Source organism: Convolutriloba macropyga, chromosome 3 (genome assembly GCF_964194025.1).
Source record: "Convolutriloba macropyga chromosome 3, txConMacr16.3, whole genome shotgun sequence".
Lineage (NCBI taxonomy): Eukaryota > Metazoa > Xenacoelomorpha > Acoela > Convolutidae > Convolutriloba > Convolutriloba macropyga.
The window spans coordinates 20,657,018-20,801,196 of record NC_134470.1 but is presented as its reverse complement, the minus strand read 5'-3'; the positions used below and the strand labels follow the sequence as shown (position 1 = coordinate 20,801,196).

The 144,179-nt window shown below is 36.7% G+C and overlaps 5 protein-coding genes and 2 long non-coding RNA genes across 10 annotated transcripts in view; 5 read left to right on the top strand and 2 right to left on the bottom strand.

Annotated features, from left to right (window-relative positions):
* The first annotated feature begins 44,535 nt into the window (after positions 1 to 44,535).
* Positions 44,536 to 46,823, top strand: LOC142336565 (uncharacterized). Its single transcript, XM_075385474.1, has 2 exons — positions 44,536 to 46,033; positions 46,402 to 46,823. Exons 1-2 carry the CDS (start codon positions 44,536 to 44,538, stop codon positions 46,821 to 46,823), a joined length of 1,920 nt encoding a protein of 639 aa, XP_075241589.1.
* An 11,948-nt stretch (positions 46,824 to 58,771) lies between these two features.
* Positions 58,772 to 60,459, top strand: LOC142336049 (putative methionine--tRNA ligase, mitochondrial). Its single transcript, XM_075384541.1, has one exon. It carries the CDS (start codon positions 58,798 to 58,800, stop codon positions 60,451 to 60,453), a length of 1,656 nt encoding a protein of 551 aa, XP_075240656.1. The 5' UTR covers positions 58,772 to 58,797; the 3' UTR covers positions 60,454 to 60,459.
* A 104-nt stretch (positions 60,460 to 60,563) lies between these two features.
* LOC142336050 (folliculin-like) lies at positions 60,564 to 64,031 on the top strand. The gene is made up of 3 exons (XM_075384542.1): positions 60,564 to 61,101; positions 61,314 to 61,682; positions 63,049 to 64,031. Exons 1-3 carry the CDS (start codon positions 60,775 to 60,777, stop codon positions 63,877 to 63,879), a joined length of 1,527 nt encoding a protein of 508 aa, XP_075240657.1. The 5' UTR covers positions 60,564 to 60,774; the 3' UTR covers positions 63,880 to 64,031.
* A 5,003-nt stretch (positions 64,032 to 69,034) lies between these two features.
* LOC142336045 (uncharacterized) lies at positions 69,035 to 113,763 on the top strand. Of its 3 annotated transcripts, none has more exons than XM_075384539.1 (8): positions 69,035 to 71,037; positions 76,970 to 77,099; positions 78,804 to 78,848; positions 79,304 to 79,441; positions 96,117 to 96,180; positions 99,455 to 99,523; positions 109,017 to 109,195; positions 112,132 to 112,984. In XM_075384539.1, exons 1-8 carry the CDS (start codon positions 69,074 to 69,076, stop codon positions 112,510 to 112,512), a joined length of 2,970 nt encoding a protein of 989 aa, XP_075240654.1. In that variant the 5' UTR covers positions 69,035 to 69,073; the 3' UTR covers positions 112,513 to 112,984. The 3 variants fall into 3 exon arrangements, with proteins under 3 accessions (XP_075240654.1, XP_075240655.1, XP_075240653.1); XM_075384540.1 differs by lacking the exon at positions 112,132 to 112,984 and adding an exon at positions 109,543 to 110,683; XM_075384538.1 differs by lacking the exon at positions 112,132 to 112,984 and adding an exon at positions 113,202 to 113,763 and having other exon boundaries at positions 69,036 to 71,037.
* Positions 77,158 to 78,103, top strand: LOC142336048 (uncharacterized). Its single transcript, XR_012758884.1, has 2 exons — positions 77,158 to 77,586; positions 77,788 to 78,103. It is a non-coding gene; the product is annotated as an uncharacterized LOC142336048 (long non-coding RNA).
* LOC142336046 (uncharacterized) lies at positions 89,840 to 93,449 on the bottom strand. The gene is made up of 2 exons (XR_012758883.1): positions 92,343 to 93,449; positions 89,840 to 90,332 (listed from the first exon to the last, which is right to left on the bottom strand). It is a non-coding gene; the product is annotated as an uncharacterized LOC142336046 (long non-coding RNA).
* A 3,293-nt stretch (positions 113,764 to 117,056) lies between the features above and the next one.
* The window catches only part of LOC142336936 (uncharacterized), a 41,047-nt gene continuing 13,924 nt past the window's right edge, over positions 117,057 to 144,179 (bottom strand). The window contains exons 3-5 of one of the 2 annotated variants that reach the window (XM_075385926.1): positions 140,576 to 140,721; positions 124,943 to 125,080; positions 117,057 to 117,510 (exon numbers count right to left, since the gene is read on the bottom strand). In XM_075385926.1, coding sequence (XP_075242041.1) covers positions 117,326 to 117,510; positions 124,943 to 125,080; positions 140,576 to 140,721 — 469 coding nt within the window. In that variant the 3' untranslated portion in view covers positions 117,057 to 117,325. The remainder of the gene's footprint in view (positions 117,511 to 124,942; positions 125,081 to 140,575; positions 140,722 to 144,179) is intronic. The other variant, XM_075385925.1, reaches the window with a different exon arrangement.

Here is a 144,179-nt window from a genome sequence, read left to right as displayed (position 1 = left end):
GTTTAAAGATAGTATTTTGAGTGCGAAATCTGACAACGTGTTAAGTTCTTCTGTCTCAGACCACTTAGAACGATAATTCCTTCTGCTTTAGAACCTATTTGGACTTTCCCACTCCTACTTAGGCGCTCAATTGATTTGAGTAAGTCCTTCACTATATTGAAAAACACTTTTTGTTAAACTGTTTAAAGATAGTATTTTGAGTGCGAAATCTGACAACGTGTTAAGTTCTTCTATCTCAGACCACTTAGAACGATAATTCCTTCTGCTTTAGAACCTATTTAGACTTTCCCACTCCTACTTAGGCGCTCAATTGATTTGAGTAAGTCCTTCACTATATTGAAAAACACTTTTTGTTAAACTGTTTAAAGATAGTATTTTGAGTGCGAAATGTGACAACGTGTTAAATATGTTCTTTGTAGACCACCTAGATTGAAGATTAGCTCTGTACAACGCAGAAAAAACCCACTCAGTGGGTGCACAAGGGAATCAAATAATTGCTTTGCCTCACTACAGGAGGCTGAAGAGCACTCGGTGAGTGCTGACACACACGACCTAAATAATTGCCGGGCTTGGTCACAGGCGGTCTTGAGCAAAGAAAAAAACAGAGACACGCCTTGCTCAAGCCGTCACTGTGTTGCCCAAGAAAGAGCACTGCTCCGCAGCACTGCTACAAAAAACAAGGCACTCGGTGAGTGCTCACAGGACTCAAACAATTGCAGCGCTTCCTCACAGGAGGCTCAGAGCAAGCTCAAAAAAAAAGCTCAGGCCATCACTGTGAGCGCTGAAAAGCAAAGAGAGCACAACGTGCAAACTCACCGTTTGAGGGCTGTAGATAACTGTCGTTGCAGCAAAAAGACAAACAAATGCTCTGAAAAAGAGAGCATTTAGTCTAACATGAAAAGAAACAAACACAGAGAAACACAGAAACACACCGAAACGCAACGAAAGACGCCCGCAAAACTCGCCCGCGCCGCACGTACGTCCCCATCATGAGGAGCACCAAAGCCCAGAGGTGGGGGGAGCCGACTAACCGGCGTCTCAACGGGACAGGGGGGGGAGGTGCACCCCATGGGGCGAAACGCCCTCACCTTAGAATAATAGTATATATAAGTAATAAGGGGAGAGAAGATCAACCCCTCAACCAATATGGCTGAAAATTGGAGGAGAGTTTCTGCACAATACATGGGGACTACAGTGCTCATACTGGCACCCCAAAACAAGAGTTTTCCTACTTTCACAAGGAAATTACAAGATTTTGGGCATATATTCACGGGGGTTGGGGGGGTCACTTGTAGAGTGAAAATTGACCCCCTAGATCTCGGAAAACCCTATACAACATATATATGGGGAGATTCCCCATTACAAATGGAGTTCAACGAGACTATTCCTGCAGTCAAAGTCATTAATTTCATCATTTCACATGTAGAAACGCGAAACGTACCAGTCACTAAAAGGTCAAAATGACCGTATGTGTCGAGGCCAATTTCTCAAAAACGGCTGAAAGAAACAAAACGCCATTTACAGGGATTCAAGTATTGCTCAAGCTGAGTTCAAATCAAAATACAGATCAAAAATCGGTTCACTCTATGAGGAGATATTCCAAGATCAAGATACCGTACCAAATGACCAAAATGACCCATTTCGGGTCCTGTTTCTGTACTATAACCACATTATAACCACTATAACCACTCATTATAACCAGTGCTCATAACCACACAAGCCACACATAGTGAGTGTGTCAAGGTGACCGACGACATGACCAGAGACGAATAAATATAGTTAATTAATGTCGTATTCATGGTAGGTTTCTCTCCTCGGGAGGTCAAACTGGGGTCAAGTTCCCCGGCCAATTTCTCTAAAACGGCTGTACAAAAAAAACGCCCTTAGTACAGTTTGAAGCACTGCTTGAGATACGCATCATATCAAAAAATGAGCCCAATCGGTGCATTATTCAAGGAGTTATAGCAAAAATAAGGTACCATACCAAACTACCTTAGAGGAGAGATACACCACCTCCAGAGCTAAAATTGAACACCTAAACCACAGAAAATGATATATAAAGTATATATATTCGGAATCTACGTTAGATGGGCTATTCAAAACACCAATTTTCTAAAACACAGTTCAAGCTTCAAGGTGTCAAAACGGTGTCACCCGCTGGTGTCAACCTCTTCTGGGGCTAAACCGAGGGCAAGTTTACTGGCCAATTTCTCTAAAACGGCTGAACAAAAAAAACGCCCTTAGTACAGTTTGTAGCACTGCTTGAGATACGCATCATATTAAAAAATGAACCCAATCGGTGCATTCTTCGAGGAGTTATAGCAATTATAAGGTACCGTACCAAATGACCAAGAAGCGAGGTGACCTGACTGCAGAGCTAAAATTGACTGTCTCAATTCCGTAAAATGCTATAGAAAATATATATGGGGATACTCCCCACTAACTGAGGATTCTAAAAAACTAACATTTGTTGGGTAAATCGGCTGCTTTGTTGTACCGAAATTTGGGTCACCCAGAATAGCCCGAAAATTCGGACTATTTCAAATTTGAACATTAATAACTTTTTGATTAGGCCGATTTGGGAAACCAACCAAACACTGCAAGCAAGAGGGGTTCAGTGCCAACAAAATGCGACTACCCCCGTTTAATTTGGTCCAGTACTTTAGCAGTTATTAACAAAATACTGTTCTGTACCCCAATTTTTGGGCTAAAATCGAAGCCCAAGATTTCCGGAACCGACGTAAAACAACGTGAAACAGCGTTCCCAGCGTATTTGTGTGTGTAATTCTGGTCCACTTCGAAGTTCTAGGTCACGGCAAACCTTCATGGTGAGGTGGGAAAAAATTTCCCACCTCAACATGAAGGTTATAATGTTTTGTGTGTTTTGACATAAAACAACATCCACAGAAACTTGATGAAATCGTGAAAAAAGAAAAATTGTTGAATTAACCCCATTGTTTGATACAATTAGCTTCAACAACCTAAATAGTGACTAGAAAACACAAAACGCACGCCCAAAAACTTGTTCAATTGCAAAAAACACCACTTCACTCATTCATTTGGTCAAATGACCTATTTTGACTACCAAAATTCACTTTTTGCTAAAATACACCATCATAACCTGTCGAAAAAGCTTAAATATGTGTATAGTGACACTCTTCATTAACTGAGCAATCTAAAACACTATAATACTTAACCTTGAAACAAAAAATTTCAACTTTATTTCACCGCCCACTAGCCGAAAATGGCCGAAAATCGAGGTTCGGCGCTTACAGAGCAAAAATTGACCCACTCAACTCCATAAAATCATACAAAAAATACATATGGGGATAAGCCCCAGTATCAGAGTAATCCAACGAATTCATATATGTAGGGATACTATGGTATTTTGGGGTATCCATTACTGGGGAACTCCAATATCACCTAAAATGTTGACCTTTTTCAAATTTACCAATCGATAATTTTTTTACCGAGCCGAATTAGGGTAATACAATTATAAGAAAAACCCGACGGTTACAAAATGAACACAATGAGCTTATGTTTGTAGAGTTCTGCTAAGCAATTGCCCACTTATCAACAAAACAACTAATTGTACCTCTATCAATCTGAATCTGAAAGTCTTTGAAAAAGTGGAAGCTACATGAGGACCATATGTCGTTACCGCTTCTATATTAGTGTAATCCATTTTTCTAGAGGTCTACCTTTTGCAGGAATACTAGTTTTTGATGTAATTTTTAAGGAAGAGAGATTGGGTTCAAGTTGATCCACTTTAAAACCAATGCGTTTCCTGTTGTCATCATTTGAATAAATTAAACCGTTTCTTTAATTCGGTCTCTTTAAACCGTTTTGCTGAAACTTCAGTATTGATATTCACTTCAGAAACTTCGAAATGATTTGAATTACTTGTCTGATCAAGAAGCATCAGCAGAGCTGAAGAATGGGAAACCTTTAATTTAAAATTAACCGTAACTTTGCGAACCTCAATAAACGACAGGAAAAAGTTCCACAAAAGTTTGTTTTGTCCCCTATAATTTGTAGAGGGCCTTGATTCGGAATATCGTTTCTAAAATGAACAAATTAACTTCTTTTCGACTGACAGGGTTTTGAAGCAGTGCTTATGTAGGAAAATGTAATTAGCTCGAATTAAAAAAAAATTCAATCTGATTCTGAAAGACTTTAAAGAAATGGAAGCTAAATGAGGACCATATGTCGTTACCGTTTCTATATTTGTGTATACTGGTTCTACAGAAAACTATTTTATGCAGGAATAATAATTTTTGATTTAATAAATAAGGAAGAGAGATTGGACTCAAATTGATCCACTTTAAATCCACTGCGTTTCCTGTTGTTATGATTTAAAAAAATTAAAGTTTCGTTAATCCGTTTGTTAGAAACTTCAGTAATGATATTCACTTCACAAACCCCAAATAGTTCCAAAATTACTTGTTTAATCTAAAAACATCGTTACCATTACGGCTGAAGAGTGGAAGACCTTTAATTTAAACTTAAACGTAACTTTGCGAAACTCAATAAAAGACAGGAAAAATTTCCACAAATGTTTGTTTTGTCCCCTATAATTTGTAGAGGGCCCTGATTCGGAATATTGTACCTAAAATAAACCAAACACTGCAAGCAAGAGGGGTTCAGTGCCAATAAAATGCGACTACCCCCGTTTAATTTGGTCCAGTACTTTAGCAGTTATTAACAAAATACTGTTCTGTACCCCAATTTTTGGGCTAAAATCGAAGCCCAAGATTTCCGGAACCGACGTAAAACAACGTGAAACAGCGTTCCCAGCGTATTTGTGTGTGTAATTCTGGTCCACTTCGAAGTTCTAGGTCACGGCAAACCTTCATGGTGAGGTGGGAAAAAATTTCCCACCTCAACATGAAGGTTATGATGTTTTGTGTGTTTTGACATAAAACAACATCCACAGAAATTTGATGAAATCGTGAAAAAAGAAAAATTGTTGAATTAACCCCATTGTTTGATACAATTAGCTTCAACAACCTAAATAGTGACTAGAAAACACAAAACGCACGCCCAAAAACTTGTTCAATTGCAAAAAACACCACTTCACTCATTCATTTGGTCAAATGACCTATTTTGACTACCAAAATTCACTTTTTGCTAAAATACACCATCATAACCTGTCGAAAAAGCTTAAATATGTGTATAGTGACACTCTTCATTAACTGAGCAATCTAAAACACTATAATACTTAACCTTGAAACATAAAATTTCAACTTTATTTCACCGCCCACTAGCCGAAAATGGCCGAAAATCGAGGTTCGGCGCTTACAGAGCAAAAATTGACCCACTCAACTCCATAAAATCATACAAAAAATACATATGGGGATAAGCCCCAGTATCAGAGTAATCCAACGAATTCATATATGTAGGGATACTATGGTATTTTGGGGTATCCATTACTGGGGAACTCCAATATCACCTAAAATGTTGACCTTTTTCAAATTTACCAATCGATAATTTTTTTACCGAGCCGAATTAGGGTAATACAATTATAAGAAAAACCCGACGGTTACAAAATGAACACAATGAGCTTATGTTTGTAGAGTTCTGCTAAGCAATTGCCCACTTATCAACAAAACAACTAATTGTACCTCTATCAATCTGAATCTGAAAGTCTTTGAAAAAGTGGAAGCTACATGAGGACCATATGTCGTTACCGCTTCTATATTAGTGTAATCCATTTTTCTAGAGGTCTACCTTTTGCAGGAATACTAGTTTTTGATGTAATTTTTAAGGAAGAGAGATTGGGTTCAAGTTGATCCACTTTAAAACCAATGCGTTTCCTGTTGTCATCATTTGAATAAATTAAACCGTTTCTTTAATTCGGTCTCTTTAAACCGTTTTGCAGAAACTTCAGTATTGATATTCACTTCAGAAACTTCGAAATGATTTGAATTACTTGTCTGATCAAGAAGCATCAGCAGAGCTGAAGAGTGGGAAACCTTTAATTTAAAATTAACCGTAACTTTGCGAACCTCAATAAACGACAGGAAAAAGTTCCACAAAAGTTTGTTTTGTCCCCTATAATTTGTAGAGGGCCTTGATTCGGAATATCGTTTCTAAAATGAACAAATTAACTTCTTTTCGACTGACAGGGTTTTGAAGCAGTGCTTATGTAGGAAAATGTAATTAGCTCGAATTAAAAAAAATTCAATCTGATTCTGAAAGACTTTAAAGAAATGGAAGCTAAATGAGGACCATATGTCGTTACCGTTTCTATATTTGTGTATACTGGTTCTACAGAAAACTATTTTATGCAGGAATAATAATTTTTGATTTAATAAATAAGGAAGAGAGATTGGACTCAAATTGATCCACTTTAAATCCACTGCGTTTCCTGTTGTTATGATTTAAAAAAAATTAAAGTTTCGTTAATCCGTTTGTTAGAAACTTCAGTAATGATATTCACTTCACAAACCCCAAATAGTTCCAAAATTACTTGTTTAATCTAAAAACATCGTTACCATTACGGCTGAAGAGTGGAAGACCTTTAATTTAAACTTAAACGTAACTTTGCGAAACTCAATAAAAGACAGGAAAAATTTCCACAAATGTTTGTTTTGTCCCCTATAATTTGTAGAGGGCCCTGATTCGGAATATTGTACCTAAAATAAACAAATAAACTTCAATTCGACTGACGGGGTTTTGAAGCAGTGCTTATGTAAGAAAATGTAATTAGTTCGAGTTAAAAAAAAATTCAACCTGATTCTGAAAGACTTTAAAGAAAATGAAGCTAAATGAGGATCATTTGTCATTACCGTTTCTATATTAGCGTAATCCACTTTTCTAATGATCTAATTTATGCAAGAAGACTAGTTTTTGATTTAATATATAAGGAAGAGATATTGGGTTCAAGTTGATCCACTTTAAAACCACTGCGTTTCCTGTTGTGACAATTCAAAGAAGTTAAAGTTTTTTTAGCCCGTTTTTCTGAAACTTCAGTATTGATTTTCTTTTCAGGAACCCCAAAGGTTCCCAAGTTACTGGTTCAATCTAGAAACATCAGTAGGGCTGAAGAGTGGAAAACTTTTAAATTAAATTTAACCGTAACTTTGCGAAACTAAATAAACAGCAGGAAATACTTCTATAAATGTTTGTTTTGTCCCCAATAATTTGTAGAGAGCCCTGTTTCGGAAACATGTACCTAAAATAAACTAATAAACTTTAGTTCGACTGGCAGGGTTTTGAAGCAGTGCTTATGTAGGAAAATGGAATTAGTTCGAACTAAAAGGAATATCAATCTGATTCTGAAAGACTTTAAAGAAATGGAAGCTAATGAGGACCATATGTCGTTACCGCTTCTGTATTTGTGAAAATCAATTTTCCAGAGGTCTATTTTTGCAGGAATACTAGTTTTTGATGTAATATTTAAGAAAGAGAGATTGGATTCAAGTTGATCCACTTTAAAACCACTGCGTTTCCTGTTGTGACAATTCAAAGAAGTTAAAGTTTTTTTAACCCGTTTTTCTGAAACTTCAGTATTGATTTTCTTTTCAGGAACCCCAAAAGGTTCCCAAGTTACTGGTTCAATCTAGAAACATTAGTAGGGCTGAAGAGTGGAAAACTTTTAAATTAAATTTAACCGTAACTTTGCGAAACTAAATAAACAGCAGGAAATACTTCTATAAATGTTTGTTTTGTCCCCAATAATTTGTAGAGAGCCCTGTTTCGGAAACATGTACCTAAAAAAAACTAATAAACTTTAGTTCGACTGGCAGGGTTTTGAAGCAGTGCTTATGTAGGAAAATGGAATTAGTTCGAACTAAAAGGAATATCAATCTGATTCTGAAAGACTTTAAAGAAATGGAAGCTAATGAGGACCATATGTCGTTACCGCTTCTGTATTTGTGAAAACCAATTTTCCAGAGGTCTATTTTTGCAGGAATACTAGTTTTCACTGCTCAATGTAAAATTTTTCAGATAACCACGCCTGAACTTGTTCAGGTGAAAATTTACCTGAAATTGGTTCAAGTAAATTTACCTGAACTTTTTTTACATACTTTGTGTACATACTTTCCCTGTTTCTGGAATTTCAATGTTTCCGCTCGTTTGGTCATGTCAAATTCCGCTCATTTCCTGCATTTTTTATTCCGATCAAATTCCTCTCATTTCTTGCATTTTTTTTCCGCTCAAATTCCGCTCATTCCTTGCATTTTTTTTCCGCTCAAATTCCGCTCATTCCTTGCATTTTTTGTTCCGCTCAAATTCCGCTCATTTCTTGCATTTTTTTTATCGATTCCGCTCATTCCGGTCAAATTCCGCTCATTCCGGTCATCTCTTGCATTTTTTTGAGCGGAATTTGAGCGGACTCCTCGACTTGGGCAGGCCAAGATTTCAAGATAATGCACAATTTTTTTTGTTCGTTGCACACTACTTTGTTTAGTGTCCCAATATAAGTGAGTCTACAATCATAAAACTGTCAAATTCCTCCTTTCTGCTCAATAACTTTAGCTTCCAGAGAGTTTTCAGCCAATGAAATAGTAATCTTCATCTAATAAATCCAACTTTTTATGCCTAATGCTCAAAGCTGCCAGGCATTTTCAAGTACAGAGAAGGAGAATTGCCAATTGTTGTGAAAATTGCACAAATATACTCTATTTAGAGAGATACTAGTTTTCTTTCAACATTTTTTTAATTGTTGTTTCCCAATTGATGTTTTGGACTCTACATACATTTTTTTTCTAATTTGTAAATACTACTGTTCGAAAAGCCCAAAAACTCAAACTTTTGCATGACCAGAGTCCTCCTTCATACAAATTAAGAAATCTTACTTGCAAGCTTTGTTCTGGTTATAACTGAAAGGCTTCTGTGATTCTGGTGCAAAACGTATTCAACGGATCTTCTTTATCCCTTCGCTATGAGTCCATCAATAATCTGCGTCTATCAGGGCCAACATGATGGATGTTGCTAGCATTCACTTGAATACGCTAGCTAACTCAAGATATATAGTGGCGATCGATCTCTGGCTTCGTCTTTGACGAAAACATCTTAGAAACTGTCGTGGTCTCGAGCAGGATCAACAAAATTTTCTTTATATTAATAATTGAATTCAAAATGGCCTCAAAGTAGAAATATTCACAGACATTTATAGTCGCTATCAGTATGAAAAAATACAGAACCTCTAGATATAGATAAACCGATCTTAGTTGATTTACACCTTAAGTATGAACAAGTTTTTCCCATTGCCGTTTATGGCAAGTATTAGTGCAGTTTTTTTCACTTAACACATTGTTCTTCTAACCTGAGAAAATGTCATTCGTATATACCGGGAGGATCATTAAGTTGGTTTATTGTCATCACTGATGTTGGGAAGGTCGAAAAAATAGCTCAAATTTATGGTTTACATACATCGATAAACTTTTGGCATAAACAAATTTGAAGCAATGAATCGGTTCAATTTAGTAGCCATTAAAAAAATTTACTTCACTAACATCAGATAAGAAAGTTTTTTTATAGTGCAGTTATAGCTTAACCTCAAAGCTTGGATCTTCGCGATATATCTCATCCTCCCTCCTTTTTCAAGCAAAAAGGGATAGCTTTTCAACATCTTTTTGGTTGTTTTTTTTTCTGCTTGAAGTTCTGGTGGCCTCAGAAAGTTGTTCTCTTTCAGTTTCTGGGTTTTTTATTGGATTTAGGTGATGCCACGTCTATATCGTCCCTAATGTTCACAGAATGTGAATCATTAGGTTGCTGATCAGTAGTTTCATTCTTGATGTCATCAGGTTCCAGTCGTGCAATTTTGTTGTCACTAACAAGCACTGCCTTCTTTGAATTCTCCGGCTGGATGAATGAAATCTTCATTCCCTTACGTATAATGAAGCTGGAACATTTGGTGATGTGCTCGGTGGTTTGAAGAGGACTGGTTCACATAGATAAAAGTCAGTGACTGCTGGGAGTCTCATTCCTCGTCCTAGCACTATTTCCGGAGGAATTCTGCCCCAGGACGTGGAAGTAGTGCGGTGTGTCATCAGAACCCGCTCTAGGAAAGCGCCAATTGACATATTCAGGTTTGGACTCCAGGCTTGAGCAGTCCGTTTCAATGTTTGTACCGCTCGCTCGGTAAGTCCATTTGCTATTGGACGGTAGATGGGTGAATCCAGCTTTTTAATCCCCAGTGATTCACACCTTTGTATTAGGTCACCACTTACAAACTCGGGAACAGTACCTGATAATACCGTTTTTGGTGTCCCAAATCTTGCAAAGATTTGACTCAAGTACACCTTCACTGTTTGTGGGGTTCTATTTCCCGCAGGAAAACTTCTATCCAACCTGATGCCGTGTCTACTAATACTGAGATATCACTTTGGTCCCTAACGTACCCCCGGTTCATATGGTGTTTATCCCAAACTTCTGCTTCAGGCCAAGTAGATTTTGTTTTGCCCCTGCTAGGCCTGTTTTTTGGCATTCCATCTTATATTTACTAACATATATGAGAACATCTTCACTGATGCAGTGCCACCATGCTATCATTCGGGCTGCCTTTTTAGTTGTATCTTTGCATGGGTGTCTCTCATGAGCTTTGGCCATCACAACACGACTTAGTCTTGGGTGTACTGAAAGGCACAACTCTTCGAAAGATGATTCCGTTGTGAATAGTTAAGGCGTCTTTCTGTTGTTCAAAGCCTCTTTCTACTTCTGAGCACTGTTTCCAGTTTCCAATTTTTTTTTAAGACAATTGGGAAGATTCGATTTGATTCCAGTTCATTTCTGATGTCTAACTGGGTCGCCAGGAACGACTGAATAAAATAGATATTGTCGAGATCAAAGCAGAACCGGTCATTGTTGTTGCGGCTGTTCAAGAATCTCAGCGGAACCGATATATCACAGCTTGATTCTCGAGTTTTACGCCAACCTGGTTTTTCAAAAGGTTCAATTGACTAACAATCGCGCTGGAGTAAATAGTCGCTCGGACGTATTAAAGGACTGTAACTTTAATTTGGTTTTTTGAAGTTAAGAAAATCCTTAGTGATAGTCTATTTTCAATCTTGTGCTGAAGTTTGTTAGGCTTCAATCAGTGTTAGAGATGTTGCTAATTTCTCGTCAAGTAAGCTCAAGTAACTTAAAGACCGCAAGATCTTAAGATCTAGCAAACAAGTCTAAAGTTGTTAAAGAATCAAATTTTAGTCAAAATGAGAGCCAGCTGCTCTTTATAACAGTTTCTAATGGTTCTAAATACAATTCGGTTTCACTAATCAAACAATTTGGTTAAAGTAAATAAGCAAATAATTGTCATTTATAACATCATTACTACTTGTTTCTGATTGGTTAATCGAGAAAATGGTTTAGGTTAATGTTTACATAGTAAATGTCAAATTACTGCAATTTTACTTTTATTGACATAATAACGGAAGGTTAGCACGCGGCTCTAAAAACCTCGAATATACTGTAGTTGACCTTTAATGGTCACATAAAATATCAAAAAATAAACAACTTAAGATATTTAACAACAAATGACAAATTTTCCAAAAACGCCAATTTCGCACCATATATGTGCTAATAGCCACATTTGTGGGTCTGATGCAATAACGTTCGTTGGGTTTATGAGTAAATTAGAAGTAACCCTAACAGTGTGCCATAACTTCTGATTGCTCAGGTTTTCCCTTCCAAAAATGGGAGGTCGATGTACAAAATTTCGGTCCCAACTTTTAAAAATTTTCAGTTTTGACCATTTTTAAGTTTTGACAATTTCTAAGTTTTTTCAGTTTCAAAGGTTATATCTTGCTGTCTGATGGCTTTTGTAGCTGATTTGAAGTGACGCCAACATCGCCGGCCCTGCTTTTGATCTCTGAAACACCATCGTAGAATACTGGCGCCAACTTCACGACTGGCCCGCTTAGCTCTCCATGTGCCATTTAGACTCTCGCTGATCTCAAAACACCGTCGTTTCCAGTGAAGATCTCTATGATTCGTCCCAGTTTGTATTCACAGCGTTTAACAAAATCATCTACTAACCACACTAACTCTCCTTCTTTCAGGTTTCGCACATGTTCTTTTGACCACTTCGATCTTTGGTTCCATTGTGGAAGGTATTCACGAGTCCATCTTTTCCATATCATGTCCCATATGCTTCAGCCGTTTTGAATGATTTTCTCAGGTAATTGTATGGCGCTCACTGGATGGCATGAATGGTGCACTCGCGTTCTCTTGATCTAGCAAGAAATTATTAGATGTGGTTGCTGTCAAATCTTCAGGGTCGTCACTTACTGCTGTCAGAGGTCTTGCGTTGAGTGTTCGCTCTAAAAAGCACATTGAGCTGCTGAGTACCTCGTCGGTGACGCTTTCGTTGTCCAAGATTTGAATCATGACATTCTTGCAACTTTGAACTAGTCTTTCCCAGATTTCACTACAGTGAGGAGCTTCGGGAGGATTGAATTTCCAAACAATCTTTTTCTGTGCTAAGTCACTTTCTATCTTAGCGTTATCCCACTCGTTCATGAATGCTTTCAGCTTGTTGGCTGCTCCAACGAAGTTCGTTCCGTTGTCACTGATGATGGTTCTTGGGTAGCCACATCTTGCAATGAATCTTGTCACAGCAGCTGGACATGACTCGGGGAAGATCCGCCATCGGAGGATGAATCGGTTTGACATTTCTGTGTCTGCATTTGATACATCTCGACTTGATTTTCCTTAATGCATTTCTTATTCAAATGATCCAGTACTCTTGTTGAAGCATTCTTCTCACATATTCTGTGCCCATATGCAGGTTGTCACTATGTGCTCTCTACAACAGAAGTTGTACGACTGGATGTTTTGCGGCTAAAAATATTGTTTGTTTTGCATTGTAATCAAGGTTTGAATGCTTCAGTCGGCCCTTCACTCTAATTATTCCATCTTCCTCTATGAAGGGTGACAATTTGGCAATGTTCAATGTTTTGGAGATTTCTTTACTCTTTGCTATCGACATTGAAACATTCAGGAAGCTTTCGGTTTGAACAAATGGAAATAGTATTTGCTCTGCTTGATGGATTTCGTGTGCTTTGCGGGGTTCTTTCTGCTTCGCCTTGAACCTCATGCAGTAGGCAATAAAGTTTCTAACTCTGTTGAAGGTACTGTATCGCCTCCAGTCAAATAGTTGGTCCAGATCAGTTTCTGTGACTGCATTACTAGTAACTTGCTCAGCTTCAGCTTCGTTCACTTGGCACCACGGTTTTCGCCACTTTTCTTCATCTGACTGGAGCCATGCCTACCCGTTTAACCACCCGAATTCCTTGACGACTTCGATGGACATCCCTCTTGTGCCAATATCTGCTGGGTTTTCGACGCCTTTTACATCTCTCCATTGATCCTTGGAAGAGTTTTCCAGTATTTCTGCTGCCCTGTTGGCAAGAAACACTTGTTTTTTTGTGAGCTGACTGTAACCACTGTAAGACTGTTTTTCAATTGGTCCAATGATAAATTTTGTCAATTCTGACATCATGTTCCCTCAAAATCTGCCTCCTGAGACGAACTCCGTAGACTGCGGCTTGCAGTTCTAACTTCGGAATCTTCGTGTGTCTGGTAGGTGACACACGGCATTTTCGCATCACATAGGTGAATTTTAACGTTGCCAAGTCTTGCAGATATGCCACGATGCAGATTGCTTCTTCTGACGCGTCTGTAAAAATGTGGAGTCTCAAGTTTGAAAATGCGTTTTCGAAACAAAGTCGATTTATTCGTCCCATGCTTATCCCATTGCTCCCGAAATGCTTTTGAGTAGAAACCGCATTCATATGGTGAAGGGTAAACATATCCGAAGTGGGTCGAACACTGCTGAGACAGAGAATAGGACAATTCTCTGAGTTATTTTTGCTGAAACTTCTTGCTCAGTTCCAGGACAGACTATGAGGCTATCTGTGTCTACATTCAAGCTCAGTCCAGGTTTTGAGGATGATTGTGGCTCGGCCTCGAATGTTTTCACAACTTTCGTTGATCTGTCTGCCTCTGGGATTTGTCACTCGTTATCCATTTTGTCAAATTGAATCAACCTTTGCTGAGGATCTCTCTGATTTTCTGGTAGATTTCAATCGGTTCCTGGGGTATTTGGACTGACTTGAAGAACTAGTTCATCTAAAAGTTTCGCTGGACAGCTTTAACCAGGTTTTCCTCATCTTTCGCATTATTTTTCGCCACTTGATGCAAAGCGTAATTTGCACAAGTCGGCGCGCTCTTCGCTGCAAAAACGCGTCGTGTTTACTCGTAGACTTCTCTCCTCTGCTCTGGATCTTCTCGCCAGAGAAATCGTAAGCATCGGTTGTCATCGCTTGGGACAGCAACTTGAAGAAACATTGCTTCTATGTCGGCTGAAAGTGCTATTTGATGTTCTCGGAAGCAAAAAATTATTCCGATCAGACTCTCCAGATAGAAATTTTTTGTTGAGGGCTACACCTTGGTACTTTGCTGCTGCGTTGCACACTCTTCTAACTTTCTCGGGTTTCTGAGGGTTGATGACAGGATGATGTGGCAAGTACCACTGAAGCTTGTCTCTGGTTTCGTTCAGTTCAACTTGTTGGACTTTGCAGACAAAACCAGCTTTGACATCAGTGTCATTGAATTCTTGATAACGCTTTCGCAATATATCAACGTTCTGTAGGCGTCGTTTTAGGGACTTGAGTTGCCCCATAGCAGAGTAGAAGTTGTTGGGTAACTTCACTTCCTCTTCTCGCCATAGAAGTCCAACTTCCTATCTTTCACTTGTGAATCGAATTATTTGCTGCAACGTTTTGATCGCTCGTTGCTCCTCTTTTGAATGTCCGGTGACATCAGAGTGTGAGGCATAGGACCTAATATCCCACCACTTACTCAACTGATTTGCTAGTTTATCATCTGCAATTAATGTTGCTGTTGTGGCAAGAGTTGCTGCCTGTTTCGCTGGTAGTGGACCACTTAAGGCCCAGCCAGTCTTTGATTTCGCTGCCCATGGTGCAGCTTTGTCTGTTGGCTTCTTGAATTCTAATGCGTGATGGATGTCGTAGCAGTCTTGTCCCAGAACTGCTTGAACTTCGTTTAGGTTTTAGCTCTGATTTGGCAAGTTCTTCAGATGTGGGTAGCGATCTTTCAACCCGTGCAGGTTTACAATCTGGTCACCCAACTTCAGTTTCTCGTGAATATATAATTGCACTGTTGTCAATGGTCGAAACTTTTCGCGCGCTGAAACCGCTATCGGCACTTTTTCCGTCTTGACATCTTGTGATCCTTGGTTTCCTGCTACTTACAAAGACTCTTTTCGGGTTTGCAGCTGCGGTGTAGATACAATTGACTTGTCCACGAATGAGGTTGAGGATCCCGTATCACACATTGCCAGCACTCTCAGGCTGTGGTTTCCATTCACCAGTTTTACACGCACTACAGGGAGTCCTCCTTGTGTGATCCTTGTTGCTACTGCTTTCGTAGCATCTGAGACACTTGTTGTAGCCTCCTTCTTTGAGAAGTCACTGTACAAAAATTTGTTATGTCGTCGTTCTCAATTGGGCACGCTGCAAATTTTGCTTTTGCAATCCTTAGTTCTCAGGCAATTGAAACACAGTCTGAACTTCAGTCTGATGTTCTCGTCGTTCATTCAACTTCATTGATTTGAATTTCTCGCAACTCCAGATTGCGTGCTGTCCATCTTTGAACGGACATTCTGAATTCGTTGGTTTGGGAGAATCATCCGCATTGGATGCAAAAGTACTTGTTTTCGGTTTCTACCGCTTTTAAAACTTAGGGTTTGTTTGGGCTAACAAGTCTTCATGTATGAAAGCAGTTGAATATAACCAGTCTTTGAAAAGAATCAAGTTTGCTGCTAGTAGTCGATGATCTTGTAGATGTCGTAGCCACTACTCTTTAAAATGAGGGGAAGGTTTTCTGGTCGCTGTAACTAGAACTCCCTCCGACTCCAGATCATGCTGAAATCCGAGTCGAATCAAAACATTAACAGTGTTTGTGACTACGTTTGAAAGTCCAACGATGTTACTGGTATCATCGTGTCTAACTGGAGGATGTGTGTATATCTTCCTGAGTTGAGATTTAACAATGAATCTCGGTCTGCCAAACTTTTTGCAGAGAATGTCCCAGGCTTGATAGTATGCCTGTGAGCTGAAATTGCCGAAATTCCAATCCAGAAATTGCAGCTTTCGCCTAACCAGTGCGGCTAATCGTCAGATACTGCATCTTCTCAATATCGCTCAGCCGCTTTTGATTCACAATGACAGCGAAAAGTTCTGCTCATTCGGGCCACTCCAAGAGGTCCCCTGAAAATTCCGTTAGCTTGAGTTTTGGTAATCCTCTTGGGTCACCACTCGGTTGGTGAATTATTTGTGAGGTAGCTTGGCTCACTGTTGTTTGATTTTGGCTTTCCACCAGTCTGTTGCGAGAGCTGTGCTTGGGACTCTGGCTTCTCTGCCTGTTGTGGAACGCTGACGGTCCTTTTTGCTGGAACGCCGTCTTGGGCAAAAACTTCTCTGGTTCTGTTACCCTAATTGATTTAGGGATTTCTGGTTTCGTGAAAATACTCGCATCTTGCAGTTGCGCTGAGAAAAGTCCTGCACCCGGTTGGTACAACGGTGTAGTTTTCGGGTAGGCGCTGAAACGTTTGTCACCTCTGTCCTGCGTGCAGTTTTTAGGAGAGTTGATAACAACATTGGGAGATAGTGGTTGACTAGGGCCAGAATGTTGGGCCACTGAATTTGCCCAGCCTGCAGTTCTTTCTAGATTGCGTTTTGATCCAACACTTTCTAAGTCGTCTACCTGTGACCCAGATGCTCCTGAACTTCTTTTTGTCAGTTCAATTTCCATGCGCCTTTGTTCTTTGTCGGCGTCACCTTTCTTTCTTTCGTTTTCGAGCTCTCGTTCATGTTGTCGCAAACGTAGCTGGTCTTCTTGTTGTTGTAACGTTAGACGTAATTCACGCTCTTGTTGTTCTTTTCGTTGACGTAGTTCCAATTCCTCACGCTCCTGCTCTAATTCCAACTGCCGCTCTCGCAGTCGTTGCTCTGTTGTTTTCTTAGCTCTTAGGTTTTCGAGCTCCATTTCGTCAATCTGTCGTCTTCTCGATGATCGCGAGTTGGCAATACTGGGTTGTTTCTGCTTCCTTGTGTAGCAAAATGCCTTGAAGCGACCTCGACGTGCTCTTCATCTTCATCGTTCTCTACTGCTCCATTTCCTGTATTGATTATGGTCTCGTTTGAGTCTTTATCACCAGCCGATGTGGATGACTCTAGCGATGTTTGGTTAGTAGCATCCTTGATCTGCCCGTAGTAATTGATCAGGTCTCGATAGTGACACCTGATATTGCTGAAATCCACAAGCTCTCTAGAGCGATATGCTTGCTTTATCGTTTACATCAATTCTGCGTAGATTTCATCTAATTTTTCGACTAACTGTTCCACCTGATTACACAGTGTCTGTTTTTCGGAGTCGCTTAAGTTTTCAGTTTTAAACTTCTCTTCTAAACTTGATAGTTCACTCTCAATTGATTGAGCAGCTTTGACTGTTTTGTATGCGCGAAATGTGTCTTCAAAATAACCGTTGAATACTGTGCAAAACTCTACAATGTCAGAGAAATGGTAAAAAAAATACGCTTGGTGTCATTGCCGAAAGCTTCTAAATACTTTGGTTTTAATAGTAATTTTTGCTGCTTTCTGTTAGCTTCTAACTTGTCGTACTTCTCGAGGAAGACTCGATATGCACTTTAGGCAGTCATTGTTTTGTTTTGCGTCAAGTAGCCTTCTTGCTCGGTGAGGCGTCTGGAGAACAATTTGAGGTCATCTTCCTCCTTCTCTAATGTCTTTAGTTGACCACTCGTCTTACAATCAACTTTTTAGTGTCTACTGGGAATTTTGCTGGCCATCGTAGAGATTTCGTTCTGGTCCAACAAAGTGAATCGAAGATTCGTTGCTGATTGTGTTGTTTTTGATGTCCAGGTCCGCGGACCAAATAATGCGGCTGCTCAAGAATCTCAGCGGAATCGATATATCACAGCCTGGTTCTCCAGTTTTACGCCGGCCTGGTTCTTCACAGGCTTTCATTGACTAACAATCTTGCAGAATTAATTAGTCGCTCGGACGTATTAAAAAACTGTAACATTAATTTGGTTGATTAAAGTTAAAAAAATATTTAGTGATAGTCTATTTTCAATCTTGTGCTGAAGTTTTTAAGGCCTCAACCAGTGATGTTGCTAACTTCTCGTCAAGTAAGCTCAACTGACTTAAAACTCGCAAGATCTGAAGATCTAGCAAAACTAGCTAATGGTTCAAATGCAATTCGGCTTCACTAGTCAAACATTTCGGTTCAAGTAAATAGGCAAATATTTATCATTCATAACATCCTTACTGCTTGTTTCTGATTGATTAATCGAGAAAATGATTTAGGTTATTGTTTACATAGTAAATGTCAAATTACTGCAGTATTACTTTTGTTGACATAATCACGGCTGATTATTACGTGGCTCTAAATGCCTCGAATATACGGTATTTGACATTTAATGATCACCTAAAAATAACAAAATAGACAATTTAAAAAATTTAACAATAATTGACAAAATATTGAAAAGTGCCAATTTTGTACCATATAAGTGCTTATAGCCACACTTGTGGGTCTGACACAATAACGTTCATTGGGTCCATGAGTAGCTTAGAGGTAACCCTAACTATGTGCCATAATCTCGAGTTGCTCAGATTTTCCCTTCCAAAAATCGGGGGGATGTACAAAATTTCGGTCCCAACTTGTAAAAATTTTCAGTTTTGACCATTTTTCAGTTTTGACGAACTCTAAATTTTTCAGTTTCAAAGGTTATTTCTTGCTGTCTGATAGCTTGTGTAGCTGCTTTGAAGTGGCGCCAACTATTTTCGTCGTCGTCATCAAAATGTATTCTGCTCAAAGCACCAGTGTGGGAGATCTGCTCTCCGGGTGTATATTTCAATTCGAAGTCGAATCCCATCGGCGCTATAGCCCATCTCTTGATTCCTAATGATGCTGTTTTTATAATTTCCTTGTCTGATGCAAAGAGATTATTGCGAGTTTTTAGTCAGTTTGAAGAGTTAACCTCCTCCCGAGCCGGATTTGTTTCAATCTTGTGGACACAAAGACGATTGCAAGTGCCTCGCGCTCAATAATGGATAAATTTTATTCGGCTTGTGACAGTTTTCTTGAAAAACAGATCACGGAATAACCTTCCTGTGAGAGAGTTCCGCCTATTGCGTTCTCTGAGGCGTCTGTTGTCACGAATGCCTCTTTCATCAAGCTGTAATGTTGAACAAGTGGGTTAGCACAAAAATCATTTTTTTATGTTTTCGAAAGCGTTCTGTTCTTCTTTTTTCCATCTAAAGTTGTCATTTCAAATTGCATTTGAAGGTAACATTTTTATAGCAAAGTCTGGTATCATTCGTCGACAAAAATTCGTTAGGCCGAAAGAGACTCTAATTGTTTCATATTTGATGGTGATTTTCCCAACAAGTTTAGGATTGGGTTCTACTCCTTCCTTTGAATTCGGGTAACCCAAAACAACTAACACATGAAACTGATTATAAGCTAGGTGTCTTTTCATTGATGATGAAAATTCTCCCACGTCGTCGAGTTTTGACCGCAAGCATTCGTTTCTCTTATTGCTCATTTGTTGTTCCATAAACCAGTAGTTCATCTTGAAAAAAGATCAAACCCTTGATTCATTTCATAGTTGACTCGATGCAATTCTGGAAGGTTGATGAAGAATTCTTCAAACCTTTGAGGAAGCTTGCTCATCTTGAACAGTCTTTGCGATATATTAATTGTACATATTTTTTGCATCCTCGTCTAATTCGATTTGATAATATACATCTGATAAGTTAATTTTGCCAAAGTGAGAGGCCCCATGGAGATTACGAAAACTGGTCTCCATTTCTTGGATTGGATATTCCTCGTCCATAAATTTGCGTTTATGTGAACTGGTCCACGCATAATCATAGAACTTCAATTTTTTTCCGCTGCCAAACCACTGGGGATTTGTGACCCCATTTGGTGGCACTGGTTCTAAGATGCCCTGAATCAACATCGTGTCAGGTTTTTCATTGACCCTGTCTTGTTGAGGTAGAGATATCTTTCTAGCAGCTTTGCAGACCCTCGGTTGTGATCCCGGTATGAGTTTCACATGGACTTTTTATCCTTTGAACGCATGTTGTTTTTCATCACACCTTGTGTTGATGCCTTCTTGGTGTAAAATGTCTCTTCCAAGTAGTCCAAAATATATGCCGGATTGTACAACTTCAGGTTGTTGTTGCATATACTTACCTCCATTCCATTCAACATCACATGTTGGTGATCCCAGAGGCGTCATTTGATTACCTTCATAGGCCTCAAGAAGTCTCATTTCCCCATTTAGCTGAGGTTTACTAAGCTCGGTCCAGATGAATGATGATATCGCAGTACTGTCGGCACCAGTATCAATTTGCATTTGTAATTTTTGGTCTTTTATTGTACACGATTGAGCATTGTGCATATCCAAGTTTGTCGGTCAGTCAGTGGTCTGGATACCATTGTCGTGGTCTCGAGCACTTGCAACAATTTTTTATTTAATAATTGAATTAAAAAGGGCCTAAAAGTACAGAACTTCACAGCTTTCTATAGTCGCTATCAGTGTAAAAATTTAAAAAACTGTCTAGACATTGATAAACTGATTTTGGTTAACTTATACCTTAAGTATGTACAAATTTTACTGCTTGCCGTATATGGCAAATAATAGTGCAGTTCTTTTGTGGTTCACACATTATTCTCCTGTTCTGAGAACGTGTAATTTGTATCCAAAAGTGGGATCATCGGGTTAGTTTATGGGAATCACTGATGATGGGAAGGTTGAATTGATTGCTCAAATTTATGATTTAGGTACACTAATAAACTTGTGGTATGAACAAAACTGAAGCAACGATTCGGTTAAATTTAGTAGCCATTAAACAAAATTGCTTCACCAACATCAGTTAAGAAAATTTGTGATCAAAGTTTAAGCTTAAACTCTAAGCTTTGTTTTTTGCAATATATAACAGACTAAGATAAACACATTTGTAGGCTTTGTTTTGGTTATAACTGAATGTTTTTTGTTTTTCTGGTGCAAAACGTATTCAAGGGATCTTTTCTATCCCTTCGCCGAGATTCCATCATTAATTTGCGTCTACCAAGGCAAATATGATGGTTCTTGCTAAAAATCAGTTGAAAGCTCTAGCTCACTCAGAATTTATAGTGGCTATCGATCCCTTGCTTCCTGTTTGTGCAAAACATCCCAGAAAGCTCAGAAAAGATCCAAAAACCAGCTGGATCATTGTTCGAGGATAATCATAAAAAGATGGACTGACAATATACAATTCCTACCACTATTCGCATGCAATCAAGAAAAACGACGTACTTAAAACTTTACAAGTTTACGTATTTTAGGTATTTTGAAAGTTTTTTTAACAACGATAGAGTTGACGCAAACAAGGTATGGTAACAGAAGCAATATCGAAATTCCAAAACTAAGGTTTGAATCAATTCGATTCACCTTTTTTTGTTGAGCCGCAATGAAAACAAGGAGGCTCGATAACATGCGTTTGCACATGAATTCAGATCCGAGCGTATTTACATTTTTGTCTTAATTGTCGACCAAATGAAGAGATAACCAAACAGAGATGTTTGAGTTTAAAAAAATCGTTTGAAACCCAAACTACTATTTAAATTACATAATGCCATACCTCATTACAGCACTCACAAGATCTGCAGATAAAAAGACTACGATAAAAGAACAAACAAAATTAGCAAAACTAAAAAAAATTAACGGCAAAAACTCAATATCTAAATGTAAAAGCACCTAATAAACAATGTCAAACTGCAATCAGATAAAACCTTAACTGCACAAGTTTTCTCTTGCCTTAAGTATACTGCCGATGAGAATTTTGTTTAATAAGACTAGGCAACAAGTAACAAGAAAACATAGTGAGGCAAAATCAAAAATCTATCAACATTTTTTAAACCGAATATTTTCAAACGTCTTAAATATCATTAGTTTTAATAAAAATAATTCTCAATAAATTTACCATAAGATTATTATGAAATTGGTAGGACCTGTCTTTGGTCAAGCTAAGCCATAGAAACGTACTAAGGATACAGTGAACTTATTTAAAAGTTCAGTATATTTTTTTGATCAATTAGTATAGATAACAATTGAAATAAAAAAAATAATTAGATAACAACTAATGCTTCTAATGGCCTCAATGATTTGTGTTTTCAAAGATTGTTTGTGTTTTCTTGAGTTTCGTAATTTGCGCAAAATCACAAACAATCTGCAGAAACACAAATCAATGAGGCCATTAAAACCATTAGCTATTATCTAAATATTGTTCTTTTTATTTCAATTGTTATCTATACCAATTGAGCAACCTTATACTGAACAAAAAATTAAACTCAAATAGGCCTCACTTGAAAATAATTTCCCTCTGTTGTTACGCGAACGTGGTAAAGGAAGAGAAATAAACACAAACATTGACCATTCACAAAACAATTGTGAAAATGCATATTTTCCGAGAAACAAAACATCAGTTGCGACATAATATCAATAGAAAATTTACTTTTTGTGTTACAAGGAGTTAGATGTGACCTCTCAATGATGGGAAATAGTTGAAAGTTGACGAAAAGAACAACAAAAACAATACAAAAAACAATACAAATAACAAAAACGAAAGAAAAATTGAAACGAATAATATACCAATCTTTAATACTGTTCGGTATGAAAAAACTGCAAAAGGTAATGTCACTCATTCAACACTCAATTATACGCTTATGAGACCTCTCAACACTTTACGACTACATAAACAATAAAAGAGCAGCAAAAACAGCAAATTTAAAAAAAAGTGAGACAAAAGTGTCGAAGGCAATAAAAAAATGAACTTTTCCGTACCAAAAAATTCTACTTTCAGTTGTGTTTTAAACAACAATAGGATTCCTCTATCGTTAAATCTAAAACTTCAAAAAAACAACAATTATGAACAAAAGTTCTAAAACCTCGAAATCTTTGAGAAAACCCGTAGTATCAAGGACATCAAAACTCAATAGCTTTCAAACCAAGTCAATAAGTACGCTACCTTATGCCTCAATGAGAAGAGAATACTGTTGGTCGTTAACCAGTCAGCAATCAGACATCAGAATTAAACTAATGGCTATGAAAACAATAACAAACACAGACAAAAACAAAAAACTCATTAAAAAACTGCGAAGAAATTGTTGAAGCCAATTAATCCAAAAAACTTTCTGTTTTAATTTTATCCATGATTCTTTTAACCTCTTCTCTGAGCCAATAAAAGTAAATGGAAACTCATCGCAATGAAGTCATAAAGCCAATAATAGAAGGAAAAACAACTAGCAAGGTTAATTTTAGTTGCCATACACAATAATGGGGTCCAGTTTTTACTAAAATTGACTTAGAGGTCGCAAAAATAAGTTAGAGATTGGCTAACGTTCAAAAAAATATTCGAAAAATTATTTTTGTCATGTCTTAACAACCACTAGCTGTCCATTCAAAGCACTAGATAGGTTCAGTTAAGGCTCATTAGGAAAGCTATTGCACTTTTAGTCAACGCTTCTATGGCATGGGACTTCAAAAACTCAGTAAAATCTCAAAAAATTCAAAATTTCACCAAAAATTTTGAACACTCAGCGTCGAAGCCAAAAAAAAAATGAGCGATTCCTTGAAAATTTTTTTCTATTCAGTTGGCATCATTGAATCTAAACGAGGTTTGTCATTAACGGAATCTCGATATGATAGGTGACTATTCACTTAGAGACTTAAATAACAAAAAAAGATCTTTTCCGTTTGTGCCCCCCAGCTTAGTGGGCGCATATTATTTGCACCCCCAGACGCACGCACCATCTTTTTACATGATGATTGACTGTAGAGTAATGTGTAACGGGGGGATCACTGGTAGGCACAAACTGAAAAGATCCCAAACAAAATATAACATATTTTCTAAAAAAACAGCTCTCGAATAGAATATGAATTTTTTGGATAGTAATTTTCCCTGTGAGACCAGAACTAGTCTTTTTAATCGCATTTCGTCTATTTCGATTACCAAGTTGATATATTTTGTTGGGTGAAAGTCAATTAGAATTAATTTTTTATATCAAAAATGTTAAATTGAACAAAAATTACGCTAAAAGTGAACAAAGTGAACCAAATATCCCGTGTTCACATGAACTTCAAACCTCGATAAATCATCGAAAAAAACGATATTGAAAAAAAGGTTTTTTTTGGAATTCTACGTTTGACGAGCGTTTTAATAATACCACTCACATTTCTCTACGATGAATATATCGGTCGGCCAAAATTGTCTGAACAAAAAAACCATTTGATGATATAATTCCTCCGCCCACAAGTGGGGTTGGAACAATGAATTATATATCAACCAGCAAATACAACAGATCTGACTCCCGCATGTGGATATTATTTGCAGATGTAGAAAACATATTCTCTCACTGAAAATCTTAAGCAGTCATAATATCATAAGGTGGAACCCCTGGCTTCCGTCTCAGAAGCTACCACTACTAGTACTCATAACTTCTTGTTGGGAGCATTAGGATGTTGAGACAAAATTTTTATTCATTATGTGTTCACAATGAGGAAACGGTTGTCAGCTCTACGTTCATAATTTTTTAACCTATATTCTATTGTAATTAAATTTTATTGAGTAACTTTTCATTCAATTAGTGATGAAACTTGAGCCATTTTATTGAACTTTATTCTGGTTTCCTTTCAAGACTTTAAGACTATTCGCAATGAACAAACTGCAACAAAAAAGTCTTTTATTCAATACCGAATTAGAAGTTTATGAGACCTCTCAGCACTTTACGACTACAAACAGAATAAAAAACAGTAAACACCACGAATTCTAGAAAAAAATGAGACAAAATTGACGAAGGCAATAAAAACTGCATCTTTCCAAACAAACAATTCTATTTTAAATTATTATTTTTTTAGCTAATATAGAATTCCTCTTTCTTTAACTATAAGACTTCAAAAAATCATCAAAAATGAACAAATGTTTTAAAACCACGGAATCTTTGCGGAAACCCGTAGTATCAACAACATCAAAAATCAATAGCTTTCAACGGAAGTCATTTAGTACGCTACGTTATGCTCGATGGGAAGAGAATGCTGCTGGTCGTTAACCAGTCAGCAATCAGACATCAGAAATTGTAGAAAGCATTTAATCCAAAAATTTTTCTCTGAAAGTTTAATCCAAGATTTTTCTGACTTCTTCCTTGAGCCAATGGGAACTATCAATATTAGAATAATTTGATAAGATTCCGAAAGGAAACAAAATTACGAAAAAAATATTCAAAAACTAAAATCATGAAGGGAAATTCATCGCAGTGAAGTCATAGAGCCAATAATAGAAGATAAAACAAATAACCAGATTAATATTGGTTGCAGTACGAATACTGGGGAGCTGCCTTTACTGGGGCTGACTTAGAGGTCGCAAAAGTTTTAGATCGGCTATCGTTCAAAAAAAATTTCGAAAAATTGTTTTTAATGTCTTAACAACCATTAGCTATCCATTCAAAGCACTAGATAGGTTCACTTCATGCTCCCCAGGAAGACCTTTGCACTTTTTGTCAACGACATCAAAATTCAATATTTTTCAACGGAATTCATTTAATACGCTACTTTCTGCATCGCCGGGAAGCAAATGTTGTTCATCGTTAACCAGTCGGCAATCAAACAACAGAATAAATCTTATGACTACGAAAACAATAACAAATACAGACAAAAACCAAAAACTCATTAAAAAATTGCGAGAAGAAAGATTTGCAGCCATTCAATCGAAAAATTTCTCTCTAAAAAACTTATCCTTGATTCTTATAATGTCTTCTCTGGGCCAATGGGAACTATCAATATTGAGACAATCCGATAAGACTCCGAAAGGAAAGAAAATTACGAAAAAAATTTATCCAAAAAATAAAAAAAATATAGCGAAACTCATCGCAGTGAAGTCATAAAGCCAATAATAGAAGATAAAACAACTAGCCAGATTAATTTTGGTTGCGGTACGAATACTGGTTTCGGTACTGGTCCTGTCAATACTGAGACTGACTTGGAGGTCGCAAAAATAGGTTTCAGATCGGCTAACGTTCAAAAAAATTTCAAAACTTATTTTTTAATGTCGTAACAACCATTAGCTGTCCATTCAAAGCTCCAGATAGGTTCACTTCATGGTCATCAGGAAGCTATTGCAATTTTTGGTCACGTTTCTATGGCATAGGACTTCAAAAATTCAGTAATATCTCAAAAAAGATCAAAATTTCATCAAACATATCGAACCCTTAGTGTCGAAGCCGGAAAAAAGAGCGATTCCTTGAAATCTGAAGTCGGGATTTTCTGTTCATTGGGCATCATTGAATTTAATGTAGTTTTGTCGTTAACGGAACCTCGATATAAAGGTGGCTATTCTCTTGGAGACTTAAAAAACAAAAAAAGGATCTTTTCCGTTTGTGCCCCCAATAATAGTGGGCGCCTATTATTTGCACCCCCCCCCCGACGCACGTGCAATACTTTTACTTGCTGATTGACTGTGTAGTGCTCTGTAACTGGGGGCTAATAACGTCCTGGGGCCACAAACGGAAAAGATCCCAAACAAAATTTAAAAAGCTTTCTAAAAAAGCAGCTCTCAAAGGGAATATGAGTTTTTCTGAAAATAAATTTCCCTGTGAGACCCGAACTAGTCTTTTCAACTGCCCTTAGTCTATTAGGATCAAGAAATTGATGCATTTTGAAGCGTGAAAGTTAATTTTGAGTTAATTTTTTTTGGTAAGAATGTTGAATCGAACAAAGATTACACTAAAGTGAACAAAAGTTTACCAAATATCCCGTGTACACATGAAATTTCGATCCTCGATAAATCCTTGAAAAAAAACGATGTTGAAAAAAAAATGTTTTTTTTTGGAATTCTACGTTTGTCGAGCCTTTTAATAATACCACTCACATTTCTCTACGATGAATATATCGGTCGGCCAAAATTGTCTGAACAAAAAAACCATTTGATGATATAATTCCTCCGCCCACAAGTGGGGTTGGAACAATGAATTATATATCAACCAGCAAATACAACAGATCTGACTCCCGCATGTGGATATTATTTGCAGATGTAGAAAACATATTCTCTCACTGAAAATCTTAAGCAGTCATAATATCATAGGGCGGAACCACTGGGATCAGTCTCTGAAGCTACTACTACTAGTAATCTTGAGTTCTTGTTGGGAGCATTAAGATGTTGTGATAAAATTTTTATCAAATGTGTGTTCACACAGAGCAAATGGTTATCAGCTTTAGGTTTATAATTTTTTACCTATATTCCATTGTACTTTCGTTTTCTCGAATAACTTTCTATCCAATTAGTGAAACTTAAGCCATTTAATTGAATTTTGTTCTTGTTTCATTTCAAGACTTTAGGACTATTCGTTAAGAACTAACTGCAAAAGTGATTTCATTCATTCAATTCTCAATTAGCAGCTTATGAGACCTCTCAGCACTTTACTACATAAATAAAAAAAACACCAAAAACAGCGAATTCTAAAAAAAAAATGAGACAAAACTGTCGAAGGAATCACAAAAATTAATTTTTTCGTGCAAACAGTTCTATTTTCAATTAATTTTGAAACCAATATAGCATTCCTCTTTCTTGAACTATCACACTTCAAAATATCAACAAAAGTGAACAAATGTTTTGAAACCACGAAATCTTTGAGAAAATCCGTTGTATCAACGACATCAAAATTCAATATTTTTCAACGGAATTCATTTAATACGCTACTTTTTGCATCGCCGGGAAGCAAATGTTGTTCATCGTTAACCAGTCGGCAATCAAACAACAGAATAAATCTTATGACTACGAAAACAATAACAAATACAGACAAAAACCAAAAACTCATTAAAAAATTGCGAGAAGAAAGATTTGCAGCCATTCAATCGAAAAATTTCTCTCTAAAAAACTTATCCTTGATTCTTATAATGTCTTCTCTGGGCCAATGGGAACTATCAATATTGAGACAATCCGATAAGACTCCGAAAGGAAAGAAAATTACGAAAAAAATTTATCCAAAAAATAAAAAAAATATAGCGAAACTCATCGCAGTGAAGTCATAAAGCCAATAATAGAAGATAAAACAACTAGCCAGATTAATTTTGGTTGCGGTACGAATACTGGTTTCGGTACTGGTCCTGTCAATACTGAGACTGACTTGGAGGTCGCAAAAATAGGTTTCAGATCGGCTAACGTTCAAAAAAATTTCAAAACTTATTTTTTAATGTCGTAACAACCATTAGCTGTCCATTCAAAGCTCCAGATAGGTTCACTTCATGGTCATCAGGAAGCTATTGCAATTTTTGGTCACGTTTCTATGGCATAGGATTTCAAAAGATCAGTAAAATCTCAAAAAAAAGAAAATTTCATCAAAATTTCAAACCATAAGTGTTGAAGCCAAAAAAATGAGCGATTTCTTGAAATCTGGAGTCGGGATTTTCTGTTAATTGGGCATCATTGAATTTAAATGAGGTTTATCATTAACGGAAGCAAGCTCGATATGAAAGGTGACTGTTCTCTTGGAGACTTAAAGAACAAAAAAGGATATTTTCCGTTTGTGCCCCCAATGATAGTGGGCGCTTATTTTTTGCACCCCCAGACGTACGTGCAATCCTTTTACTTGATAATTGACTTTTTAGTGCCCCGTAACTAGGGGCTAATAACGTACTGGGGGAACAAAACTGCAAAAGGTCGCAAACAAAATTTAAAAAACTTTCTAAAAAATTAGCTCTCAAAGAGAATATGAATTTTTCTGAATGTAAATTTCCCTTTGAGGCCAGAACTAGTCTTTTAAATTGCCTTTAGTCTATTAGGACCACTAAATAGATGCATTTTTAAGCGTGAACTTTATTTTTAAATAAAATTTTTATGGTAAAAATGTTAATTCGAACAAAATTACGCTAAATAGAACAAAAGTGAACCAAATATCCCGTGTTCACATAAAACTTCAAAACTCGATAAATCCTTTAAAAAAATCTTTTTAATTTCGAATTCTACGCTGGGCGAGCTGTTTAGTGATACCGCTCACATTTCTCTACAATGAATATATCGATCAGCCAAAATTGTCTGAACAAAAAAACCCATTTGAGTACATAGTTCCTCCCTCAATAAAATGGGTCGGAACAATAAGTTAAGAGAATTGTAGACTTTAATTATTGCCTATTTTGCAGCAAATGATTTTCTGTCTTCTAAGACGGAATAGATTGCTGAAAGCGCTAGGTTGTTGGTAGTCCGAGTAGCTCCTATGGAAAAACTTCAACGAGGCTCCTGAGAAATGTTTTTGAAGGCAGATTTTCAGTGTGTGAGCTGCAATTTTTTGCCCTCCACTTCTGCAGTCCCGCTTGACTCTTGTTAGCTTTCATCTATTGTCGTACAAATTGCTCCTGATCTGTCATTAGTGAGTAATTTGTACAACAATAGTCGTAATGTAATGTTTGTTGGCTTTTTATACCTTCAGGTATGTCAATTTGTGCTATTCTCGTTATTCAAACCCGGATTTAACCCGAAGTAAAATTCGGTACTGAATCAGAAAATTCTCATTTTGATTTTTCCTATATCAAAAATTCTGAGCAGGGCATTTTATAGCCTCAGAATTTTCACTTTCAGAAGCTATTTCTGATTTTTTGTTCTCAGACTGAAAAATAGACTGGGTTTGGTCTGCACAAAATGAAAATTTGATGATTCTAGCCTATTTTTGTTCAGCCTATTTTTTTTCGTTCAGCCTATTTTTTGTATAAAAAAAACGTTGTCTGAACTGAAAAAAAAGTTAATTTAATAGAGCGCTTTAGCTGAAAAGTTCAATCAAATTTGCAATATTTGATGAAGAAAGTCAACAAAAAATTTGAGTTGTTGCCTGTTTTAGAGCTGCAAACTGAACCCGAAACGTGCATTACCCGGGTCGAGGTGTCACCGCTAAAAATCGCTAAAAGTTGTAAGATTTGCGGTGAATTTGAGTAAAAGTGTAAGATTTGCGTTCAATGCGATGAATGCGGTGAAAAAAAACTTTTAAGCGGTGAAAAATTTTTTTTCAGCGCTTAAGCGGTGAAAGAAAATTTTTCACCGCTACAAGCAGGATGAGGTGAAAAAAAATTTTTCACCGCTACCACCAGAATGCGGTAAAAAAAATTTTTCAACGCTACCAGCAGAATGCGGTGAAAAAAATTTTTCACCGCTAAAATCGCAAATCTTACAAAAATTTACCGCGCTAATTTCAACGCTTATCTTATATTCACAGGAAAAATCATTGACGGAAGTGTAGATGGCGCAGTGGATTACGAAGTTGGTCACACGCATGAGGTAGAGGTTCGAACCCTTGTACGGCAGTTTCTTTTTTGTAAGAATTCCGGTGAATGCGGTGAAAAAAAATTTTTCACCGCAAAATTCAACGCTATTCTTACAAAAATTCACCGCTTTCAGCGCATTCAACGCTAAAAGATGCGGGCACTTTGCGGTGAAAAAAATTTTTTTTCACCGCTATTCACCGCTAATCTTACATTATTTTTTGTGAAAACCTCGACCCGGGTATGGTTCCTGACTCATTCTCCAACTTGCTCATTTTCCAACTCATCTTCCCATTCATGTTCCAACTCATCTTTGATCTACACATCCGAATACCTGGAGCTCTGCTGGTCACACAGCTGTGAACAATGGTTTGTGTTCATTCCCGGAGTTTTGAAGCGTCTGTGGCACCTTGTACCTGCTCAACATCCACCAGATGCGTCTGCAATTTCAAGTGTCACAAATTTTAACGAATTGTTCAAAATGTATCCAAATTTGCATCAGATACATCTGGAATAAATCAAACCAGCCAAGAAAGGTACTCAAGAGGGAAACCAGGAAAAAACATCACTGCTTTAATGATATAAAAACAAATTTAACAAAAGCTACTAATTGAGAAAAAGTGCTGTACACTGTTTACACAGATCTCACACAGAACCGACTTAGAACTCATAGAACAAATGAGCATGGAGGAAGAGAGTTGGCTTTGCAATCACCAACTTAGCAAAATTTCGTCAAATACGGCAGAACGTGAAGGAACACAAACGGTTGTTCACAACTCGGGTATAGAGTTGGGGTGCTCATGGAGGTGGTGGTGTAGAAGTGGGGGCTTGGGTGAGGAGGGGGAGGGGGGCTAGGGCGAGGAGTGCGGGTTTAGGGTGGGGGCGTTAGGGTGGAGGGGGGTAGGGTTGGGGCGTTCCTTCAAAAACAGCCGAAACTAGTCGATTTCACAGGACCAATAAGTGGAGTGCGGCAGAAAAGATCCTTGTTTATTCTCATGTGTAATCCAAAACACACAATCGAGGTAGATTATTTAAAGTGGAACATAAGTTTTGATTACTTCAGGAGAAATAAGTATCCGCAGGCTATCAATAGCAATATTAACTTCTTTTGAGAATTGCCCCCAATTATTACGAAGCAATCAGAATGTTGTATCCCAGAGCTTGGTCTCATAGCATATCAGTATTGAAATATTGTATTCTAATTGTATATTGTCGGCCCAGTAAAACAAAGACAAGCAAAATTTCATTACAATCTGAAGAACTAAAAAAATTTTTCTGCATTTGACAATTTGACAGTTTCCTAGCACTACGCGTGCATTTTCTGGTTTTGTGATTTTCCACTTTTTTAAATGATAAAACGGTTTTTTCAATAATTTAAGATTCAGCGTCAGGTTCGGTATTTTCATCGTCATGCTCAAAAAACTTCAAAATTTTTAATTTTTTACAAAAATTTTCTATGAACATGATGGAATCAAAACCAAGGACGTAAAGTCTTATTTCAGAAAAAAAGTTTATTTGCGAATAGGCTGCAGATAAAATAGTAGCAACATACTCCTAGGGTACACTGATACAGTAAGGGACGATATACAATTGGAATATAATTTTGAATAAAATTTCAGTACTGATATGCTATGAGACTAAGGTCCGAGAACACATTCTACGTGTGATCATAAGCTTAAGGAGGGTTACGTTAAATGTGTTTAATGTTGAAGTTTTTAAAACAACAACTTAAAAATTTGAAAAGTGATTTCCTTTAAATGTATAAAAATTCCCCGCAAGCAATTCATTTTTAGGCACATTTTTCCATTAACTAAAAACCAATCAATCATTTCAAGATATTCCTTAATACAAGTGCATTTCTATTATTGTAGGAGTACTCTGCTATCGTATCGAGCTGGAGCGTATAATAATTATTTTGCTCAATGGATGTCAGATGTCGTTAATGATTATTGCTAAGCATACATAATTGTCAAATTTTTGTCCCAATTCATATCTTGTTCAAGGAAAAGTCAACCAGTCTTTTGTGCGGGAAAACTTTGGACGTTGTTTGATATTGTTATTAATAAACTGAACATGAAAAAGCAAACTGATATGACTATATGCATTGTCCTCTGAGTTTTCAGCCTAACCTGTGCTGAGTTCGGTAGTTGAAGATCTTTCCAGTTCAGCTCCAAATAGGTCAATTTTTTCTCTGCTTTAAGTTAGTCAAACATGTTCTACTTCCGGTCTTTTCAATGTTGACCGTTTATTCGTTGAAATGAACTACGTTGATTAATTTTTCTTTTATGTGCAAAATACATTAGGCGTGCCTTTGTTAGAACACAACAGGATATGAAACAAATCAAAGGCAGAGATTGAAAACAGGCCCAATGTTTCAAACTCAGGCTTTCTCCACATTTGTTTTTAGCATGCAATAAACTGAAGAAAAGAAGCTCCAAACCTAAACCCATTAGAAAAGTCTTCGATTCTAAAGCAGTCTATTTCGTACGTTTTAAAAACCTTTTATCGTTTCCAATTTGATTTTGCTTCTTCTTAATTAAATGTTCGTGAACGGAGTTTGAAACAAATATTTTAAACGTGTTGCAAGTCTTCCTATTTTACGCTTCACCTGTATTGATCTCCTAGCTAGAACGTTTTTTTTTTGCTCATTTGAGTGATTTAAAGTTATTTTCTGACTTCAAGATGGAATAAATCGCTGAAAGTGTCAGACTGTTAATTTTTTTAGTATCTTTCTGAGACCGTTATTAAGCTCTTCGTGTACGGTTCAGCGAAACTTCTGAGAGACGTCTGAGAAGCCAAAAAATCAGGGGTTGAGGTCCAATTCCTTGCCTTCCACCTCTACCATCTTCACCGCCTCAAGCTAGATTTTGTCTGCTTCAGCTTGTTAGTATTAAAGCCGACTCCTCATCTATCGTTAGAGAGGAATTTGTACGACGTAGTTGGTAGGTAATAATTGTTTGCTTCATACGCGGTTATTTTAATTTTGTCTCGGAGTCTATTGATAGTGTGTGTCTGTTGCGGCTGCTCAAGAATCTCAGGTGAACCTAATCTTCGCGGCCTGGTTCTCGAGTTTTACGCTGGACTGGTTCTTCACTCGGTTCGATTTGACTAACAATCTCGTGGAAACTCTTGGTCGCTTGATTGTATTAAAGGACTGTAACTTTAATTTGTGATTGAAGTTAAGAAAATCCTTAGTGATAGTCTATGTTCAATCTCGTGCTGAAGTTTGTAAGGTTTCAGCCAGTAGCTAGTATTGTTGCTAACTTCTCGTTAAGTAAGCTCAATTAACTTAAAACTCGCAAGATCTTAAGATCTAGCAAAACTTAGCAAAAAAGACTAAAGTTGTTAAAGAATCAATTTTAGTCAATCTGAGAGCCAACTGCTCTGTATAACAGTTTCTATTTGTTCTAAATGCAATTCGGTTTTACTAATCAAACAATTGGGTTAAGGTAAATAATCAAATATTTATCATTTATAACATCATTGCTCCTTGTTTCTGATTGGTTAATCCAGAAAATGATTTAGGTAATTGTTTACATAGTAAATGTCAAATTACAGCAATATTTACTTTTGTTGACATAAGCACGGATGGCTATTACGTGGCTCTAAAGGCCTCGAATGTACGGTATTTGACCTTTAATGATCACTCAAATTATTATAAAATAAATAACTTAAGAAATTTAACAATGAATAACAAAATATTGAAAAATGCAAATTTTGCACCATTTAAGTGCTAATAGCGACACTTGTGGGTCTGATGCAATAACGTTTGTTGGGTCCATGAGTAGCTTAGAGGTAAACCTAACCGTCTGCCGTAACTTCGGCAAGCTCAGGTTTTGTCTTCCAAAAACCTGGGGGTGTAGAGATTTTCGGTCCCAATTTGTAAAAATTTTCAGTTTTGATCATTTTTGAGTTTTGACAAATTTCAAGTTTTTTCAGTTTCAAAAGTTCTTTCTTGCTATCTGATGGCTTTTGTAGCTGATTTAAAGTGGTGCCAACATCGCGGGCCCTGTTTTCGATCTCGGAAACACCATCGTAGAATACTGGCGCTAACTTCACGACTGGCCGGTTTTGCTCTCCATGTGCCATTTTGACACGCTGATCTCAGAACTCCGTCGTTGCCAGGGAAGATCTCAATGATTCATCCCAGTTTATACTCGCAGCGTTTCAAAGAGTCATCTAATATCCACACTAACTCGCCTTCTTTCAGGTTCCTCACAGATTCCGTTCTTTTGATCACTTCGATCTCTGGTTCCATTGTGGAGGATATTCGCGAGTCCATATTTTCCAGATCATATGGGCATATGCTTGAGCCGTTTTGAAAGATTTTCTCAGGTCATTGTAGCAATCACTGGACGGCATGCATGGTGCACTCTTGTTCTCTCGTCCAAGCAAGAAAGGATTAGGTGTGAGTGCTGTCAAATTTTCAGGATCGTCACTTACTGCTGTCAGAGGTCTTGCGTTGAGTGTCTGCTCTACAAGACACCTTGTGGCGCTGAGCACCTCGTCGTGAGGCTTCTGTTGTCCAAGATTGCAATCATAACATTCTTGCAACTTTGAACCAGTCTTTCCCAGATTCCACCAAAGTGAGGAGCTCCGGGAGGATTGAATTTCCAAACAATCTTTTTCTGTGCTAAGTCACTCTCAATAATAGTTTTGTCTCACTCGTCCATGAATGCTTTCAATTCCTTGGCTGCTCCAACGAAGTTTGTTCCGTTGTCAATGATGATGGTTTTTGGGTAGCCACTTCTTGCAATCAATCTTGTAACAGCAGCTAGACATGACTCGGTGTCCAATGACTGTGTGACTTTGATGTGTATTGCTCTCGTTGTCGGGCAAGTGAAGAGGCAGCACCATTTATCTCCTCATGGTACGTCGTAGAAACTTGACTTAGAAGGGTCCGAAGTAGTTGACTCCGGTATGAGTGAATGGGGACACCGCCATCGGTGGGTGAATTGGGTTGGCGTTCCTGTGTCTGCATTTGATACATCTTGACTTGTTTTTTTTGTATTGCATTTTTTACTCCAATGATCCAGTACTTTTGTTGGAGCATGTTTCTCACGTATTCTGTGCCTTCGTGTAGGTTGTCACGATGTAATCTCTCCAACAGAAGTTGTACTACTGGATGCTTTGCTGTCAACAGTATTGGGTATTTGGCATTGTAAGCGAGGTTTGAATGCTTCAGTCGGCCTTTCACCCTAATTGTTCCATCTTCCTCTATGAAGGGTGACAATTTGGCGGCGTTCAATGTATTCGAGATTTCTTTGCTGTTAGTTATTGACTTTGAAACATTCGGGAAGCTTTCGGTTTGAACAAATCGAAACAATATTTGTTCTGCTTGATGGATCTCTTCTGCTTTGAGGGGCCCCTTCTCCTTCGTCTTGAACTTCATGCAATAGGCAATGAAGTTTCTGATTTCATTGAAGCTGCTGTAGCGGTTCCAGTCAAATGTCTGCTTGACTTGTGTTTCTTTTGCCACAATACTGATAGCCTGCTCAGCTTCAACTTCGTTCTCTTGTGCACCACGGCATTGGCCAATCATCTTCATCTTTTTGTAGCCAAGCCGGCCCGTTTAACCATACAGACGCTCGGAGTCCTTCCAATGGACATTCCTCGGCAGGGTTTTCCCTCGGCAGGAAAACCCTATGTCGGCAGGGTTTTCGACACCTTTGACGTGTCTCCATTGACCCATCGATGAGTTTTCCAGTATTTCCACTGCTCTGTTTGCAACGAACACTTGTTGTTTCTTGTACGCTGCCTGTAACCACTGCAGGACCATTGATGAATTGGTCCAATGAAAGATTTTGTCATTTTTGACATCATGTTCGTTTATAATCTGCTTTCTGAGACGAACTCCGTAAACTGCGGCTTGGAGATCTAACTTCGGTATTGTCATGTGTCTGATGGGTGCCACACGACATTTGCCTATTATATATGTCAGTTCTAGCGTTGCTTCATCTTGCAGAAATGCCACAATGCAAATTGCTTCCTCTGATGCATCGGTAAAGATGTGAAGTCTCAGGTTTGTGCATCCGTTTTCAAAATAAAGTCGGTTTATTGACATCGTTCTTACTTCTCTCAACTCAGAGCACCAATCACTGATAAGTTTTGAGTGTTCTGCTGACAACTCTTTGTCCCAGGCTTGTCCCATTGCTGCCCAAATGCTTTTGAGTAGAAATTGCATTCTTATGGTGAAGGGTGAACATATTCAAAGCAGGTCGAACACTGCTGAGACAAACGATAGGACAATTCTGAGTTATTTTTGCTGGAACTTCTTGCTCAGTTCCACGACAGACAATGTGACTATCTGTGTTCACGTTCCACTTTAGTCCAAGTACTGAGGATGATTGAGGTTCAGTTTCCAAAAGTTTTCACCACTTTCGTTGACCTGTCTGTCTCTGGGTTCTGTGACTTGACTTCTTCGTCACTTGTTATCCGTTTCGTCAATTTGAATCCATCTTTGCTAGGTATGTCTCTGACTTTTGCGGTAGATTTCAATCGCTTCTTAAGGTGTTCTGACTGACTTAGGGAAGTCGTCCATGTAGAAATTTCGCTGAACCGTTTTGACGAGACTTTCGTCGTTGACTGCGTTATCTTTCGCCACTTGGTGCAAAGCGTAATTTGCACAAGTCGGCGAGCTTTTGGCCCCAAAAACGTGCCGTATGTACTCGTATACTTCCATCCTCTGCTCTGGATCTTCTCGCCAGAGAAATCGTAGGCATCGGCAATCGTCGCTTGGGACAGCAATTTGTAGAAACATCGCTCCTATGCCGGCTGATAGAGCTATTTAGTGTTCTCGAAAGCGAAAAATTATTCCCACCAGACTCCGTAGCAGTTCTGGTCCAGATAAAAGTTTGTCGTTTAGGGCTACGCCTTGATACTTTGCTGCTGCGTTGCATACTCTTCTGACTTTTCCAGGTTTATGCGGGTTAATGACAGGATGATGTGGCAAATACCATTGTAGCCTGTTTCGGGTTTCATTGAGTTCTGTTTGGTCAACTTTCCGAACGTATCCAGCGTTGACATCCGTGTCAATGGTTTCCTGATAGCGCTTTCGTAGCGTCTCGTCTTCTGTAGGCGTCGTTCTAGGGACTTGAGCTGCCGCACTGCAGAGTAGAAGTTGTTCGGCAACTTCACTTCGTCTTCTCGCCACAGAAGACCTACTTCATATCTTTCACCGTTGAATCGCGTTGTTTGCTCCAACGTCTTGATTGCTCGTTGATCGTCTTTTGAATGACCTTTGACATCGCACTTTGAGGCGTAGGATTCGATATCCCACCACTTACTCAACTGGTTTGCTAGTTTATCATCTGCAATTGATGTTGCTGTCGTTGCAAGAGTTGCTGCTTGCTTCTCTTGAAGGGGACCACTTAAGGCCCAGCTAATCCTTGATTTCACTGCCCATGGTGCAATTTTGTCTTCTGACTTCTTGAACTCAAAAGGGTGATGAATCTCTTAACAATCTTGTCCAAGAATCACTTGGACCTCGTTTAGATTGTAGTTCTGATTTGACAAGTTCCTCAAATGTGGGTAGCAGTCTTTCAATTCTTGCAGCTCCACAATTTGGTCACCCAATTTCAGTTTTTCGTGTACGTAGAATTGCACTGTTGTCAATGGTCGAGACTTCTCATGGGCTGAAACAATTATCGGCACTATTTAGGTCTTTACATCCTGTGATCCATGGATCCTTGCTACTGATAGAGATGCTTTTCGGCCTTGAAGTTGGAGTTTTGACACCACTGATTTGTCCACAAATGAGATTGAGCATCTCGAATCTTACATTGCTAGCACATTTAGGCTTAAGTCTCTGTTAGTCAGTTTGACTCTCACCACTGGGAGTCCTCCTTGTTTCCAGTGTTCTCCAAGTGTTCACCACATTTGTAACCACACTTGCAAATTTGACGATGCTTGCAGAATCGTCGTGCCGCACTGGAGGATGAGTGTGTATTTTCTTGAATTTGGCATTTACAATTCATCTGATTTGCCGTACTTCTCGCAGAGTATGTCCCAAGCATTATAGTATGATTGTGAGCTGAATCCCATTCCCGATATTGCTGCATTTGCTTGACCCTTGAGGCTGGTCTTCAGTTATTGCATCTTTTCAGTATCGCTGATTGGCTTCTGATGAACAACCACATCAAAAAGACCTGACCACTCTGGCCACTCTAGAGGATCTCCTGAAAACTCAGTTAGTTTTAGCTTGGCCAAGCCACTGGAACCTCCGCTCGGTACCGGTTGGTATATAACTTGGGGAGTAGTTTGGTTCACTGTGCTCGCGTTCTTACCTCTCGGTGGATCTGATCTGTTTTGGTTGTTGTTAATGGGACTCTGACTCCTGAATCTTTTTTGGGATGCTGACGTTCCTTGCTGCTGAAACGTTGTCTTCGTCAACTGGGTTTGCGGGTCGGTTACTCTGATTGATTTACGGATTTGTGGTTTCTTGAGAATGCTTGGCTCAGTCAATGGCGCTGAGAAAAGTCCTGCACCCGGTTGAAATAGTGGGGTTGTTTTCGGATAGGTGCTGAAACGCTTGTCGCCTATGTCTTGTGTGCCATTCTTGGGAGGGTCGACAACACAGTCTGGAGATAGTGGTCGGCTAGGTCCAGAGTGCTCGGCCACTGTTTTCAGCCAACTTGGCGTTATTCTTGTCTTGTTCTTGATTTAACACTTTCTGTGTCGTCTACCACTGATCCAGATGCTCTTGAGCTTCCTTTGGTTAGCTCGATCTGGAGATGTTGTTGCTGCTCCTCTGCTTCTGCTTTCTTTCGTTCGTTGTCGAGCTCTCGCTCTCGCTGTCGAAGACGCAATTCCAGCTCTTGCTGTCGCAATCGTAGTTCTTGCTCTTGTAGCTTCATGGCATCTCGTTCATTTTCGGTTTGAATTTCCTGATCTCTCAGCTGTTGCTCTGCTTCTTGCTTAGCTATCAGGTTTTCAATTTCTATTCGATCGACTTCACGTTGTCTCGACGAGCGCGACTGAAATTCTTTCCACTCCTGTTGATAGCAGATCTCTGAGAAGAAATCTCAAAAACTTCTCCCCTAGTTGATGCGTCTGTATCGTTGACAACTACCGTCTGGTTTGCATTATTTTTGCTACTTGTTGATGCTCTAGGGACGTTTGGTTTCCACAATCCTTGTTGTGCCCGTACTGCCTGATCAATGTAAGATAGTTACTTCTACCATTACTGAAATTCGCAAACCCTTGGGGACAAGCTTCTGTCTTCATTATTCGAAGAGATTCTGCGCAAATTTCATCTAGCTTTTCTAATAACCGTTCCGCCTGATTACACAGTATCTGTTTTTTGGAGTCGCTTAAAATTACTGCTTTCAATTTCTTTTCGAGTTTTAAGGATTCGTTCTCGATTGGAACAGAATCTTCCAATAATTTGTACCCTCGCAATGTATGTTTCCGGTAGTCGACGACTACTGCGCGACAATCTTCAATGTCTCGGATATCTGGTACTTTGTCAACTACCCATCGCAAAACTTTACTCTTTTCTTCTAACATAAGCTTGGTGTCATTGTTTAAGTTTTCAAAATACTTTGGTTTTAATAGTAACATCTGCTAATGTCGGTTGTCTTCCAAGTTGTCTTACGTCTCGAAGAAACATCGATAAGCACCTTCGGCCGTCATTGTTTCGTTTTATGTCAGGCAGCTTTCTAGCTCGTTGAAGTGTCTGGAGAAGGACTTGAGTAGGTCAGCTTGCTCTTTCTCTAACGTCATGAGTTGACCACTTGCCTTCCAATCAGTTGTCTTCCAGTGTCTGTTGGGACTTTTACTGGCCATCGTTGTTGGTTGTGTTTTGGTCCACCAGGTCGAATCGAAGATTCGTTGCTGTTCGTGTCACTGCTGTTGTTGTTGTCCGGGTCGGCGGACCAAATGTTGCGGCTGCACAAGAATCTCAGCGGAACCTATTTTTGTGGGCCTGCTTCTCGAGTTTTTACACCGGCCTGGTTCTTCACTCAGTTCAATTTGACTAACAATCTCGTGGAAACTATCAGTCGCTTGGTTGTATTAAAGGACTTTAACTTTAATTTGTGATTGAAGTTAAGAAAATCCTTAGTGAAAGTCTATGTTCAACCTCTTGCCGAAGTTGTAAGGTTTCAGCCAGTAGCTAGTATTGTTGCTAACTTCTCGTTAAGTAAGCTCAATTAACTTAAAACTCGCAAGATCTTAAGATCTAGCAAAGCTTAGCAAAAAAGACTAAAGTTGTTAAAGAATCAATTTTAGTCAATCTGAGAGCCAACTGCTCTGTATAGCAGTTTCTAATTGTTCTAAATACAATTCGGTTTTTCTAATCAAGCAATTGGGTTAAGGTAAATAATCAAATATTTATCATTTATAACATCATTGCTCCTTGTTTCTGATTGGTTAATCAAGGAAATGATTTAGGTAATTGTTTACATAGTAAATGTCAAATTACAGCAATATTTACTTTTGTTGACAGAGGCACGGATGGTTATTACGTGGCTCTAAATGTCTCGAATGTACGGTATTTGACCTTTAATGATCATCTAAATAATTATAAAATAAACAACTTAAGAAATTTAACATAAAATAACAAAATATCGAAAAATGCCAATTTTGCACCATTTAAGTGCTAATAGCCACGCTTGCTTGTCTGATGCAATAACGTTTGTTGGGTCCATGAGTAGCTTAGATGTAACCCTAACCGTCTGCCGTAACCTCGGGTTGCTCATTTTTTGCCTTCCAATAATCGGGGGGTGTGTACAGATTTTCGTTCCCAACCTGTAAAAATTTTCCCAACTTGATACCAAATTTCAAATTTTTTCAGTTTCAATAGTTATTTCTTGCTTTCTGATGGTTTTTGTAGGTGATTTGAAGTGGCGCCAACAGTGTCTATTCTACCACAACCTCATAATAAGAAAAAAAACATTTTCTGTGTGCAAGTGCAAAATGTTTTTGGTGTGCCTATGTCTGTGATGTTGGCCACTGCAATAACGGGAAAAAAATTGAACACAAACACAAGGGATTAAGCTAAAGCCATATATACTACTAGTAATCAATTTTCGCCAAAAGAAATTGAAAATCGCTGGTGATTTCCCTGGTAGTTAAATTTTTATATTCATTGCAGTGATTAATACTTGTGATCGTCTTTTTTCTCCTCTAAAAAATTGTTCGTTTTAGAAGCCACTCATTGTTTCCGATTTAATTTTGCTTCTTCTTAATTGTTCGTGAACTGAGCTTGCAAAAATTACTTTTGACGTGCTGCATGTCTTATTATTTTGCGCTTGACCTGTTTTGACTTTTTATCTAGAACGTTCTTTTACTCATTTGAGCAATTTAAAGGTGTTTTCTGTCCTCAAAACTGATATAAATAGCTAAAAACTTTAGGATGTAAATTTTTTTAGAAACTCTTTCTGGCCGTTAATAATTTCTTTGTGTACAGTTCAGCAAAGCTCCTGAGAGAAGTTTGAAAAGGCAGAAAAATTGACTTGAGGTGCAATTTTTTAACTTCCACCTCTACCATCTTCACTGCCTCAAGCTGAATTTTGTCTGCTTCAACTTTTTAGAATTAGAGCCGACTCCTCCCCTGTCGTTAGAGAGCAATTTGTACGTACGACGTAGTTGGTAGGTAATATTTGTTTGCTTTATACAGGTTTATTACAATTTTATCTTGGAGTCTATTGATATTGTGTGTCATTTTTATCACAACTTCATGATAAGTAAAAAGAAAACTTTTTTCAGGGTGCAAGGGCAAAAGGTTTTGGTGTGCCTAAATCTGTGATTTTTGCCACTGCAATAACGGGGAAAAATTGAACTTGAACTCAGTGTGATTCTTGAGCCGAGGAATTAGGCTAAAGTTATATCTATCACTAGTAATAATTTTTTGTCAAAACAAATTGTAAGTCGCAGGTAATTTCTTTGGTAGTTATGGTGTTATAATTATTGCAGTGAATGATACTAGCATTCCTCTTCTATCTCCTGTAAAAACGAAATTTTCTTTACATTCTATAAAAATAAGAACCGTATTACATAAAAATAGTATTAAATATTAAATAGTTTCAGTTTAAATATGATATACGGGGCAGCCGTGGTGGCCCCCTGACTTTGCTGATGATCATATTTGGAGCAAGTTCACTGCATCAACTTATTGTAGCGACACCAAAAGACACCCGAAAGAAGCTCAGACGTTGGGTATTCACGAAGCCTGGCCTGAGTCTCAATATCAGAGCAAACAATCAGAAGAAAGTTGTTCAAAATATCTGGCAATTAAACGTTTTTCATAAAAAACCGTATTAAATATTAAATAGTTTCAGTTTAAATATGATATACGGGGCAGCCGTGGTGGCCCCCTGACTTTGCTGATGATCATATTTGGAGCAAGTTCACTGCATCAACTTATTGTAGCGACACCAAAAGACACCCGAAAGAAGCTCAGACGTTGGGTATTCACGAAGCCTGGCCTGAGTCTCAATATCAGAGCAAACAATCAGAAGAATGTTGTTCAAAATATCTGGCAATTAAACGTTTTTCGAAAAGAAAAAGCTGTTATTTGGCACGATACGATCAACAACTCAATATCCCCGCATTCCAGCAACAACTATCACCCCTCACCACTGCTGAGCTCATTGCCGATCTCAAGATACTTAAGCCCCACATTGCCGCAATATTATATGTCCAACGCGAAGGAGTCCCGAACATAAAGGAGGAACTTTGCAAAACAGGAATCCTTATTATCGACATCATCAAACACCTGCTACCGAAGCGGCAGGCTAAGAACCCCATCTTGACTCGGCAGTACCGACAACTGCACATTGGCCGTTTCTTGGAACAGAGACTCTCTGGAAAAGTCTTAGCCCATCTTCGACAACTCCAGGATCTTCGTCCCCGCCGAAACAGGAGGAGGAACAACCTGTCACTGAGACGACGGATTACAAGACAGAGACAACAATCGCCCGAAAACAGTGGACTCACAATCACTATTCTAAACCCCTGAAAAGTTTTAGCTGCTTACTCTTAGTCTTTCACGTGACCGTCTCTTAAGTGAGTTCGTGTTACCGAAAGGCTTTTTCTTTTAAGCAGTTTTCTTTTCTTTTCTTTTCTATTCTGTCCTGCATCTGTTCTCTGAAAATTAAACTTTTCATGTGACCATCTCTTAAGTGAGTTTGAGTTGTCAGAAAAGCTATATTTTTCAGAGTTAAGTTTTCAGTTTCACGTGACCGCCTCTTAAGTGAGTGTGTGTTACCGACACTGCCTATTAAGTTATTCATCAACAATCCGTTAAGACAAATCAAAATCTTTTGCATTTGCTAGCCAAAATGTCCTCAAGAGTTATCACGTGCCAATCTTGCAATCACAAGATTGCAAAGAAGGAAGCAAAATTCTCATGTGCCTACTGCAGCAAAGCAATGCACATGACACCCGACTGCACAGGCTTCGAACAGTCCAGTATTGAAGTCCTTGTCAAGTTAGAAGCAAATCTGCTTCACATCTGTAACGAATGCAGTGAAAATAAGACACATAAGTCCATTTTAAAACCTGCTGAACAGTCGAAATTGGAAGACGATCTAACAGACCTCCGAGAACAAATGAAAAAGTTCCAGCAAATCATTGAAAACTCAAATGCAATGATCGAAAATGTAAAGAAAGACTTGACCGAATTAAAGTCAACTGCTCCCAAGAGTTATGCACAAGCTGTTGGAAAACTGCCCGGTAGCACAATTCGCGACGTGTCAAATGCAAACAACATTCCTGGTCTGGGAATTCGAATAAGAGGTATACCTGAGAGTAGAACCAAAACACCAGACGAGCGTATGCATTCCGACATCGAATCGGTTGAGCAAATCCTAGACTTCTTGAAAATCAAAGACAAACGCATGAGCAAAATTCATCGTCTCGGTAAATTTGACCCTGACAAAAAAGGGGCACGCACTATACTTGTTTGCATGGAAAACATCATAAGTAAAGACCTGATTCTGAAATCAGCTCACCTGCTAAAGGCCTACGAACAACCAATCTTCATAAGTCCTGAGCTGTCTGCAACGGACGCGAAAAAAGAAAATGAATGTCTGCGCATTCGCCGTGATCTCATTGACAATCATAATTACAATAGCAGGCAAGTTCGTATTAGAAATCTCAAGGTGGAGCATAAAGTTGGAGACAACTGGGTTGTCTTTGAAAACGCACAAAAAGAGAATACTGGTATCAACTGGTGACTATACACACTCGAAATGCTTTCGTTCAATGTAAGGAGTCTGATGAAATTTGAGCGTCGCCTGAAGTTCTCAGACTGCTTGTCAACGCGAAGCTATGACATTTTATGCCTCACTGAAACATGGCTGACTCCTGATGTTCAAAACTATTCGCTCTTCCTACCTGCATACACGATCTACCGAAATGACAGAATACCATGCGAACACGAAACGAAACACGGTGGCGTACTTATAGCAATCAGATCGACTATTATGCACGAACAAATTTTGATTGACCTACATCTTGAGGATTTTGTGGTGATTAGTGTACAAACAAGACCACAGCCGACTCTCATATGCTGTTTGTACAGCCCCCCATCAGACAGCGACTACACCTGGTCGCCGCAACAGTTAGAAATTCTGCTCTCCAAAATATCAAATCATGCTAAAAGAATAGGCTACCAAGGCGTGTTCATTTGTGGAGACATCAACTTCTCCAAAACAGACTGGAACAACATGAGCTCCAATTCCGAGTGTGAAAACGCTGTTCTGGATGCTCTTTCGGAATACAATTTCCTGAACTACTCAAATCTTCAGTTAGACGTCATTCTGGCCAACAACCCTGACCAGATTGTCAAAACTGATCTTGACACCGATCTTTACAACTGTTACGCACTAAACGGCAAGCCATGTGCTGATCATCTACCGGTCAGTGTTACAGTAAACGCATTCCATAGCGAACTATACATTCCTCATCAAGTCAAATATGCCTTTAAGAAAGCGGATTGGGACGAATTGAATAAGGCTATAGTAGACAGTCCTTTCAACCCTTACTGTTTCAGTAATCTCGATTTCCTTGTCCAAAAATGGTACGAATGGATCTTCAGCCTCATCGATCATTTCATTCCGAAATTTACAAGACACAGATCATCGCTTCCACCTTGGGTATCCAGCCGTACCTCACACCTGATGAAGAAGTTAGCTACAAAAAAGAAGCAATGGGTCTCTCCGGTCTTGTCAAAACTCCTGAAGTTGAAGAAAATGGAGCGTCAAATAAAAGAAGCCACAAATGAAGATTTGAAAACGTTTGAAACCGAAATCTTTCAAAGTCGACAGTTCAGCAACATCCAGAAGTACCTACGTTGTGTTCGCAAGTCACCAAACGTTCCTCCTGTCGTCACTCTGTCCACTCAAAAAGCCGAAACTGACCAAGAAAAGGCCAAATTATTCAATCAGTTTTTCCAAAGTGTTTTCAACGAGAAGCAACATCACTGCATAACTTTTGAGAACAGAGGCCTCAATAGTCTCCTTTTCTCCGAAACCGAAATCCAGCACATATTGGAACACTTAACTCTGAACAAGTCTACGGGACCTGACAACATCGGAAACATTGTTTTGAAAAAGTGCGCCTTCTCACTCAGCAAGTCACTCCTCCTCCTATTCCAAACAATCTCGAATAAAGGAATCTTCCCCAGATACTGGAAAATCAGTCAAGTTACGCCAGTGTTCAAAGGGGGAAACAAATCAGACACTACTTGTTATCGACCGATTAGTTTACTCTGCTGTGTGTCAAAAGTCCTTGAGCGTCTCATCTTCAACACACTATACAAGTTTTGCCAACACCGCCTACACGAAAACCAATATGGATTCCGGAAAAATAGGTCAGCAGTGGTACAATTGTTGGTCTACCTTGATTCAATTTACCAAAAGTACGATGACCCCACAGTAGACAACCTGACAATTCTGTATCTCGACTTTGCTAAGGCCTTCGATAAAGTACCGCATGACTTGCTTATACTGAAACTCCAGTCCTTTGACATTGGCGGAAGTTGTTGCAACTCATAAGCTCCTACTTGAGCGACAGGGAGCAATATGTTAAAATAAATGCGGAAACATCCACTCCAGTAAGTGTCAGCAGTGGAGTTCCACAAGGCTCCATTCTCGGACCACTGCTCTTTCTGCTGTTCATAAATGATCTACCAGCTTCAGTGTCAAATTGTGAAAGTTTTGGATATGCTGATGATTTCAAGATAATTGCACTGACTCAGAGCCAACTCACGATTGGTGCAATGACTATACAGAATTGGTGCTCCGAAAACAAAATGCAACTGAACACCTCTAAATGCAAGCTCCTCAACATAAAAGGCACTTTGACAGCAGCAATAGACAACCTTGAAATTGAACCGACGAATCTTCAGCGCAACCTAGGACTATGGATCACCTCAAATCTCACGTGGAACGATAACTACCACGAGAACGAAGAAGGGATTAAGTGCACTGTTCCAACTGAAACGAAACCTGTCTACAAACAGCACGCAAAACAGTAAGCTAAATTCTTACGTTGGTTACGTTGTGCCAGTCCTGACCTACTGCTCTCAAGCATGGCAGCCGAACAAGTCTAATCTTGCGAAGTTTGAAAGGGTGCAGGAAATTGCTACCAAGTGGATACTGAATGCAAGTTTTGAATACAAGGATCGACTTCTACAGCTAAAGCTGCTGCCTCTCAGCTTATATGTCGAAATGCACAATCTCCTGCTTCTGATATCATTGGATAGAAACGAATACGACGTTGTTGTTGATCTACCTAGAGTCGCCGAAGATAAAACTCGACAGCATACAAGAGGAGAACTGACGATCGGAACGAATCGACTCTACAAAACCGATGAAAACTTCTTCCATCGTACAAAATTATTATACAATATTATTATCAGAGTGTACACCAGCTACGGAAAAGATCTCAATAAAGACACCATCTCCAAAATCTACTGGGACTACTTTCTGAGAAAATATGACAAGAGGGACAAATGCACTTGGCGAATTGTTTGCAAATGTGACCACTGCAATAACTGGAAAAAACTAGACTAAACTAAAACTACCTTTGGACTGAACTCATGTGGGTCTAACAAACCCTTGGATTTATTTATGTTTAAATCCTAAAGCCTTTACTACTACTACTACTAAATGTCGTCAGTTACAAATTAGAAAACAATTGCTTTCAGAATACCCCATGCAATGCCCACAAGTTTTCAATTTCGAGGGTTTGTCTGAAAAGAAACTTGCTCAGTGGTTAATTAGGCTCACAAGAAGCGCCTTAGTGATTAAATGCTCTCCCTCGAAAAGATGTACAACCTTGGCCTGGCCTAATTCCTATTTCGCGATGAAATTGCTCTGAGATTTGAATGGGAGCCAACGAAAGTTTCCTCAAACTGTGCACGTGGAGAGGCCTTCAGAGTCGGCCATAATTTACACTGCCCAAATAGATATATTCAATACAGACACAACAACATTGAAGATTGCCGGGCCCTTCTGACAGATTAGGTATGGGATGATGTAGAGGTTGAGCCATGCCTTTAGACTCTTCAAAGAATTCTTCGCAAATCAAAACAGAAAAACTGAAGACGATGAAATGCTATACATCAGAGCAAACGATGTATGTTGAAACGAATTCTCAAAGTCTCTTTTCATTGGATATCTAACACACATGCCGAAAGCATTTCCGAAAACATTTCCAAATCAATCGAAGAAGCCAACAAACATCACAAGAACTTAAAGAAAAAAATATGAACAGCGAATCAGAGAAGTTGAGAAGGCCAGCTTTCTTCAATTTTTTCTGCATTGGAGGATCAAGCCCTTCTGTTTGCAAAATTATGAAAAGAATAACAGAGAAGATGAGCGAGTAAAGGAAGAATCATTCGCTGATATCATAACAAATATAAGAAACAAATAGATTTCGCTCAATGGTGAATCTCAATCATTTGCATCCGTGGTTCTTGCACAAACAGGCAATGCGCAACCGTCGACGGATCGCGTGTTTTGAGTTCTAGGATGAAATCTCCCAGGTAGATTATATGTTTGAATATTAACATTTGGCGTTTAACATTTTAACGTTTGTCGCGTCATCAAACCCAGGCGTTAGACCAATTGGCATTGGAGAAGTCTTACGTTGATTTATTGGGAATTGTATCATAAGCGCATTGCAAATGACTAGCAATTTCTTGGAGGCAATTAACAGGTCTGCCAGGGTCAGAAGTGTTGAATTGGTTATGCAATAGATGCAATGAGGTCTATTTATGATGCTCAGAAAGATGAAGCACTACTCCTACCAGACGCCAAAAATAAATTAATTCAATTGCCACAATCGACGGGTATAAAATGAGAATTTAATTATTATCTGCCTTGCTTGAGGCTGAATTGCTCAAAAGTTATACAAAACCGCAACCGACCTGTTTGTAGCCGATGCTTGCTTGCAGTACCAATAGGGCACCACCAAGAGAGATCCTATTGCCATGGAAATGAAAAGTTTAGCCATATACCGATCAATTCAACTCATGTGCAAATATAGTACGCTGACGACGGAAACGAGGTGTGAAGCTTAGAGAAAATTTATCAAATCACTGCAAGCGTTTTCGCGTCCTAACAATCAATAATCCCCTTATATTAGTGGTCAGATAACCTAAACCCCTATTGATGGTAAATATGGCATAATGGGTGGGCATAGTAAATGCCGCAAAATAACTAATTGTTGAGGAGCACGCAAACTCCAGAATTCGTAAGTTTTTCAGCTAAACTGGGAATCAATTTTTAGTAAGATGCCGTATTCTGGGATTAGTCTTTGGCAAAAAAGATTGGCGTGAAACCTCCCTAGCAACTACATCGCAACAAGTTTTCAATCGTCTGACTTGGAAGAATGGAAGAAACATGTCGGCAGAACGCCTCAGCATGATTCAAGACAGGTGTTTTGGAAAAACTGGCTCTTCCTGCTCGAACAACTCTTAGTGCTCAGATAGGTTACTTGGACGCAATAAAACTTATTCAAAATTCTTCTCGCAATCATCTTCATCTGGCGACTGGCCCTCACCGCCGCACACCAGTTGTGTTCCTTGCCAAATCGCCAATATGGACTCCCCAATAGGTAGCGAACGGAATACGACACTGACTACGCTGCGTCACTCCCTGCAGTCGAGCCGCTTGGAAATGAAGATCTCGCAATATTAACTTCAAGCGGGATAGGATTATGCAATACGAACGCAAAGCTCAACTTAGGAGGATGCAAATTCGCATAAGAATTGTTTTCCACGCAATACCTGAGGACAAATACTTTGTTATCGCCCTGGCATTTGGCAAATAGCCCCGAAGATGCTCACTGCCTTGGCACTGAAGCGGTACGGTTTTACGTTGACAAAAATTGGATTTCTGTGACGATTTGTGCATTCGGTAAAATGTTCAGAAGCGAAATTTACGCCTATATGTTATACCGACATGCTGCACAATGAAATTAAAGCCACGTTCCGAAAAACAATGCATTAAGTTTTAACTGACGTCGATATTTAACTGTCACGTCAGGTGCTAGAGAGCGAGAGCTTTTAAAAAGATCTACCAGCACTTATAACAATGCTGGATTTGACATTAAAGCCAACAGCTTGTGTTGGTCATAAGTGAGCAGAACTTTCTTAGGCGTGAGGATTTTTATTCCATTGACAGAGTGATGACAAAAACATTAAAAAAAGTAAATTGTTGTGAAATTAACATCAAAAACATTAACTACTTTTGGATATTAAAAAAAACTAGCTTTGTTCCTCTCTGTTTTTCATGCATTGGGAGACGTAGGAACCTCTGCAACACTTACTACAGAGCAACTAACAACACAAATCTCAGAGAAAAGACGACACATAGAGTGACGCGATAACTTACTTTCGCTCAAAAATCGGTTTTGCACTCAAACGCAGCGCGATTATCTGTCTCTGAGGCTGCCGTGGTACTAAATGTACAATCGAGGTCGATGATAGATAAAATGTTGTTATAATACTTAAAGCTACAGACATAAGTAGTATTGTAATATCCCGCCCTCTTGGCGGTTATTACAGATTCAAGCATAGTGCTTTATTTTTAACTACAATGCTGCAAATTCACGCTGCTCTGATGTTTCACATTGGGTGTTCACAGTGCCGTCTTCTGGGTTGATCATACGGCCTTTTCTCATTTTTATTAACGAAAAAAAAAGGAAGAAGAGAAAAGAGAAATATAAAGAAAAGAAAAGTTTGTCATCCGACCCGCTATAATTCGGAAGTTTTGCGCAAGCGTTTTTCATGAGTTCGTGCCCTCAAAATTGGATAAAAATTAACACTGGGGATATTTAGGTTTCGAATGATTCTGTTTTGGCTCCCAATAATCTCAGCGGCACCAAAAATATTGCAGGCTGCTTCTGGAGCATTACGCCGGCCTGGTTCTTCATTAAATCGTCTGACTTATAATCTCGAAGACACAATTAGACGCTCGTTATAAAGTACTGTAATTTTACTTTTGATTGAAGTTAAGAATGTCTTTAGTGATAAGATATTTTCAATTTTGTGCTAAAAATTGGATGGCTTCAACCAATAGCTCGTATTGTTGCTAAGTTCTTGTCCGAAAAACTCAGCTAACATAGAACTCGGAAGGTCTTAATATCTGGCAAAACTTAGCATACAAGACTCAAATTGATGAAGAATCAAACTACACTCTGTTCTGCGAGCCAACTGCTCTTGGTAACAGTTTCTAATGGCTCTAAATTTGATTCAAATTTAATATCCAATTAAATGCGTAGAGTATATAGAAACGTAAATATGATCTGTAACATAATCATACCTCGTTCCTGATTGGTTAACCAAATGAAACGATTAAAGTCAATATCGACAGAGCACAAAAAAATTTTATTGAGAAAAACACGAATGGTTTTTACGTAGCAATAGTTGCCTTGAGTTTGATTTAAAAAATTCGTTTAGTAAAAAAAAGATAAATTGCACAAAAAAGAGCACCTGCATTTTTGATACCTGATACCAGTCATGAAATATCTAACAGATTTCGGGCATTTTTTCTAGAAACTAACAGTCGCAAAAATTCAAACACGCAAGATGCTAGAGAAGCATTAGAGTCAATCTCTCTTGAGGATAGCAATCAGATAGTAACTGTTGACGTTAAGAAGTTGTCCATTAACGTGCCGGTTGGAGAGGCTGTTAGATTTACTCTAAGAGAACTCTACTCAAGCAACCTAGCTCCACAGATCCCACGGTCCGCAATAAAAGATGTTTTTTAATTCTAGCGGTGACAAATTGTCGCTTTAACTGTAACGGGATCTTGTATGTACAACCAGATGGTCTGGCTATGGGTGCATCACTGGCTGTTTACTTGTGGTTGGAATCGTTTGAGGTATCACTGCAAAAACCAGAGCACATTGAAAATAAATCGAAATCTCATGTAAACGGGAATCGTAAAGACTGCAACCGGAGAATGATTCTCGGAGGTAAAAGATTACAATGTGAGCCATGCAAAAAAAAGGTTTCATGCAAGTGCCAAGAAATAACAAATGAGGATTGTGCCTACATGCCGGATGTAGTCCGGATTGGTACGTATTGCAGCAATCAACAGAAAGCGAGTCGGGCTGAAAAAAATGCTCAAAGGTATGTGAATGACAGACTGGATCCCAAAAGCAATATTTTTTCTACAATACAGAGGCAACCTCACACAAAACCTTTCAACCAAATTGAAAAAACTAAGAGACTTGTAATTGGCATTCATAGCGCAAAAATTAAGATCACGCGTCCTCACGCAAAAATCGTTTTTCGATATTAAACCTGAAATCCCACGTGTTTTATGAGACAAAAAGTAATGGATGCGAACTCATCTATGTTGGGCAGACAACCGGCATGATACCACTGGGATGTGAAAACATCGAAGAATTCACAGGTGATCAAAATCTTGTTGAATGTGGCGGCTCCAGGATTGATATTGAATGGAATATTCTGGATGCCTGTTGCTCAATAGAGAAACTTTTCACTATCGAATCTATATACAACAGCAAGTTGAAGCCGGAATTGTTTTGTTGCTCAGATGAATCACCACCGATTGCAAGCTTTTATTCAAAATCTGAAACACAAATACACAAACAAACACGCACACACACACATACATATATATTTATATATATATATATATATAAAAGTATGTAATTATATATATATATATATATATATATATATATATATATATATATACTTTATATATATATATATATATATATATATATATATATAAGTATATATATATATATATGTATATATATATTTATATATATATATATATATATATATATTAATATATAAAAAATACAAATAATTATATGGAAAGTGTGATTACGATACAACAAGGTACTCAATTTTTATAACACTCACCCCTCGTATTTTAAAATCCAACGTAATGATCTAAATACTTCGGTCTGTTTCTCAGGCGTCAAAGTCGCCTAACTTTCATTTCATGCCGTGCCATTGGATTATAATCTTTTCGGGTGCCTTCTCGAGCACTTCGGTGGCCTTTTGGGGCACTTCGAGCGCTTTGCCATTAGAAACGTGCACATTCTGCATCAACTGCACTGTAATGGTTTTGTTCTGTGAGTTAGATGTGTTCTTTGTTTCTTCCGAAAGAACAGCATGCTGTTCATTCAGTGCAGTGTCTGATTAGAATTCTGGAGACTGAGCTAAGTGTTTAGCAGAGACACTGCTTTCCCGGCCAATAGGATATTAAATTTGGACAATTTTATTGCTATAAACAATTTTAAAGCTGTCGCGAGTTGATCAGATTTGCATCGTATGAAGTTTCTCAGGTACGCTGTGTTGCCTTTATACAGTCAATCTGGGAAGTTAAAAACTCCTTAGTGTTTCCGCGGGAATTACAAAAATCGCCAGTGTTGGATTTCATTTGTGCTAGTACAAGGTAACCCTCTAATTGAAGAAAGTACCTCCCCATTAACAGCTTCCCAGTGTTTCTGTGGAGGTTTCATGGAATCCAAAATGCAGCTAACAGCGTTCCAGATAATTCCCTTGTAATGTTTGTTTTGCCCATTACCTTGAGGGTGGTACGGCGATATACGGGATTTGGCTATCCCTCTTTTTGAGCAGGAAACATTGAACTTTTGCAAATCTGGTTTTCCTCCATGATCTGAGTAGACAAGCCCGGGATTGACAAATGATTGTCAATTGTCAAAAAAAAAAATACGAAAAGCACCTAATAAAATTTTCTTGCTATGGTATCCTGAATGAGCAAGGCAAAGGGAAATTGACAGAATTCGTCTAAAACGGTGAGCAAAAATACAATGCCTGACTTCGATGACGGAATCTTGGGACCAACTGTATCAATGTATATCCTGTCAAACGGTTTTATCCTGTCTAACGGCTCGGCTTGTAAAATTTGGGTTTCAAACGCCGACAGGTGCCGCATAGGGCGATAACTTGCTTAACGTCCTCGATAGTGTGCGGTTAGTCCTTAGAATTGCTGTAATGCAAAAATCTAGTCACTGCAGGATGTGCAAAATTATCGTTCAGAGAAAATAAAAAAAATGCTCTACGTCTTTACGTGAGCAATCCTCGAGAGCTTCCTGTTCTATATTCAATACTATCGCGATATTCAGCAAGTTTGATTCGTCAGCAGAGAAGATTTTCGCTCTTTTTTATTTTTCCTGCAAAAAAAAATGCGATGAACTTTTGATCGCTTTGCACAGTAACGGAATTGTACTCAGTAAATTGGAAAATTTGTCGAAAGATTCGATAATGGCTAAAGCTTCCTTTTCAGCAACAGAATGATTCCGCTCACGCTGCAATAAGATTTGAAAAAAATACGCAATTGGTCTACAATTTTGGGATAAAAATGAACCAATGGCAAACCCAGAGACGTCGGTTTCCAAAAGCAAATAACTATCATCTACGCGGGGACATTTTAAACAGGCCTCAGCGATCTTTGATGTGACGTCGTTGATACGGAAAACGACAGAGGAAATCAACGGAAAAGCTACTTGCTTTAGAGCTTCTAAGAGCGGCTGAATTCTGCTTGAGTATTGCGGGAGCCATTTCGCATTATACAAAAAAATGCAACTAAACGTCTCAACGCTTTCAAATTGCTTGGAACCGGATACTCCTTCAGAGCCCTCAGTATCTCTATGTCCGGCCGGATAGAACCTGCTGAGACAATGTGGACTAGGATAGAAATTTCCTTCAGACAGAACTGACATTTATTCATTTTTAAGGTGAGTCCTTCCTTTTCGAGGACAAGAACAGGTCTTTAACGTCCGTTTCACGCTCCTCTGTGAATCGTCCGCCAATTATTTCATCATCAAACTATGAGTACGTCCTTTATAGCTCATTTCGGTCAGCAAAATTGTTTATGATTCCCTAAAACGCAGGTACCGCCTAAGATATCCCAAAAGGAAGACGTTTAAAGTTGTAAAAATTTTCCTCAATATCAAAATTTATCTTCTTTTTTCAATGGTACCCGATGATAAGCGCCCTTTAAGTCAATTTTCGGTGTAAATTGATTCTCAGAAGCGTTGTTCAGCAGCTCTACCATATTCGGAAACGGGTACGCGTCAAGAATGGGAAGTAAACTGACTGACATTGGTAGTCGGTTAACATGCGTTGTTGCTGGCCTTTTACAGCAAACGCCTGAGCTCGCCATGGAGATGTTGAGCAACGAACTATTCCATTCTTTAGGAGAACCAAAATTTAATTCTGCATAAACTCAAAATCTGCCTCGTGTGAGTGTCTGGATTTCATTGTGATGGCTTAGCTTTATAAAGTTCGTAGGACAATTTTGTCGGTGGGTCGAAAGCATTGGTCTAAACTCATGACATCCAGCAATAGCAGCAAAAACAGAAACGTTCAACTGTGTCTTCTTTCCACCAAACTTAAGTATGACTGCTTCATGCTGTGAGAGTACATCCAGGCCAATAATTGCGCAACAAATTAGTGACTAACTTGAGAGAAGGAAACAATATATTAAAAGAGTATTCATGCTCACTAAAGCACTGCAAACTCCATGGACTGGAAATTCTTCGTGCGTGTGATGAGATTTTGGCTTCATTTGCTGAATTGTTAATTGCAACTGCTCACACACATCAGCGGTTACGAACTAACAAGTGGAGCTGGGGTCTATTAGCGCTCTAATAGGAAGAGAGCAGTCTTTGCCAAAATTTTTTTTTGTAGAGTCCATTTCGAGACCTTCTTTCTTCGTTCCTTGTCTTCACACTGCCTGGAACCGATGCCACTTGTTCGTCGTCATCTGAAGCGACAGTAGCAACAGTTGACTTACACGCTGCTGCCCAATGCCCTTGTTTGCCGGTTTTCAGACACGTACTTCGTCATACTGAGCATTTAGTCCGTGGATATGCCTCCAGACCACAAAAACGACATTGACGATTCAAAGCTCTGAAAGGTTGAGCTGTTCTTTCATTGACAGCAGCGATATTTCGGACAAGTGCACTAGATGTAGATGGCGGTGTGTCTGAGCTGGCATTGATTGATTGGGAGAAATTGGCTGATACTTCAATTGCATCAGCGAGTGAAATTCATTTCTCAAGCAAAGATTTTGAGAACGCCGATTCTAAAAATCAAACAGTTAATGCATAAGATGTAGGACCAGATACTAAATCATCGCGGAGGAGTTCGTACTGGTGTTATTGCATGGTGAGGTCTGCAGATTCACAGCGCTCAACAAAAATCCGTAGTTGTTGCAAAAGCGCTGTTGTGCACTCATTACCTTGCTGCTTGCATGAGGAGACTTGATGTCGGGCGAACATAATTCTCGAAGGCTTTTGAATTAAGCGTCCAGAATACTGATTAAGTCGTCGAAAGTAGTTGCTCGAGAGAGAATTGTAAACGGTTCCACCCCTGCGTATGATCTGAGAAATGTCATCTAATGAGAGTCTTCCTTAATTCCATTGATTGTAAGACCATCAATAAAACATTGCCTTCACCAAAACCACTGCCCTTGGATTGGCTTTGCCGGAAGATCAGGAGGTCGAAACTTCATGACAGATGTTGAACAAAATTGTTGTGTTGCTAAGATGAAAGACCGTTCATTAGGAGCTTCACACACACACACACACACACACACACACACATATATATATATATATATATATATATATATATATAAATATATGTATGTATCTATAAAATAATTACATGTGTTTACGATAGAACAGAAAAGGTAGTCAATTATCATTACAGGGATTATTCACCTGCGATGAAAATAGGGGCCGGGAACTCAATTAAAAATGTTAGTTCAAATCATGATTTTATCTTGGGTAAAGAAAAATAAGTCAATTAATATTTTGTGCAAGACAACACAAAATTCAAAACTCCCACAAGAGGGATACTTGAGGTTAGGGAAAGTTCGGAATTTCCCTTGAACTACAAAACCATGGCCAAAATCGAAAAATCCAGATAAGGCACGTTTTTAAAGCAATTGATAACAGATTTAATTAAGAAGCTGGAAATAGACTAATTATTGCCTAAAAAGAAAATTCTGGGTTCAGTTTTTGATATAATTCCCAGAAATGGTTAAATTGTCGTCTCAGACAAATCTAAATACCTATTCATTTTATTTTTTACTAATTTGCGAAACAGTTTTAATTTGACGGTGAATGTGAAGTTCGAAAAAAGTTTCTATTAAATAGAATTAATTTCAATTCAAAAATTAGTTTCTTCTACAAATAACTAAGAGTTCACGTCATTAACATTAAAGTAAAGTTAGCTATAAATAGGAAATATATGAATATTTTCGCAACCTATAAGTGTTAATAGTCAGTCTCTAAGGTGTGATGCAATGTTCGTTGGATCCATAAAAAGCTTAGAGCTTACCTTAACCATATGCTAAGACCGTTGGTTGCTCAGGGTTTGCCTTCACAAAATCGGTGGATGTGGGCAACTTTGGAGTCCCAACTTGTAAAATTTTTAGTTTTGACCAATATTGAGTTTCGACAAATCTAAGTTTTTCCAGCTTCAAAGTTAATTCTTTTTGTCTGATGGCTCTTGCTTATGATTTGAAGTGGCGCCAACAGAATCATTAAGGCAGCTTAAGTAGTTTGATGGGTTTTAGTTGTGCAAAAGTACTGCGATTGAATCCTCAAGCTAGGATAAAATGAAAAATAAAAATTTAGTTTTTTTTGTTCTTGAGCAGAAGCTGATCTGAAGTTGATATCTCACAATATTGAAGGTTACCGTTCAATAATGCGCTTCTCTGATCAAATATTTTGGGCTCGAATTTTTGGATCTTATCCCTTTGTGCCCCCCTCCCCCGCAGCAGCTTAGTGGGAGCATATTATTTGCACCCCCCAGACGCACGTGCCATATTTTTTCATAATGATTTACTATGGGGGCACAAACGGATCCGTATTTTTAACGGGAACCTATAAATATGTTCAATTAACTTTGCAAATCTTTCAACAGTTCTTTTATTTTATCTGATGCTGATTGCAATTAGGATTAGAATCATTTAGAGGTTGTAGAATTGTTAGTAGAATTTTGCAGTAGAAAAAAATTTAAGATTGAAAACCGGAAATGGTTTTTCCAGAATCACAACACAAGGTGACAACAATAAAAATTTTGATATATGAGCTGATATAGATATAATTTGAGCTGAAACTTATACCATCTGAAATTTTATTCGGGCGAAAACTCAAAACTGATCTGTTTTAATTTTCCTGCACTGTTGAGATTTTAAATGGTGCTTAAACCAATAATAATAATTACGTGCCTAAAAAGTTTTTTTTAAATAAAAATTTTATTCTCCCCCAGCTTAGTGGTCAATTAAATTTTTCGCTCCCAGGGGCTCGTGCTTTTTTTTACATTGTAACTTTCTGCATAGTAAAACTAAAAATATAGTTGGGGGCATATAAACATTGGGGGTCTGAAACAGAATAGATCGAACCAATTTCCGAATACAAACGAAATTGGGATCTATTCTGTTGCCCCCCCCCCCCAGTATTTTTTATGACCCCCAGTTACAAATTATATTTTGTTATATAGCACGTTACTATGTAACAAAATAGCACGTGCGCCTGGGGGTCAGAAAAAATTATGCTCACTAAGCTGGGGGGGGGGGGGGGGCAGAATAGATCCCGAAATTGTAGTTTTTCCACTTGCAGCATAACAAAGATACCACCCCATGATCCGAATTTGTTTAATCAACTGATCAGTTAAAAACGTAGTGCATTCATTTGTTGGATCTATTTTTTTACCCCCCCCCCCCCCCCCCCCCTCCCAGCTTAGTGGGCTTACATTTTTTACGCCCCCAGGCGCACGTGCTATATTCTTACATAGTATCGTGCTATATAACAACATATAATTTTTAAACGGGGGGGGGGGGGTGGTAAACACACTGGGCTGGGGCAAACAGAATAGATCCCATCTGTTTCTGCATATGTGGCAATCGCAAAATATTATACATGTGCATACATTTGCTTCAGAATCTATAAATAAGTTTCTCAATTCAGATCTTATGGTTTGTAAATTTGGCAATGTATTCAACGTACGGTTTTGCCGACACGCTATTACGAAATCGTTTGCTGATAGATCAGCACACTACGTTATTACAACTCCAATATACTATGTCAACTCATCTCCGCATATTGGTCATGCATATACGTCATTACTTGCTGATGTCATAGGCAGATGGCGGAATGTAAAAAATTCCGATTCTGTTCACGTTTTTCTAGCGTGTGGAACAGATGAGCACGGTTCAAAAGTTTTAGAAGCTGCAAAAGAAACCCCAGTTTCCATATTCTGTGATCAACAAGCTCGAGTCTTTCAGTCATTACTCGATGATTTGAATATCAATTATCACGCCTTCATTCGGACGACAACTGAGTTCCACAAGAATAATGTGAATAGTTTCTGGAGAAAGCTGATTGAAAGCGGGGCTATTGAAAAGGGTGTATACAGGGGATGGTATTCCGTCAATGACGAGGAATTTCTTGCCGAAAGAGATACTGAACTGCAGTCGAAAAAAGATGGCACCCAGGTCAGGGTATCGAAATCCAGTGGTCACGAAGTGTGTGAAATTGAGGAGAATAATTATCTATTCAACCTGGAACCTTATAAAGAGCGGGTGCTCTCTGCGTTGAAAGTTGGATTTGTTAAACCACTACCTTTCGCAGAACTAGTCGAGTTGTGGATTATGAACGAGAAAGTAATGGATCATAAATTGTCGGTGTCAAGACCAACCTCCAGGTGCCATTGGGGAATTCAAGTTCCAGACGATCCTTCTCAAACAATATATGTTTGGTTGGATGCCTTGGTAAGCTATCTAACGGCAACTGAAAATAAGTATATTGATAAATTTTGGCCTGCCGAACTACAGATAGTTGGAAAAGACATTCTGAAATTCCATGCTGTTTATTGGCCATCTTTTCTACTTGCTGCTGGGTATGAACTACCAAAAGCTATCCTTTGCCATTCTCATTGGCTCTGCGATGGTCAGAAAATGTCGAAAACTAAGGGCAATGTTGTGGATCCGTTTAAGTATCTCGGACAGACTAACTCGGACTACTTACGTTTGTATTTGATTGCTCGAAGTCACTTAACAAGAGATGGAAACTTCAGCCACCGTTGTTTTATCGAACTGATTGATTACTTTGCCAACAGCTATGGTAATGCGGCAGGACGAGTGATGAACAAGAAATGTCTAGAAGTAATTGGCAACATGTATCCTTATCCCAGTGACTTAGATTTGTCAGAGGCGCTTTCATTGTCTGGGAGTTTAGTATCTGAAACAGAAAACGCTGTCCTTAGAATTCAAGAAAACTATGAAAATTATATGTTCAACTCTGCTTGGGAAGAAATATCGCGTGTTTTGCATACTTTGAATAAATTTCTTCAAGATTCAAAGTTCTGGAAACGTTATGATGATGCTAATTATGTTCGATCAGTTGTGTACCTGACTTTTGAATGTTTGCGATGTTGCTCAATTATGCTATCTCCGATCGTTCCCTTGACCACGTTTGAGCTTCTTGAGAGACTGTCAATTAGACCAAATGAGATTATCCATCCTTACTGCAGGATGTATGTTGAAGCTAACGCAGATCCACCCTGGTCTGGAAGAGAGCTGATGTATGATAATGTCCGTTTAGTTAGAAAAATGCAAATAGAGGATTGACACTTTTCTTTTTTTTTTCTTTTTCTGCAAAAGGAGATCTCAGTAATTATATCCATTATTTGCTTCAATTGGTGCTTCTCTTATGGGATTTGCAAAACTATCAGCTAGCAATTACTCAGTGTAAAAATTTGTTGGCTCAGTGAAAGAATTTTGCTGAACTCCTAAATTTTATGACAATGAGTAATTACAGGTACGTAACTTGCAATGCGGTAAGACAGCGTTTATTTCAGATCATGGGATAAATCTGAACCTTTCAAGTCGTACTAGTTTAAAGCCCTTTGACTTGTATTAGAACAGAAACTGAACTATTCTACGCTAATCATGTCACTGAAAATTATTCTCTGTCACTTCTGTGAAGCGCATGGACCCCGCGTTCTATTTTGCAGCGAAACAAAATCCCTGGCTCAGATCAACGTTGCGGCAACTCAGAGTCCGGGAGGTTCCTCGCACCAGGGCGGGGGTATGTGCGTGGCATGCACAAGTGTCTCGGATCATCCTGGATTTGTTTCGAAGGATTCCTTTAAACCTACTGGAGGAAGTGTGGGAGAAAATTTTGACCCACTAGTTTACAAGAGCTCGCAATATCCAGATTCAGCGGATGATTTTTCGCATGTTAGACAGGCTTGTTTGAAAAGTCTGAGCAATGAGGTACGATTTGAATTTACAGACTATCCAAGCCTGAAAATTTAACTGAGTCACAAGTTTAGTTTTTTTTGCCTGAAGACAGGGGCCAATTTGGCTCTGTCGAAACGTCTTTTATTGTGATAATTTTTAACGGTTTTTTAATTGATCCTGGAAAAGGTCCCCTGACCTTCAAGAGTAGTGTTTGTTTGTCCACCAAATGTACAGTTTTGTTTTAGGTTGGAGTGGGTCAGAAATCGTGTATTTTCTTCGGAGATACGAAGAACGGCTACACTTTATCCCAAGTTTTTAATCTACACGACTCCAAGGCCAGAGGTCTTCAGCGTCTCTACAGCTTACTTGCCTGGAGTAGGGATCGTTATTTTCTCGTCAACTACTGGGCATTCTTCGAGGAGAACTTCAACATTGTAATTGAAGGACTGGTGAAAAAAGCAGAGCAAGTGTTCAATTCTGAAAGTAAACATACCACGGCTGCGAGCAAGACTTTCCAACGTACCAGAGCCGTGACTGCCAGAAGTCTGGCCACTTTGGTTAACTGCGAAGATGTTTTTGAAAGGCTCCACAAACAGTTTGCGTGGATATTAAAGGTGAGAATGCACTGAAACCATTGTAATAGCCCCGTAGCAATAGCGTTCTCATTAATTTGTCTCCATCAACTGTTGCAACAATTTGAATTCTCTGATTTCTGTCTCCAACGAGTTTGATTTGTGCGCGTGATGTAATATGATTAATATCAACGAAGCGATAGCTGGGGCTATTATTGGTCTCGTAGTTTTTCAATAGCCGCTGTCAGACTCTCCAACGGCGATTATTTAGGCGCTTTCCTTTATTCAAACAATTTGAATTGCATTGGGGCGCTGTCTTTTTTTTAAAGATCTGCTCACACTATTTTCATGATTTTTGAAGTCAAATTGGAGTTGTGATTTTGGTCACGCCGAATCAGGAAGTGGAGCGAAAAAGCGAGTCGTTTCGCGGCGTAAAATTTTGTCGCTCTAATTTTAAAGTAGAGTGAGAAAACGGTGTTTGAACAAAATTTCGCTCTCTCGGTAGTGGGTTTTTGTTCACATGCGGCAACTTCACTTTGATTTCTACCGTTTTCTCGATTTTTTTTGATTGGATTTTTTTCTTTAATGGTTTTCCCAGTGCATACATGGTTCATTCTAGGCCTAGTTTTTTGTTTGAACCAAAATTTCTATTTCTCGTTAGTGGTTCTTTGTTCGCATGCGGCATGTTGACATTGATTTAGTTTTTTTTTCCAAATTTTTTTGATCTGATTTTTTTTAGAATTGGTTTTCCCAATTCAATCATAGTCCGTTCTAGGTCTAGTTTTTTTGTTTAGTCAATGAATATTCTTTGTATTGTACGTCAGCGCTTGTCCTGCTATGTTTTAATTCGCTTTACTGTTTGATTGATCACGTTTTTTGTTTTACATAAGTCACGATTTTCACGTTTGACTTCTTACTCACTTCACTCACTGTTTCAACTGAATGGATTTTAAATTCTTTCATGCATTGAATTATACAATATAGTGAAATCCGTCAAAAAAAAAGTGAAGTCGAAAGACGGGTTAAACCGATAAAGACCGGTCATTAATTCATTGAGATTTAGTTTATCAAAGTTCACTAGAGTGTTTGCTAGCTGATATCGGTATTAATTTTGTTAGCTTTCAGTTTAGAAGCTAAATTAACTATAGTTTTAGAATCTAACTAACACTGCGCGCCAATTAGAATACTTTTTGACACTGAAAAAAAAAACAACAAAAATCGGTTAATTTGTCTCTTCTTTTTTTTCCTTTTCTGTTTCAATCCCGATGTGCATCAAGCGCGTCAGCGGCGATGATTTTCCGGCAATCTGCCGGCTATGTTTTTGGTTCTGCGCCTTATGGTGCTCTTAGTGCTGTTCTGAGATGATAATTTATGATTACTGTGTGGCAAGTATGTATTTATGTTTCAGAATTCATTTTCGTTCTTTGTGGAAGTGCCGATTCCTGATTGGGTGCGAGTGACTGACCACGACAGTGAAGTGGCCACTGAAGTTTCCAAAGACTTGATCAGTGATGAGTTCTTGCGGACATCTTTAGAAACAGTTCAGGAAGATCCTCTTACTACCAGCTCTAAAATCCTTTTACCTCTCCGTGCTTTGTATCAGCTTTTAGGAGGAAGCTACTTTGTTATAGTCTGTCTGCACACCTTGATTGGAAATCAGGTAATTGTGAGAGGAACTAATCAGGAATTCGTTACCGCAATTTTAAACACATTTGCAAAGCTGATTCCTTTGGGATGTTGTCGAATTAAAACAGAGTCAAAGCAATATTTTGAAGCCTTCCAATACAACTTTTTGGGCTTGAAGGAAAATGTGGAAATCCCAAGCCATGTTTTGGAATCGGATCTTTTTGTTTTACTTGATGTAATTGGCGATGGTCAAGAACTGAACCTTTACAAATTTGAAGTTACCTCTAATTTCTATTTTGAACGAGAAAACATGCCTAATATTTTGGTTAACTTGGAGAAAATTTTGACAAACACTCACGATTTCAGCTCGGTAGAGGTTATATCGTACTATTTATGCATGAAGGAAGATTTGATTGGTAAAGCGGAAACTCTCTATCAGTTCACCAAGTTTTCAGATTGTAGGAATTACAAATCGAAAATGCAGACCTGTTTCAAAATGTTGGAGGCTAACACTGAATTGGAACAAATGATGTTGCGATTCTGGGTCAATGGTTTGAGCAACAAGTTCAAGAAAAATCAAATGATTTATTTGAAAGAGTTCGAGTCATCATAGTGCTCCCTGAGTGTAGTTCATTAAATTTTCAATAATTTGTGCTAATAAGTTTATTAAATCGAGATTCTATTTTGTGCTGCTGGAAATCCTTTAAGAAGAATGTATGTAGTTAGAATTGTATGAATTGTAAAGCAAGAACTATATTTTATATATTTGTTTTTATTACAACCTTCAGGAATTTGAAAACGTAGGAATTTGATAGGTACTTCATTAATTTGATAGAACGGTAGCAATTGCTGAGAAATTTTTGTTTCATATGAGAGAAAAACGTTATTTACCGAGCTTAAGCCTCGTATGTCTGACAATAATTGTGTCTGAGATCACAGGTTGCTTCTTTTGGGCTCCAAAAATGATAAATTTGTGGTGATATCTTTTCGAAATGTTTTTCTTTCAGTTTTCTCGAGTGACGTTTTCAGGGCAATTTATCTCGTTCAATTCTGTTCAACTGGATTATAGAACCTATTTTTATGTGTTATTAAATCAACTATTAAAATTTTAGAAAATTTTGTCTTCCTTGTCTAGAAATTGGCTTCTTGTGCAACTTGAGGGCCACATCAGCGATTTTGCTGGTGAAGAGTTCGATTCCCAAAGTTTGCAAGGTCGTTTTTTCACGTGTTTGCAATTGAAGTATTAGTTCAACTAGAAATATGACTTCTTAGTTGATTTCTCGCCAATGACATGAGTTGTGCGACATTCTGATTTCTCTTATTAATTGCTCTCAAACGAAGTTTGTAGCAATTATATTAGTCCTGTCGGTCTTTCTTATGCGATTTTTCGCTTGACCGATTTTTTGTCTGACGCTTTTGACTTTTCGTCCTCAAAAACGGGATAAACAGGTAGCGCCCAGCGGGCATTAAGTGCTTTTAGAGATTTTCAGCTCTGTTTCAGCTCAAACTGTTTTGGAGACTTATACTTATGGTGTGAAGGGCGGTTCTTAGAGGTTGAAGACACCCCCACTGTTGACCCCCCCTATTGCCCCACCTCGCTGTTGCCCCCCCCTCACCCCATGTGTTGCCCCCAATCGGCCCCCGGTGCAACCCCGCAACCCCCCCCCCCCCCCCCCCCCTTGTCGTGGCTGGCTACTGACGAACAACCGCTTGCTGAAAACGCAAATTTATACTATTTGGCTATTTTTTTTCAAGCTTCTTGAAAATTTTTGACATTTTTCGTTTTTTATCAGCCCTAGGTGTCAAGGAACCTCCTGTAGGGTTTGATAATAGGTTACTGCATTGTTTTTAGTGGTAATGGAATGGTTTCAACATTTTAACATCACGAATTTTAGCAATTTTTTTGTCAAAACGTGCAATTTTTTCATCATTTTTTTTTCCTTATTCAGGTCTTTCCAAACCCAGGGGCCAGAAAACATCCTCTTGGGTTTGATAATAAGTTACTGACAAATTTTTAATGGTCATAAAATAGTTTTTCAACTTTGTAATGTCACAAATTTTAGAAAGTTTTTGATAAAACTTGCTTTTTTTTCAAATTTTTGAAATTTTGTCTTTTTTAGTTTTTTTAGTCTTAAGAGCTAATGAACCTCCTCTAGGAATTGAAAATACGTTACTGAATAATTTCCAGATTTAATGGAATGTCTTGCAAGTATTTAACATTACGAATTTTAGCATATTTTTGATTTTTTTTTGCCATTTTTGAATTTTTTAACATTTATAGTCATTATTCAGATTTTTGAGCCTAAAGGGTCAAAAAAGCCTCTGTTAGGTTTTGATAATAAGTTACGGGAAAGTTTTTATTGGTCATGGATTAATTTTCAACTTTTTAATATCAAGTTTTAGCAATTCTTTTTTATAAAACTGAAATTTTTTAAAAAGTTTTTTGAAATTTTTTGTCATTTTTTAGGTTTCTCTAGCCTCAAGAACCACAGAACTTCCTCTAGGGTTTGACAATATGTTACTGCAAAGTTTATAGATGTAATGGAATGTTGTTCAAGATTTTAATATCACGAATTTAAGCAATTTTGTAAATTATTTTCAATTTCATGTTTTTGAGTTTTTTCCGGCAATGGAGGCCCTAGGACCTCCTCCAGGGTTTGATAATAAGCTGCTGTATAGTTTCTAGAGTTAATGGGATTGTGAACAAAATTTTATGACTCCAGTTTTATTAATATTTGGATAAAATTTAAACTTTTCAAATTTTTGGAAAATTTTTATGCTCCAAGCGTATGGATCTTTATGAGCTAGTAAAATTATTTCAGGCTTGCAACAGGGATACTGGATAGTCTCTTGAGAAAATGAAATGGTTCTTAAGATTTTAATGTTTTGAATTTTAGTAAGATTTTGTTAAAATTTGCAATTTTCCAAATTTTTTCGATATTTTTTTGTCCTTTTCTGAGTTTAACAACCATTACTGGCCAACGAAACTTGGAGAAGCCTTGGAGATGGGTTACTTGACAGAACTTTCGAGACAAAAAATGGTTGTGAATTTTATTGAGAAGTTGAAAATTTATGTTTTAATTTTGCCTTTTTCAGTTTATTTCTATGATTTATTTATTAACAAGGTTAGAAAACTAGAAGTTGCAGTGTGGAATCCAATCATGGAAGATATTCCTGTCTCCTTCTCTCTCTTTCGTTAAGGTTCCTTTCCTTCTCTTTCTCGTTCACGTTTTATCTCTCTCTCTCTCTCTCTCTCTCTTTGTTGATTCCGCACTTCAGCTGCTGTTATGTGGCGTAATGTCACCATCTCTGATCCTCATTAGCAATTTGTTATAGTTAAAATGTTTTTATCTATCATAAATGATCTCACAGGCACTTTTAGGTAACCATTGTTAATTGGTCTCAAAAGCAATTTGTAGCAAATATTTTAATCCTGTTTGTCTTTATGCAATTTTTCTCTTGGCTGATTTTTCGTCTGACTCATCTGACTCGTATTCAGAAACGGGATAAAGATGTAGCGCCCTGAGGTCACCAAACCGTGGCTAGCTGTTGACGAAGCCAACCGCTCGCCGGTCGTTTGAGAGCAATTGGCCCGACGTTAGTCGGTTATGTTCCAAAATTTTAAACTTCTGATCTTAATTGGCAACAGCATGCTAGCAGAGCTCAAAAGTATCCAAAATTGGTTTGATTTTTCCCATTTCTAGTCAATGAGAAGCCCTAATGAAATCATTTGAAGGTCTTTTTTGACGCTTTTCCACTTGTTCAAGCAGTCTACAATCCAGACTTTTGGCAAACATAGGCTACAAAAGAATTTGTCTTCGACTGGCGTTCAAAATTAATTCGTCCGGAGTTTGTCGGTTATGTTAAGAAATTTTTTTCACTTTAGACTGCGTTCGCTGAGCAAGCTATTATTGGCCTGCTCTTGATTTTTATTTCTCGTCAAGATCTTGCTCCGAGCATAAGACGTCATGCTCACTTCAAATCAGCTTTTGTTCTTTCATAGATGCATTTTTGGACTGAAATGCTGTGTGACGTCACGCGCATATTTAACGAGCTTTCTTCCTCGTGAACAGTTTTTGGTCACACTTTACTAACCTTCTCAAAAGGATTCTGTCTGTGAATTTGAGTTTTGCTTTCTTTAATTAGAGGAGAAGAAGTCAATTGAGGATATCTAACTTGAATTGAAGGTAATTTGAGGGCATTTTTACAGTAGATAAACTAAATCAGTTAGACATCACAATTTGTATAAAAACGCTCTCCAAATTTTTTTACGTCTTAGAAGCTATCGCAGCAATTTTTTGGTAATCTGCCTCCATTTTTCCTGAAGTTTGCGTGACTTTGTTGAATGTCAAGTTCTGTATACGGCTCAGTTTTATGAATACTAAATTTTAAACAAGCGTTAATTGGGGACCTTGGTGATAGTCGATTTGCAGTTAGAAAAACTGTTGCTGTGACTCCGATGTTTGAATTAGATTTTGTGTAGCAATGGTTTTTGTGATTTTGCTCTACCAAAGTCTTTCAAAATTTGTAGGGTTGTAAGCTTTTTCGATAATATTGCGACTTTTTGGTTTTTAAAATGTCAAACAAAACATTGATTTTCTGAATTATGGGAGAAAATGAGGAAACATTCTATATATTGGGTAATGTACAATTGATTTTTGCGAGAGCAGCACGGGGCTTTTTTACGGAGTATGACCTGCTCTAGCTCAATTACTGTTGTGGAGTCGTTTGCTTATTCCTCGCTAGTGAGTGTTTTTAGCTTGTTTGCGATGCAATTGTTTGATAATATCTTATTTATTCACCAAAAGGCTTTGAAATTAGTATAGGGAAATTGTCATCTTTGAGTAAGTAAACTGGGTATGTCGAGCTTTCTGTTTTTCTTTTAATCAGCAGTTGGTTTTTGTCAGATAAGTTTAATAATTATGGAATCAGTAATTTCGATCTGGTCTGTTTGCTTTTAGTCTATACGCGTTCGTCTAGGTGTTATATGCCTTATGAACGGGCGAAGAATTTCCTGAGATTGTTTAATTTTTTTTTGTTTAGCTGGTTTGAGTTTTTTTTCAGATGTCTTCCCTAGGAGCGGATTGATCATACACGACTAACGTAAGAAAGTTTGTGTTTCTATACAAACTAGTGTCATTTAGGTAACAAAATCGTCTTGAAGAACAGTGTGTCAATAACTGAGTTGTGTCAATACATTACTCATGTTTTGTTTCCTTTTCTAACATACGGCATTCGTTCTTAATGTTAGCTCTTGAAATTTTGTTTTAACTTTTGAAATTTTATTTTTGACCTCTGCTTTTCTATGACGGACTTTATACGTTTCCGGATGCCACCTTGTATTGATTCTTTCCAAAATTATTGATTAAATCGGAAATTAGAGCTTGAATTTTCTCCGTTCTCGTGGTATGTACAAATTTCAGCCAATAATTGTTCGCCAATCAATGGTATGACTCTGTTTTGTGTAGTATTAGCAAAAGCATTTTGTGATGCAAATCACAATTTTTATTTGACGTGCTAAATTACAGCCCAGGTATATCAAACATGCATTGAATATTTTAATAAGCCCAAGCTATTAAGTGAAAACCAATTAGGCTTACTTTTCTGGCAATTTTTCAATTTGAATTATTTACGTTTTCTGATTTAGTCGACAGAAAATTAAGACTTGTGTCAAAAAGTTTAGACAAAAATTGGGAACTGAACTTTATTTTTGCAAAGTTCTTGCTTGCGTGCAATCATTGCCAGCTGATGCAAGGCAATTAGAGAAGGGTGCCCTAATTAAGTAAGATAGCATTTCAGAATGAGTAATGTCTAGTGATGGCGGAGACATAGCAGTTGAAACTCTGAGCGCGACCAACGCCCATCATAATCTTTTCCCTTCACAGCATTCAGACACTGCCTCAGATATCGTAGAACCTCAAAATGATTCCAAAGAGCAGAACCCTTTTAACGAGAAACAGGATGCTCTAACATTCGACGATAACAGTAACCCATGCTCTGAAAATGCGCATGTTCAACCTAATTTACAATCAAAACAGGGTGGAAGTAGTTGGGACCCATTCTCAAAAAATTTAAATGTACCAAGTATAAGTTCCGCTGATCTGGAAATAACGAAAGATGCGATAACCCCTCAGACAATTCCTCAAAATATGGATGGTGCTGTAAATGATGACGATGATTTTGCAGACTTTGATAATTTTGTAGATCACAATTCAACCTCTCTCGTTGCGGATAAACCTTTTGAAGCTTCAACTAATAAAGCAAAAACAGAAACTGAAAACCCAAACATGACGTCAGTGCAACAAGGTGAGTATGATAGTGACAACCACGAAAAGTTGAGCTGTCCAGATACGGCGGATCGTTTTGATTCAGGTGAACGCGCTGCTTCTGGCGATGATTTCGCTGACTTTTCAGGTTTCGAAGAAGCTAACATCAATGCCCAAATTGAATCAGTGCAGTCTTGCGATGTGGAAATACCTTATTCCGAGCCGCATAACAATGAATTAAGTAACGTTAATTGCAGCGACACGCCATTAGGGGAGTCTAATCACTGTACTAAAGGAAGTTGTGAAAAATCAGAAAAATCTAATAGTGGTTATACAGCGTTTGAACAGGGCAACTATGGTGCAGATATCGAAGATACAAATGAACAAAAAAGTGATTGGGCAGACTTTGGGGCATTGGCTTTGAATTGCAATCACAATGACCTCCAAAGCAACGAGAGGGCTGAAAGTACCGAAAAGTCTTCCGATTCATCAGAAAATTTTATTCAAATTCAACCTCAAGTTTCTGTGTCAGAAAGTAAAAGTTGTGATTTTGATCAATACAAACAAAGTATGGATAGCCATTTGGATAGAAATGAGGAAAACATACCTCATGGTCATTTTGAAAATGATGACGATGTTCCGCCGAGCGGAGATCAGGCTGTGGGAGTTAAAACGTTTAGAGAAACTACACCTGAGGAAAGGTTTCATGACAATGATCCGTCTGACAGTTTAAAGAAAGACAAAAGCACTGCACCAACCATAGAACAATCAAGACATTCTGACCATTTCGATGGGACAAAATTTTCACAATTTGATCAAGCAAATTTGGAAGGCCAGAGCATTGAGTTAGAATCCAATTTGCAGACCAATAAATTAGATGTGGATGAAAATAGCAAGGCACATGTGAACAGTCAAGAACGAGTTATTTCAGACGCACTAGAATCCGAGAGTAATTGGGCGTTTTTTGGGACTGAAGATGCAGCGCAAAACAACCATGAATTTGATGATGATACAGGTTTTGCAGATTTTGCAAACTTTGATACTTTTGGTCAATCTGTGCAACAAGACCAAGAAGTTTCCTATTCAAATTCAGAAAGTCCACAAAAAGGCAATGGGGATCCCTTCTCTCAATTTCCTTCTCATGATCAAGGAAACGAGGATGATTTTGACGATTTTGAAGCATTTTCAGAGCAACAGTCTATGGACTTCGCAGATCACGTTGGAAACGTCCACGAAGGAATAGGACCGAATTTCAACCATTCAAACGATTTTCCAGAAAGAGTTAACGATGCCAGACATTCAACCGAGCCAGTTGGCTGGAATAGAGCTAGCCCTATGCCAGAAGTTTTTCGTGGGTTCCATAGCATATCAGAAATGCTTGCTGACGTTGATTGCAGAACTGAACAAGATGTGGCGAATGAGGAAGTTGTGACTGAAGATCCACTGTTAATACAGGACTTTTTTGTCTCAATGTCCATCGCTTCTGACGTATCGAAAGAACTCAAGTTAGTGATATCTTTTTCTAGTTAATTAATAGCCGCCTCAGCTTCTCGGTCGGCTATTATAGCGCTCCTATTTTTTTAACAATTCAAATAATTTGAATTGTATTGGGGCGCTGTATTTGGCTCAAAGAGGAGTATCGGAAAACTCATTTTTTAAATTAATTTTATTGGAGTGTGAAATTTGAAGCAGGAAATGAACCACGTGGAAAAATTTGGAGTGATTTTGTTGCTGAACAAAATGAAGACTGCAGCGAAAAGAGAGTGGGTTCTTGTTAATATCGCTGTTTTCTAGAGGGTGAGAAATTGAGGTGTGAATAAATAAATTCTGTAAGCAAGCGAAAATTTTTGTTCACGTGCGGCATTTTATAAAATTGCGTTTTTTTCAATTTTTTGTTTAAGAGGATTGTTTATGATCTTGATTTGATTTTAGGCTGGTTTTGGTAGTGGTTTGAAGGTTTCTGGAAATTCATATGAGTTTTCTCTTAATTCGGAGGTTTTTCATTTATTTTGATGATTTTTGGGCTAATTTTTGCTATTTTGACGATTTTTTTTTGTTTTACTGACTCAAATGGGTATTGAAATGACCCCTATTACTTAATCAATTTTTAGATAACAAGTGGTCTCAGTTTTGTGGATATGAAGCACTCTTTTGTTGAGAAATAAGACAAAAAAGGCGAAAATTGAAACTATTTTTTTGCAGTTTTTCGTTTTTTTTCTGTTTACTAGACAAGTTTCTTAGCCTATTATGATTTGCCTATTGTTTAGCGAGCATCTGTATACCCTGTTGGCTGAAAGGAATTTTTCTTTGGATTTGTGTGCTGTGTTAATATTTAAAATTTTATTAACTTTTTCCTTTTTTTTAGTCCAAGTTGTTTGTAAGAGCTTATCTTTTTTCATGATTTGGCTCCAAGTATTTTTAAGAAATTCCCATAAGTGGTTTTAGTATGTACTAGTTGTTTTGATAAAGTAGTTTTGGCAGAGATAGTTATTTCGGGATCTCAATTTATGACAAAATTTGATCAGTTTTTTTTAATCATATTTAACAGATGTGATTTTCTTGTTTTCACTTTTTTTGTTTTATGGTTTTGTTTAAGTGGATCTCCTCTTCGAGTCGTTTCCGGAATTCTTTCGGCTATGTTTTTTTTAAGATCTGTTCAGACATTTTCATAATTTTTGAAGTCAAATTGGAGTAGTGATTTTGGTCACAACGAAACAGGAAGTAGAGCGAAAAAGCGAGTAAATTTGCGGCGTGACATTTTTTCACTCTAATTCAAAAGTTGAGTGAGAAAAGGTGTTTGAACAAAAATTCGCTTTCTGGCTAGTGGTTATTTTGTTCACATGCGGCAATTTCACTCTGATTTTCACTTTTTTTCTACCTTAGTTTACACATTAGTTCACAGCTTGTTCAACATTTTGCTTGAAATCTTTTTGACTTCTCTAGGCTTGTTTCACTCTTCTCTTATTGTGCTCAAAGTGTTTTTAAACAGCAGTTGCTCAGCAAAGCAATTCAAAATGAACAGAGTCAGTATTAAAAAATGAAATCAAATAGAAACTGGATAAACCCATAAAGCCGGATTTTAGATGCCCGTCACTCGAATTTTGTTCAGTTACCATCTTTAATGCTTATTGGTATGGATACTAGGCCCTGTGTCGTCTTACTACGAAACATGAGTATGTTCAGCTCCAAAATCAGATCAAACTGGTTTGCACTTTAGCATTTTTTGTACGAAATTTTTTTTTTCACTAGTTTTTTCTCTACTTTGAATCCCAATCTTGGTTATGGGAATCAACGGCGGCTATTTTTCGGCAATCTGCCGGGTAAGTTTGAAAGTGTTCTATTTGATTATTGAAAACAAGTTAGCACTGTTCTGTGCATTGCGAAGAAATTTCAAACTGTACCTCAAACAGCCTTCAGAACTCCAAAAGCTCGAAAAATCTTTATCTAAAATTTTGATGTGTTAGCTGGCAAGAAGGAGGATAAGTATAATTTAACGAACGGCAGAGTATTTTTCAAGAAAACAGCTCAAGACTTTGAAGCTTTCAAAATGTGTGTAAATTGAGAGCCCGATAAATGGACCACGGATTACCTAATACAAGGAAGAATTAAGATTTTCTAAAGAACGGCGGCTAAGTGTGTGTAAATGTGTAAATATTTTCGGAAATATAATGAAGTCTTTGATTTACTCTGAAAAAATCCATTATCTTGTAATTTTTTGACGTGCGTACCAAAAAACTAATCAAATCGCAATTGATGATCTATTCTGTTGAATCTCGACACTACCGTACGTTATTACTTATGTAAGGTGTTTATTTGCTGCTATTATTTTATATTCATTAACTTGCAAGGTATTTTTCAACTTCCATGTAATTTATTTCAAACGATCATTAGTATCGAATTAAAGACTTAGAAAATGTGATGTACGCTCTTTGATTGCTTAACTGCTGCAAAAATTAGCAATAATTAAGTTCTGCAATTCTCTTATTGTTTCGACCCACTTTATTGGGGGAGGAACTATATACTCAACTGGGTTTTTTTTTGTCAGTAAGTTTTCACCGATCGATATATTCATCGTATGGGGTGGTGAATTGTATCATTAGAAAGTTTGTCTAATGTATAATTTCAATTAAAGAGTTGTTGAATTGCCCTTTTTCGAGGAGTTACGGAAGTTCAAAGTCTTGTGAACGTTAGCCGAACTTCTGTTGTTTTGTCCACATTTCTCGTAATTTTCGCTTAAATTTTAATCAGTTGCTAAAATGTGAAAAAATTGTTCACGATGGTCTAATTGGTTATACCTTTGAAGATAGAAGAGAGTTGGTGGATTGTTTGAACCAACTGTTTTGGCTAAGTTTCCAGCTAAACTTTGAAATTTCTGCTTTCCTTTTTTTCATTAAAATTGGCATCAAATATGCCTATTTGGCCAACTTTGTCCGGTTTGATTGGTAGTGCAGATATAAAATCCGCTGACACAATCTTTGTTAACTTAGATACGGGCATTTTGTACCTCCGGTTCCCCAGAAAGTTTTCGGGAAATATTATAATGCATAATTTTTAATCTTATGATTTTCATTTGCAAAAACACTGTTACGCAATGTTTCAGAACAATTGCATTTTTAACAGTCGGGCAACGATAACAACGCAAGTTCTGGTCTCACCGTTTTTTGCAGGGAAGAAGGATTCAGACTGTTTTTTTGGGTCTGTCCTTTTTAAAGTAGTTTTCGTACAAGAGTTCAATGAATGAAAATGTGTTTTTAATAAAGCTCGTTGATTTTATGGCTCCAACAAACTTTTTCCTAAATTTTTAATGAGTTGTTGAGTTTAGTCAGCATTTAATGTTCTTTTTTAAGTCGTATGACAGGGTCTAGTTAATCTAATGGATATTTGGTATCGAGGGGGCAATTAAAGAAAGTTTCTACTGCTATTGGATTTTTGGTAATATATATCGATAAGTACCCAAAATGCATCCTTTTGATATATTGACTTTACCTCAAATTAGCAATTTTGGTAACATTTGGAGCATTTTTGAGTTAAATTGAGGAGCAAAAGCAGTAACCTTTTTGGACCATTTATGAAATTTATTCAGATTGTGATGGCGCTGTATATTTTGAAATTACGTTGCCTTTATTTTTATGCTTGTTACAGACCAGAATGAATTAAAATCGAACCTCAATTATTGACACGCCAGATTTGAGTGCAAATGAAGAATCATACATGATAATACCAGCGAAAAGCATGTTTTTGGCTTCAACGCCGTTTGAGTAAAATTGTTTGATTTTGAGTTCTGCTTGCCTTCGTTTTTTGTAGTCCGTTGACTTACTCTCAGTAACATATCCAATTGGCATCCTAAGCAGTAAAAAGTTTTTCTATTTACCTTTTTTATTAAAATCTGGCGGTTGTTATGTCTTACCGTTTTAAGAAAATTTTGAAGAGAATAGTGGTTTTTTAATTTGGCCAATCTCATTCTTATTTCTGCCAGCTTTTAGTTTTCAAAACTGTTTTTGCAAATTTCTTGACAATTTCCAATTTTTGATGTTCTTTTTGCTGTCTTCTCTGAGCATCACATTAATAGCCCTTTAAGGACAAGTTGTATATCACATTAATTGGCGTTGAAGGAAGGCGCAATTGAATAATTGAGCATTTTTAGTGAGAAGAATGTGATTTTATAGGCTTCGACACCGTTTCCTCGCAAAATTGAATTGACCTTTTGATTTTTGCCTTCATATGTTTTTTGTAGTCTTATGACATTCTGGGTACTGACAGGTGTCAATGATTTTGTTTGAAGTTATAAATCAAGCCATTGACCGATTTCAGTAATTTCATTAATTTTAAAAAAATAGACAATGAGTTTTGGTCGCAAGTAATGATTTGATTTTATTTATTTTTTATTTGTCTTGTCTCATAATCTCCTTTATGACAGGTATCATTGGCCCTCTAATGTGTTCTGTTTCATTTGTGTAGTGGTTTGAGCTCAAAGCGATTTTTAAAATGGGTACATCTGTTATTTTCGAACAATAAGCGATTTTTGGAATGTTTTTCTATCTGTTCGGCATTTGGTGGACAATCAAGTCAAAAACGTGTTTGTGCGGACTCAAAATATTATGTGCGAATGCACATTTCCAGCCTCCTTGTTCTTGAAAGTGCTCAAGTTCAAAAGTGGGAGACGTTGTTATCGGCGTGTTATCTCAAATTTGATAATACTTTTAATGAAAAAGGAAAGCGGTGGAAAGTAGTTTCGTAAATTTTGTTGAAAACCCCAGAATGTTAAATGTTATCAAATTTTTAATGATGAAACGCCAATTTGTCAACGCGCTTCCTAAGGTGACCGCTTTTAAAATGCATTAATATAGTAAAAACTAGTTACTAGAATACAAAGTTGGTAAATGTACTCAGAAATAAAATACCGGTAGTATTTTCCTTTGAAATTTAGCTTGTCTAATTTTATTATTTTTTGAATGCGATCGAAAAGTGATAGAGAATCCATCAGATGGTACTGGAGAGGTGTGAAAGAAATTACATCCACGGGTATTTTTTACTCATTTGATCTCAAATGTAAACGTAGTTTGCCAATAGTAGTAAGAAAACAGAAGCATAATTCTATAAGGTTTTATATAATTATCTGAGTGCAACTTCGTTTCTTGTTAGCGTTTTTGTTTTTACTATCGGTAATGAGCTCCAATTTGCTCTGTGTGTGAACAATCGTAAATTAGCTTATATAAAGAAACAAATTTTTTAAGAGTATACAACTGGCAGAAAGCTTTTAGTATCAATAGACTGGGTTTTAAGCTGAGTTCTGATAATTCAGCTTTGTTTTTTCGTTTTCTGTCTCTAGTTTTTTTATGGGTGTCGAATTTATGCCAATAATTTGTCAAGCGAGTAATTATCCCTTTTAAAAGAATTGAAAAATTTATTTGTTTGCAGTTCTTGATTGTTCCTCCTTCAGCCTCCGCAACTTCAATTAAACGCCGTGGAAAGTTCCTGATTGCTGATTTAATATCCAACTGTTCCCCCACTTTGAAAGCAATTTTTAGGCCTTCAAAATTGGTTTCAAAAAATTTCCTCATTAGTTCCGCTGACCCATGATTGCCCATACATTCAATCGATCAATATTGTTTTCTAAAACCTTCTCCTGATTCAGATGCGCCAGTTGTCGTTATATTGCATTTAAGTGAGTTGATTTGATGGTAGGAATTGCCTTGTCCTTGGGGATAGTAATCCATTTTCGTCCCAGAAATGTAATTCCGTTGTGTGCTAAAAAGTCCTGTACCACTCTAAACCTTAACGGTGCGGATAATTTGGAAAATTTTGACCAATCCGATTCTTTTCCCCCGATAATTTGATGTGTCGTTGCATATTTCGAAAAATTAGTTCAGTACTCGCTAAATTCAGGCAATAATACCTACATTGAGCAGTGTGTAATATTGAAACCATGTGTTTTAGTGAGGAAGTGGAGTCAATGTGGACTTTGTTGGCTGACTTGTCGAATAGTGCCAGTCTGGTACTGGATGTACCCAATTGCATCCTCAATTCACAGCTCCTATCCAGTCTGGGAGTCGATGTCAACAACACTGTGAGTGTCTAATTTTTCAAGTTCGGTCATTGAGTATAAATAACTTGGTGATTCATAACCGACTTCTAGTTGGTAAATCAAAATGCAAAAGAAAGTTCGGTTTCGTGATAAAATTGATTAAATTTAAATATGATTTTGGCTCTAAATATATCACTGTTGTCGCTTACGTTCTTTTTACGTATTTTGTTGCCTAACTTGTGGTTTTTTCAGAAAAAATATTTCTCTACTGTTGATATGTTTATCACATTTTGTGTTGTACATGAGATGCTGCTTGAATGTTTTTCACGTAACGAAGTGCTCTCAAACTAATTTTCTAGCAGTTATATTAGTCTCGCTTTAAATGCAATTTCTCGCCTGCCCGATTTAGACCTCAATTTCGCTGTTCATAAAAATCAACAATGAAGGTAGACTTAATCACCAATTTGGAAAGCTGATCAAGCAAGAAGTCATTATTTCGCTGTCTCGTTGAAATCAAGCTGTCAAAATGGTAAAAAAATGAGCAATCAACTGAGTAAACTTCTTGGAAAAATTTCTTGGAAGCATTTTTTCTTGGACGACCATTTTTCCCGAGAAAAAGGAATTTGCTTTTGAAAGATAACTTTTTGCAACAAGATTTTTGATAAGGTCTAAAATTGATTCAATGAAAAGAAATAATTTCATATTTTGCTCATTTTTTTATACCATAAAGAGTATTTTTGAGAGTGCCACAATAGTGCCTGCTGACAACTTCTGCGATCCTTTGCTCGTACGATGATATCAAACGATTATTGGAGATTATTTAAAAACAATTATTGAAGATGAAACGTCAAAAATTCTTAATAAAGAGTTATCGAAAAATTGGATGCCAGAATTGGATGCGAATTGATTGCAATTTGGAACGAGAACTCGTTTTGTTTGATGAGTGAGCAGGCAGAGAGTAAAGAACTAGAAATAGAAAAACAATAAAAATTTCTTTCGAATTATGTGAAATTGCAATGTAACTATAAATTTCAATTATTCTCTGAGTTTTGAACAGCGATATTGAGGTATAACCAAGTTATAGTATAGTTCTAGGAAGCCTTCGGCTATTTGAGCTCAACCTGGGGCGCAAGCGACCCAGGCTTTGAGCTCTAATTGTCTAAGGCTTACCAGAACCATACTCTTATCTTGTGTCTGACGCTTTAAACTTTTCGTCCTCAAAAACGCGATGAACAGGTAAAGCCCGGAGGGCAAAAAGTGACGGAACAGCTTTTAGGGCATTATGTATTGCTAGTACATTTGTGATTCAGCGAAACTGTTGAAGAGACACAATTTCGTGTTGTGACAGATGGTTCCTGGAGTTTGAACCCCCACCCTAAGTCTAAAGTGCTCTAAACTTAGTGCACTTAAAATCATTTAAGTGGTTGGTAAAAGGCTATAATACCTTCTTTGGTGTGGATATAATTAAAGCGAAACTTACTCAACGGATACTACAGATTTCAGTCGAGTAAGTTTATGATTTCCAAAACATCAAATATCTGCGAAAAAGCTGCTGTATGTTTGCCTCATTTTTTCCATTTATATGTTGTTAGAAAACGTTGCGTGCCGAAGATATTGCTCAGTCAAAAGTGAAATAACTGGGTGTTGGTGGCACGCGCTGAGAGATTCTCAAATGAGATATTTTGATATAGCAATATAGTTGTTGTTTCATTGGGTCACCGTGCTGCTAACTGCTGTATGTTTCAGCTGTCCACGGTGAAGCAAAACTTGCCAAAGTACGCAGCTCAATTGGTTAGTAAAATTATGATGAATTCGAATACCAAATTATTTCTTATTCTATTACATAAAAGCGTTACAGTCTGCGTTAAAATCTGCGTTACAGTCCTGCTGCTATTGGAATTGACTTTGCCTGTTAGCCATTGATTGAGAAGATTTTTATTTCTTTAAGTACCATATGTTAACTCCCTTATGTTTACTACCATATTCACGACCGTGTTCCGTTATAGTACATGTCAATATTTTGTATGAATGTGTTCTAAGACTGCATGAGGCTGTATCATGATTAAACATAAGGTTACCAAGTCGAGGCACGTCAACTACTAGTTGACTGCGATTCGTTTTGTGGCTTTTTCAGTGCAATTCTTGATAATGTAATTTTTGAACATTAATCTTAACAACATGTAAAACAGGTTCAGCCTAATTTAAGTCTTCCCATTGTATGTGTCTGCTTTGAAGGAACTTTTTAGGGCTTGCTTCAACCTATGAAGAGTGGAGAAATGAAAAATGAGCAAGACTCAATGAGTGCAACTGTGGGTTCGTCTGGAATCAAATCAGCATCTAATTCCCAGAGGAACCAAAATATGATGGCAGGAAGTTCTCCCACAGTAAGTTACATCTCTTGCTTACTTGTGATAAACATGAAAATAAATATTTAATGTTTCTTGAATTTCCTAAAAGTTCGCAGTTCCGAGAAAATAAATCTTGTTCGAATTTCGTCACAAAAGATCGTTTTGATTGGTTTCGTCAAAACGATGAGTACCTAGTAAGTAGCACTGAAAATTTAGAAAGCTTTATTAATAGCCGCCCTCATCAGCCGGCTATTATAGCGCTCCTATTTTTTTACAATTCAAAGAATTTGAATTGTATTGGGGGCGCTGTCTTTTTTACGACTCGAAGAGGAGTATTGGAGAAGTCCTTTTTTTGAATCAAATATAATGGAGTGAATTTTGAAGCGGGAAATGAAACACGTGAAAAAAATTGGAGTGATTTTGGTGCTGAACAAAAGTGAAGAGCGGAGCGAAAAGAGAGTGGTTTTTGTTCATATCGCTGTTTTCTAGAGAGCGAGAAATTGAGGTGTGAAAAAAAATTCTGTAAGCAAGCGAAATTTTTTGTTCACGTGCGGCATTTTAAAGCAGTTTTTTTTAATTTTTTTGGTTAAGAGATTTGGTTGTGGTTTTGTTAATAGCCGCCCTCATCTTCTCAGCCGGCTATTATAGCGCTCCTATTTTTTTTTTTTTTACTTCGTCGAATAAAAAAATGTTTCGCTTTACCTCATTTTGCCGCCTTTTCAACATTTTGCGTGAAATCTTTTTGACTCTCTAGGCTAGTTTCTCTCTTCTCTCCTTCTGCTAAAAGTGATTTTGAACATCAGTTGCTCAGCAAAGCAATTCAAAATGAACAGAGTCAGTATAAAAAATTGAAGTCAGAAATAATTGGGATAAAGCCCAATTTTAGATGCCCGCTATTTGAACGTCGGTCCTATAAGTATTAGTAACCTCTCTCTAATGCTTATTGTTATTGATAGTAGCCCCTGTAGCCTCTCTCTAAGAAACAGAAGTATGTTCAACTACGAAATGCCATCAAAATAAATCGGACTTAAAAAAATGTTTTTGTACAAAAATCTTTTTTTTTTTTCAATATCTTCTGTTTTTTCAATCCCAATAATGCTTATTGGAATCAACGGCGGCTATTTTCCGGCAATCTGCCGGGTATGTTTTCAATTTTAGGCTGGTTTTGGTAGTGGTTTGAAGGTTTCTGGAAATTCGTACGAAATTTATGCTAATTCGGAGGTTTTTCATGTATTTCGCTGATTTTTGGGCTAGTTTTTGCGATTTTTTAACGATAGTTTTGTTTTACTGGCTCAAATGGGTATTGAAAAGACCTCCCTTTACTTGAGCGAGTTTTTTATAACAATTGGGTGCACTTTTGTGGATTTCAATTATTTTTTGTTGAGAAATATGACAAAAAAAATGGCAAAAATCGGGACTATTTTTCTCAATTTTTTGCAGTTTTTCGTTTTTTTTTCTGTTTTTAGACAAGTTTGTTAATGTATTATGACTTGCTGATTATTTTGCGACCAACTGAAAACCTTTTTGGCTAAAAGGAATTTTTCTTTGGATTTTTATGCTTTTGTAATATTAAAAAATTTATTAACTTTTTCCAGTTTTTTATTGTAAGTTGTTATTTCATAATTTGGCCTCAAGTATTTTCAAAGATTTCATAAGTGGTTTTAGTACGTAATAATTGCCTTGATGAAGTAATTTTGTCGGAGATAGTTATTTTGGGGATCTCAATTTACAACAAAATTTGATCAGATTTTTTATCAATTTTCAAGATTTGATTTTTGTTTTCTTTTTTGTTTTGTTTTGATTCAAGATAATCATAATTTAGTGGAGTCACGTTTTTTTCTGATGAGAAGTTGGATGGCGTTGAAATGGATTTCCACTTCGAGTCATTTCCGGAATTCTTCCGGCTATGTTTTTAAGATCTGTTCACACATTTTCATCATTTTTGAAGTCAATTTGGAGTAGTGATTTTGGTCACGCCGAAACAGGAAATGGAGCGAAAAAGCGAGTGGTTTTGCGGCGTAAAATTCGGTGCTCTAATTTTAAAGTAGAGTAAGGAAACGGTGTTGAAAAAAATTTGCTTTCTGATTTCTGGTTTTTTGTTCACATGCGGCATTTTGACATTGATTATTTCTGTTTTTCAATTTTTTTATAGGATTATTTTTAAATGGTTTTCCGGAGCCATTTATAGTTCTTTCTAGGTGTAGGTTTTTTCTGAGCCAATGAAAATTCTTTGAATTGTAGGTCAGGACTTGACGTGCTATGTTTTATTGTTTCGCCGTCTGACGCTCTTTTTTCATTTTACATTTGCTCACACAGCCAAGCTGAAAAAGTCAAATTCACCAAATGATTTCCTCCCCTCTCTAACGGTATTTGTGCGCGTGCGCATGACGTCATTTTTCACTGTTTTCAGCCAAAGTTTTTAGGATATTTATTTGCCTGATAAAATTTTAATCATACGTGACCTCACTCAATACCTCACTCAATACCTCATACCTCACTCAATAAAATGACTTTTGCACTTTAAAGCCTAAGTTTAATTTGAATTAGTTTAAGGAACTAGTCAAAGGAACTCATATGTGCAATAAAGGTCCCTAATTAAAAGATTTCTGCGGATTGAATATTAACAAACTCTTAGTTTATCGCTGAATGTTTTTACTTATGAGGGGGCGTCGATAACTTTTCGGCTTATATCTGTATCTGTCTCTATCACTTATAGGACACGCAAGTCTATTTATTTCGCAGCTATTCCGGTAGTCTGCCGTCTATGTTGTTTGCAATCATTTGTGCCTTTTTTGTTGCATTATCTGGTGTACCTGGTATCAGATTGATGTCTTAAATACCTGTCAAACCATACAAAATGTGGTTAAAATATTGCGAAGAGCTTTAATTGATTCATCCGAGTTCTTTGCTTGCGGTGTTCATCAGATAATCTATGTTCTGTTGCAAATTTTTCGGGATTTAATTATATAAATTTTACTTAGTTTTAATTGTCAAATTTTCATAGTGACTATTTTATAACGTTTCTCAACTTAACGAGGCAATAAGTTATTTTAAAATTTTTGAAGTGAACTGCTTGGAAGATATTGAGGTGAGTTATTTTTGTTTTTCAAATTTAAAATCCTCTGGATATCGAGTGAGCGGCGATTAAATTGTTTTTGAAGCGTTGTTATGGTTGAGCGAAATTATGACCATTATTATCAAAATTTGATACCTGCGAACCGATAAATTTTTCGGGAATGTAGTTTGAGATAATTACTAATTGCTCGCAAATTAAGTTTGTAGAAATGGTATTAGACCAGTCATCTTTTTAATGCGAACGAAGTTTGAGAGCAAATTACTTTGTAGCAATTGTATTAGTCCTGTGGTTTTTTAATGCAATTTTATGCATGATTAATTTTTTGTCTGACCCTTAACATTTTGTCCCTACAAACGGGATGAATAGGCAAAGCACAGAGGGCTTTAGGTTCCTGGGCAAATCAATAAAGTTCTTACAAAAACAATTGGTCAGAGCCATAAAAAACCATGAGCCTAATTCTGAAACCATGATTTTGGCTTTAAATATATCACTGATGTCGCTTACGATCTTTTTACTTATTTTTTTACCTAACTTGTGGTTTTGTCAGAAAAAAATATTTCTCTACTGTTGATATGTTTATCACATTTTGTGTTGTACATGAGATGCTGCTTGAATGTTTTTCACGTAACGAAGTGCTCTTAAACTAATTTTCTAGCAGTTATGTTAGTCTCGCTTTAAATGCAATTTCTCGCCTGCCCGATTTAGACCTTAATTTCGCTGTTCATAAAAATCAACAATGAAGGTAGACTTAATCACCAATTTGGAAAGCTGATCAAGCAAGAAGTCATTATTTCGCTGTCTCGTTGAAATCAAGCTGTCAAAATGGTAAAAAAAATGAGCAATCAACTGAGTAAACTTCTTGGAAAAATTTCTTGGAAGCATTTTTTCTTGGACGACCATTTTTCCCGAGAAAAAGGAATTTGCCTTTGAAAGATAATCAAAGGGGATAGTTAAAAATAGGCAACCGTCACAAAAAACTTTTTGCAACAAGATTTTTGATAAGGTCTAAAATTGATTCAATGAAAGGAAATAATTTCATATTTTGCTCATTTTTTTTATACCATAAAGAGTATTTTTGAGAGTGCCACAATAGTGCCTGTTGAATACTTCGTCGATCCTTTGCTCGTACGATAATATCAAACGATTATTGGAGATTATTTAAAAACAATTATTGAAGATGAAACGTCAAAAATTCTTAAAGAGTTATCGAAAAATTGGATGCCAGAATTGGATGCGAATTGATTGCAATTTGGAACGAGAACTCGTTTTGTTTGATGAGTGAGCAGGAAGGGAGTAAAGAACTAGAAATAGAAAAGCAATAAAATTTCTTTCGAAATATGTAAAATTGCAATGTTACTATAAATTTCAATTATTCTCTGAGTTTTGAACAGCGATATTAAGGTATAACCAAGTTATAGTATAGTTCTAGGAAGCCTTCGGCTATTTGAGCTCAACCTGGGGCGCAAGCGACCCAGGCTTTGAGCTCTAATTGTCTAAGGCTTACCAGAACCATACTCTTATCTTGTGTCTGACGCTTTAAACTTTTCGTCCTCAAAAACGCGATGAACAGGTAAAGCCCGGAAGGCAAAAAGTGACGGAACAGCTTTTAGGGCATTATGTATTGCTAGTACATTTGTGATTCAGCGAAACTGTTGAAGAGACACAATTTCGTGTTGTGACAGATGGTTCCTGGAGTTTGAACCCCCACCCTAAGTCTAAAGTGCTCTAAATTTAGTGCACTTAAAATCATTTAAGTGGTTGGTAAAAGGCTATAATACCTTCTTTGGTGTGGATATAATTAAAGCGAAACTTACTCAACGGATACTACAGATTTCAGTCGAGTAAGTTTGTGATTTCCAAAACATCAAATATCTGCGAAAAAGCTGCTGTATGTTTGCCTCATTTTTTCCATTTATATGTTGTTAGAAAACGCTGCGTGCCGAAGATATTGCTCAGTCAAAAGTGAAATAACTGGGTGTTGGTGGCACGCGCTGAGAGATTCTCAAATGAGATATTTTGATATAGCAATATAGTTGTTGTTTCATTGGGTCACCGTGCTGCTAACTGCTGTATGTTTCAGCTGTCCACGGTGAAGCAAAACTTGCCAAAGTACGCAGCTCAATTGGTTAGTAAACTTATGATGAATTCGAATACCAAATTATTTCTTATTCTATTACATAAAAGCGTTACAGTCTGCGTTAAAATCTGCGTTACAGTCCTGCTGCTATTGGAATTGACTTTGCCTGTTAGCCATTGATTGAGAAGATTTTTATTTCTTTAAGTACCATATGTTAACTCCCTTATGTTTACTACCATATTCACGACCGTGTTCCGTTATAGTACATGTCAATATTTTGTATGAATGTGTTCTAAGACTGCATGAGGCTGTATCATGATTAAACATAAGGTTCCCAAGTCGAGGCACGTCAACTACTAGTTGACTGCGATTCGTTTTGTGGCTTTTTCAGTGCAATTCTTGATAATGTAATTTTTGAACATTAATCTTAACAACATGTAAAACAGGTTCAGCCTAATTTAAGTCTTCCCATTGTATGTGTCTGCTTTGAAGGAACTTTTTAGGGCTTGCTTCAACCTATGAAGAGTGGAGAAATGAAAAATGAGCAAGACTCCCACAGTAAGTTAGATCTCTTGCTTACTTGTAATAAACATGAAATTAAATATTTAATATTTCTTGAATTTCCCAAAAGTTCGCAATTCCGAGAAACTAAGTTATTTTCGAATTTCGTCACAAAAGATCGTTTTGATTGGTTTCGTCAAAACGATGAGTACCTAGTAAGTAGCACTGAAAATTTAGAAAGCTTTATTAATAGCCGCCCTCATCAGCCGGCTATTATAGCGCTCCTATTTTTTTTACAATTCAAAGAATTTGAATTGTATTGGGGGCGCTGTCTTTTTTACGACTCAAAGAGGAGTATTGGAGAAGTCCTTTTTTTGAATCAAATATATTGGAGTGAATTTTGAAGCGGGAAATGAAACACGTGAAAAAAATTGGAGTGATTTTGGTGCTGGACAAAAGTGAAGAGCGGAGCGAAAAGAGAGTGGTTTTTGTTCATACCGCTGTTTTCTAGAGAGCGAGAAATTGAGGTGTGAAAAAAAATTCTGTAAGCAAGCGAAATTTTTTGTTCACGTGCGGCATTTTAAAGCAGTTATTTCAATTTTTTTGGTTAAGAGGTTTGGTTGTGATTTTGTTTCAATTTTAGGCTGGTTTTGGTAGTGGTTTGAAGGTTTCTGGAAATTCGTACCAAATTTATGCTAATTCGGAGGTTTTTCATGTATTTCGCTGATTTTTGGGCTAGTTTTTGCGATTTTTTAACGATAGTTTTGTTTTACTGGCTCAAATGGGTATTGAAAAGACCTCCCTTTACTTGAGCGGGTTTTTTATAACAATTGGGTGCACTTTTGTGGATTTCAATTATTTTTTGTTGAGAAATATGACAAAAAAAATGGCAAAAGTCGGGACTATTTTTCTCAATTTTTTGCAGTTTTTCTTTTTTTTTCTTCTGTTTTTTAGACAAGTTTGTTAATGTATTATGACTTGATGATTATTTTGCGACCAACTGAAAACTTTTTTGGCTAAAGGGAATTTTACTTTGGATTTTTATGCTTTTGTAATATTAAAAAATTTATTAACTTTTTCCAGTTTTTTAGTGTAAGTTATTTCATAATTTGGCCTCAAGTATTTTCAAAGATTTCATAAGTGGTTTTTGTACGTAAAAATTGCCTTGATGAAATAATTTTGGCGGAGATAGTTATTTTGAGGATCTCAATTTACAACAAAATTTGATCAGATTTTTTTATCATTTTTTAAGATTTGATTTTTGTTTTGTTTTGATTCAAGATAATCATAATTTAGTGGAGTCACGTTTTTTTTTCTGATGAGTACTTGGATGGCGTTTAAATGGATTTCCACTTCGAGCTGGTTTCGGAATTCCTCCGGCTATGTTTTTAAGATCTCTTCACACATGTTCATCATTTTTGAAGTCAAATTGGAGTAGTGATTTTGGTCACGCCGAAACAGGAAATGGAACGAAAAAGCGAGTGGTTTTGCGGCGTGAAATTTTTCCGCTCTAATTTTAAAGTAGAGCGAGAAACCGGTGTTTGAACAAAAATTCGCTTTCTCGCTGGTGGTTTTTTGTTCACATGCGGCAATTTCACTTTTATTTTTACTTTTTTTTTCAATTTTTTGGATCGGATTTTTTTCTAAATGATTTTCCCAATCCATTCATTATCCGTTCTTGGTCTTGTTTTCTGTTTAGTCAATGAAAATTCTTTGAATTGTACATCAGGACTTGTCCTGCTATGTTTTTTTACTTCGTCGAACTTTTTTTTCGCTTTACCCATTTTGCCGCTTTTTCGACATTTTGCTTTCTGACTTCTCTAGACTTGTTTCACCCTTCTGTCTTTCTGCTCAAAGTTCTTTCAAACAGCAGCTGCTCAGCAAAGCAATTCAAAATGAAGAGGGTCAGAATAAAAAATCAAATTCAGGAATAGAAACGGGATAAACCCATAAAGCGCATTTTTATATGCCCGGTACTTGAACTTTGTTCTCATATGTTTTAGATACTATCTATAATGCTTATTGGTATTGATACTAGACCTTTTAGCCTCTCACTGAGAGACAGAAGTATGTTCAATTACGAAATGACATCAAAACAAATTGCACTTAAAATGTTTTTATACAAAAATCAATTTTTGTTGATATTTTCTTTTCTTTCAATCCCAATAGAGTTATGGGAATCAACGGCGGCTGTTTTCCGGCAATATGCCGGGTAGGTTTATAGCTGAGAAGCTGTAAGCTGAGCGGAGCTATATTGCGGTGCTCTTGGTTTTTTTTATAAATCAAAAAATCTGAATTGCATTGGGGCGCTGTCTTAAAGATCTGTTACACATTATCATGATTTTTGAAGACAAATTGGAGTTGTGATTTTGGTCACGCCAAAACAGGAAGTAGAGCGAAAAAGCGATTGGTTTTGCTGCGTAAAATTCGGTGCTCTAATTTAAAGTAGAGTAAGAAAGCGGTGTTGAAAAAAATTTGCTTTCTGATTTCTGGTTTTTTGTTGACATGCGGCATTTTGACATTGATTATTTCTGTTTTTTTTTTCATTTATTTTATAGGATTATTTTTAAATGGTTTTCCGGAACCATTTATAGTTCATTTTAGGTGTAGTTTTTTTGTTGAGCCATTGAAAATTCTTTGAATTGTAGGTCAGGACTTGACGTGCTATGTTTTATTGTTTCGTCGTCTGACGCTCTTTTTTCATTTTACATTTGCTCACACAGCCAAGCTGAAAAAGTCAAATTCACCAAATGATTTCCTCCCCTCTCTAACGGTATTTGTGCGCGTGCGCATGACGTCATTTTTCACTCTTTTCAGCCAAAGTTTTTAGGATATTTATTTGCCTGATAAAATTTTGATCATACGTGACTTACCTCACTCAATAAAATGACTTTTGCACATTAAAGCTTAAGTTTAATTTGAATTAGTTTAAGGAACGTTAGGGTGTTAGGATCCTGGTCAAGTCAATAAAGTTTTTACGAAAACAATTGGTCAGAGCCATAAAAAACCATGAGCCTAATTCTGAAACCATAAAATCTCGTTGGAATGTGTTTATTGTAAACAGTATGTCATTAATTGAGCTCTGATTTGAAATTTTTGTCCGTATTTTAAATAAAAAAACCATTTACATAGCGGAAATTTTTTGAAAAAAAAGGTCATGCCCCATTAAAATTTTATCATAAGGATTCATGGTGAGATCAAGATCCGCCCAGACATTGCTGAACGTATAGCAAAACACTCAATTGTATTGTTGAAATGGTTGCGACATAGATCAATTCTATACAAAACTTTTCAGTTCGTCAAATTTGGACTTTAAATTTGCAAAACATTGGCAAAATTATAATTCCAGAAGACGGCGGGAGTACAACTAATACTTTTTTGAGATTAAGAAGAATATGGCCGCAGTTTAAAGGTGTCTACTTCCATCAAATTTAATGCAAGTTGGCTAAAAAGGCCATTTTTTTTGACGAAAAAGTCTGAATTTTGAATGAAAAGTCTGAATGGTTGCGAAATAGATCAATTCTTTACAAAATTTTTCAGTTTGTCAAATTTGGACTATAAATTTGCAAAACATTGGCAAAATTATAATTCCAGAAGACGGCGGGAGTACAACTAATACTTTTTTGAGATTAAGAAGAATATGGCCGCAGTTTAAAGGTCTCTACTTCCATCAAATTTAATGCAAGATGGCTAAAAAGGCCATTTAGACGAAAAAGTCTGAATTTTGAAAAATTTAGCATAAATTCTAGCCAAAAAAACTCGGATCGAACAATTCAGAAAGCCTCCTCTGTCTTCAGAGATAAAATCAATAACACTTCAATTGACAATTTTAGCAATATTGTCAAAAATTTGGTCAAAATTGACGAAAATTTGGTCAAAAATGTGAAAAAAACAGCTGAATTACATCTAATATTCACAAAACTTTAAACCTCGATAACTCCCTATAAAACGTAAAAATTGAAAAAATCTTTTCAATTCCATATTCTGCGCTGGATGGGCTTTATAATGCTACTACTCACAACTCTCTACGATTATTATATCGATTGGTCAAAATTGTCTGAACAAAGAAACCCATTTGATTATATAGTTCCTCCCCCCTCAGAGAAGGGTTGGAACAATAAGCGTACAAGTGTTGCCTGAAAGTCTAGTTGAATAGAGTGATTTGTTGGTGAAAATCTAGTTGAACAGACTGATTTGTTGGTTGCAGATTGTTCGGAACTAAAACAGTTTCAAGGGATTCCTCATCTCTCTCTCTCTCCCTCTCTCTCTTTCTCTCTCTCTCTCTCTCTCTCTCTCTCTCTCTCTCTGTCTGTCTGTCTCTCTGGTTGAGATTGTTATTTTTGAAACCACTCCTTTTTATATTTTTTCTACTCGAGTATCTGGAGAAATTACCGCCATATAAAACAGTAAACAGTCGCTCGCCTTATTTTTCTCTGTCTCAAAATAGGACTGTTTGCTGGACTATTTTGCGTCGGAGTGTTCTATGGGGACTGTTTTGCTTTTTGATAACGTTTGTATTTTAGTTAATAAGACTACTTGCCAAGTCAGTCTTTGTCTAATCTGGAGTCTTCGATCTCAATTAAATTTGTATCATTTAATTGTGTTCACTTTGCTCTTCTCGCCCATTTACTTCTTGAGATTTTTTTCTTGCTTGACGTCTAATTGTTTAAAGGCTTATTTGGCGCCACTGTCGTTCGAAACCAATTCTTCTTGAGTTAGATGGAGTGTTCAATTTATCCGCTTTAAGTGTTTATGAATCGATCGTTACGCAAGAACTTGATTTATTATAAAACTTGAATTCGTCATTAACATAAAAAATTGATTTGAAATTGATAGTAGCTATTTTTAAAAGGATTAAAAATATGGATATGTCTATAGACACTGCACTTGGTGATATGTTAGGGCTTGGTATCTCTACCGATTCTATCTGATTCTGTTCTCTCATCCGGCTTTGATCGAAATAGGCAGGAATATCCAGGAATGTTTTTGGCAACCTGTGATGGGAAATTGGGCCCACCTTGTAAAACATTTAACTTGTGAGTTTGGTTGTTTGAGGGGAATTTTGATAGTTGGCAGTTGAGCGGAATAGTCGATTCCAAATTGGTCGCCTAGTTTGCTTAATTGAAGACAGAGAAAACTCTCTTGGCATTCAGGGGCCACTTCGTTTTGACAGTGTTGTGGGTGGGTAGTATTGATGGCACTAAGTTCGCTCTTTGAAGCACTGTCTGAGGTGATCAGATTGAGTAGCAGTTGCTCTGTTTCAGCTATTTTTCCTGAAAAAAATTTGTGAAGTTTGCACGTTATAGTTATGGATTCGTCGTGATTGTATCAAAATGTCTTGACTATGCCGAAACTATGTATCTATATGGCGTGGAATACTTAAGAAGCCTTTGAGAGTGTTATTGAAGTCATTTATTTTGGAAGAGTCATAACTTGAAAAATAGTTAAATTTAATTAAACTTGAAAAAATACAGAAAATTAATGAAAAGCCAAATAATACTACACTAGTTCCCATTATCCAGTTGCTTTATTCGTGAAACAGAACAATTGGCAACTTCGAATTTAATACTCTCAAATGAATTTGATAAATATCATTACGAAACAATTCTTTTTAGTAAATGTTTTATCGGGACTCAATGTAATTCAATGTAGTCCAATGAGATTCAATGTAATTAAAAATGCATGTTCAATGAAGTTCAGTGAGAAAAGCTTAAGTATATAACTGTACTGCGACCTTTCTGTTCAGTAAAATGAATCAATTCAATTTAAACAAACTTATTCGAATTTTCAGAAGGTTTTAATCTGGCTGGGCTGCACATGTGCCGGTTGGTAAATACACTTTCAAAGGCTCAAAGTTCAGAGTTGTTGATGTTCACAACATTGTCAATAATGATGGATTTAAGCAGGAGAAAATTATTGAAAATGAAAGAATATGGCTGAGACAGTTTTGCTAGCCTACTGTTTTATCATTTCACCAGTTTGTCTTTAGCTCCCAAACTTGGCCTTAACCCGTCCTCTGTGCTCCACAAAATTTTTTGTTTCGTTAAGAAAATTTAGAACACAGAAATTCTATTTGTAGCTAGGTCGAACATATCTTAATTTACAAACATAATTCATTTACGTCAGCTGTACTTTCGAACTCAAACATTGAGCTGATAAAAGTTAGAAAAAGTAACTACGTGTTTTCAGCTATCTCTACCACTGTAACAGTATTCGTCATACAATGATCCAGCTGATTATGATTAGAAACAAAAAATTAAATTCGTCGATATCAACAAATTTGTGGACAAAAGTTTTGGTCTATTGTTTCTGGAAGAAATCTGGATACTTGTTATTTAAATATTCTAGAGGTGTTGCCAGTCGTACCGTTTATTCTCTTCATTAATGCAATTGTGTTTTTGCATGACATATCATTATGTGATGAAATAGGAAGCGAGTGGTGGTTGTAAAAAGCGTTTGATACAACCAAGACGCAACCTGCTATTTTTCTATAGAATAGTATTTCATGCCAAAACAAATGCATATAATAAATGAATTGATAAGTGCTGATGTGCGGGTCATCAACATAATAGAGGCAAGGTGTCGAATTTGCAAGTTGTTTTAGCATGGCAGAACTAAATTAAATCTAAAGCTAATTCGAAGCACCTTCAGATAGTGAAAGTCAATCAGGTGAAGGTTATAACCCTAACGAGAGATATTTTCATAATTCCGTATCCTTCGATGGTAGAAGAGAAAATTTTTGAACGCAGAGTACTTTTTAATCAGAGATCTTTTGTTTTCCATTCGGACACTCAAATTCTCGTGTTTCTGTTTTTTACAAAAACCAAGTACTGCATTATTTTCATTTAGTCGATACGTTTTGCGTTGAATTTATGAATTATTCGTTATATGTTTGGATATTGGTTTCGCTGTCAGTACTAGAAAAATACTCAAAATTGTGTTCGCTTTTAATTAGTCAATGAATGCGCGTGTAAGGTAAAATTCCGGACTTTTCTTGTAAAGTTTAGCACATGTTTTTATCTGCTCAAAACGCTCGAGTATAACCAAGAAAAAGCAGTTGCTGTGTAAATTAAAATTTTGATTTTCTGTCTAGGTGACAGAATTTGCTTTGAACTGTTTCTAATTTGCATAATAGTTTGCGTGGTTGATACTCGTTTTACTTTACCGTATTCAACAGTTGAGTGGATTGATTAAATTGGCCAAGTTAAAAGGATGTCAAGTTATTTAATTTCAATTAACAAATTCAATTGATTTTGGACCACTAATCAAATAAAGTCACTAACTGTGAGTATAGAGAAGCCAGATTTTTTCTGTTGCATTTTCCAAGCTGCTGGTGCATTTGTTGTTTATCGGGTCTCTTGGCAAGTACTGGCCAGATGTTCTCGAGATACAAATAACAATGAAAAAGATGAAGTGTTTAAGGAACATCTTTTAGTCTGCTCCGTAGGTGTAATATTCTTAGAATGAAACATATTGGTCTGATTGGCTTTTTGTAACTTAGGCGTATATGTTGCGCTTAATGTGGCAATAATATGAACATACTTTTTTTTCTTGCATCATACAGAAGTGCGCGCCATTTTAATTAATCTAATGATTTGTCATAATGAATTGTCAAATTATTAAGGTTACAAAAATAGTATGTTGTCATTACATCATTCTTTCAGCATAAATACTTACATCATAGTAATTTTTTCGCGAGGTCTTAAAAACTAAATTCAACATCGATATTCGAGGATTATTTGAGTTTCTTTACCTTTTGAACGTATGAATATAGTTGCATAACGAAGTTATGTAATTTGCAGAAAAATTATAAAGCAGACAAAGGATAATTCATTTGCTTTATATAATTGATTGTCAATGTACGTAATAAAATTATGTAAGATTTGAGCGTTCGTATGATCCACTAAAAGAGTCATGTGATCTTTTAAAATGCTAGGACTTGCGCATTAGGAGCAATTGAAAAACAAAATGAAGATAGCCTTCATGTCGGTACTTGTCTATGGTCCCCCATTACCGTAATTACACCAAAGTGGGACTAAATTTTCACAATATGAAAGACTCGATTGTTACTGGCTAAATCTTAAACCGGCCTTAAGCGTACGTGCTGGTGTCCGGAATATTAGTTGACGTAAAAATTAGCCGAAAAAGTCAAAAGAAGGAAAATTTGAAGAACTAATTGCTGAGATAATTGCGGTAAGCAAACATAAGTGGGACGCGCAATTATCTAACTCACTAACAAATGAAATTAACGCATTTGGCCATGCCTCAGTGCACTATGGGACTTGATATGAATCTATCACAACCGAACAAAATATCACGGGCAAACGTGTTATTCTCGCAATAACATATGTGCGTTCTCAATTCTGATTGATTAATGGGATCTTTTCCGTTTGAGCCCCCCCCCCCCCCCCAGTACGTTATGCTCCCCCCCCCCCCAGTTACAGTCTCCTTTTCGGCTAATATTCCATTCAGTTGATTTTCTTTTCGGCTAATATTCACGGCACCTTACGTGCTATCTGTTTACATCTGTAACGCCTATAACTAGGGGTAATAAATGCCACGGGGAGACGGAATTGAAAATCTCTAATAATGGATGCTCGTTTACACAATCTTCAACGGTTTTTGCATTAAAATTCAAAATTTTTAGTTTACCTACCTCAGTTTATTGGGGTTAGAAATCATATGCGAGCACATTGCTTAACAGATTCTGTACCAATTACTGCAGTCGTGTCTTTTTAGTGGAAATATTTCCTGATTTGTTTTGACTTTTCGATTGGCGTTTACGTTCTTGTCTATTTGAGTTTTGCTGTATATAACTATTTCTCAATCAAAAAACTATTTCAACAAATTTACTATGTAATGGCACGTGCTCTGTATCTGGGGGGCGCATAACGCACTGGGGGGGCACAAACGGAAAAGATCCTAAAAGTCAAATGAAAAGTGCGCCGAAATAGTTTTCATTTTCACTTCAAATCTTATGTGGTGTGTAATAGCCTCTAATATCATAATTTGAGGACCCTTACTGAGCGGATTCAAGCAAATTGCTCTCAAACGAAGTTCTAGCAATTATATTAAATCTGTGGTCTTTTTTATGCCATTTTTTGCTGAACCAATTTTTCGTTGGACCCTTTTGAGTTTTCGTCCTCAAAAACGAGATAAAAAGAAAGCGCACGGAGGGCATTTATTGGCTTAGCAGCTCTCGAGGAGCTTTTGGGTTTGGCTTACTGGACTTTTAGAATGCGAATCGCCGAAACTGTTTTAAGGACATGAATTCATCGTTTTAAGGTTCTTAGAGGAGTTTGACACCCCTTCACTCACCTCAGTTCACGCCCACCACCTTAACGTCCCCCCTCACTTCACCCCGCCATTCCCGACCCCTGCACATCATTTCACACGTAACCCACTGCGCATGGTTACTTTTTCTTTTGTTTTCTGTTCTATTTAATTAAATTCCACTTCGTTTAGAAGTTTCTGGTAGTTTTTTCCCGCTTATTGGGATTTCGCTGAATCTACGTGCGCCTCGAATATATTTTTTATAATTCATTGCACAAAACTATTACTGTGGCATGTTTTGCACTAAGAATTGAAAAATCTGCACACCAAAATTTAAAATTAATATTTTAGTTGAATTCTTCTTGTGAGTCATTAGAATAAAATTTTAGGAATAAAGCAACTAAAATAACTTTGGTTCTTAATTGTGCCTTGAGTCTTTTCATAAGACAATAAATAAGAGTGTTCAAAAGCTACACTGTGATTTTTTGAATAGTTCCCAAGTACTTGCAAATGTTATTGTTTCTGGATGTTCGATTGAAACAGTTGGTTATTTGAGAATTTTAGAGCAAAAAAGAAACCGTTTATCCTACCCATAATAAATAAAATATCTTCAAAGTCACACCCGATAACGCTAGCTTGAACAGGGATCTTATAGTTTTGAAATCAATATTTGTTTTTTTGGCGTTTTTGCGTTCCCGGTAATTTTGCAAAATTTTGAAAATCTGTCTCGTTATTTTTGCTCTATCGCGCGGTTTTTTCATATTTAAATGTATGCAATAAGTCTGCATTATATATAAAGCTGCATTTGGTAATTTGTTTAAAACGTTTTCAAACTGGATAATTAATCCAAACAATGAGAAGCGCTTGACTTTTTGGGTTAATTCTTGAATGTACCCTTTTATAATGTTTATGAAAATTTGTCTTATGAAGCTTTGCTTGCTTCCGTTTTTCACGAAGTTGTAACAATATATTCGATGATTAATTTAAAGGTGAATGTTTAAGAGCTCTCGAACAAACTTCAATAGTTCAATTTTTTGGGAGAAACCGGAATTGAGAAAAATTGTTGTGCAATTGACTACTCTGTCCCTAAACGCCCTATTTTTGATATGTTGTTCAGAAGAGTTTTCAGATATTTTTCATACCACTTAAGTTGACATAGAAGATCTTTAGATCACCAGAAGAGGGAAATGTTTTTGTTGAACAATTTGCGGTCAATAATTTCTCAAAATTTTTTTTAAGATTTTCAAATTCAAAAATTAAGCTTTAGACCAAATTAATGTATGTAGGACACCAGATTTTTTTTTGTTGCATGTAACATGTAGCAAGCCATGACCGACGACAGAAAGCAGAGTTTTTTCTACAGTATCATTTCATTTTTGTAATCTTTATGTTTACGTTTGTTACGACTACAATTTAAATTTTCCTTTCAATTAATTCAAATGTGATATTTTGCTATTCATCAATCCTGGGCAGATCATTGTAAACCATTTGGTCTTTTTTCTGTGCTCTTCATATTACAGTTTCTATAGTGCCAGTCAGTTCTTCTTATCTATCTAATTTTGTTTTAAATTCTGAAAATTTCTGAGCTAATTTAAATTTAAAATGTTCAATTATGCATGAAGAAATTAATTCTTTCTTTCTTAAATTTTTCTGGTTGCAAGATAGTTTAATTTTGCTCAAATTTACATACATGGACGCATAAAAACATTAATCTTATCGCCTTTATTGCTAAGATTTTGTCAGATAGCTTTCGCTTCAATTTAACAAAATTGTTTTGGTTTTAGCCCGATGCAGTCCCTGATGTGGAGTTTGACTGGGGAACCAGTGGACTCAAAAATCCACTTGAAAGTTAGTATCAGCCGCAAAAGTAATCGCTGAAGTTCAGATAGTTTCAATGGATCACTTAATAAAAGTTCCTACAAGTCAGCTATAAAATTCTATAGCTATTTGTAGACTTTTACTCAACATTTGTGGTTATAAAGGTAACAGTTAGACCGTTTGGTTACTGAACCTTTGAAAACAAAAATTTTGGTCTTGTGGGGATAGAAAACAGTTCGCAATTCGCCCTTTTACTCTATGATATCTATGTGTGTTTGATTCCTAGCATTGCAGGTCAAAACCGGAAGCAGATTTACGTGCAAGATTGACCGGAATTGACCTGCGGCATTGTTTTTAATTGCTCTCAAACAAAGTTTTTAGCAACTATAAGAGTCCTGATATCTTTTTGCAATTTATAGCTGGAAATTTTTTCGTATGACTTTTTTGACTTTTCGTCCTCAAAAACGGGATAAACAGGTACGCTCGGAGGGCATTAACTGGCTGAGCTGCTCTCCTAGAGCCTTACGCATTGGTAGTCTCTTAAGTCTGCGATTCACCGAAACTGTTTTGAGGAGACGATTTCATTGTGTGAAGGGCGGTTCTTAATCCTTGACCCCACTTCCCCGTCCATCCCCCTCCACCTAGCGATTTAAACACTCCTCCCTCTCGTTCAACCTCCCTCCCCCCAAAAAAATGCTTTAACCCCCCCCCCCCCCCCAAACGCTTGACCCCCCCCCCCCCCAAACGCTTGACCCCCTCCTCGCTAGTTCTTGCAGCTAGCATCCCTAAGGGATAGTGGATACTGCTAAAGTCAACCGCTCGACGCTCGGTTGAGAGCAATTCGCCCGACGTTAGTCGGTTATTAATAGCCGCCGTCAGCCTCTCAACGGCTATTATTTAGGCCTTCTCCTTTTTTAAAATCGCTTGACCTTTTGATCACTTTTTTGTTCTACAAAAATCACGATTTTCACGCATGACTTCTGACTTACTTCACTCAATGTTTCAACTGAATAGATTTTAAATTCTTCTAGGCATTGAATTACGCAATGTAGTGAATACGGTCAAAGTCACAAGAGCAAAATTAAAAGATCAAAAGAAACAGGATCAGCATATAAAGCCCGGTCATTAATTCATAGTGCATTAGGTTACCAAAGTTCATTAAAGGGATTGCTAGCTGGGATTAGTATTGTGCTTAATAGCGTTCAGTTTAAAAGCTGAATTAAGTGTAAATTTAGAATCTAGCCGAATATGCAGAATTTGCGCACCAAAAAATTAACACTTAGAAAAATTCTGTCAATTTAGTTGTTTTTTTCTTCTTTTTCTATTCAATCCCAATATGCGCCGAGCGGGTCAACGACGGATATTCTCCGGCAGTTTGCCGGTTATGTTTGTAGTCGTGTGTATTTTTTAATGCAAATTGTTTGCTTGCTTGATTGTTTTGACTTTTGGAGTGGCTTTTACGTCTTTGGCTTATCAAGTTTTGATTTATCTTAACTGGTCTCATTCACAAATAAGCAGTCGAACTCAATTAGTGATAGCTCATTACTCAACGTCAAATGAAAGTGCGCAGAAATTAGTTAAATTTCTTTGAATAAGAAAATTTTTGGTTCTTAATCTTAAAAGTTTGTCGTTAAAAATTTTAACACAAACGGGAAGAGATCTTGGTTGTGTTTGTTTATGTAATCACGCGTTTACGAGATAGTGAATGTTTCCTTCTAAAAAAGGTTCTTTTTTTTACATTTAATCTAATTTTGTCTGTTCAGTTTCTTAGCTATTGTGCTACTATGCTGTAGTCAATCAAAGTTGTTTCAGGAGTTTCTCGGTTTTCCTCGAGTAATTTTTTATTGTAAAGACTCAAAAATGTTGCAACATTTTCCTCCCTATTCGACTGTTTTTGATTGTTAACTTTTTGATTTTTCTACAATATAAGTTGCTTTCCTTTAAAATTGATTTAATGTATTTCCACTTTCATGCAAAATTTTTGTTGATCGATTTTATTTCAGATTGAGTTTTCAACCCTCGATTTTTTGGCCCTTGCTGTAGCATTTATATTAGTCCTGTGGTCTTTTTAATGCAATTTATCGCTTGACCGATTTTGCGTATGATGCTTTTAACCTTTTCGTTCTAAAAAACGGGATAAATTGGTGAAGCCCGGAGGGCAGTAAGTGAATGAGCAGCTTCCCATGGTTCCTTACGCCTTACTGGTCTCTAATATGCATTGCAACTGTTTTGAGGAGACATAAATTCATAGTGTGAAGGGGGTTCTTAATCTTAATAGTAGCACCTCCTAGGTCACAGCCCCCCCCCCCCCCCCCCCCCGTCAGTCATCCCCTCCCTCATGAGACTCCCAGCTGGTCGTTTGAGAGGAGTTCCACCGACGATAATCGGTTATGTTTTATTTCCTATACCTTTGCTTAGCTAGTTATTACTTCGGTATTTTCTGAAAAACCTTATATTGCTGACTGAGTGTTCATTGTTTTTCCTACCCTTTAGAAAAGAAAGCAGGTGTGTTACGTCATAATGATGTCATCGGATACCTTTCATGTAAAGAAATGACGTCATGGTATTAATAACCAATTGTAGGCAACTACTAAATTGTACTGCTGCGATTTTTTAAGATAACTGAAAGCTTGTTAATTAGTCATACTTTTCAAAGTTCTGCAGTCAACTAATGAGAGTCTAATTTTGTGGTTGTTAAAAGTAATGTTGAAGAGTAATGTAAAATCACAGCTTGAAGTTAGTTTTTAGTTAATGTCCGGAATATGGCGAGTTTCTTTGCACAAAAATGTCCACAATTGTTCAACTTAACGATGAAATATCCTCACTAGTTTTTTAAAGGCGATTTGTCACTTTTTGTAATTAAAATCTTTGAACTTTTATAATCTGTCATTTAAATTGTATTATCTATTCATCAGTGCAAAAACTTGAATGAATTTTACTCAGGAAAGCCAAAAGATTACATATTTAATTGAACTTTTTTCTGAAGGCCTCACTGCATATCAAAAGACCAACTATTGCTTTCAAACTATTGCTAAACATTTCTGAAAGGAACTATTTGTTAAATATTCATGTTCAAATTGTCTTAAAAATTATTTGTAGTAAATTGGTGTGCAATAATTCAAAGATGGCTTTTAAACTATGTTTGAAATGGAAACTGAAGTGGCTCCTTTGCTCAAATATTTTGAAAAATAGGACGTCAAAATTTTTACGCGTAACATTTGTGAGAAAAATTTAGTTGCCAATTAATTAGCCAGTCGCCGTACGGACATTATTTGAATGCGTGATGTTTACTTGTTTATTTCAGTGCAATCTCTCAGCTTGGATTTCTTTGACTCACAATTCAACTCGTCATCAGCAGCCTCAGCTACTTCAAGTTAGTCCACAGAGCCTGTTCTTTGCATTTTTTCGTATGCTAGTAGTTGCAAAAATGCAAAAAACTGCCGGCATTTTCAATTTCCTGTCAGGAAAGATATCTTTAGGTAATGTTTTCATCGATTTAACTGATGAAGTGTTAAATGACTCTTTGAAAGCGATGACTTATTGGAAGCAGCTTTCGATATACTCTTTTTCGCCGTGTACTGTAATTATTCAACTATTTTGTGGAATTGGCAGACTTAGTTAAATGAACGTCTCCGTCGAGCGCAAATCTGTCTAACGCGTGTTCTCGGGGAAAAAACGTTGCTGCATTGGTAGTTGGTAGGATTGGAAGTTTACATCCCTCACGAGTTTTAACCGTTCAGAAAATTTACTGATTCTGAAATTTCGCCATAGCTATATCCGAATAATTTGGGTTAAATAGCTATATCCCAAAAATTTTAACATGGTCGAGTAAACCAAATAGAATTTTAGTAATTTGAGCGTCCAATAAACTATTTTTTGTTTTTGGAGACATTTTGTCAAGTCGTTTTTAAATAGATGCAAATGGAAACTCGCCCTTTCTCCTCTGAAAAGTAGTCCCTTTTAGATATGCAGTAGAGTTGACGGCAAATTGTTCACAATTGATTTAGATGAATATTGTGTTGAGAAATATTTGAAATTCTCTTTTAAATTCGCGAATTTGACATCCTCATTTTTGTCATTTGAAAACAGTCGTGGATCAACATTTGTCCATATGTTTTTTTTACTTTGGCTTCAGCAAACTTGTGCGTTACTGTTAAAAATATACTCACCTCCCATTACCGTCCTGTCAACTTACATTTTTTCCTTGTTTAATTGCTCCCGAACAATGTTTGAAGCGGTTATTGTAAACGTCTTAATGCAAAATTTTCGCTTGACCATTTTTGAGCTTTTGGTCTACATTCTTTGACTTCTTGAGTAACTTTTTGAAGCCTGAGTTCCTCATTTTTGAGTGATCTAAGTTGCTCTCATTCTGAAATAAATTTTGTTACTAATGTAAAAGCACTTGTGAGCGAAGGAGAAGCAAAGGCATTGCCGCTTTGTGGATAAGATTTTAGGCTGGCATCCTGGAGGTCCCGGGTTGGAATATCTGTGGGGTGGGGGGATTTTGCAGCCATAAAACATTTCCGAGCTACGCCCGCTCTAAATTTATTGGTCATGTCTGTCTTTCGAGAGCAAGGCATCCGACGTTAAGGGGTTTGTGTTCCTTTTGGTTTTCGGTTAGAAAAATGGAATAGATATGGGGGGGGGGGGTTCTCAAATTTTAAACTAGAAGCAAAACTTGAATAGTCGTTGTAGCGACCGGCAGAAATTTGTCTGAAAAAAATTGCTTTTAAGTTCAAGCATTGAGTATAAATAACTCGCTGGTTAACGACTGACCTCTAGTTGGTAAATTGAAAAGCAAAAGAAAGTTCGCTTTCGTGGTAAAAGTAATGAAATCTAAATATAACTCTACTCTAAATTTATCACTGTTGTCGGTTACGAAATTTTTACGTGTTCTGTAACTTGTGGTTTTGTCAGACGTAAGTGTTTTTCTGCGGTTGGTGTTTTTTATCACATTTTGTGATGTACATGTGGTGCAGCCTGAATGTTGTTTACTTAATTTAAAAAATCTGAACTGCAATTGAGGTTTGGGTACTTAGTTTTTGCCTCGGCAATTGTTGTTAATATGTAGAAGCTGTCTTAAGTTGCATAATTGCTTGGTGATAGCATGTTTAATTCCTCTCAAACGAAGATCGTAGCAGCTATATTAGTCCGGTCGGTTTCTTATGCGATTTTTCGCTTGACCGATTTTTCGTCTGACCCATTTGACTATTCGTCCCCAAAAACAGGATAAACAGGCAGCGCCCAGCGGGCATTAATTTCTCTTAGAGCCCATCAGCTGACTTCTGCACATCGTTCAGGCAGTAAGGGCCCCGTGGAGCCAAAACCGCCCTCCCACCGTTCCCCTGTTGCCCTCTATCAGCGCCGGTGTCCCCCCCCCGGTGCGATCAACTCACGCCCCTTAAGCTAAAGCTAGCCTAACTAAACCGTGGCTAGCTACTGACGAATCCGACCTCTCGCCGGTTGTTTGAGAGCAATTCGCCCAACGTTAGTCGGTTATGTTAATATATTTTAGTCGTAAAAATAGTAATAAAGCTTCTGTATTAACATCAAAGTTGGTGCAGACCAACGTGCCATAGTTTGCTACCATTCGTTCAATCTATTTAGACAAACATAGCGACGTGGTTTGCTGTGCGTTTGGCAAGTTTTGTTGAATGGCTCAAGAGTTGCTTCCGATGCTATCAAAATTACCGGTATACAATTACACCCAAATACAATTTTAACCCATTTTTTCGCTGCCAAAACAAAATTTGAAAATCAATCTAAAGTGCGGCCAAATATTTCGAATCATTTCATTTGTTATATATGAATTTTTTCATTAACGAAAAGTAATAAAAAAGAAACATGAAAAATTTTAATCTGAGTACACGTCAAAGTTGTGGCCGTTCTGCTGCCAGGAGATAGCACAAGGTATTACTTTCAGATAAATACAACATTCCTTTAAAACTTTGTGGATTTGTCAGATTGCAAGTTTTAAACGATGCAATTTGAGAGCGTTATTCAAAATATTTCTTTTTTATGCTCCCTCCTTTCATACGCCTGGCTGAAGGTAGCTGCAACAACAAAAGGCAAGCACCAAGCCAGTCTATAAGATCACTTTGCCGCACTTTAGTCGGTTAGGTTTTGTAATATAATTATGCTTGTACTAATTTGACATTTTTGTCTGATCGACCGAGACATTGAAAATGTCCTTCTTAAAAATAGATGCTTTTTATGGAATTATGATTCTCATTTTATTGATTCAGTTTTTTGGCGTGGTGCCACTATGCTTTGGTCAACCAAAGTTGTTTCAGTAGTTTCTTAGTTTTCCGTCAGTAATTTTGTATAGCAGACCCAAATTTCAATTGCTGCAACTTTTCTGCCAATTCGACTGTTTCGATCGACTTTCTGGCGATTAACTTCTTAATTTTTGAAGTTGCTTTCATTCAAAATCGCATTCATCTATTTTTTGCCTTCACGCAAAATTCTTATTGATCGATTTTCATTTTTCGATGGACTTTTTATCAGCCCTTGATTTTGGAGCCTTGCGTGATCTAAAACTGTTATATGCAATTAATTTTAAACATGTGAACTCATTTGGCGGCAGTTGATTCTTTAAAGTCAACAAGGCGGCTCGGTAATGTGCGATGGCACATAAGGTTCCGACCCCGCCCATCCACAAATTTGGCATAACTGTCTACCAAATGAGGAACAGATAGAAGAACCCAAAAATTATTTTTTGCGATTCCCAAAAAAGCCCAAGTCTTTTTCAAAAAATTCTGTATCAACGATAAGATAGCCTCCAAAGCAAATAACTCAGTGGAGTAAAAGTTGATGCATTAGATTGCTGTAATATGTCAATATTAAGAAAGCGAGTCAAGACGAAAAGCAAAATCAAACAACAACAACAACAAACATTAATTACATCAAAAAATTTATGTCCCTCTTAAAAACTAAATTTAATAACAAAATCAACATACCGTCAGATAAACCCAAAACTAAACAAAAATAACTTATAAATCCCCAGAAAACATATGCGACCAGTCCATAAAAAGGTTTGGTAACGATTTCCACTACTTCTATAGAAGGGCATTAGGACCTGTCCTTATTCATTTTTTAAAGCGGCTAAAAAGAACAACAAAGAACAAACAAAATTTCAATTGAAACTTGCCAGAAAACGCTGTCAAAACTGTCAAGCCAATTTTTGGCACTCAAAATACATTTGATTGCGCCTTCTTCAAACAGCTATAATTTAGTACGTGGCTATTCATTAGTAAGACTAGGTAACAAGCAGACAAAAAAGCGAAGTGCTAAAGTATGTAATTTTTTTTTCGAAACAAAATTACATTTAATGTCACGAAAGGCATTAATAACAAAAAGAGCTATTTAAATAGTGTCGTTTATTCAAAAAAAGCCCTCGAGGCCTGTAATTATCCAGAATACTTCTCGCATCTACAAAAAGAACGTCAAATATGACAAAAATCACATTAGTTTACTTTTTTTTGTGAAAAACCGGTGTCGAAGCCAGTAAGGTCATAACAAATTCTTTAAAAGATTTTGGGACACCAATCCCTCTTATTCCTTTGACACCCATAATGTTATATTTGACCTGTAGTTAACTAACGAGATTAGGTAACAAAAAGAAACATAAAAAGAACAAAATTGCGAAGTTCAAAAAAATTTTTTTTTTAAATTTTGGAAAACGATTATTTTGATCGTCATGAAAGCCATCAGCTATCTACTAATATCAGAAAATCGGTTCTTCTACTCTTCTATGAAAAGCCAATGAAAGCTATCACTATACAGGAAATTTCATGCGACCGAAATGACAAAGTATAAATGACAGTTAGAGACAAAATTAAAAAATTCAATTGATTTCTTCAAGAAAGAGGCGTCGAGGCCGTTAAAACGATGATGTATATCTTTCAGAATTTTAATATGTTCAATTGTGCCTTATTCTGAATGCTAATGAGGTGACATGAGAACCGTCAAAAAAGTGATAATGTGACAACATTAGAAAACGTGAAAAACTGGCAAAAATCAAAACAAAAAAAATCTGAAATCTTGTGGTATCAAAGCCAGAAAACAATAATTTCAGGCTTAAAACTGCAACTGAGAATGTTAAATAAGTAGAAAGAAGAAGCGGTCGTTTTTTGCTGACATTAAGCTGGAAATTGTACAAATTAAGAAAAAAAGTAGAGAAAAAGTTAATTAAGCCATCATTTATTGAAAGGTCAATTATTTTTAAAAAAAGAAACGACCATAAATTTTCAATTAAAAATCCTAATGCATTAGCTTGGAGCTGCTTAACAAGCAAATCGGTTGGACCTATCACTCCTGAGCTTTGATTTGATATGTTCTGTTTTTTATTATTAAAAAAGTTTTTTTTAAAAAAAAAAAAGACAGACTGATTAAAACCCGATTTTTTTTGGATTGTAACAGTCCTAGAATGGCCAAAAACAAGCCCTAATAATACTTATTGTCCCTTAGGAATAACTGATTTTTCGAATGTTGTAGATATAGATAATTTGTTAGTTGAAAACTCAAAATAAATTCTGCATTTTTGATAATCAACGAGTAAAGTTGGCAAAACACGGCAAGGTTTTAACTACAGTGCACTCTCAGCGGACTCTGAAGTAGAAATAGCCCCCCTCTGAGTCTACAAAGATTTTTTGAGTGTTGTTTGGGGATGTACTGTCGGCAAATTTAATCAAAGTGGACTATATTAGCTTATTTCGTGCTGTTTTTGATGAAAAAGTCTAAATTTTGAAATGTTTATCCAGATTTTTTGACCAAAAAAATTAAATCAAAACAATCAACAATGCTTGTTCGTCTTCAAAAATAAAATCAACGACACTATTCTTAAAAATTATAACAAATTTTAGCAAAATTGACGAAAATTTAGGCAAAAATTCCGGAAAATGTGAATAAAAACAACGTGAATTCACTCTTCTTTTCTCAGAACTTTAAACCTCGATAACTCTCTTTAGAAATCGAAAATTAAAAAAATCTTTTTAATTCCATATTCTACGCTGGATGAGCTTTCTAATGATACCAGTCTCAACTCTCTACGATGATTATATCGAGCGGCGAAAATTCACTGAACAAAAAAAAAAACCCAGTTGAGTATATAGTTCCTCCCCCCCCCCCCCTCAAGAGGGTCGGAACAAAAAATGTGCGTGCGAAATTAAACCCATTTTTGTTCCAACCCACTTTAGTTTTGTTTTGTTCAGTCAATTTTGGCCGATCGATATATGTATCGTAGAGAGTTGTGAGTGGTATCATAAGAAAGCAGGTCCCGCGTAGAATGTGGAATCAAAAAGATTTTCATGAATTTCGTTTTTTACAGGGAGTTATCGAGTTTTTAAATTTTGTGTGTGAACATTCGGCCGATTGCGATGCTTTTGTTCCCAATTTCCGTAACTTTTGTTCAAATTTTTGCAATTTTGCTGAAATTGTTAACGGCAGTGTTATTAGTTTTATCTTTCAAGATAGATGGGGGTTGCTGAAATATTCGATCGCAGTTTGTTGGCTAGAATTTTTGCTAAATTTTTTAAAATTCTGACTTTTTTCGTCAAAAATGGCACCAAATATTCTTTTTTAGCCCACTTTATTTAATTCTGATGGTAGTAGACACCTAAAAGCTGTATACATTATCTTCTTAAGCTCAAAAAGAGAGCTAGTGGTACTCCCGATTGCTTTAAGAGTCTTCCGGAGTTATTTTTATGCCCATTTTTTGCAAATTTAGACTCGATAACTATACGAAATGCATTATTTATTTTTGATATATTGAAAAATTTAGTTTAAAAATTGATATATTTCAAAATAATTTGGCACAATTGGTTGTGTTTTTAGACGCGCAGCAACATCAGCGCTGATCTTGATCTCACCAGGGATCCTTCGAATGAAATTTTTTGATTGAAATGGCGCGGCCTTTTCAAATTATTTCAGCATTTATATTTTTTTATGTCAATTACTGATGAGTAGCATCTGATGAGTAACGAAATAATGAGGCGCAACGAACATCTATCATGGCTTCAGAGATAAGCTCATGGTTTTTATATCTTTGACAAAGTGTTTTCGTAAAATTTTATTGATTTCATATGTTTTGCTTTTATTTGTTATAATGTTTTAAGTCCGGTGACTTAGTCACGTCAATGAAATATCAAAGGGACCTCTTCAAGAGATGGTGAACCTATACAATGCTTTCAATTGTTATCTAATGTCGTTTATGACTTTGAGTATATTCATTTTAAGAAAATGTTATTTATTTTGAATTTGGCTAATATTTTATCTTATTTTTCTCAACTTTTAGCGCAGTCTCAGAAAAAACAGGCCAAACCCTGATTTCGTTGATTTTTAGTATAGTTTCTTTAACAATTTTATTTTTAACTATTAGTTTTGTTTTTAATGCTACAATTTTTTCAAAAAAACTTCCGGCTTTTGAACTTAATTCCAGCTTATTCAGATTCTTTGTTTTCTTGTCCAATTTTCACAATATGGACAGATCCAATTGAGTAAATGCACAGTTGAGAAATGCACAGCGTTGAAAAACAGTGAAACTGAACATGTTTGATGTTTTGGTTGAATAGTATGTTTTTTCTGCCAAACACTTCACTGCCAAACTTCAGTGGATTTTTGATTTTTGCCTGTATTTGTCGTTTTTTTTTGTTGTGCTACAATATTAACCTGATAATGACAGGTCGCAATTGCTTCCCATAGACATATATTTGGACCTAATTAAAGTTTTCAATTTCTAGCTTTAATAATTTTCAACTGAAATTTTTCGACTATCTCCTTTTTGTTGCTTGGTCATCATGTATTTCAGCTATATCATTTGGATATATCAACTACTTTTGTCATTTCAAACATTAAATTCTCTGTTTATGTGTTTGGACTGACGGCTTCGACCATTTGTTTCCATCAGAATTTTTTGAGTTTTCGATACTGTCCAATTTTTGGGTTTATTTTTGTTGGCGTTTTCATTTAGTCCTTTCATTGGAAAAAATCCTTGATGTTCAAAATCGAAGCAAGTAATGATCTAAAATTCTCTCAGATATCACCTTATAAATTAAATCCTTTCAGCACCGTGGTGTCGTAAAATAATTTGAAGTTTTGGCTTCTGCCTGTATTTGTTGTTTTTTTTTTTTGAAATCTTGTGACATAGTCTCATTAATAACAGGAGCAATTGACTTCCCAAGGGTTGCAATATAATCCATGCTTTTTTAAGTTGAAATCCTGTGTCAATCATGACTTTTTGAATACATTTGTTTTCAAAAAAATTCTTAGCTTTTCTGAGCTTCTCCACTATTTTTTTAACCAATTTGTAGATTAATTTCTGTAAAAACAGGTCCCAACATCTTGTTAGTGAACTATAATTCATTTTTTATACGGGTTTTGCTTCATCCGATTGTTTTTCGGCTTTGTTAGTACGAGTTTTTTTTAAATGTTTGATTTTTAGATGTTTGTACATTTTATAGGATTTTGTTCTTTTTAAATTGTAACACTAATGGTAGGTCCTATTGGCTTGGAATAAAAACTCAAACGTTTCTAATTTTATTAGTGAGAAACTTATGATTTTCACGGCTTCATTGCCGTTTTCGCGCAAATTTTTATTTTGATGTCGTATGACAAACAATTGATAACGACAGGTCCCAATTGCTTCTTATGGAGATATGAATGATTATTTAATTGAGTTCATTATTTAATGAACTCATTTAATTCTTTTTTATAGTTAATATTTAATGATTTAATATTTAACTTTGAAATTAATTGTTTTCAAAAATAGAATTTTTTTTGAACTTCGTCTGCTTTGCTCTTTTTTTGTGGACGTGTTACACAGTCGATCGAGGACAGGTCCCATGTTTTTTCTAATGAAGTATAGGTTATTTTGTTTTGCTTAGGTAACCTATCTGATACGAGTTTGATTTTGTTATGATTTTTTTAATATAAAGATCGAGTTTGGTCGTAATTAATGGTTATTTAATTTTTATGATTGTCTTTTCTAGTATTCGTATCAACAACAAGTTTCATAGGGCCGATAATGTGACATTTTTTTGCACGATTAAATTATTGTTTTTCGGAACATTATGTGACGCACATTACCGAGCCTCCTTGTTAATTTAATTGTTAGTCAATAATGAGCTCTGATATTATACGATGCCCCTTAAAAAGTTATTGACCACCGGCTGAAGCAGGATGCAAACATAATGGAAGCAACGTCTCTGTATTTCGAGAGAAACGTGCTCTAATTTAACTGGTTATGTTTGCAACCTCTTCAGGGTTTAAAACATAGCGAAAACCTAAACTTATGGACCGCAAGCTTTGCAGTCGAAATATAAAATACGCTGCGCATTGAAATGAGCATGATATGCTTTATACTTCTGAGCCTCGGCAATGTCAATAGCGGCACCTGACTCCAAGAGCCGCGTTTTGAAAGTGTGTTCAGTGTGCTGCGAAGTCACTGTCATGTCAAAAACAGACTGTTGGCCGTCATTCCATGTAAGCAAAGGTTTTACTAAGCCTGGTTTTGCTCTCGGGAACCTCTAGCCGCTCGCTAGTCCTGAATTAGAGGATGCTGAAATTTAGGATTGTTCGTGATATTGTTTTATTTAACTAAACATAAAAATATTTTGAAATTTTTAAAAAATGCTGAATTAATTTTGCCGCAATAATTGTTGTGATTACGTGTAAGAGGTGTACAAAGTAGGTGTTTTACTGGCTATCTTCCAGCTATGTTATCAAATGCTCAGTAATTACTCGACGTAACTGTTTTTCCATAAACATGCAATTTTTGTTAATGAAATGTCTATACTGACTTTAATAGAATGAATGGAATTTAAAATTAATGGAATGAATTAACAATATTAAGCTTCTGATTTTTTAAGAGTTGGAGGAGGAATTCTTAAGTGAACTGGGAGAAGAAGCAGATAGTCATTCTGGTTTCGGCGGAGGGGGAGGGGGGACAAACACCAATGGCTCCATTGGAGGTACGAGTAGGGGGGCTACAGACAGCAAGCTGGCCAGCATACTGGCAGTGGCTCAAAGTTCATCCCACGAAAATGTGGTAAGAGTACTGAATAGTTCTTACTTGCATGTTAATAATCAAATGCTTCTGTGCGCAAGCCATAGTAGTTCAGTTTTGCATTACCTGCGGTTGGTTTGCGTTATTTATGTACGATCGGGAAGACTTTAAAAGTCTTTGATCTATGCGTGTTGTATGTAAGCTTGCCAATGCTCTTCCTTTGAAGAACTGAGCTTAAGGAAGATGTTAAAATTGTTTGCTCAGGCGCTCATAATTATGTAGTTTGAGTTATCTGCTTACTATTTTTCAGCAGGTTCAATAGGGTTAATTTTGCCTGTATTTTGTGTCAGATCGCCAGAGTTTCATTAATGGTTAAACTGGTTGTTTAGAAATCCAAAAAGGTTTGTTACTATCTCCAAGTTTATATCTTGTCTGTTTGTGGCTTTTACTAGTTTCATTTTCATTATCATGTTGGGTAAGGGATCTTTATGGTTATATATGAACCAAGTTTTGTTTAATTGAGACTGCAATTGCTGTGATGCTACTTGAAAGCATTTGACATCATAGTTTTCTTATTTAAATTATTGCAAATTCGTTATTTTTCTTTCTGGAGTCAGTTTGGTTCTCTTATGCTGTTGTTGCAAGCACTCTGCTGCCACTCTTTCTACTTAGACGACCTCGTGTAATGAGGGAAGGAACTGTATGCTAGCTCAATCTCTTCTTTTTGTCCTTTCAATATTGACCCTCCGTAATATTAATTGGCGAGAGGCAGCAGAAAATGATTAATTGCTCTCAAACAAAGTTTGTACCAATAATATTAGTCCTGTTGGTCTTTTTTAATGGGATTTTTCGCTTGACCGATTTTTTGTCTGACCCATTTGACTTATCGTCCTTAAAAACGGGATAAACAGGTAGCGCGCTGAGGGCATTAAGTTTAATTAGAGGCTTTTGGCCGCGTAGTAGTCCTTCAAGTGCGTAGTGTGGTGAAGCTACTGGGAAAGCCGTAGTTGAAAGTTAAAATGTCATTTTTAGGAGTTTTTGAGCCCAAAATGTTGCAATTTTTTTTTCGATTTTTCGCCTTTTTTCAAGTTTTTTGTTGTACCAGTCTAAAATTGAATCTGGTTAAAGTCCATATAGGTTTTTCGCAAGACATAAGTACTTTTTATGACTATTTTAAGAGCTATATCTTTTGGTACACCAACCAAAAACACGCAAGTTAATACTAATTTTCAATTTTTAAAATTTTTGTCTTTTTTTGAGCTTTTCAGCCCTAGGTGTCAAGGAACCTCCTCTAGGGTTTGATAATAGATTACTGCTTGGTTTCTATGGGTAATAGAATGGTTATGAACATTTTAACATCACGAATTTTAGAATTTTTTGTCAACTTGAATTTTTATTTTTTTTTACATTTATGTCATTGTTCAAATTTTTCCAGCACCAGGGGCTGGAAAACCTCCCTTATTGGCCTATGAATAGTTTTCAACTTTTTAATATCGCAAATTTTAGCAGTTCTTTTATAAAACTTGAAATTTTTTAAAGTTTTTTGAGAATTTTTGCCAATTTTCAGGTTTCCCCAGCCTCAAGAACCAACGTTCGTGTGAGAACAATTCGCCTGACGTAGTTCGGTTATGTTTTTATTTGAATTGGAACTAAAATAATTTTGAACAGAATTTTGAACCATTTAAAACAAAGACGCAAAAATGACGTGCAACTGAAACTGCTTTTGAGAGGGGGTATAAAACTGTGAAATTTTGATAGATGTTTTTGGTGAAGTACATGAGCTAAATAAGTTTTCATGTGCATCGTTTAACTGCGTGCAGATTAAAAGAAATCGTAAACACCAAAAGAAGCGATGGTTTTTAGAAGCAATCAACGTTCTCGTTTCCTCGGGCGTGTGAACCTGTAGAAAGTTTTAATAGCTTTTGGCCAACCACAATCTTATGCTGGAACACATATATGAAGAATCCCGGAATGACATCAATATAGTTTGCACTTCAAAAATATTTTTGTACCGAAATCATATTGTTTTCGTTTTTTTCTGTTCTTTCAATCGCAATGGGGGTATGGGAATCAATTGAGGATTTTTTCGGACAATCTGCTGAGTATGTTTCGTTTGTTTGCTTTCAGATGTATGCTTTAATTTTCCTTGGGCAGTTCATACATTTTGTCCAAACACTTTTGAACTGTAGCTCTTTCAAGTAACACAGGTGTTTATGGGCCAATTTTTTTTTCACTGAAATTGAGACCTTTCATGCAAAGTTCCTGAAACCCCAACCTAAACACTGAATCACTGATACTTCACTTGTGCATTTTTGACTGATGATTAATATAGTGTGAATTATTTCAATCACTTAGTAGAATTATATTCTCTCTGATTGGTTTATCTTTCATCTGAGATCATCATGCTGTGAATAAAAGTCGCGAACTGTTTCCTTTAGAACTATTTCACAAAATACACCCATCGACCACAAAGTCAGTCTTTTGCGCTGAAGTGAAAAAACTGTACTGAGAAAACCCAATTGATAAATTTGTAAAATTTGGAGTTGATATCCTTAAATAGATAATTTCTCCTGTAATTGTATATATTAATTGTAATGTTGTTAGTCGGCCTTCTTGATGATCTTTATTCAGTCCATTGCGTATGTAAAAAAAGTATTCAAGCATACTTGTGAAAACCCGCGAAAAATATACGTGTGGAAAAAACAGCTTCAAGATTCAAAACGGTCAAAGATCTTTCACGGTGGACTAAAACTAAAGAATTTATCAGATTATAATAACAGGTTACGTTTGCTGGGCGAGATTTATTGCTTTTCTGTAATCCCCCTAGAAGCCAACCGTCTACATGAAAAAATCCCATTCTCATTCAGTCATCTAATGAAAAAGTGGGAAAAGTATATAAAGGAAACAGTTCTCTTCGACCTTTGAGTAGCTGTTCCGATTATGCCAAATTGGTTTTCTTCTTGCTTTCATTCTTACAGAGCGTGGCGGTTGGTGGTTTGAACCCTTCTTCGCTTCAAAACAACAACAACGATTCAAATAGTGCAAATCAGCTTGTGTTTAACCCCCATTCTACAAATTCTTCCGCAAAACAAAGTTACAAAACAACTACCTCCATTCAAAATGGGATTGGTTATTTTAACGGGTTACAGATGATGGAAAAATCCACGAATTGCCAGATGGAAGCTCAGAGAAATTATCTGTCGAGTAACAATCAAAGTTATAATCACTTTTCAAATTGTTTGCCAAACAAATTTGGTGCTAGTACTGCTTCTTCGAGAACAAACAGCAATCCAAATTCAATGTCAACAAATAACAACAATAACACCAAATGGGGCAGCTGGATATTTCGAAGAAAATAATTGAAATTACTTGCTTCAAAATGCGTTCTGGATTAAGTAAATTCCTGTTTTATCTTCCATAGTTCGCTCAACTGCCTGTTGAGTTTAGAAACTGTTAGGAGCCATTTTCTGCATTGCACACTATTCGCAGGTTATTGCACTATGTTAAGTCTAACTTATTTTGCGCCATTTCTTCTTAGCTTAAATTTCACAAGTGAACCGAAATGTTCATTTATTTTTCCTCTGTGTCAAAACGTCTTTTAGCTTTAGAAGTTTCCTTAGTTGCTTCTCTTCAATTGCATTTGACTACATCCCTTAGCATTTATATCCCCAAAATGACTACTTTGTTTAATTTATTTTTTTGAAATCTCAAATTTTTTATTTAGCCATTGCCATGTGATGTCACTTGATTTAAATTAGTTAACGATCCGAATTGTTTACTCTTGTTTATCTCTATTCATATTGGGGTTCGTGTTTATTCTCTGTCTGTATGTCTGTCTCTGTCACGTGCGCTATCGTCAAAGGGTTCATTCTTGTGAGTTCTTGCTATTTTCATCTTTTTGAAAGATTAAAATGATTTTTTTTGTAGATGAAAGTTTTCGAAAGCTTGGAATCATAAGTTCTAACACGCTTTGCATGAAAGGTCTCAATAACAAGTTTAATTTTTCCGAATGTTTGGGAATGTATTATGTAAATTTCTGACATTTTAGGCCAACCACGAATTGAGTCCGGAAGCGCAACAGATAATGCGAAAGTTGCCCAAATTGCAGTTCATGTTATCACGTGTACTCATGTTCCCGTTTCTGAGCGACTCAAGCAAAGAAGAGCAGAATACAACCCAGTCCCTGACAACGAGTGTGAAGAGTTTTCACAGCCCGTCGCCCGCGAATTCGTATCATGCCACAACCCACGAAGAGCATGAACCAGGCAACGAGAAGGGTATGATCAGCGATACTTTTGATGTGAACGAAACTGAGAGTACTTTTGACGAAGTTGAGCAATCGGATCCAACCGGTAGCTCCATTTTCAATCAATTAGATCACAGTGAAAATGTTATAATTAGTGATAATGGCACAGAAGTTATAACTGGTAGTGATAATGGTAATAACAATAATGACAATGATGACGATGATTTCGGCGAAGCTGTACAATATGTAGAAAACTCTTAGATTCCTCAAATCGCATCACTGGTGTTATATTAAATTCTGATTTCAATTGACTTAATTTAAAACCATATCTTCATAGTTGAATTGTAAACTATTCCGAAATCGAGTCTTTTTTTTTTGTTCAACTTGGGTTGGAAGCAGTCTACATTTGTTTACGCTGCTCAAAGAAACAGCCTAGTTTTTAGTAAATATTTACTCTCAAAAGATGTTTCCAGCAATCATATTGCAATCCTAATTCAATTTTTTCCGCTTAATCGATTTTTTGTCTGACCAAATTTTATCAATTTTACTGTTCGTGCTCAGAAAAAGGAGAAACTGTAAATTATCGAGCGCACTAAGACCATGTGCAGCTTTCTTAGAACCTTACTAAACACTAAGTGAAAAGTTCACTGACGCTTCTAAGAAGACACAAAAAATTATAGTTTGATGCATTATTAATCGCTCTCGATTTTGGAAGCAATTATTGTAAACGTGTTGGTCTTTTTAATGCAAAATATTTGGTTGACCCTTTTGACTTTTCGAGTGACGATTACTTGAAGAGGAGTATTGGGATTCCACAGGTTCTTCTGACTCGAAGAGGAATTTTTGTATTCTACAGGTTTTTACGACTCGTAGAGGATTCTACATTTTTACGACTCGTAGTATTGGGATTCTACATTTTTTTTAGCTGAAGCAAGTTTGTTCATGACTTGTACTTTTGACTTTTGTTTTCGAACATCGAAACATTAACTTCTCTTTTTTTGAGAACGCTGAATTTTGTTTTTGACTTTAATAGTGGGCTACTTACTAAAAATAGTGATGTACTGCTGGTAAAAATCGAAAGGCCGTTTTGAGAAGTTTTCTCATAGCAGTCCCTCCACGTTATCCCAATTACAGAGTCCGGCACCTGCCTGTACCCCACCTATCTACATTCTACCTAACCAGCACCTACCTGGCCCCATATGCTTAACCCTCACCCCCACCTACCTACCCTCTCGCGTACATATAGACCCCCCCCCCCCCCCCTACCTAACCCTCATCCACCTAATACCAGCTCTACCTACCGCCTGCCTACAATCCTCTCACCTCCCCTCCCCACCACCACCACTACAATACCAACCCCCAGAAACCTACCCCCCTAACTTCCTGCCCACAACCACCCACCTACGCCTCCACACAACTCCCACATTAACTGAAAATTGGTCGTTTGCACTTATGTTTTGTTTTGTCTTTCCTGGTATTTCTGAGATAAATTGGGTTAGTTAGTTTATTGTACGACTCCTCGAGTAGTTTTCGGTTAATCTACCGGCTGTTTTTTTTAGCTAAAGCATGTTTGTTTATGGCTTGACTTCTTCCTATTCGCCCATTTACCTCGTTTCTGAATTTTGACTTGTTTTCGAACATTGGATTTTAACAGTAGCGTAGTTTGTAATGTATAGTAATAAGGAACAGCTGGTGATATTCAAGATGAAGAGGTCCTTATGAGAGTTTTGGATCCCATTCAAGTCTATAACAATCATATTTTTAAATTGATTTATGCGCCCCAACATATCCCCAAAAGATTTCATTTTTTAAATCCTTTTCTTTTTATTATAGAGCTTCCCCTTTCTCAACTTGCGATTATAATTTGTCTGAGAACAACAAACTGGCGTTTCTATTTTTTGCTACCACGCGTGAACAAAACGAAAATCTGACGGAAGAAAGAAAGCGGGCCTCGCATATTTGTCTTGCGTTTGTTCCTTTATTCGCCTATGAATATAACTCCTTTGAAGTTGACCAAATATCCTACATTTTTGTGACTAAAATTTTTTGCTACCACGCGTGAACAAAACGAAAATCTGACGGAAGAAAGAAAGCGGGCCTCGCATATTTTTCTTGCGTTTGTTCCTTTATTCGCCTATGAATAAAGTTGGTCTCCTTTGAAGTTGACCAAATATCCTACATTTTTGTGAATAAAATTTTTTGCTACCTTTACTTAATGAGTTTTGAGTACATAGTTTTATCCTTATTCAAATTAACTACTCCATTCAAATTAACTATCCTTATTCAAATTACTTCTTCATGAAAAACTAACTACTCCCTTCACTGCTAACGCCTTAGGGTAACATAGTTTAACTACTTCATGAAAAACTAACTACTCCCTTCACTGCTAACGCCTTAGGGTATCATAGTTTTGACTGGCTCAATATTTGTCTCATTCTGATTTAAGAAATTACCGCCCCTTCCCTTTTCACGTTTTTCCTGAACAATTTTACTGAAAATTACTTTCCGCTTGAAATTTTGTTTTTTTAATCTTATAATATTCTGTCGTATAATATTTTTTCGTCTAAGCATTTGAATTTTTGTGGCTATCTCTCACCTTCCGCCTCGTACCTACCCACATAAATAACTAAAATTGTGACTAACTTTTAGTGTTTGCGTTTTTCCAATTTTTTTTTATTTGACAGTTTTTTTCTTTTTAATATTTCTCAATGAGTGAGATTAGTTAGAGTTAATGTTGCAAAACTCTTCGAGTTGTTTCCGGTATTCTACGATTATGTTTTTCCTGCTGATGCAATTTTGTTCATAAATTGTACTTTTTACTTTTGTTTTCGAACATGTTTTACAAGGTTTTCTACTGTTATCGAACAATGGACTTTAACAGTAGCTTAGTTACTCATAGATAATGATTAGGTACTGTTGGTAATGTTTAAGGTCGAAAGGTCATTTTTAGAAGTTTTTTTCCCATATCAGTCCTCCAATTACAGAACCCGCCACCTACCTATTCCCCCACCTACCTACCCTCCTATATCCATCTACCCTCTCCCGTACATACTTAGCTACCCCAAAAATTGGTTTATTTTATTGCTTTTTAAATTGTATTTGGGGTTAAAGTGATGTATAATAACCTCTAATGACGTCCTTTGTAGCACCCCTTAGTGAATTCAGTTACCATCCCCAAACTACAGACACCTCACCCACCCTTAACCCCCGCCACCACGTCAACCCCTCCCCCGTCTATTCCCTACCCCCACCTACCGATGTTAGTAAGTTGCTAACGAGCGTGCATTTGTGGTACGCCCCTAAATATCAAATGATAATTGAGCATAATTGTGATAACGGTTAGGTTACATGTTTGAAGCAATTATTGTAAACATGTTGGTCTTTTACGACTTCTAGAGGAGTCTTGAGATTCTACAACTTTTTTTTAGCTGAGGCAGGTTTGTTGGTGACTTGAACTTTGAATTTTTTTCGAATAAGATTTTGTTTCTCAACCCTCCCCGCCCTCATATTCTTCCTAAGCCCCCCAGCCAGTTACTGACGAGTCCATCATTCGTCAGTCGTTTGAGAGCAATTCGCCAAGCGTTAGATTTTTTTTTTGTTTCAACATCATATTTTTGCCCCAAGATAAATCAATCCAATATTTAACTAACAGTTACATCAAAAGTAAGAAAAACTAAATTGGTACTAAAGAAATTTGATAAAATTAAACGAAATAATTATTTTTAGTCCTGGCAGTTTTTTCAGGGAGTTGTATCCTTTCCCCACTGGTAGAATATACCCATCTATAATTATTATGTATGCAGCATACACCTTGTTAATGACTGAAGAATGGCTCCCAAGTATTATGCTACATGAATTCCCGGCAAATCCACTGTTGCTCTCTGCAGATGATTTTACTTCTGAAGAAGTTAAAAGCCAGATTGTTTTCAATGTATTCGTTTCGAAACGCATACTGTTTTTTCAATTTGTTCCCAGGTTGTACGTTTGTTGGGCTGGGAATTAGGAAGAATGATGCATTTTTGAGGAGTCCTGTTTGTATTGTTCGTAGAGGTCCCTTGCCAAACCCGAGTTCCAAAATGATGTTCTTGTCGAGTTCGCAATCGTAGTGAACCTAGAATCAAAAATCATCTAAGAACAGAACAGCTCAGGATCAACTTAATCATGGATTACGTCAAGAAGAGTGTTAAAATTCTTAATTCTGTCAGTGCTTGAGTAAAACAAGGGGGCTCGGCAGTGTGGGTTTGCAAATAATGCTCCTACCCCGCTCATCCACGTTTTGATTTATTTGTCTACCAAATGAGGAAGAGATAGAAAACCTTCGAATTTTCACATATAGTTCAACAAACAATTAATTGAAAAAAATAATGCTGGATTAGAGTGCCGGTGATATTTGCCATTTATGAGAGTACTAGACAGGACAAACAAATCAAATAAAAGTAAACTTTAATTACGACCAAAACTCTGGGTCTATGTTTAAAAAAAACACTTAATGACACATTGAAAATGGAACCAAAACTAAAAAATTAGCCAACGCTTCATTGTTTAAAACATGGTACATGTCAACGATGAGACCCGGTAACAGGTCGACGACGAAGAGCAAAAGAAACGTTCAAAAATACGTTTCTATTTTTCAAAAAAAAACCCATTTCAAATTGATCAAAACCAACGCGTAGCAACTCGGCTCAATCAGAGAGTAAATTTATATCTCATGGGAAGCAATTCAGACCTGCTATTATCCGTAATATTTCAGGCGACTACAAAAAGAACGCCAACTACGAAAACGAAAAAACCACATAAAGTTAACAAGGAAGTGTTTTCACAACCGTTAAGCTATTTATAGAAATCATTAAATACCTTCAATTGCACATTTTTTAAACGCCAATTGCACCACCATTTAATGTAATAATGCGGCAAAGAATTGAAAAAGAATTCAGGATTGGGGAAAATCCGGAAATCTCGATTTTGTAATGCCTTGTACCAAAGTACGAGATTAGATGAAATTAGCTGGCATTTAAAATATAGATTGGATTTTGCTTAACTAGAAAAAGGATGCGACTTGTCGTTGCCGAGACCTTGCTACAAAATTGACAAATGAGATATTAGTGGCAAAGCTAATTAATCCAAGGATTTTATAAAGAATAATTAAAACAACCAACCATCTTTCAACTTAAAACGAAAACAAATTATTCTGCAGCTGCTAAGGAAGCCACTGGTGCTTATTATTAGTGGGACGCAATCATAGGACAACAAAAACTAACACATATGGACAGAACTCAAAATTTTTCACAAGAAATTATTGGAAACCAAAGCCAATATAATTATAAGACATTGAAAACCATTAAAAACTAAACTGACAAGTTTTTTTGCTTGGTTCTTTTTTTTTAGTTTATATGGATCATTTTTTAAAGAGGATTAGTGAAAAAGACAACAAAATTAATCACAAATAACGACCGGTATTGAAAATTTACGCAATTCTTATGAAATCCAGCAAAAATCACTTCTGGAGCAACAGATTGGTGATGAGCCCTGGCAATGGTTACTTGTTACTTGTTGACAACATAGAAAACAAAAATTGAGGGGTACAAAAAATTTTCTTTCGAACAAAAATGATGAGTCATTGAAACCGTTAACTATAAACTGAAATCAGCAAATGCTTTCTATTAAAAATCGCTAGAAGCAATTAAGGTGTTTGATTGTTGAAAATAAGCCGTACGGCAACAAAAAGAACGACAGTTAGAAGCAAAAAAAAGATGAAAGGTTGTTGCAGCCGTTAGAACTTTATGTTTTTCACAGCAATCTTTAAAGATATCTTTCAGCATTTTTAAAGGCAAATGAATTTATAATTTATTTGATCATTTGAAATTGGAAAAAAAGCAACCACAAATATTTCCAAACATTCAAAAATCACAGTTTTTTTAATGAAAATTTGTAAGACAGCCAAGAACTCAATAGCTAAGAATAAAACTGCTATAAAGAGTAATTTTCGCATGGAATTTTGCTCCCTGATTATATTGAGAATAAGCTACATGTGGACAGAATAAAGATAAAACAAATGCCAAAAATTTTCAAAATTGACTGATTTTTCCTTAAAACAAATATATTTGAAGTCATAAAATGCGTTAGATAACAACTGGAAACACTATAGAGCATCTTATAATACTCCTGAAGAAACCATTTGGATCTTTGACTAATAAGGCGAAATCGTTAGACTGCAAAAAGAATGATAATTGAAGGCAAACCAAAAGAAATCAATTAAAATTTACGTAAACACAATGTCAGACAACAATTTTGAGCTTTTCTCAGAAAACATAATATATCTTTATGTGGCTTCATTTTGTTGCAAATAGAATCTGTCAATAATGGGGCCTTGATGTGAAACCTTTCTTGTCAGTTATAAACTAAAAAAACAAACAGTGGAAAGGATCTTGAAAACTACCGCTCGTAATAAAATTAATGTACTCCTATTAATTATTGACTTAAGAAATCCCAGATGAGTCCAAATCTAGCCCTGGTTTTTCTGAGTGTCCGATAAAAACATTTAATTTTTCCATATTTTTGCAAAATAGACTATTTAGCAAATGAACTATTTTAGAAAACCAAAAATAAATGGTGCATCCTGTTTGTGTTGAGTTAACCTATAGCGAAAACAGCAATTGTTTATTCCAACAGGGAAACGAATGAAAAGATAAATACATTTTGCATTTTTGTAGATTTCAAAAATGGTGGCAGCAGATGCTAGGTCTCTACTTTAATTTAAAAAACAGTGGGATAAAAAAAAAGCGTATTTGGAGCCAGTTTCGACTATAAAATTTGAAAATTTAAAATTTAGCAAAAATTTTAAACGACCATGATAAAACCAACCGACCAGTCTTTCTCTATTCTTAAAAGTGAGTCCATTAATTTTTTGTTAATATAATTTGTTGACCAAATTTTTTATCTAAATTGAGAATTTGGCCAAAAAGTACCCAAAATGTCAAAAACGGACTTTAACACCCCGATAACTCAGTGAGAAAAGCGAGTTCAAAAAACATCTTCCTTAAATCTTTTTGCTACGCTACATAGGTTTTTCTAATAATATCAGTCTCGATTCTCTACGATCAGTCTCAATTATCGATCGGCCTTAATTGACTGAAAAAAGCCGTTGGAGTTTATAGTTCCTCCTCCACAAGTGGCTCGAAGCAATCAGACGCAGAGTACGAAAACCGTCGATAAATCACAGATTGTAGGCAACAATTTTCTCGTGTTAACTTTTGTTGCCTTTGTTTTTCTTTTGCCCTCATGAAGTTGTACAAATTCAGGAACAGGCTGCAGAAAAAATTCAGAAAAATAGTTTGTTTTTGAGCTTTTAGTTCAGTTTTTGAAAGTAGAGATAAGTCAAAAAACACCAAACTGTGACCTGAAAATTGTTTTGATGTGTTACGTCTAATATCTTTTTTAAAAAATGAAATTATAACCGTGGTCACGAATCTTGTGCTCCACACTGGATCGAGCTGTCTTAGTTTCCCGTGGGATCTGGTACACTTGAAATGACGGTGCCTATGAACCACTGCGGGTCACGAAATATATTTCTTAGCCTGGGCAGAGCACCGAGAGCATTGCAGTACTGAACCCTTGTAAATCCGGAAACTGTATTTAGACTTTTTACACTTGTGCAGATTCTTTTCATGTCACAATCTACAGTGATCAGTCTATTTTTCAGAGAAAGTTTGTACTTCCGATTTCATCCAGATTTTGATCTGTTCCTAACTTTTATCGTGGAACTATCAGCCTAGATAACATTTTTGTATAAATCTTGTCAGCCTGAAATCTTTCTGTTTCAATCCTATTTCAGCTCTGAGTGTCAGCCTGAAATAAAGAGTTTTTCAGCTGTTTCAGCGATGATTGTGGCGCATAACATCAAAGGCATATTCAAACCATACTACCTCACACCACAGTCATATCCACATACTACAACACCACAAGCATATTCCCACCATACTACATTACACCACAGGCATACCCACACCATATTAAATCACACAACAGGCATGTTCGCATCATAATATATTACATTACTGCTAATTGAAAAGACGATGTAGAAGAAGTTATTATTCCTCGAATAGAGGTAAATATATGTCAAATAGAGGTAAACTCAGCAGACGGGAAACTCAAGAGACTTTTCAAATAGTGGCAGAATGCAAGTGAACTGATAAATTTACCTAAATATGAATCAACAACAACAATTGGGTACGTAAGTTTAAGTAAACACAATGTCCAAGACAAAATTATGAGTTTTTCTCAGAAGTTTTAATTTATTTTTATGTGGCCTCATTTTGTTGGAAAAAGGATCAGTCAATAATTGGGCCTTCATGTGAAACCATTCTTGTCAGTTATAAACATAAAATTAAATTTGGCAAAGTATCTTGAAAACTACCGCACGTAATATAATTAAGGTAATCCGATTAATTATTGACTTGATGAATCCAAGATGAGTCCAAATCTAGCCCTGGTTTTGCTGAGTGTCCAACAAAACAATTCAATTTTTTTTAATATTTTTTGCAAATTAGAATACTTAGCAATCGAACTATTTTAGAAAACCAAAATTAGGTGGTGCATCCTGTTTAAGCGTCGAGTTAACCTATAGCAACAACAGCGTTTTTCTATTCCAACAGGGAAGCGAATGAAAAGGTATAAGCAATTAGCATTTGTAGATTTAAAAAATTGTGACAGCAGATGCTAGGTCTCTACTTTGATTTAAAAAAGAGTCGGATAAAAAAGCTTATTTGGAGCCACTTTTGACTATAAAATTTGAAAATGCTCAAAAAATTAGCAGAAATTTTAAACGACTATGATAAAAACCAATCGACCAGTCTTTCTCTATTCTTAAAAGTGAGCTCATTATCATTTTTGTTAATAATTTTTATCCAAAATTGAGAATTTGGCCAAAAACACCCAAAATATGAAAAACGGAATTCGGTCTAATATTCGCAATACTTTAATACCTCATTAAATCAGTGGTAAATGCAAAATTCAAAAAACTTGTCCGGAAATCTGTTTGCTACGCTAGATGGGTTTTCTAATGATATCAGTCTCAATTCTCTGCAATGTATATATCGATCGGCCATAATTGACTTAAAAAAGTCATTGGAGTTTATGGTTCCTCCCCCACAAGTGGGTTGAAGCAATCAGACGCAGAGTACAAAAACCGTCGATAAATCCCAGATTGTAGGCAACAGTTTTCTCGTGTTAACTTTTGTTGCATTTATTTTTCTTTTGTCCTCATGAAATTGTATAAATTCAGCAACAGGCTGCAGAGAAAATTCAGAAATTATTTTGTTGTTTGTGAGCTTGTAGCTCAGTTTTTGGAAGTAGAGAAAAGTCAAAATGCACTAAACTGTGACCTGAAAATTAGTTTGATGTGTTACGTCTAATATCTTTTTTAAAAAATGAAATGAAAACCGTGGTCCCGAATCTTGTGCTCCACACTGAATCGAGCTGTCTTTGTTTCCCGTGAGATCTGGTACACTTGAAAAGACGGTGCCTATGAACCACTGCGGGTCACGAAATATATTTCTTAGCCTGGGCAGAGCATCGAGAGCATTGCAGTACTGAACCATTGTAAATCCGGAAACTGTATATAGACTTTTTTACACTTGTGCAGATTCTATTCATGCCACAATTTACAGTGATCAATCTATTTTTCAGAGGAAAATTGTACTTCTAATTTCATCCGGATTTTGATCTGTTTATAGCTTTTATCTTGGAACTATCAGCCTAAATAACATCATTGTATAAATCTTTTCAGCCTGAAATCTTTCTGTTTTAATCCTATTTCATTTCTGATTGTCAGCCTGAAATAAAGAGTTTTTCAGCTGTTTCAGCGATGATTGTGGCGCATAACACCAAAGGCATATTCAAACCATACTACCTCACACCACAGTCATATTCACCTTATACTACAACACCGCAAGCATATTCCCACCATACTACATTACACCATAGGCATACTCACACCATACTTCATCACACCACAGGCATATTCGCATCATATTATATTACATTACTGCTAATTGAAAAGACGACGTAGAAAAAGTTATTATACCTCCAATAGTGGTAAATAATTGTCGAATAGAGGTAAACTCAGCAGACGGGCGAGAGACTTTTCAAATATTGGCAGAATGCAAATAAACTGATAAAATTACCAAATATGATTCACCAACAATTGTCTATGGCAAAATGATGCAAATGATCGTGAATACACCTGCTAAATGACCCGGGAAATCGATAATACACCTGCTAAGTGATCCGCTAGATCGTGAGGACACCCGCAAATTAACCCGACAGATTGTGAATACATCTTCTAAGTGACCCGGGAGATCGAGAGTACACCTGTTAAGTGACCCGTAAGGTCGAGAATATACCTGTTATGTTTATGCGAACGCACGCTCCACTTTGCTCCCGAAACGGAACCTGAACGCACCCCAATCGCTCTGTTTCAGTATCCAGTATCAGCAGCATTATTCATTATGTATGTATCTGTTAACTGGTAACGTGTCTGCATTTTGCATTCATTTTGAATGCATTTTCTTCTTTCTTTTCCGACATGCTCATGCAGTTTCATAATTTTCGAAAATTTCACTGTACTTTTTTTTACTATATATGAAATTACTATGAACAGTCTGCATAGTTGTTCTGTTTTCTTTCTGGAATGATCAACTTTTTGATGTAAATAAGCTGTTTCAGAAGTTAATTTTGAAATACGCAGGTTCAGTACTGTAACACTCTGGGTGGTCAGACCATGAGTGTTTTACAGCGTTTGGCCAATCCTCTCTGGCCATGGTCATACCTCAGCTGACTTTTGGACTAAATGAGTTTATCACAACCGAATATGGGACCAGTTTGCCCCATAATATCACTCGTTTTTATTATCTGCTCAACGCTGTATTTTTCTTAAAGCATTTTTTAAAGACGGAAAACTGTAGTCAGTGAGATGCACCGCTATCAACCAACCAGGATAGAATAGAGAATCGCGATTTTCGCAATGCCGATGTCTTGTGAAAATTTTATATCTATACACGTCTGCCTGTGCGCTGGATCGATGAATAATTTGCGATTTCAAGATTTCATCCAACACCGCATGAGAGACGTGGCAGTGAACAGTAGTACGCTATCGCGTTGTTTAGGTTAACTGTTGTCCATTTAAGCTGTCGACAAACTAACATATTCTCACAAACAATAGCTGAGAAAATGCGTGTTTTTTATTAGGGTCCAAACAATCGCGATTATTGAAATGATCCGATAATAGTTGATGTATTGATACCGGAAATTTAGATTCTTTCAATGAGAAAAAAATGTCACTAAAATCATTGAACTGGTTTACTTGTTGCAGAGTCTTTATGTTTACTATTTACATTTTCCTCAGTGTTCAAATGAACACTTTTTAAGCATGCTTCAGAACTTGTCGATTTAAAGTCGATCAATGACAGATTTCTAAAATTCAAAAAGAAAAGATCAAAACGTATTTTTAAGCTGATTCTGTTTACCATTAATGGGTATTTACTCACTGATTCTGACCTTAATGCTGTTGAGGATTTTTCCCTTAGCCGAAAAATCTGTCACCCTTGACAGGTATTCTTCCGGCGACACCCCATATTTCCAGCCGTGTTTCCAATACTGGCGCACTTGTGAATAGAAGGGTGCTCCTGAAATGAAAATCCTGACGATCTCACTTTCTTCGAAGATATCAGCACTTTAGCTGTGTCTTTAAACGGGTTTATAGTCACAGATTGCCTCCCATTGATACCAGACAGAGTCCAGGACTGGTTTCAACCGAAATTGAGGTACCAGACGGAAACCATCTCTGATCAGACCATCCCGTAGCGAGATGACCTCTAATCAAACCAGATCGTCTCGCGATCGCACAGACCAGGTGATTTTGAGCTCAGAAGTTGTAGGTCAAGTATGTCTGATCAGTTTTTGATTCAATTTCGGACGGCAACCTGGGAAGTATTGATCAATTGTTCATCTGTGAAATACGTCTTGGATTAGCAAATCAGTGTTTATCAGGTGTTAATGAGCAACGCATTCTATTGCATTTTAAATTTTGCCACAACTGTTGACAATTTCGTTGGCATCTGCAAAATTGATCAGTTCGTCACCAAAACGGGATACCTAACTTTACCTAAAATTTGAAGTCGGCTAACAACCAAAGGATGTAGGCTGAATTAAAATATGGCCACTGTGATGCTCGACAATATTGGCATCAACTCAAAATTTTTGGTCAGCTTGAAGTTTTTGCGCTCAACTTGAAGATATCTCAAAGCAGATCATTATAAATGGTGGTTCATTCCTTTGAAAAAAAAACAGTTGTGACCATGCTCAAGATTTTCCCAATTGCCACATCAGCAATCGTTTTTATATCTACACACTCACTCACGCATACAAATTCACAGTTTATATATAAAATTAAAAACTGAAGCGCAGCGGTTAGAGTAAAATGACTAAATACAGCGAACTTCCCCTGCTAATTGATAACCTCAGAGTAACTTCATTCGAAAAATTGTGCGAAATATTCCTTGACTTTTAAATGACTCCATTTGTTGAGACTCGGCAACATAAGTTAATTCATTTCTTCCAATGAAGACAAGAAATAATATAAAGTTTGAATTGATATCTTCAAGTTTGAGCAATGATTTGGAAGACAATATTACAATTTACTTCTCAACTTGATTGAGTTTTTGATTTGGTGGATTTCTTTTCCCCTACGAATTTTTATAGTTGCAATTGTCCAAATAAATAGCTCATAAGAGCACGCTTTTGATATGCGGTGCACTAGCTAGCTCATATGAACACTCTTATGATATCATTTAAGTAAAATACAGAACAATGGAGAAAATTATGTTTTTGTTTTGAAGATTTTTTGGATGTTCATTGAATGTTATTTGTTTAAGAAGAAAACTTTTACTTTTTCCCCTCGCCATATCTCACAAAGGGTTCTGGATTTGACAGCAAAAAAACAGTTTGTCAAAGTTAAAAGATTTATTTAGCTTTTAATATATTTTTCGTTGGTTTTTTGAACATTTGTTTAAATATATACGAAGAAATTATTGAATACTCCTTGCTTGTTGCAACCGGATAAATGCGCCCGTCTGACCTGACACTTTGATGAAAACCACTATGAAGCTCAAAAACTTAAATGTAATTTTTTTCTCGACTGTTTTGTTTGTAGTGCTTAGCATTTCTAGTTGAATTTCTCAAAATTCAATTTATAGTCATTAATTTGAGCTTCACAATCACAAAATTTGCAATTAATTTTCAAAACCCATTGCTAATGTGAAACCAAATGTTTGTGTTTCCCAATTAATTTACTTTTTCAGGCAGACTTTCATTTGATACAACTGATGCAAGGGACAGTCGACTTTCACAGACGGGTGACTGAAAAAAACTCAAATTGAAACGCAAAGGACAAAACATCATTTTTGTTGAGCCGATCTGATCTTTTTTAATCTCTTGTACGTGAAATTTCATCTTTTTATTGTTGTTGGTAGTTAGTTTTTTGAAAACCACGAACAACGACAAGTTTGTAAGGTTTCCGATTTTTGTATTGGTAATCTTGCAACGTTACGCGTCTCTGAAAACACTAAAAAGCTGTTCAATTTTTTTTAAAAAAAATGGCCCTTATTTAAGTACAATTAAAAAAAATTTTATTCGTGAAAAATTTTCGGGTTACTTGATTAATTTTTATCAAATGCAAGTTCTGCAAAAGTTATCGAATCCTTACTTGCACTCGCACATAACATAATCTGTCGTACATAATCTAATTTGTGTGCGATTTTTTGAGACTCGAGCTAGCTTTGAGTTTCAGGAAAGGATTTTGCTCTGCGCATTTGCTGAGCAAGATACAGCTTAGTTGATCACCTAATGAATCAACTTGTTAATCCTGGTTTGCGATATATGGAAATGAAGACGATTGGCCAATTTAAAAATTTTAATGTTAAATTGGGCATTTCTACCCGAGAAGCAAAACATAGAGAATGAGCTTAGAAGATACTGAAATTCATGAACTAATAACAATTGCTAATGCGAAAAGTTTGGTAGTAGAGATACATGTGAAAATATTAACTGATGAAGGGTACTGCTGAACTAAACTTGACTCTTAAAATATGACCTCCAAACAAATTAAGTATTTTGTTTTGAATTTTGCCGCACTAAATTAAGAATATGGGATATCATGTAATACAATCCCCTTTTTTAACAGAATTTAAATTGCACAAAATAAGGTTTGAATAAAGATATTGATACCATCTTACGAATGTTTCACCGGCTAAATAAAATTAAAAACATGTTTTGTATATGATTAGCAAATAATGCTATCAAATTTATGATAGTTTTGTGGTTTGTAACTCTAAGTTCAATTTTCTGGAAGCTTCTCGGCATTAAAGTTTATGTCAATCTCATCTGAACTTTGATCGGCACGGCAAACCCTGGGATCAGTTGAAAAGCCTGTTCCGATTACCAGGGAATGAAATGGATTTCAAATTGGCGCCAACTGTGAAGCAGTGTCTACAAATGATTGTATAACGCTCTGTTTGTGGGTCTGGATGTCTCCTGCTCTCTTTTGTCGTCGAAGAATCTGCCTTTGGGAGGGCAGAAGTTAGTTGATTTGTCTAATGAATAATCTTTGTCAAACCCTTAGAATTTCGAGTTGCGTCGAGTTCTTTTTCCAGCCGGAGCATAGATTTGTTTAAGGGCCTCTTGAGCTGCAAATTTGGACGGAAGGATCAATCTAGTGGGGTTTGTTGGTGGAGCGGGGACTGGTGGTTGACATCAATGAAGATGGCTACACTTTGAAGTGCAAGAGTGAGTGGAATTTTTTGACATTCGTACTCGCATTGCGCGTGCAAAATTTGTGCGCGTTGATGAAAAACCGATTTTGTTATTTCTTTTGAGATGCCTCATATTTCGATCTACTTTTTGAATTTGTGCAGTTATTTGGTATGAGTCTTGATTTTGGCTTCTGTTACTTTCTCGTGTGATTGAAAACCAGGTCAGTTGGTACAATTGCTAAGGTTTGTTCCACGTTCTTCATATGTCCCGAACTTTAGATTATTGCTGTTGAGAAGTTACGTTTGGTCTTCCAGGTTTGCAAATTACCGATTTATAGTTTTTTTTTGCAACAGAACCAGGAGCCAGACTATCTATTTATCTTAGACAGTCTATGACAAACTGGAAATCTTCAGAGCCTTTACGTACTATCTGAATATCATCGGGAAATCAAAACATGTTTTTGTGACTTATTAGCGTGTAATCCATGGCTTTCTGGTAATCGGCGGGCATATCAGTGAATCCATATGAACCCGTTTTACATCTTTACGTTCTCGTTTGTATGTTGCACTCTTTACCTGTTTCAGGGTGGAGGTTTTGTTGGCGGTCTGCATTTTTAAAAGCAATGGCTGAAAATTAAATTTTATGAGATTCTGCCTAGTAAGCTGAGATTATTTGTAAAATTGAGTCTAATAATAGGTCGATGTTGGGCATTTAGTAATTGTTTTTATGGATGGATTCTGGATCAATTTGTTTTCAAGTATTTTAAAATTAAGTACCAATTTTATATTTTGATCTCTTTTTACAGTGAAAGGTGATATAAGCTATGGATCTGAACAATTGTTCAATGTTTCTACCTGTCCTTGTGCAATAAATTTTATCAGTGTTTACTCTATGTTGTAAGTTAATGAGTACTCGTCGTCCTTCTTGATGATTCGGTTGAAAATTTCTATGAAATTTGTCTTTGATAATATGTATTTTTGAGCATTCATTGCGGGAGATTATTTGTGGAAAATATTCTGTTATTCGAAGTTGAAATGGACATTGAGTTGATATGTTGTTTACCATACTGCTTTCTGTGAAGTTTAGAGGTTGAGTGATAGAAATTGCACGGCGACTAAGAAAACTCGTCCAATAAGAGGCTTAGTCATTCGCTTACTACCTTAAACTTCGCCTCTTCAATGTGCCAGCCCCTCCTAACAAGTTCCACCTCCTCGTTAATTGATTCTGGAGTTTTTATCATTCCAAACAGAGGAATTGATTCATTGGCAAGATTTTTTAACACATTTGCAGGTGCTGTTGTTAGTCATTATGCGAGGGAGGAAATATCGGGTATTTCCGTAGCTAATGATTCGTTCAGGATTCTACAAACACTTCGTAAATCAATGAGAAATCCCACATCTGTGATGCCTGTCTTGACTGTTTTGTTTCGGGATTCAATTGGCAAGGTCGTACTTGCGATGCTAGCCAGTATTTTATCATCTGAACTAATCTGGTCAGATTTGCATTCAGGATTGTAATTACTATTGGTGACAGCGTTGACTGTATAGTTGTTGGGTTTGCACTATCCGAATTTTCAATTGGATTGACATTAGAACGGCTTTTTCGCTGGGGATTACATTTTGCTTTCCGACAGGCTCGCTTACTGTAAACAGCAACTGTTGCAAGTTTTGTTTTTCGTGATACTTTTTTCTTTCTGATTAAAAGCCTAAAGCAGTCCATAAATTCAAAAGTTCTGATTCGTGGATCTGGTTTGTTGTTGGAAATTTTGATGTGTTTTCGTGTTGCGAACTGGACCTTGCACCGATATGGCGTTCACTTGCAGAGCGGCTTGGCTATTAGAATTTCGCTGCTAGTTTCGATTTGAGAGTTCAGTTTTTATAGCTAATCTTAATGCCTGTCCATGGTCGACAGCTTCCTTTAAAATTTCCCGTTGTTTCTTTGTCCTGCATGTTTGCTATAACTAGTCGTTAGAATTTCCACCACGAGAGGCGGGTTAAGGCTACTGATAATTCTTCTTCCTTTGCTGTTATAGTTCCAATGCTGAGAGAGATCACCGACTCAGTCTTTCGATCCTCTTGGTTCCGGATTTTATCAATGCACATGATTCCAATCTCCGTTTGCCGTTGACATCGGTTTTTCCATTCCATCCTAAGTTGTGCTTTCCGAGAGTCTTTGGCTTTCCGATTGTGCTGATGCTCTCGAGTAAGATCTCCGTAGATTGATTCTTCGAGTGATAATTGAATTTTTTCGAGTTGAGGGCCGAGAAGTGTATTGTGTTTATGGATCTCTTTTGCAAACAGAGACAATTTTATGGCTTTCGCCATTTTTCCACTTGGGATGAGGGCCCGAGCTTGGCTTCTCCCAGAAAGACTCAACGCCTAAAGGGCTCCACTTATGAGAAGTTGACTGCGCCAAGTACACAATCTGATTTATGTACGGTGTTCTGAGGCTCGAGCCAGCTTTGGCTTTCAAGAAGGGATTTTGCTCTGCGTGTTCGTCTAGCAAAATTCAGCTTTTTTTTTCATTCAGTGAATCAACTTGTATATCCCTGTTCCAGATATCTGTGATTGGCGAATTTTAATTTCAGGTTGGGCAACTGTATGCGAGAAGCAATACAAAGAAAATGATTGTATAAGAAACAGATTCATTAACTAAATCAATTCCCAATGCGGGATTTCGAGTAGTGGGCTTATATGTGAAATTTTTAACTGATGAACGGTACTCTTGGACTAATTGTGACTCTTAAAATATGACCTCCGTATAAATTAAGTACATTATGTTGAATTTTACTGCTCTAAATTATGAAGATGAGATAATATGTATTACACTCCATGGTGATCAGTAAATTTGAAAGCAGTAAAAATTTTCTCCTCTGTAGCCCTCTACGGTTCAATCAATTCACTTTCTCATGAGCTCAATCTGGTCAATCGCAGTCGTTTGATTTGATTATTACTTCTGTAATCTGAGAGAAATCCCCTATAACTTGTCTAAAATCTGAGAAATCTTTTCTAATATTTCTCTAAAATTGTGCTGAGAAATCCCATATAACAGTCTGACCAATGAGGGGAACAATGTTCTTCACACTGAGAACAGTCTGATCGAAAAGCGCAGATTTTGCTTCTGAGCGGCATAAATAGGGTAGATTCAATTTGTATTAGAAATGCTGTAGCCTTACAATGGTTGAATGAAGAAGATACTGGGGATTGTATCATTCCAATCACAGGCATTGGTTCATTGGCAAGAGTTTTTAACACATTTGCAGGTGCTGTTGTTAGTCATCATGCGAGGGAGGAAATATCAGGTATTTCCGTAGCTAATGATTCTCTCAGGATCCTACAAACACTTCGTAAATCAATGAGAAATCCCACATCTGTGATGCCTCTCTAGGTTGTTTTCTTTCGGGATTCAATTGGTAAGGACGTACTTGCGATGCTGGCCAGTATTTTATCATCTGAACTAATCTAGTCAGATTTGCATTTAGGATTGTAATTACTATTGGTGATAGCGTTGACTGTATAGTTGTTGGGTTTGCACTATCCGAATTTTCAATTAGATTGACATTAGAGCGTCTTTTTCACTGGGGATAACATTTTGCTTTCCGACAGACTCGCTCAAAAAGTTTCATTAAACAGCAACTGTTGCAAGTTTTGTTTTTCGTGATACATTTTTCTTCTGATTACAAGCCTAAAGGATGCCATAAATTCGACAGTTCGGATTCGTGGATCGGGTTTGTTGTTGGAAATTTTGTTGTGTACTTGTGTTGCGAACTTGACGTTGCACCGATATGGTGTTCACTTGTAGAGTGGCTTGGGTAAAGGAATTTTGCTGGTGGATGCGATTTCCGGGTTCCATATTTATAGGCAACCTTAGTGCCTGTCCAGGGTCTTCCTTTAAAATTTCCCGTTGAGTTTCTTTGTCCTGATTGTTTGCTATCAAAAGGTACCTTATCAAAGTATCATCTTGACTGCCTAACGCAAAACAATTCCCTTAGTTTCCCAAAGAAATGCTCGATTGTTTCTTCTTTATCTAGATTTGTTATGAGCCAAACATAACGGTCAGAGGTGATTTTTATGATTTTCATGGGTATATAAATGCTTCTTTCATGAGCCGCCAAAGTTCTGTTTTCGTTAGGATGTCCACCACGAGATGAGGGTTACGGCTATTGATAATTTAGCCTCCTTCAGTTCCAATGCTGAGATCGATCACCGACTCAGTCTTTCGATCCGCGTGGTTCCAGATTTTATCACCGCACATGATTCCAATCTCCAATTGTCGTTGACATCGGTTTTTCCAATACATCCTAAGTTGCGCATTCCGAAATAGTCTATTGTGTTTCGATTGTGCTGATAATCCTCAATAGGATTTCCGTAGGTGGGGTCTTTGCGTGATAATTGAACTTGTTCGAGTTGAAGGCCGAGTAGTGTATTGAGTTTTTTTGATCTCTTGATAAGAGAGACAACTTTAATGGCGATCGCCATTTTTCCACTTGAGATGAGGGCCCGAGCTTGGCTTCTCCCAGAAAGACTCAACGCCTAAAGGGCTCCGCCTATGAGAAGCTGACTGCGCTAAGTTGTACACAATCTGATTTTTTTGCGGTATTTTTAGTCTCGAGCCAGCTTTGATTTTAAAAAAGGGATTTTGCTCTGCGTGTTCGTTTAGCAAATTTCAGCTTTGTTATTCATTCAGTGAATCAACTTGTATATCCCTGTTCAAGATATTTGTGATTGGAAAAACTTAATTTCAGTTTGGGCAACTGTATTCGAGAAGCAATACAAAAAAAATGATAATATAAGAAACTGAAATTCATTAACTAAATCAATTCCCAATGCGCAATTTTGAATAGTGGGCATATATGTGAAAACATTAACTGATGCAGGGTACTCTTGAACTAATTTTGACTCTTAAAATATGACCTCAAACAAATTTAAGTACATTTGGTTGAATTTTACTGCACTAAACTGAGAATATGAGAAAAAATGTATTACACACTCCATGGGGATCTGTAAATTTGAGAGCTGTAAAAAATTGTCTCCTCTGTAGCCGTCTACGGTTCAATCACTTCACTTTCTGATAAACTCAGAATTCTCCATCACAGTCGTTTAATTGGATTATTACTTCTCTAATCTGAGAGAAATCCCCTATAATTTCTCTAAAATCTGAGAAATCTTTTCTAATATTTCTCTAAAGTTTTGCCGAGGAATCTCATATAACAGTTTGACCAATGAGGGGAACAATCTCTTTCACACTGAGAATATTCTGAGCAAAAAACGCAGATTTTGCTTCTGAGCTGCATAAATAGAGTAGGTTAAAGATGTATTAGAAATGGTGTAGCCTTACAATTGTTGAATAAAGAAGATGGGTATTGTATCATTACAATCACAAGAATTGGTTAACTGGCAGGAGTTTTTAACACATTAGCAGGCGCTTTTGTTAGTCATCATGCGAGGGAGGAAATATCAAGTATTTCCGTAACTAATGATTCGTTCAGGATGCTACAAACACTTCTTAAATTAATGAGAAATCGCACATCTGTGATTCCTCTCTTGGTTGTTTTCTTTCGGGATTCAATTGGTAAGGACGTACTTGCGATGCTGGCCAGTATTTTATCATCTGAACTAATCTAGTCAGATTTGCATTCAAGATTGTAATTACTTTTGGTGATAGCGTTGACTGTATAGTTGTTGGGTTTGCACTATCCGAATTTTCAATTGGATTGACATTAGAACGGCTTTCTCACTGGGGATTACATTTTGCTTTAGGACAGACTCGCTCAAAGTGTTTCTGTAAACAGCAACTGTTGCAAGTTTTGTTTTTCGTGATACATTTTTCTTTCTGATTAAAAGCCTAAAGGAGGCCATAAATTCGACAGTTCGGATTCGTGGATCGGGTTTGTTGTTGGAAATTTTGTCGTGTACTTGTGTTGTGAACTTGACGTTGCACCGATATGTTGTTCACTTGTAGAGTGGCTTGGGTAAAGGAATTTTGCTGGTGGTTGCGATTTCCGGGTTCCATATTTATAGGCAACCTTAGTGCCTGTCCAGGGTCTTCCTTTAAAATTTCCCGTTGAGTTTCTTTGTCCTGATTGTTTGCTATAAAAAGGTACCTTATCAAAGTATCATCTTGACTGCCTAACTCAAAACAATTCCCATAGTTTCCCAAAAAAAAACTGCTCGATTGTTTCTTCTTTATCTGGATTTGTTATGAGCCAAACATAACGGTCAGAGGTGATTTTTATGGATCTATAAATGCCTCTTTCATGAGCCGCCAAAGTTCTGTTTTCGTTAGGATATCCACCACGAGATGAGGGTTATGGCTACTGATAATTTAGCTTCCTTCAGTTCCAATGCTGAGATAGATCACCTACTCAGTCTTTCGATCCGCGTGGTTCCAGATTTTATCACCGCACATGATTCCAATCTCCAATTGTCGTTGACATCGGTTTTTCCAATACATCCTAAATGCGCATTCCGAAATAGTTTTTTGCGTTCCGATTGTGCTGATGCTCCTCAATATGATTTCCGTAGGAGGGGTCTTCGCGTGGTAATTGAATTTGTTTGAGTTGAAGGCGGAGTAGTGTAATGAGTTTTTTTGATCTCTTGCAAAGAGAGACAATTTTAATGGAGATCGCCATTTTTCCACTTGAGATGAGGGCCCGAGCTTGGCTTCTCCCAGAAAGACTCAACGCCTAAAAGGCTCCGCCTATGAGAAGCTGACTGCGCTAAGTCGTACACAATCTGATTTTTTTGCGGTACTTTGAGACTCGAACCAGCTTTGGCTTTCAAAAACGGATTTTGCTCTGCGTGTTCGTTTAGCAAATTTCAGCTTTGTTATTCATTTAGTGAATCAACTTGTATATCCCTGTTCAAGATATTTATGATTGGCGAAACTTAATTTCAGGTTGGGCAACTGTATTCGAAAGCAATACAAAGAAAATGATTGTATAAAAAACTGAAATTCATTAACTAAATCAATTCCCAATGCGGGATTTTGAATAGTGGGCATATACGTGAAAACACTAACTGATGAAGGGTACCCTTGAACTAATTTTGACTCTTAAAATTTGACCTCCAACTAAATTAAGTACATTGTGTTGAATTTTACTGCACTAAATTGAGAATATGAGATAATATGTATTACACACTCCATGGGGATCTGTATATTTGAGAGCTGTAATAAATTGTCTCCTCTGTAGCCGTCTACGCTTCAATCACTTCACTTTCTGATAAGCTCAAACTTCTCCATCACAGTCGTTTAGTTGGATTATTGCATCTCTAATCTGAGAGAAATCCCCTATATTTTCTCTAAAATCTGGGAAATCTTTTCTAATATTTCTCTAAAATTTTGCTGAGGAATCTCATATAACAGTTTGACCAATGAGGGGAACAATCTCTTTCACACTGAGAATATTCTGAGCAAAAACGCAGATTTTGCTTCTGAGCTGCATAAATAGAGTAGGTTAAAGATGTATTAGAAATGGCGTAGCCTTACAATTGTTGAATAAAGAAGATGGATATTGTATCATTACAATCACAAGAATTGGTTAACTGGCAGGAGTTTCTAACACATTAGCAGGCGCTTTTGTTAGTCATCATGCGAGGGAGGAAATATCAAGTATTTCCGTAACTAATGATTCGTTCAGGATGCTACAAACACTTCGTAAATTAATGAGAAATCCCACATCTGTGATGCCTCTCTTGGTTGTTTTCTTTCGGGATTCAATTGGTAAGGACGTACTTGCGATGCTGGCCAGTATTTTATCATCTGAACTAGTCTAGTCAGATTTGCATTCAGGATTGTAATTACTTTTGGTGATAGCGTTGACTGTATAGTTGTTGGGTTTGCACTATCCGAATTTTCAATTGGATTGACATTAGAACGGCTTTCTCACTGGGGATTACATTTTGCTTTAGGACAGACTCGCTCAAAGTGTTTCTGTAAACAGCAACTGTTGCAAGTTTTGTTTTCCGTGATACATTTTTCTTTCTGATTAGAAGCCTAAAGGAGGCCATAAATTCGACAGTTCGGATTCGTGGATCGGGTTTGTTGTTGGAAATTTTGTCGTGTACTTGTGTTGTGAACTTGACGTTGCACCGATATGTTGTTCACTTGTAGAGTGGCTTGGGTAAAGGAATTTTGCTGGTGGTTGCGATTTCCGGGTTCCATATTTATAGGCAACCTTAGTGCCTGTCCAGGGTCTTCCTTTAAAATTTCCCGTTGAGTTTCTTTGTCCTGATTGTTTGCTATAAAAAGGTACCTTATCAAAGTATCATCTTGACTGCCTAACTCAAAACAATTCCCTTAGTTTCCCAAAAAAAACTGCTCGATTGTTTCTTCTTTATCTGGATTTGTTATGAGCCAAACATAACGGTCAGAGGTGATTTTTATGGATCTATAAATGCCTCTTTCATGAGCCGCCAAAGTTCTGTTTTCGTTAGGATATCCACCACGAGATGAGGGTTATGGCTACTGATAATTTAGCTTCCTTCAGTTCCAATGCTGAGATAGATCACCGACTCAGTTTTTCGATCCGCGTGGTTCCAGATTTTATCACCGCACATGATTCCAATCTCCAATTGTTGTTGCCATCGGTTTTTCCAATACATCCTAAGTTGCGCATTCCGAAATAGTCTTTTGCGTTCCGATTGTGCTGATGCTCCTCAATATGATTTCCGTAGGAGGGGTCTTCGCGTGGTAATTGAAATTGTTCGAGTTGAAGGCCGAGTAGTGTAATGAGTTTTTTTGATCTCTTGCAAAAAGAGACAACTTTAATGGAGATCGCCATTTTTCCACTTGAGATGAGGGCCCGAGCTTGGCTTCTCCCAGAAAGACTCAACGCCTAAAGGGCTCCGCCTATGAGAAGCTGACTGCGCTAAGTCGTACACAATCTTATTTTTTTGCGGTACTTTGAGACTCGAACAAGCTTTGGCTTTCAAAAAGGGATTTTGCTCTGCGTGTTCGTTTAGCAAAGTTCAGCTTTGTTATTCATTTAGTGAATCAACTTGTATATCCCTGTTCAAGATATTTATGATTGGCGAAACTTAATTTCAGGTTGGGCAACTGTATTCGAAAGCAATACAAAGAAAATGATTGTATAAAAAACTGAAATTCATTAACTAAATCAATTCCCAATGCGGGATTTTGAATAGTGGGCATATACGTGAAAACACTAACTGATGAAGGGTACCCTTGAACTAATTTTGACTCTTAAAATTTGACCTCCAACTAAATTAAGTACATTGTGTTGAATTTTACTGCACTAAATTGAGAATATGAGATAATATGTATTACACACTCCATGGGGATCTGTATATTTGAGAGCTGTAATAAATTGTCTCCTCTGTAGCCGTCTACGCTTCAATCACTTCACTTTCTGATAAGCTCAAACTTCTCCATCACAGTCGTTTAGTTGGATTATTGCATCTCTAATCTGAGAGAAATCCACTATAATTTCTCTAAAATCTGGGAAATCTTTTCTAATATTTCTCTAAAATTTTGCTGAGGAATCTCATATAACAGTTTGACCAATGAGGGGAACAATCTCTTTCACACTGAGAATATTCTGAGCAAAAACGCAGATTTTGCTTCTGAGCTGCATAAATAGAGTAGGTTAAAGATGTATTAGAAATGGTGTAGCCTTACAATTGTTGAATAAAGAAGATGGGTATTGTATCATTCCAATCACAATAATTGGTTAATTGGCAGGAGTTTTTAACACATTAGCTGGCGCTGTTGTTAGTCATCATGCGGGGGAGGAAACATCAGGTATTTCCGTAACTAATGATTCGTTCAGGATGCTACAAACACTTCGTAAATAAATGAGAAATCCCACATCTGTGATGCCTGTCTTGATTGTTTTGTTTCGGGATTCAATTGGTAAGGACGTACTTGCGATGCTGGCCAGTATTTTATCATCTGAACTAATCTAGTCAGATTTGCATCTAGGATTGTAATTACTATTGGTGATAGCGTTGACTGTATAGTTGTTTGATTTGCACTACCCGAATAATCAATTGGATTGACATTAGAACGGCTTTTTCACTGGGGATTACATTTTGCTTTCCGACAGACTCGCTCAAAGTGTTTCTGTAAACAGCAACTCTTGCATGTTTCGTTTTTCCCCGATACATTTTTCTTCTGATTAAAAGCCTAAAGGAGGCCATAATTTCGACAGTTCGGATTCGTGGATCTTGTTTGTTGTTGGAAATTTTGTCGTGTCTTCATATTCGTGCTGCGAACTTCACCTTGCACCGATTTGGCGTTCACTTGCAGAGCGGCTTGGCTATTAGAACTTTGCTGCTGGTTGCGATTTCAGAGTTACTTTTTTATAGCGAATCTTAATGCCTGTCCAGGGTCGACAGATTCCTTTAAATTTTCCCGTGAGTTTTTTTTGTCCTGCTTGTTTGCTATAACTAGGTCCCTTATCAAATTATCATCTTGACTGCTTAACTCACAGCAATTGCTTTAGTTTCCCAAAGAAATGCTCGATTGTTTCTTCTTTTTCTGTATTTGTTATGAGCAAAACATAACGGTCGGAGGTGATTTCTTTGGGTCTATAAATGCTTCTTTCATGAGCCGCCAAAGTTCTGTTGTCGTTAGGAAATCAACCACGAGATGCGGGTTACGGCTTCTGATAATTTGGTCTCCTTCAGTTCCAATGCTGAGATTGATCATCGACTCAGTCTTTCGATCCGCGTGGTTCCAGATTTTATCACCGCACATGATTCCAATCTTCAATTGTTGACATCGGTTTTTCCAATACATCCTAAGTTGCGCATTCCGAAATAGTTTTTCGCGTTCCGCTTGTGCTGATGCTCCTCAATAGGATTTCCGTAGATGGGGTCTTCTTGTGGTAATTGAACTTTCTTCGCGTGGTAATTGAACTTGTTCGAGTTGAAGGCCGAGTACTGTATTGATTTAATTGATCTCTTTTGCAAAGAGAGACAACTTTAGGGGCGTTCGCCATTTTTCCACTTGAGATGAGGGCCCGAGCTTGGCTTCTCCCAGAAAGACTCAACGCCTAAAGGGCTCCGCCTATGAGAAGCTGACTGCGCTAAGTCGTACACAATCTGATTTTTTTTGCGGTGTTTTGAGACTCGAACCAGCTTTGGCTTTCAAAAAGGGATTTTGCTCTGCGTGTTCGTTTAGCAAATTTCAGCTTTGTTATTCATTTAGTGAATCAACTTGTATATCCCTGTTCAAGATATTTGTGATTGGCGAAACTTAATTTCAGGTTGGGCAACTGTTTTCGAAAGCAATACAAAGAAAATGATTGTATAAGAAACTTAAATTCATTAACTAAATCAATTCCCAATGCGGGATTTTGAATAGTGGGCATATACGTGAAAACACTAACTGATGAAGGGTACTCTTGAACTAATTTTGACTCTTAAAATATGACCTCCAACTAAATTAAGTATATTGTGTTGAATTTTACTGCACTAAATTGAGAATATGAGATAATATGTATTACACACTCCATGGGGATCTGTAAATTTGAGAGCAGTAAAAAAATTTTCTTCTCTAGAGCCGTCTACGGTTCAATCAAATCACTTTCTGATGAGCTCAAAATACTCCATCACAGTAGTTTGATTGGACTATTGCTTCTGTAATCTGAGAGAAATCCCCTATAACTTGTCTAAAATCTGAGAAATCTTTTCTAATATTTCTCTAAAATTTTGCTGAGAAATCCCATATAACAGTTTGACCAATGAGGGGAACAATCTATTTCACACTGAGAACAGTCTGATCGAAAAGCGCATATTTTCCTCTTGAGCGGCCTCAATAGAGTAGATTAAAATTGCAGTAGAATTGCTGTAGCCATACAATGGTTGATTAAGGAGAACTCACTCATAGAAGAAGTGGATTGTAGTTAAATGCATCGGAAAGAAAAATTTTCAAGGCTGGAGATAATTTAGCCTCCTTACATGCTGTGCGGTTGCAAAAATAGGGAATCCTGGAAATGGCGTTACCGCGTCCCCACCTGACACTGGCGTAATATCACCAAATTTTATCTAGAATGTCAGACTTATATGGGGTACTCTTTCTCTTACTATCAGGTATATTTTACTCCAATTATCCATTTAGACAGATTCTAAATTCTTTCGGACATAGTTACCTCGGACGGACAGAGGTACAAGTTGTGTTCTCCATCACAGATGTTTGACTTTCTTTCTAATTTATTGAAATCTAACTGACAAGCTTTTTTGGAGCTTAAGACTACTAATTAATAGACGGTTAAACTAAACTTTGTATAGATATCGACAGTTCTTTATTGTAGTGCTGCTGCTATATTAATGAAATCAAGCATGAAAAGGTTATCATGCTCGTCACTTGATTGACACATCAGTTTCAATTCTCTACTATAATCTCACCTCTGAATGAGAACCAATTGAATGCTTTCCAAGTATCGTTAAACTTCACCAAGTCTCTGAATCTTTCAAGATCACTCGACTTTGTCTTTTTTGTTCGGTTACTCTGCTTCTCTCGGTACCAATACCCATGAAGACAAAAGAAATCGCTGAAACAGGAAACCAGAACACATTCTGACAAAAATTAATTTGTTTGCTGATCTTTTCTAATTGCTCTGACCCCACTTAGTGGGGGGACTATATGCTCAACTGGTTTTGTTGTTCAATTTTGTTCATAAATGTAAATTTTGCCCGCTGACGTAGAAAGACATAAGTGCCTTATTGGAAAACCCATCAAGCGCAGCATGTTTAAATTTATAAAATAATTTTGAATTTTGTTTTTTTTTCGAGGAGTTATCGAGGTTAAAGATTTTAGTGGTTTTCTTTTTGCTTATTCAATGCTCTTCATAAGTATGAATGGATATTTTTGCCGTTGAGCAGAACAAGAAACATTGATTACTGGCCTCCAGTATCAGATGGGGTTAACTATGTGGTTAACCTCCTCTATGTGGTTAACTGTTATATTCATTTTCTCCTCTAATTTTCAAATGAAATTGATTTTTGGCAAAGGTCTCTTATTCCTTTTGGTTACCTTGTGTCTCGTTTTTTTTTCTCTCAGCAAAGTTATTGCATGCTTGTTGTAAACGTGTAGCATATACTTATTCTGAAAATTATTAGTTGTTATACATTAGACCTGATACTTTTTTAAGGAAAATTCGTCTTGTTTTTCATATTCTTGTCTATATCTCTTTTGATTATATTTGTATATGTAGGTCATTTGCTTTTCTGAATATTATAAACTGTTTTTTCATTAATCGACAGCCAACTCATCAGCTTTATTGTTTTTGTTTGTATTTCAATTCAGGACCTGTACTCATCGTTGTATTTGCAACCAAAACTTTTTGATTTTATTCAAGCAATTTTTTCTCATAACGTTTGTTTAAACTGTTTTTTATTTGATGTCAACAAGAAGTCCAACTGTAGTACTGACTCTTACGAATCTGGAGTGAAAAAACAGAAGAGAAGAGATGAAGCGAGAATTCCAACGTTGGAACCGAATGTCAAACGCCTTTGCGCAGCTAAGGGTTTTTAACTTTTGTCCTATCTGTCTTCCTGAATTACTTGCTATTTTTCAAGTGTTGCTTGAATTAGACAATCTTCTTATCGCCTTCATATGTAGGACCCTCAACCACCGATCCTCTTAATTTTCCAATAAGACAAGGCGGCTCGCTAATGTGCGTTCGCACATGATGTTCCGACCCGAGCTGATCTACATTTTTGACTTAATTGTCAACCAAATGAAGAAATAACAAAAATAGATGTTTGAGTTTCAAACAATCGTTACACAACCTATCTACTAATTGAATTACATAATGCCATGCCTTACTACAGCGCCAATGAGATCTGACCTTAAAGAGACTACGAGACAAAAAACAACCAAAAAAAAATTAGGAGAAACAAAAACTTCACGGCAAAAACTGAATACCTAAAATTAAAAGCGTAAAGTAACAACGTCAAAATGCAGTTAGATAAAACCTTAACTACTCAAATTTAAGTTCTCCTAACTATACAGTGGACGGAAAGTTTTCTTAATGAGACGATGTTACAAGTCAACAAAAAGAACGATCAATGAGGCGAAATTCAAAAATTAATCAACATTTTTTAAACCAAGAAATTTCAAAAGTCTTAAAAAACATTAGCTTTTAACTAAATAATCTTTGATAAATTACTAAAAAGTTGCTAAAAAACCAAAAGGCTTGTCTTTGGGTAGTTTAAGCCTTAGCAACGAACTAAAGAAAAACCTAAAAAATTAAGCGATTTGCGAAAACAAACTGTTGCTACCATTAAAATCATTAGCTATTATCTGAATTTTATGTAATTTTGATTCAAATCTTATTTCTACTAATTCAGCTACAGCGGTTATACTGAGAGATTAAATAAGTTTATTTGTGCCACATTTGTAAACCATTGAGATCTGTTACTACGCGATTGTTCTGAAAGAAGAGAAAAAGAAGCGCAAACATTGAACACTCAAAGAACGTTTATAGAAACGCATATTGTCCAACAAAGCATCGATGACAAATAATATCAGTAGATATGTTATTTTGTGGAATACAGGAAATTGTTGGTGACCTCTCATTGATGAAAGTAAGTTACAATTTGACCAAAAGAACAACAAAAACTAAAAAGTTTGAAAAATGTTTGAAAATGTATATCATAAACTTTAAGACTAAAGGCTACAAACTGACTAACTGATTTGGGTAACATCATTAAATCAATCCTCAGTTACAATCCTAAGAGACTTGTCAGCAATTTGCGGCTACCTAAAGAACAAAAACAGGCAGAAACAGCAATTTCATGAAACAAATTGAGCGAGAAAATTGTCGAAGGCGTTAAAAATTGAACTTTTCCTAAACACATTTCTATGTTCAAATTATTTTTTAAAATCAATTGGATTTCTCCATTTTTATCAGTATAATTCCAAAAACTCAAATATGAATAAATACATTAGAACCACGAAATTTTTGAGAAAACTCGTAGTATCAACGCCATTAATTTTATTAGCTTTTAACGAAATCACTAAATAAGCTAAATTATGTCTACATGGTACAACAGTGTTGTTGACCATTCATATTTGGTCAATAGGGCCTTACAACAAGTTATTGAAGATGAAAACAACGAAAAAGACATGCAACAATCATTAGAAAAGTGCCAGAAGAAAGTGTGGAAGCATTTTAAATCATAAACTCTTATCTGAAAACTTTATATATGATCTGAACGTCCTCCCTAAACCAATTGAAACTATGAGTATTAGGATAATGTGATAAGATTTCGAAAGGAACCAAAAATAAATAAAAGTACCCGAAAATTTAAAAAAATATATATGAAAACTAGTGGCATTGAAGTTTTAAAATTAATAGGTGGAAGATAAAACCTCTAACCAGATTGTTTTTGGCTGCATTACAAATGAAAAGGGATCCCAAAAGAACTAAGTCTGACTGACAGTTCACGAAAAAAAATTAGGATTGGTTAATGTTCCAAAAAATTTCGAAAAACTATTTTTAAAGTCTTAACAGCCATTAACATCCAAAGCTTTTAACGGAGGTCAATAACTACGATCAGAAATAAAACAATGGCAGGAGAAAAATGTTTGTCATGCAGAGATAATAAACAAGAGATCACAATAAGTGTTAAAACTATGAAAACAACAACAAAAACAGGCAAAAACCAAAAATTCAGTAAAAGTGTTAGAGGAAAGTGTCGAAGACATTTTAATCATAAAATCTTCTCTTAAAACTTTGTCTATGATCGGTTGAACGTACTTAACCAATGGGGATTATCAGTAATAGCATAATATGATAAGATTCCAAAAGGATCCAAAAATAAGAAAAAGTACCCGAAAATTTTTTTAAAAAATTAAAAAATTTTGAAAACTCGTAGCATTGAAGTTTTAAAACTAATAGGTAGAAGATGAAAACGCTAACCAGATTAAATTTAGCTGCTTTAGAATTAAAAAAGATCCTGTAAGTACTTAGACTGACTAACAGTCAACGAAAAATTTAGGATC

Excerpts from the sequence above, each read along its gene's own strand:
- LOC142336565 (XM_075385474.1), top strand. The coding sequence starts at position 44,536 with ATGCTTTCGTTCAATGTAAGGAGTCTGATGAAATTTGAGCGTCGCCTG. Across the intron at positions 46,034-46,401 it reads AAACAAATCAGACACTACTT|TAAGTGTCAGCAGTGGAGTT; the intron begins GTTATCGACCGA and ends CATCCACTCCAG.
- LOC142336049 (XM_075384541.1), top strand. The coding sequence starts at position 58,798 with ATGGTTTGTAAATTTGGCAATGTATTCAACGTACGGTTTTGCCGACAC.
- LOC142336050 (XM_075384542.1), top strand. The coding sequence starts at position 60,775 with ATGTCACTGAAAATTATTCTCTGTCACTTCTGTGAAGCGCATGGACCC. Across the intron at positions 61,102-61,313 it reads TGAAAAGTCTGAGCAATGAG|GTTGGAGTGGGTCAGAAATC; the intron begins GTACGATTTGAA and ends GTTTTGTTTTAG. Across the intron at positions 61,683-63,048 it reads AGTTTGCGTGGATATTAAAG|AATTCATTTTCGTTCTTTGT; the intron begins GTGAGAATGCAC and ends TTTATGTTTCAG.
- LOC142336045 (XM_075384538.1), top strand. The coding sequence starts at position 69,074 with ATGTCTAGTGATGGCGGAGACATAGCAGTTGAAACTCTGAGCGCGACC. Across the intron at positions 71,038-76,969 it reads GACGTATCGAAAGAACTCAA|TGAGGAAGTGGAGTCAATGT; the intron begins GTTAGTGATATC and ends CATGTGTTTTAG. Across the intron at positions 77,100-78,803 it reads GAGTCGATGTCAACAACACT|CTGTCCACGGTGAAGCAAAA; the intron begins GTGAGTGTCTAA and ends TGTATGTTTCAG.